Genomic DNA, 134,490 nt, shown 5'->3' with positions numbered 1-134,490 from the left:
TTTTTTATTATATTAAACTAGACCTGCAATACTATTTTTTTCCAAGTGTGTTAGATTATTATTTATTTCTAGATTATTTTTTTGAAGAGGCTAAAATGAATTATATTACCACAACAAAATGGCCTTCCTAGCACAAGGTGTACTAAGGAAGAAACACCATAAACAAAATTATTCGGAACATTATTTACAAGGCACGAACCAACCACCAAAAAACACCCAAAAAGAAAGAAAAACAATTAGTCTATGCCAAGGGTAGAAAACGGACAAAGCCACCAACCATGATAATTGAGGGGTAGACTGACGTATTTCCCCTTCAACCACATAAAGGTTAGAGAGTTAATCTTATCCACCACCTGCGAAATAGAGCAAATTTTGTCATTGAATATCCTATTATTTCTTTCTTTCCAAATTTCCCACACTGTTGCAAACCAAATGACCTATAAGATGGACCGCCTAGACTTGGCCACCCCACCAATGAAACTGAACTGATAATAATGATTTGCAGCTTCATGAGGCCAAACCGCGGATAAACCAAGCCACCGAAGAATATAATAGATGAGAAGATGTTTCCACCTCCCCACAACCACTAACACACAACTGAGTGTCAACATCAATAACATGTTGACGGAAAAGATTATCTTTAGTAGGGAGCCTGTCGCGAAACAGACGCTAGACAAATAAAACCACCTTTAGGGGAACGTCCTTGTGCCACATAGATGATGCAGGCACCACTAGATCAACATGAACATTAGCATTAAGAAAATTATAAGCACTTCTAACTGTATAAGCTGAAGAAGTTTCCAAACGCCACTGCCACCTATCACATCTATCAACCTGCAACGTAACATTAATAAGTAAAAGCCTAAGTTTCCCTAATAACTCTTCTTCCCACGCAAACAACCTACGCCGCCACCTCCAAGCCTCCCCACCAATCCCCCAGCCTAACAAATGCATATTAGACACAGATTCTCCCTTCAACGTTGATAGCTCATATAATCTGTTATAACGATCTCTAAAAGACACACCACCCACCCAAGCATCCGACCAAAAAAGAGTATTTTTACCATCACCCACAACCTGACTAACGTTACCATGGAACCACTCCTCATACCGCAAAGCCGAGATGTCACACCACCAACTAGAGGCCTCATGGCCACCCTCCCTCACCCGACCATCCTCCACTCCATAACGAGCAGACAACACCCTAAACCACAAACTATCACTATCAACCAACAATCTCCAGCATCACTTCCCTAACAGAGCAATATTAAAGTCCCTAATTCTCCTTACCCCCAAACCGCCAACCTCCTGACTACGACAAATAGACTGCCGATCAATGCAAGAAATTTTCCTGTGGTCTACACTCCCCCCCCCCCCCCCCCCCCCCCCCCCGCCCTAATTTTTTTTTTATTAAAAATAGATTCGATAAAGGAAACGATACCTGACGGAGCCTTGAAGAAGGAAAGGGCATAAACATGCAACGATGACAGGACCAGTCGGCCACCCAAGGTAAAATATCTCAAATTCCAACTCGACACTCTAGAATGAATACGCTTAATAAGAGGTTCCCAAAAAGCCAGACGACGCGCATTACCACCAATAGGCAACCCAAGATACATAAAAGGAATAGTGTCAACCTTACAATTCAAAACCAAAGATGCTTCAGCTAACCAAGAACCAGGAATATTCACTCCGACAAGAAGGCTCTTACAAAAATTCACTTTTAAACCAGACAACTCTTGAAAAAGAAGGAGAACTGCTCGCATAGCTCGAATATTGGCCAAAGATTTTTCGCCCAATATTAGAGTATCATCCACAAATTGTAGATGCGACACCAACACCAGATCAGGCTACCCACTTTGTAACCAGTGAATAAATTATTAACAGTTAGTGCTTGCAGCAAAACATTAAAACCCTCTGCCGCCAAAAGAAAAAGAAAAGGCGATAGAGGGTCACCTTGTCTCAATCCCCTTTTCAAAGGAAACTTGTCAGTAGGAGACCCATTCACTAAAACCGATGCAGTAGCTGTCCCAATACATTCTTTTATCCATTTACGCCACAGTGTCGGAAACCCCATTTTAAACATCACCTCATCTAAATAAATCCAATTGATAGAGTCGTATGCCTTATCAAAATTTGTTGGAACAAAATGTGTTTAGCAATAATAACCCTTAAGAGTTTTGAAGATAACAAAGTATTAAAAATTGTCAATTGGATACGCTAATATTTGTTCAAGTCTACAGGATTATAGACAATATTTGACATCTTAAATTGGTCCTGAAAGAACAAATAAAGACCAAGTATTTCAACAAAAACGGAAGCTTAAAGCGTCTGAAGAAATCTGCGTCTGAAGTTTGAAGTGCTCCTAAAGACAAAGTGCTTCTGAAGTGATGACGTCATCAGAAGCAAAGTTCATCAGAAGCAAGTTCATCAGAAGCTATGTATCACCAGAAGCTGTAGTTCATCAGGAAATTTGAAATTGATTCTTCATAGGACAATAACCATATCAGGCAAAGGATCAATGGTGATTTATCAAAGCTTCAAACGACTCTATTTTGGATGTGCTGGCAATTCAACGTCTCTCTCAGACCTCTATATAAGGGATTGAAGACACAGAGTTTCACAAGAACAATATACGCATCAGCTAAGCAAAAACTCTGTTGAATTTGTTCTCCACTCCAAAGTTCACTTAGAATTTCTTAACAAAGTTTACATCTTAGGAATTTTAGAGTCTTTAAGAGTCTGTATCTGATTTGTATTGTGAACACCACTGATTGTATATCAAGTGTTCAACCTCAAACATTTTTCATTGTAATTATGTTTGAATTGAGAAGTCTATTGCATTTGTGCTTGAGCAATAGAAGTCTCTTGATCTTGTTCAGGAGCATAGGAAGTCTCTTGCAGTTGTGCTTCAGCAAGTTGAAATCTCTTGCTAGTTTTAGCAGCGAGCATTTGTAATCAGATATTACATAGTGAACTCTCCTTGGAAGTGCAAGGGGGACAGGACTGACTTCCGGTTTGTGGAAGGAACCTGTATAAATTGTCTGTGTCTTGCTTTTCCCTTTCTCTCTGTTTTTATCCGCTGCATCTAGTTCTGAACATTTATTCAGAAGTAGAACTTTATCTGCTTCTAAACTGCTTGTTTCAGTTAGGAGAAAAAGAAAAGAAAAAGCTAACACAATTCAACCCCCCTTCTTGTGTTTTTCTCACCTTCAAAATCAACCTTAAAAAAAATCAGCTCCTTTTTACATTTTCGCGCTTCATCCACCGCCTCATTAGCCACCAAAGTGCCATCTAGAATCTGATGACCTTTAATGAAAGCCAACTGCGAATCAGAGATAACCGACCCAATCACCAAACGGAGTCTATTCGCAAGAACCTTCACCAAAATTTTATACATACCTCCCACCAAGGAAATGGGACGAAAATCATTCAGACGCTGTGGATTATCAACCTTAGGAATAAAAGCAATGAAGGTACTATTTATCCCTTTGGTTAACTTTCCGTTCCTATGAAATTCCACCAAAAACCGCATCACATCATCCTTCAAAATATCCCAAAATTCCCTAATAAAACCAAAAGAAATACCATCAGGGCCTGGGCACTTATAACTATCACAATCCCAAACTGTCACCTTCACCTCATCCAACGAAAAAGGCTTAATCAGACAAGCCCCTTGTCGACAAGATAAAGACCTAAACTGAATGTCATCCATCGTAGGCCTGTTATCACGGCTTGAATGAAAATGTGCAGCAAAGTGAGAAAGCACGGACTCACGAACCCTAGTAACCCCTTCGACCAACTCCCCGTCCACCATAATAAATTGAATAGCATTTCGACGGATTCTACTAGACATAATAGTATGAAAAAACTTTGGGTTCACATCACCTTCACGAAGCCACTGCATCCGCGACTGCTGCCAACTTATACTTGTATTAATACGGAATAGCGAAAACAATTCCTCAGAATACACATGAAGCTCTTCTATTTCCTCATCCAATAAAACCACTGATTCGGCCTTCATTTCAATAGATGTAATACGGTCCTTCAAGTTGGAAATTCTAGTCGGTAAATTATTTAATGACACTGATGCCAATCCTTTAAGGCTAATTTTATAAGTTTGAACTTCTCTTTTAAGACGTAACCACCCCATCCGTCCAACTGATAGCTACTCCATTTTTCACGGACAAACTCTTTATAACCTGTAAATTTCTCCCAACAATGTAACATCCGCAAAGGACGAGGGCCCCAATTCTCTTCATCAATACTTAACTGAATTGGGCAACGGTCAGAAAGCCCCCTCGAAAAAGCCAACTGAAAGCAATTTGGCCACGTCAAACATCATCTTTCTGATAACAAAAAAAGATCAAGACGACTCATAGACTTTCCGTCCCCCCGAAACCAAGTAAAACTGCGGCCTCAAAGAGGTAAATCAACCAAACTATTCATACCAATAAACTGATTGAAGAAGTCGCTCCCTATATGAATGCCAACATTACCCACCCTTCTACGTTCTTCCATACCTCGAACGGTGTTAAAATCCCCACACAAACAAATATTATGATCAAGAAGAGATGTCAGCCGAGAAGAAATATTTTGCCATAGAATCTGCTGTCGAGAACTATCACAAGGAGCATAAACATTCATCAAAGAGAACTGCTCCCAGAATTAACAAACCGACCATGAATCATTAAGACCTGTGAAACCCCGATACTTCAAAATGGATGACGTACCGTATCCCCTGCGTATCCTGCACCGATACATGTCCGATACTTCCTGATACGTATCCGGAGAGTATCCAAATATTAAATTTTATTTTTAAAAAAAATAATTATCCGATACTTTGCGATACATCCCGATACGCACGGATACTTGTGTTTTTTTTATATTATTTTGATTTCTGTTTTTTTTTTTTTGTAAAAAATAAGAATAAAAACATTATATTACTATAATATATATACATTTCCTTTATCTATCTTTGGTGTCAGTACGACCCACACCACACCACACAACCAATTGCATCTTTCCCTTTCTAAGAAATTAGGGTTTCAACTTTTTCTTCCAAAGTGGTCGCTGTCCACTTTGGCCACCGTCAAACTATCCAAAAGCTTGCTTTAAAGCTTCTTGTGTAACCTTGTTCTTCCTCCTGTTGTGAGAGAAATTTGAGTACTTTCTCTTTTATCCATTCTTTGAAAAGAAACAAAATGGATCCAAAAAGGGTAGAAAATTTGGTTATGTGCATACTAATCTTCGACTATTGTCAAGGAAAGAAGATGGATATAAGAAAGGACAATCAAGAATGTGTGAACCACTTGATGGTGTTGGAATTGAGTTAGCAGAGTTGTCTTTGGATGAACCGGATTTGGAAGTTGATTTGTATCTTGATGATGGGAATGGAGGAGAGGAGATGTAAACGTTAGTTACTTGTTAGTGTTAACTCTTAGTAGTGATGTGTTCTTTTTTTTTTTTTTTTTGGATATAGTGATTCTTTTTTGGATCGATATAGTATAACACTAACAAGTTCCTTTTATATATAGTGTAGCATTGATGTATAACACTGATGGTGCTCTTTTTGGTATATATTGCGTATGTAATTGACTAATGACCACTCTTTTAATCGTCAATATTATTTATATTTATGTTAATGTGCTACGAGTCTGGTTTCTTGTGATTGTTAATATACTTGCATATTAAAAAAATGGTTATAATTATATTGTAAATTTAATTATATAATTTTTTTTTATTAACGTATCCCAGCCGTATCGTATCTTGATTTTTGAAATTTTTCCGTATCGGCGTATCGGTGCAGTATCGTATCTCGTATCCAGGCTTCACAGATTAAGACATGATCAAATTGCATTGATACCCAAACCTCAACCTTTGAACAATCCCAAAGCGTAACTAACCCACCCGAGGCACCCCTCGACGGTTGGAAAGAGTAATTAACGTTTATATCATTCCAAATTGATTTACACACCGCACCATCAAACACAGGTAACTTTGTTTCTTGTAAACAAAGAATGAATAGATTTTTCTCCCTCACCAACTGACACACATCTCTTCTTTTTTCAAAGCCCCCTAAACCCCGATCGTTCCAAGAAATAATCTTCATCGCTACCACAAACACCACCACACCAACCCCCTCACCTCACAACAATCCCACTACCTATCACTCTTTCCCTCCTCCCTCTGAATTTTTTCTTCCCACCCATGACAACACATCAAACATATTATTTTTGTCCCCTTTAAACTTCAACCCCACAATCTTGCCAAACCCTCTAACATCATCTGATTTCGCCTGGTCACTACCATGCAAAACTAACCAATTTGTCCAGTCATTATTAACTGAAGCTTGAGAACCACTTTGAGAAGAGTTTTCGACACCATTTACCTTATCCTTTGATACCTCTGGATCCGGTCTACGTCGTCTTTGAGTCTTTTGTAAAGCACATAGAACATCTTTTTGATCCTTCTCCGATAACCTCGCTATACGCTTTAAATTTCTGGCACAATGTCGAAGCTTGCTGCTGCCCTTCTTCTTGATAACCCGAGGCGCACCAGATGAACTTGAATGGTGTCCCCTTGGTTCAGATTGACGAGGAGGCACCAAAACATTATTCTTGTCTCTATTAATCCACTCCAAACTCCACGGACCAGCAGCCTCGAAATAAGCACGACCTGGAGGACATGACGTTGTTCTCTTGGCTGAACGCCTGTCACCACAAAGAAGCTTACGAGACCTATCATTTCCAACAGGTTCTGGCTGTTTGTTAACAATACTGTCATCATGTTGAATTGATTTGTTCAAAACAGTTGGCACCGGACCTGAAACTGCACCTTGAGGAGCCTTAAAGTCTGCTGAATGCTCTACAACCGAAGCATGTGCTTGTGCAACAAGAGATACTGACTGCAGCGTTTCCTCTGTATGTAACTCAGAATTCTGGCGGACATCAACACTATTATCCTTCTGCTTCCATTGTTCGGATAGATGGTTCAAAAGAACATCCACTTGTTGAGATTTTATCTTCATATCTCTCTCTATAATCTCCTTAGATTAAGGGATTGTACAGTTGTATGCTTTATTTGGTTTTCCTAATTTATAGCCTCTGATATGCTAATTCACTCCTAAGTTGTAGCTTATTTGTAACAATATATATTGATGGTATGTACCCATCTGATTCATTGAGAAAGTATCAGTAATAAAATACTTCTTTCTTTCAAGTTGGTATCAGAGCGATACCTATTTTTTTCTTTTCGAAACCCTAGCCAAAATGAGTGAAAAAAATATTGAAGCATCTGGAATAAAATCAATTCCAGTTGTGGTTCAATCTGAAGGCGTTTTTAATGCTGGAATCGTTCTTGATGAATCAAACTATGATGTTTGGTCACAATTGATGGAGATGCATATTGCTGAAAGAGAAAAACTCTCTTATATTAGGGGCAAAATGAAGAAACTTTCTGAAACTGATGATGGGTATGAGAAATGGTATGCTGAAAATCAGAAAGTGAAGAGATGGTTATTGATGTCCATGAAACCTGAAATCATGAAGAGGTATTTACGTATACCTACTGCCCATGAAATATGGAGTGCCTTGTCGAAGGCATTCTACGATGGAAGTGATGAATTGCAGGTCTTTGCATTGAATCAAAGGGCTTTTGCTGCTAGACAAAATGGAAGGCCTTTATCTGAATACTATGGAGAACTAGTTGAGATATTTCGAGAATTGGATCATCGGGATACAGTGATCATGAAAGATCCTGATGATTCAATTGCATATAAAAAATCCACTGATCGATTGAGGGTCCATATATTTTTGGCTGGGTTGGATGGCACTTTCGAGCAAGTTCGTGGGGAAATTCTGCGTAGGGATCCGATTCCAGGATTGGAAGAATGTCATGGCTTGATTCGGCGAGAAGCTGTGCGACACGCTACTCTAAAGGGGGAAACTAAAGACTTTGAATCTGCTGCAATGATGACTCGAAATCGACAAAGACCAAGTAAAGGTACAGACAAATCTGCTTACAAGTGTACCCACTGTGATCAAACTGGACATTCCAAAGATCGCTGTTATGAACTTGTGGGATATCCAGAGTGGTGGGATCACAGTCGAGCACCTAAAAAGCGGGGCTCTAAGAATGCTTTCGCTGCTGCTGCTGCTGCTGAAACAAATGCAAATGATGACAATGGAAAAATGGGCTTATCATTGGTGACAACAACAAATATTGACGGTAAGGCTCTAAATATCTCTGCACCTGTTTTAGATAATATATGGATAATTGATTCTGGTGCTACAAATCACATAACTTTTGATTCTAGACATATTGCAAATCTTAAACCCTCTTCACAAAAATCCATTTGTACTGCTAATGGTAGTGAGGCCTCAGTTGTTGGTGAAGGGTCTTTATCTCTCACTGAAACTTTAAATCTTGACTCTGTTCTAGTTGTCCCATCTTTAAATCATAACCTTTTATCTATTTCTGAAATCACAACATCCTTGTCATGTGTTGTTATTTTTTGGCCTAACTCTTGTGTTTTTAAGGACATCCGAACAAAGCAGACGATTGGTTATGGTATTAAGCGGGGGAAGCTGTATTACTTGGACTTGACTTCAAAAGGCTGCAATTTGTTGTGTCAAGCTTTGAAAGTGGAAAGCTCTAAGCAAAATAAGAATAAGACTGAAGTTTGGCTATGGCATCGACGTTTGGGTCATGCATCCTTTGACTATATCAAAAGATTATTTCCTAGTTTGTTTGAAAATTTGGATTCTTCAATTTTTCGTTGCGATGTATGTGAACTTGCAAAAAGTCACCGAACTTCATTTCCTCTTACTTTAAATAAAAGTCCTTTTCCTTTTATGGTTATTCATTCTGATGTGTGGGGGCCATCTAAAATTTCAACATTAGGTGGCTCACGTTGGTTTGTTACCTTTATTGATGATTGTACTAGAGTAACTTGGTTGTGGTTAATGAAATCAAAAAGTGAGGTGAATTTGTTATTTCAGAAGTTCCATAAAATGATTAAAACTCAGTATAATGCTCAAATTCAAGTTCTTAGGAGTGACAATGGAGGAGAGTATAAAAGTTCTGAATTGAAACACTTCTTTGAAGTAGAAGGCATTATTAATCAAACAACTTGTTCCAATACACCCCAACAAAATGGGGTTGCTGAACGAAAAAATCGTCATTTGTTAGAGGTTGTTCGTGCTATATTAATAGAGGCTCATATGCCATTATCCTATTGGGGGGAAGCTATTGCTTTTGCAGTATATTCAATTAATCGAACACCGTCACGATCTATTGCATATAAAACACCTTTTAAAGCTCTTAGTGATGTTGTTATTGCACCAACAGTTCCAAATTTACCACTTCGTATCTTTGGTTGTGTAGTGTTTGTTCATCTTCATAAACATGAACGTAGTAAATTAGCTCCTCGTGCCTTACGGTGTGTTTTTCTTGGATATGCTATGCATAAAAAAGGTTATAGATGCTATCATCCTCCAACGCAGCGTATGTTTATAACAATGGATGTGGTGTTTCATGAGGAACAAATGTATTTTTCACCCAAGGCTGAACTGCAGGGGGAGTATCGAAAGATATATGACCCCGTAACAGGTTCTGAGGTTCTTGATACTAGTGAGATCAGTTTGGATATTGATATCAATTCACCTTTAGAGGATGAAGACATTATTACACAACAAAATCCAAGTCCATTAGTTGAAGATGAAGAAGTAAGTGGACCAGAAACTGAGAATCCATCATTTGAAGAGCTTGAATCCCTCGCTAATATACCATATCAGTCGTCTCCTGAGGTTGTACCTATTCCTTATCAACTCCCTGAACGTCTTAATCGAGGTATTCCTAAAACTAGATATGAACCTGAAATTTCTAGTAAAGTGAAGTATCCTATGAGTCATTATGTTTCTAATCACAATATGTCAGAATCAAATAAGTCATTTGCAAATCAATTATCTGTTATATCTATTCCAAACAGTGTGCAGGATGCCTTAGCTGATCCAAAGTGGAAAGCCGCTATGAATGAAGAAATGAATTCATTACAAAAGAATGAAACATGGGACTTGGTCGATTGCCCAAAAGGAAAGAAACCAGTAGGGTGTCGATGGGTATACACTGTGAAATATAAACCAGATGGTGAAATTGAACGTTTTAAGGCAAGATTGGTAGCAAAGGGATATACTCAAGCCTATGGGATTGACTACACGGAGACATTTGCACCAGTAGCTAAAATCAATACTGTTCGAGTATTGTTGTCCTTAGCTGCAAACTTGGATTGGCCGTTACAACAATTTGATGTAAAAAATGCCTTCCTACATGGAGAATTATTAGAAGAAGTTTACATGGAACTTCCACCAGGGTGTAACAAGTTAGAAAGGCATAGCACAAAGGTGTGTAAATTAAAGAAGTCGTTATATGGGCTGAAGCAATCTCCGAGGGCATGGTTTGGAAGATTTACAAAATCCATGCTAGCTTTTGGATACGTTCAAAGTAACTCAGATCATACTTTGTTTTTGAAGAAACAACAAAGTAAGATTACCGCCCTTATCATATATGTAGATGACATGGTGGTTACAGGGAATGATCCGGAAGAACGGAAAGCATTGCAAGAGTACTTGTCTAGAGAATTTGAAATGAAAGACCTTGGTTCCTTGAAGTATTTTCTCGGGATTGAAGTATCTAGATCAAAAAAAGGTATTTTTTTATCCCAAAGAAAATATGCATTAGACTTGTTGCAGGAGACTGGTATGTCAGCATGTCAACCATCTACTTCACCAATGGAGGAAGGCTTGAAGTTACATATTTCGAAAGATCAAGTTCCAATTGATAAAGGAAGATATCAAAGGCTTGTGGGAAGATTAATGTACTTAGCTCACACAAGACCAGACCTTGCTTATGCATTGAGTATTGTCAGTCAATTTATGCATAATCCTTGTGAACAACATATGAATGCTGTCATACATATATTAAGGTATTTAAAATCAGCTCCTGGGAAGGGGATACTGTTCACTAAAAATGGAAACCATGAAGACATAGATGTTTATACAGATGCTGATTGGGCTGGAGCATTGGACGATAGACGATCAACGTCGGGTTACTTCTCATTTGTGGGTGGTAATCTTGTTACATGGAGAAGTAAAAAACAAAATGTCGTCGCCCGCTCAAGTGCAGAAGCTGAATTCAGAGGAATGGCACTTGGTCTTTGTGAAGCCTTATGGTTGAAACATCTACTAGAAGATCTAGGTTATCCACCAAGGCAACCAATTCATCTTTACTGTGACAACAAAGCTGCATGCGATATTGCCCATAATCCAGTTCAACATGATCGAACAAAACATGTTGAGGTGGACAGATTTTTCATCAAAGAGAAATTAGATGCAGGGATTTTGGAGTTGCCTAAGATTCGGTCTGAAGATCAATTAGCTGATATGCTTACTAAGGCAGTCTCAAGTAAAGTATTCTTGAAGTATCTTCACCAGTTGGGCATGGATGATATATATGCACCAACTTGAGGGGGAGTGTTGAGATTTTATCTTCATATCTCTCTCTATAATCTCCTTAGATTAAGGGATTGTACAGTTGTATGCTTTATTTGGTTTTCCTAATTTATAGCCTCTGATATGCTAATTCACTCCTAAGTTGTAGCTTATTTGTAACAATATATATTGATGGTATGTACCCATCTGATTCATTGAGAAAGTATCAGTAATAAAATACTTCTTTCTTTCAAGTCTTCCCCACTAGCAGCCACCTCCTCATTAATCCCATCTAGATGATCGTTGTTTTCAATGTCAGACTCAGCATAGTCCCCCAAACAAGCATCCTCCCCTAAAGCAAAGCCCCACTTCTCGACAATTGTAAAATCAAGAAGTTCACCATCCACCAACACCTTAGCTTCAGAATTGATAATTTCTAGTGACGGCGTTGATATTAGAACACGGGCGTAATCAAAACGAACTTTATCCACGGTAAAGTCATCCACTTTGAAAAGGCGGCCACAGTCATAGACACACAACTTAAAAAAATCTACATTCCATGCATGCAACGGAATTCCATAAATCCTTACCCATGCACCTCTTTTACGTATCACCATTTCCTTTTTCCATTTCATTGGAGGAGTAAAAAAGTTGTAATTTTTTTTTTATGCTTCATTATAAATAGTACTAACATCCCCCCTCATCTTCCATTCGCAAAACAACCTTATCTGCCCCCAATGGAATAGATTATTAAAAAAAAAAAAAATTATTGAGCGAGTAAAGTGTAAATTTTAACATAAGAGGGAAGGGGAATGTAATTCAAACTATTCTTAGGGGAAGGGAGTAAAATATTTTCTAATATGTTTTGAATAAAAGGGGAGGAGAGTGTATATTTTAACATAAGAGGGGAGAGAAGTGTAATTCAAACATCTTTGATGGGAGATGAGTGTAATTTACTCATAAAGGACCGTAGAGGAAATAAACAAGGTTGATTGACATGTAATATGGACAATTGATTTTGCTCAAGGTAGAAGGTAGGATTTGTTGCTTATTAAAGTTAATTCGAGTGGGCAAAAAGTGATTCAGTTAAAAAGAACCAAAAAACCTTGTAACATGGTCAAATCATGTTTGAGTTTTGACTATTTGAAACTCGCGTTTAAAGACTTTGTAATAAGTGTGTCGTTGCTAGACTATTTGAAACAAAAAGAATAATTGCAAATAAGATCTATTGATAAAAAAACAATTACAAATCCAAAAATTTATGTTTGATTATAATAGTTTTTCTTTTTTTGAGCAAAATGTTTGATTATAATAGTTTTGAATACATATTAATGTGACAAAAATAATAAGTAGAGTTTAATTTTAATATCCTGCAAGTGCAAAAGAAATTACATAGTGAATAACTCACAAGTATTCATATGTATGACTTTGAAAATAATAATTATTAAAGATAAGTATTATTTATGATTTGACGATTATAAAAAATGTATGTATATAAGTTAAACTAATAACTTGTCAAAAAAAAAAAAGTTTTACTCTATAATAAATATTCCATAAATTAATGACAGTGTAAAATATTGATATTTGTTTAATCTGATATGATATTAACTGTCATATCCCTTTTCTCATTGATTAATAAATTTTAGAACTGTCAGTGTTCGTGAGTATAGCTCAGTTGGTAGGACAATTTATTATTATATGTAGGGGTGGAGGTTCAAACTCTAACATCCCACTTATTCACCTGAATTCTAGCCAATAGGATACCTGACAAAAAAAAAATTTAGAACCGTAACAAAAAAAAATTAGAACACAAATCCTTTTTGAAAAGAATTGAGAAAAAAAGAAAAAGAAGGTCGTATAAGCAAAACTAAGGGGGTGCATACAGTATCTCCCAGAAATGATTCGGTAGATCGATTTTTCTTAACAGAAGACACATGGTTGTTTTCATTCTGATTTGGTGAAATCTCGTAGCGATTAATTAACACTTGAATTCATTGAACAAAGTTGAAGAAATTGATATCATTCGTCGGTAACAGAAAATGGAATCTCCGCCAAGTGGATCGGAGAGGGACACAACCAATTCTCCGATCTCCGTCGTCTCCGCTTTCTGGAAAGGTCTGATTCAATTCAATTCCAATGCCATAATTAATTTCTATTATTTAATTGTTTACATGATTTATTTTCTACTGTTATTTTTGCTTCGGTTTAGCTCAAATACAGAATAATCAAAGTGTTCAATATTCAATTTTACTGTAATTCTAGTACTTAGTTCTAAGTTTTTTTTTTTTTTTTTTTTTTTTATTATCTTTCACCTCAAATTGATGCATTACTTCAAAATTGAATCCTCCAAGCATCGTGATCAAGCTTACTTAAATAAAAGTTGGATCGGATTGGTTCCCCTCAAAACCGATCCAAACCGCACCACGACCGCCCCCTACTTACATGCACTTACTTGTGTGCAAAATGCATTGTGATTTGTTATTTTGGAAGAAATCTGCATTATGCAGATCTTTAGTAAAAATTTCAAGTAATGAAAGGACTTCAACTTTAGAACCAAAGAGAATTTCATTAAAATGAATGGAATTAGTGATCCTGTAAAAAAAATATATATTATGAAATGGCAGGATTTACTTTTTTATGAAATATTATGATTTTTGAAGCTGATTTAGTAAATGGTCTAAATATTTGAATTAGTGTTTCTGTACCAACAAAAGCAGAAGGGAAAGCATACACGTGCAATAATTTTATTCTCTTTTTCAGATTTTGACTTAGAGAAGGAGAAATCCGTGTTAGATGAACAAGGGCTTCGAATTGCAGAAAACCAAGAAAACAGTCAGAAAAATAGGCGGAAGCTTGCAGAGAGCACTAGAAGTATGCATATACTTTCACTGTTATTTCCAAATTTACTGTTATTTCCAAATTTTCGCTATTTGATATAGCATGAAAGATCACAAATTATAATGAATACAGATTTCAAGAAAGCTTCGCCCGAGGATAAGTCAAGTTTGTTTAATGCCTTGCTTAAGGGGTATCAGGAAGAGGTTGATAATCTTACAAAAAGAGCAAAGTTTGGAGAAAATGCTTTCCTTAACATCTATCAAAAGCTGTATGAAGCTCCAGATCCTTATCCAGCTCTTGCCTCAGTTGCTGTGAGTTCCAGCACTACATAAAATTCTTCATCATGACACTAACTTGCAGCAAAAATATCCCTGTCAATCTTAATGCATTTTTTGTTTTCAATTTTTTGTATGTTAATGATAATAGATTTGAGAACTTATGTTTGTATTGGTGTATTGAATATATATGTCCATGAGATGAGATGGGTATGAATGTATATTTGTCATATCTAAATTATTGAAACAATTCCTTTAAATTGCGGGAGATTTTTTATGGTCATTTGATGTGATTCATATACCATTTAGATGTACATATGTTTAGATGAATGTAAAATGTAAATGATCTGTGTAGATCAAGAAAAGGGAGGCTGGGGGAGAGGAATACAAACATAAGCATTCTATCATGCCGTATGGTGTGATAATTAACGAAGAGTTCAGAAATTAATTGCATTTCCAGGCCCTTGTCTACGAGGTATAACTGGAATGAAAGTCCTTAAAAGGCCTTCACTTGACAGTTTCAATCATTCTTCTACCATGTGTATCATGAGTGTGACCATCAAATTCCATATAACCATCCCATGAATCACTGCTTAATAGGCATGTACAGTGTCATATGTCTCACTTCCGCTTCTTGCCACCCTAATGTTGAGCAATTTCTATTCCTGTGCCAGCACCTGGCAGCTACATCCAATGAAACTACCAGATATACCTTGTGAAACTTGTGATCATCCTAACGGTGCTATAGGAAATTTCATATTTCTCAAATCATATGATGTCTTTCTCCTAAATATTAACTGTCGTCTATATGTTTGTGGTATCTACATATTCTAGTTATTGGTGTTATGTGGTAGGCTTTTACAGGATTATAGACAGTTAGACACCGGTTTAGGTTCCTTTTATTTGTTTCCAAGAACGTTCTTCTTAGCATGCTTGCACAGTTATATATGAAATTTATGTGCATCTGCAAACATCTACTTGCATGCTTCTTCCAAGCTATTTACATTTTCATTTATTGTATATTTCCTTGTATAGGAGCAAGATCTCAAGCTGTCCGAGCTAGAATCTGAGAACCGGAAAATGAAAGTCGAGCTTGAGGAATTTAGAACAGAGGCAACTCACTTGAAGAATCAGCAGGCCACAATACGAAGACTTGAAGAGCGAAGTAGGCAATTAGAGCAGCAGGTTGTTAATACTTATGTTATGGTGTATTGGCGCACACTATTGCATAATATATCATAGTCTCTGTTTCATTTCTAGAGATTAAGCCACTGACATTTAAACTCGTAACAGATGGAAGAGAAAGTAAAAGAAATCGTGGAGATAAAGCATCGCAATCTAGCAGAGGAGAACCAGAAAACATTAGAAATTTTAAAAGAAAGGTACCGTCTTGCTTACTGGACAAGAACATTGAATTTAGATATCATTTGTTTCCTGATCTAGCTTCATACGTTGACTACAGTACCGGAACCATCCTTCTCTAAGTTATTTTTGCTTACCAAGACTATCGATTCCTCTATTGTTTGCAGGGAACAATTACTACAGGACCAGCTGCAGAGTGCTAAAGAAAGTGTTTCAAATATGAAGAAATTGCACGAACTTGCACAAAACCAGTTGTTTGAACTCCGTGCCCAGTCTGGTAATCAAATAGTTTTCAAATCTGGGCATACACTTGTTGCTTGAATCTGTAACATCAATTATTTACATTAAAAATGCAGTCTGACTTCAGCACTATGCCTTCTCTTTCTTCATTTTGAAATTATGAATCACAAAGAATATTCAATATTTAAAATGATATTTTCAGAGGAAGAGAGGGCAGCTAAGCAAGCAGAGGCCAATCTCCTGATGGATGAAGTTGAACGAGCACAAACAATGCTTCTTGGTTTGGAGAGAGAGAAGGTGTGATTATTCACTTGTTATCGCTTTGCCTGTATTGTTTTGTATCGGTGATAATGTTCTTTCCGCCCAAAGACATAAGCAATACGATTATAAGATTATACTACCTCCATCTTTTTATATAGGAAGCTTTTGAGAAATTATTCGTCCCTTTTTATAAGTCTCCTTCCAAACTGTCTCTTGTATTAATTACTTTTTTTTAATACCAAAACACCCTTAATTACTTCATCATCTCTCTCTTGTGATGATTGAGGAAAGAGGTGGGTGATGAATAGCAGTACAAATTAATTAGGCTAAAAGAGTGAGATGATGAGTCCCCACTAATTTCAAGATCAATTCTGAAAGAAAAAAATTATACAACTTTTTTAACAAATTTAATGTCGCTACTAAATTAACCACATATCTTAATTTTTGTGAATTAGTTATATAAAGAGACAGATAATATATTGAACAGTTATTATTGATTCCTGCAAAAACAATATTACATGTTTTTATCCCACTAATCGAGTGAAATAAATAATTCAGTATCAAGTTACTATTATTCTGCTATGCTGTTTGTTCTACTTCTGTTGATGCTTTGTTGTACATGCAGGGGGTACTTCGATCTCAGTTGCAAACAGCAAATGAAGATTCTGAAACTAAGAAGAGGTAAGTTAGTCCTTGTCTTTTTTCTTTTTGGATAAATTATAATGTCAACCACACAAATAACTTGCAGCTATGTGCTATAGCTGTATAGCACATTGTGATTTCTAAAATGAAAATGATTCGTTTTATCTTGCAAATTCTATGTAAAGAAACATTATGGTTTGAGTTTAATGTAACCATACTATGCATCTCTAGCATCATTTTAATTTTTAATGCATATTCCAATCTGTATTTCTTCCAACGTTTCTGTCTCATTTTCCTACCGAAGATAATTGTTGGAAAAAATCTGAGTATAGTTTATGGGAGTGGCTTGCTGAAAAACTTTTATATTGCCTTGGGCAATATAAATAGTACAATATATACCATCAGTTACCTACTTTTATTCAATCCAAGTAAAGTTCCTATTGCTGGTTCCGAAATACCTCAGCAGATATTCATATTGTCGGAACGTATTATCACAAATCTCCTCATAATCTAAGAGATACATACAAATAAGTCATTATTTAGGCACCCTGGTTTATCAATCTTTCTTTCCTCGTTGAAGTATTGTCAACTAAGTAATGGATGTGTTCTAAGCTCCAAATGAAATCAAGCAAATTTTATGTGATGAGCACATATCACACTACACAATGACAATAAAAATATGTTTCCACTTCGTCTGGTTGGACTCAGATTAAATGATGCCCTTGTGTATTACTGAAGACCAAGTTTTTGAAAAAGATCATTTGGATAAGCTCTTTCTCAATGTTTTCTCTTAGTTTCAATTGGTCTTCTGCTATATTGTTGATTGGACTAGACTCTATATGATCAATTCTTTGTGATGAATACACCATAAGTTTTCTGTGGTACAAGGCTAGTCAAATTGTTTCTATCCATTTGCCTTCCTATGATCCTATCTATATTCGCACACTTCTCATTAATACCACCCCTTTTTTTTTCTGATTGTTCTTTAATTGGGCAAGTCTTATATTACTGTTTGTGTTTTTGCAGTGATAATTTAGACTCAAATAATGCACTTGAGAATTCTTTAATTGCCAAAGAGAAGTTAATCTCTGAATTGAACATGGAGCTACACAATATTGAAACAACCTTATCAAATGAACGTGAAGAACACATTAATGATGTGAAAAAATTCACTGCAATGCTTAATGAAAAGGTGAGGTTTCTGTTTTCCAAAGTAATTATGGAGACTAAATTCATCCGATATTTCAATATAGCCTCTTTATTTTCCTTTATCTATTTTTATCTGATCGTTTTTTGAAAAGGACTGTTGTAATTTATTATTAGAAAATATTCAAATTAGCAGTTTCTGTTGATGTTTGAACCGAAGATTGTGAACACCCAAAAATTTTGATCCCATATATTTTGGGTTTGTTTGGACCGTTGCACAGTCCCAAATCAGATGCAATGCTAGTGGTAGTCAATTTACGTCAACAACATCCAACCTTTATACACGAGACTTTTAATAGTGTATAGTATTGAATTTTCACCTCTAATCTGTAATTTATGCCTCTTGCTAAATTTGTGCGCCTCAGTTGAAACTTGGTGCATGCCTATGGTTATAGGGAACTATCCTATTTTTTCACCTTATGCTCTCACACTAGTCATGGCCCACTTGCACATCTATTTGATTACTTGAACGTAAGCAGCCTGAAATATTTTCTATGTAAGACCTTCCATAACATGTCTCGAGATATTTTATCATACATCTTTTCCAAATCAATAAAATCCACGTATAGGTCTTTTGAGTTCCCAATATTGCTCCATCTGTCTTCATAGCAAGTTTCTACGTCTGCTCTCCCCAACATAAAACCTAATATCTAGAAAGCATATAAATCCATTCACATGTATGCATACTTTTTCCTCTCTCTGTTCATGAACTTGTTAAAGCTTTTTTCAAAACAAATATTTTCTAACTACCCCCTTCATTCTATCTCTATTTGTACTGGACTTTTAGCTTGAAGGATCTTCGGGAAATTTACCTCTGGGCAGATGAGAATTTGTTTGTTGCCCTTATTTGAGATGCAAAAATGCATGACAGTGTTTTTTCTTGTGCGTTCAGTGTTTGATGTCCTAAATCCTAACCAGAACTAAGGTCTTCTCTAACTAAAAAAAATGAACAGTTATAATGCAGTCTGCTTATGACTTCTAGTCCCGGTATTTGTGTGTGTGCTGTGTTTAAGATGTGCTGTGCTCTAACTTTTCCTGTTATGTTTTCTCCTGATATAGGAGGCTTCTATTGTGGCAATGAAGAAAGAGCTTCAGACAAGACCAACAGAAAAAATAGTTGATGATTTGCGCAAGAAAGTAAAAATTTTGCAGGTGATTATACTGTTAATTTGAAATGGACTTTTATGTAACATCTTGTTTTGGGTACCAAGCTCTGCACTATCCATCTAACTCATGGTCATACATTCAGGCAGTGGGTTATAATTCAATTGAGGCTGAAGACTGGGAAGTGGCCACAAGTGGGGAGGAGATGAGCAAGATGGAATCTCTACTACTTGATAAGAACCGAAAAATGGAACACGAGCTAACACAGTTGAAGGTATGATCATTGATTTATAGTAATGAGGCATCTGATGCCATCCGCAATATTTTCAAGAAACTAATGATGAGTAGAATCAATCAACTCACATAATTCTGACTATATTTGGTGTAGCTTCCCAAGCCATGGACTATTAGTGCGCCTGTACCTTGTGTATTTGAACATGTTATGGGATCAGGAACCATGTTATTTGCTTTATTAGACTGTTCCTTGATATGATCTGTAGGTATTATATCTATTGTTTTTCAGATGTAGTTCTACTGTTTTCAGGTCAAACTTTCTGAAAAAACATCTTCACTCGAAACAGCCGAGCAGAAGGTGGCAGAACTTTCAGCTAAGGTTAATGAACAACAAAAACTGATACAGAAGTTGGAAGATGATATATCCAAGGTTTGGAACAATTACTATTGAAACCTCTATTACCATATCAATCAATAATAGAAGATGAACCTCTTTATTTTCCTCCTAAGTATTTTATTTATTAATCGCTAGCTGCTCTATTGACGCAGGGATATAATTCCAGTTCCAAAGATCATAAAGGAACTTTCCTTGATGACTGGGATCTATCAGAGGCTAATCGGAGTGAGGTGTCTGAGGTGAATTCCTTTTTCCGATATGCTTTTCATACCGTGGTTTACTTATTTGTGAAGCATAGAAACCAAATATCATAATTTCAACAACTGAAGAGATGCTGTATCCCATTGGTGTTTTATCACTGTTTTTCCCTATAAAACCTAATTAGTTTTCATTAATTATCTTGGGAAGCATTGAGAATTTTATTCTTGTACCGTATAATTTTGTTGCGACTGTTTATGCATTGGAAATTTTATTCTGCATTATATTGCATTTCTGTAAAGTGTTAACTGATGCAATTATAACCCTGTGGTGAAACATCTACCTACATCATTTGAATTTTAAGATTGTTTGCTTCTGCAGCATCAGAATATGGATCAAAGGCATGCCTTAGATCAAGATCAAAGCTCAATGCTTAAAGTAATATGTAGTCAGAGAGATCGATTTAGGACACGCTTGAGAGAGACAGAAGAGGTATGTTTATAGTTAATATTGGTTTAGGACGCTCTTTACTTCTTACTCCTTTCTAATTGACATTATTTCCATCAAATTTTATATTTTAATATGATGGTGGACATGGATGAATTTTTCACATTTAACAGGAAATAAGGCAGTTGAAGGAGAAAATTGGGGTATTAACAGCGGAACTGGAAAAGACTAAAGCAGATAATGTTAAACTGTACGGGAAGATTCGTTATGTCCAAGACTATAATGTTGAGAAAGTGGTTTCCAGGGGTTCTAAGAAGGTGTTGTAAATTAACGTCATGCTGTTTCTTCAACATATTTTGCCCTCTATAATCTAGTTTTTATCTTGAATTGGTCATATTGTTTGTGATTTTATGCTCAGTATGCAGAAGATCTTGAAAGTGGTTTCACATCAGATGTTGAATCAAAATACAAGAAGATATACGAGGAAGATATAAATCCTTTTGCTGCATTCTCAAAAAAGGTGGGCTATTTTCTTCACATAATTACTTCCCCTAAGTGAAGCAGTTTATTTTTATAATCACGCATCTTTTTAAGTTTGTATTTTGTGCCACATTAATTTTTGTATAAATATTCAGTGCCACATTCAAAGTCTATAAAATTTGTATCAGAAAATATCTTTCCAAGATAACTTAAGTCATACATTACGTTCTTCATGAGAATCTTCTACCTAATTGAAGCTCAAGGATTTCATTGACAGCTTGTCTTCACAACTGTTTTTGTTTGCAAAATAATTTATTATCTAAACTATAAGGTGTTCGATGTCTTACTAATGAGATCAGAAAACACTAATATATCTAGTAATCAGCTCTGGAAACAAAGACTGAACTTCTATTCATCAATATACATGTTAGTAGCTCTTGTCAAAGCAATAAAACACTAGTACTAGGGGCTGTCTTGATGAGGAATTATTGTTTAAATCCCCCCTCTCTTCCTCCTCTTTACCTTACACGGTTTGGAGCAGAGTAGGGAGTTAGGAGAAAGCCAGATAAGGAGGCAATTGGTTTGAAATGCGTTCTTTATTTTCTATCAAAGATCATTCAATTCTTGTTATTTGCTGACTTACCTGTCATGCATATATGTAATAGGAAAGAGATCAAAGATACAAGGAGTTGGGATTCAGGGACAGAATCACACTCAGCAGCGGACGATTTCTTCTCGGTAACAAGTATGCTTCTGCCTTATTTTGGAGGAAAAGTTTTTTTAGTTCTTGCAATTCATTGATACATCCTTCTAACTGGATTTTTTTTATCGTTTATGGCTCTCCAAAGGAAATCAAAAAGTGTTTATGGGTCTCCAGATATTGCTTCATTTTTTAACTATGTCTGGAACACATTGAGTGTGTCATAATATTATTTGATTAAAATTATGCTTTACAGGTATGCCCGAACTTTTGCATTCTTTTATACAATCGGGTTGCATGTCTTGGTCTTTACCTGTCTCTACCGAATGTCAGCTTTGAGTTATCTAAGGTAAATATCTGATGATTAATTTCATTGTCATAACTTCTATACGTTAATTTTACTTATTTGTTCTTGTTATTATATACAGTCATGGCTCAGATGAAACACTGGCTGGAGAGAGAACCATTGATCTTCCACGTGGACTGTAGTGGGTATATAACCTACTTCCAGTGGTCGTTTAATGTAATGAAAACAAATTGTTTATATTCTAATATGTTGTACTTGTACGTACAACAGAATAGCGTTTTATATATAGATAGAGGCGATTTCTAGTGTAAAGGCTTTCAATCCAGAGTCATGTCCGTGCATTTAACCATGATTTCATAGAGAACTTGGGTAACATTTAGGATACTTGTTAGAAAATCTCTTTCCTATCCTACTTATCTCTTGCGTGTCTTCCAAAATTTTCATTTTGCTCCAGTTTAGATTATAAACTCTGAAACATTGTGGATATTTTGGATTATGTAATCCGAGCATGTTCAGAACATAAGAGAAAAGTTTGCCATTAAATCACAACAATTTTAACAAAATAATACAACGTTAAACAACAATAATAATTTCAACATAATTAAACAAAATCAAGATCATGGATCATGCAAATTAATTTTTTTTCAATGGGTCGGATCAAACTTTTCTGAATATCATGAAAGGATCTCACCAAGAAAGCGTCTACTCAATCAGTCCCTTCGAGCTATACATACCAAATATAGAGAACATAGTTCTCACACCGATGTTTTTTAGTTTCATTGTGGTGAATTAGCACCCATCTGAGTCAATCGGCATACGATGTTACTTAACATTGTGCACCTTTATTGTGTCATTAATTTGATCCAACTAATCCGTCAAGCTGTACACCTTTATTGTGTCATTAATTTGGTCCAACTAATCATTCAAGCCATAAAGCGTAACATCAACAAGGTGAGAACTATATAATATGAAACATAGACTCTAGAGGTTTTTTTATTTAAATCGTGATTTTAACTACATACAAAGAATGTTATTTTCTTTAAAAAAAATGTTATTTGAATCTTGACATCTCTGGTGCTTGTTGTGAGCAAAATATGTGCACAAATTTTGTGCCATTTTTCAATATATTTGATTGTATTATCCATTAAAAAGTAAGTCAGTCAAAAGCCTAAATAGAAATAAACTAATATGTTTGGTTCCACGGTAGAATGGCAATTCTCGCGTCCCAAGGGTGCTTTTATCATGATATTGTGAAGCTGAAAATTCCAACTTCTCCTTCATTGAACGACAGCGTCAACTCCACCACTACACCAAACAAGCACTAACTATACTATCAACATCTGCATGCTAGGATTTACTGTGAACCTATATCCAAAAGTATTGCAAATCTAAGCACTATCTTCAAAATTTAGGAAAAGCATCTACCATACAAAGATCAATTTTATCTGTTACATTGGTAAGCAAGGTGATACACTCTAATTATCTTAGAGTGAAGAAAACAGCACTCTTCGACTCTTCGAGTGAGTGTCAACTCCTAGAGAGAAAGTGAAGAGAATTTGGAGAAGAAACTGAAACCTTATTATCAACATTGTTACATCATATATTGTCAATCTTGGCAACAAGAAAAAAAAATTACAGTCTTAGGAAAGGAAAATAAGGAGAAAGAAAATAAAGAGAACCGTACAATTAGGTAAAGAAAATAACGAGTTCGTATCACAAGGAGTGATAAATCTTTGCATAATTGCGGCAATAACATCTTCCCAAATCGATAGTCTAATTGCAGCCTCTGAAAATATGAGCATCAAACACAAGATCTTCCTTATTGACGAGCTCAAAAACACATACATCTCCAGCCTCCAATTTATTTTCCTCTACAAACTTACTCCAACCTGTACTCAACTTGGTTGACGGTTCGGATGGACAGCTCGCCAATCTTACATGCCACAGGTTTTTATTAAACTGTAACGTTACAATCTTCTTGTGACACAAGTACTTCTCGGAGAACGAGTTGTGTATACGCTGCAGAGTTAACGGAAGTATGTCAATAACTGCATGCTTGCTCCAAGATTGCATGACATGAATTAAATACTACTCCAGTTTCAAACATAACCATGAGATAAATAGTATTTGGTTCAAATTTCGACAAATACATATACTTTTTTGCTTATATTTAAGATCAGAGGGAGAGTGTGTGTATTGCTTACCGGTTTGTAAACATCCGCATGACTTGATATCACTTTGATAGTGAAATGTGGATTTTTCAGAGTGGATGCGAATTGATCTGATTCTTTCTTAACTTCAGAACTTTTGAAAGAGCATGAACTAGCATGGAGTGAATTTTGAGTTGCCTTCTTTCCTATAGTATGCCAACAAAAGCAAAAAAACAATTTACAAATAAGCTACATCTATTTTTGAAATATGTATAGTTGCATTGCTTTCTTATTCTAGTATTGTCAACCGTGATTCGCAAAAAATGACGGTATATTTGAATTATGTTATCGTAGCGCCACTATATAGCCGCTACTGAACAACATTTGGTACTAAATACGGTTGGATTCAACTTTAACTTTTTAAAAGGAGTCGCAACAATGATGTTAATTAAAGATTTACCTTTATATGACATAGTTTTACATTCAACTCCAGGGATTCTTGCTGTTTCAACCCAATTAACTCCATCTCCATGAACTGATTCAAAGGACGAAAAGTATAACCATTATTCTTCAGATCAACAAAAAGAGTAATAACTTAAAAGAAAAACCAACTAGAATTACCTTGTGGTGGAAGGGAATGTTCTTCGCCTAGTCGAAAAATTAGTACTTTAAAGGCATAAGCATTGCTTTTGATCATCTCAAAAAGACAAACATCTCCCACTTTCAAATTATTATCAAATGCAAATTTCTTCCATCCAGTACTAACATGTCTCCCCCAATGCTTAACATTCCAAGTTCTCCCATTATCCAAGACTTGAAGGACGATAACGCTTTGTTTTTCCTTCATATACTTTTGTTCAAAATCTACTGGGATATACTAGTAAATAATTAAGATGTATATCAACTTGAAATAAAAAAAATATAAAACCATCTCAACATAAAAAAAATAAAAAAATGAAGCTATTGAAAGACTCACCATGTATTTATTAGCATAGGAATATGTCATGACAACAGTGAAAAAGGGATTGTTAGTTTTGTAATTTTTTGCTTTGTTTAAAGCTTCAGCAATTTTTGAAGTTGAATTCTTCGGCTCTTGATCATTCACATTAAGGCATTCAGTGGTATCTTCACTCTCCTCTAAGAAATTGAAAATGGCATGTTATAAAAAATGAATCTCAAAAATCAAAATCTTAGTTAGATAAATGAAATGATAGAGATTAATCCAATCAAGAATTTTTTATACCTTTAACTTGGACAAGTTTAGGATTTTTTTTCAATTTGGAGCTTGTTCCAACGTCTTTGCTTGCGCCAATTCTCGATTTCTTATGTGGTTGAAGACTTGAAATTTGTGATTTTGGTCTAGTCTTCTTGCATGTAGGTTTTTCATCCAAATTTTCAACGAGGTTGTTCTGCTCATGTTGATTATTTCCATCAACGTGATATTCAATTTCCAAAGTACTCTTGTTAAATATGTAAATCTTAAAATGAGATGTTTTTTCATATTGAAACATCAGCATGTGTCCATGATCTATAGAATAATGTGTAGCAAATTCATTCCATCCCTTGTGAATCCAAATATCACCATCCTTTTTAGTCAAATGTACTTCCCATTTTTTGTCATCTGGAGTCTTGAGAAACATTGGGTTTGACAAATCACCACTATATTTCTTAGTGAAAGCATCTGGAATTTTCTGCAGTCATGGCAAATTATATTAGCAAGACCAATAAACTCTTTTTTAAGCAACAAAGACGAATATACTTAAGATCCATTTAGCATTAAATAAGTGATGTGTTTTTTTTAGTATTTGGTATTCCTTTTGATTAGAACCCCGTTTTTAAGAAGATTAGAACAGCTAATAGTTAGTTTGACTTCTTAAAAAAAAGTGATTAGCTAGTGGAGCTCAACAAAAGTTAATTACTTTCGTAAAAATTTACTTTTATTTAAATTTACAAGGATGCCTATTTTTATTTTTTTATGTTATTAATGTTATTTTTGATTTAAATAGATGAAGACTCTTCTAAAAAAATGCATTTTTTATTAAGAGTTTAATTTTTAATATTTGAGAAGACTTCTGATTTAATTAGACCCTGAATCTTAAAGTCTAGACAAAACAACAAACAATACCTACTTACATTTTGTGTCAGTAGAAAAACAATCCAAATTAAAGAATGAAAAAGAGATGAAAGAAAGAATTCTTTACAAGGGTTCCATCTTGAATATTTGTTGAGGTAACAATCTTAAAGAAACGGATAAAAGAATGCATATTTCTTGGGTTGCAAGTCATTGATAAATCTTCAGAATTGTGATGAATTGTATTAATGGATACCGATCGATCACCTTTCCTGTGCATGGGAGGCATAATAGGTTAATGATCATTGACTACATACTCTACTTTGATTAAAAAAATAAAGTTTGTAAAATTCACAAACAACAGCATATCGATGAACAGTAAATAACAAAACTCAACAAAAAAACAACCCTAAAACTATAGAGAGAAGCAGTACGTACCAAATCATTGGGTCTCTTTATCTCTTAATTTCTGTGTGGCTAAGCCTTTTTATAGGAAAACCTTAGGTTTAGAGAATGATTTGTTCCAAAAATAAAATAAAATAAAATAAAGACATTAATAGAATGATTTGATCTCTCTATCAAATCTTTCCAATCTGTCATCGATATATTCAAATCAATGAATGAATGAACGAAATCTCTTATTTTTAATTTAATTTCGATTTATTTTATTGTTATGTTGTTAATTAATCAGTTTGGTTCGTGAATTAGTAGGGGAAAGATTTTAACAGAGGGGATGAAAATATTTTAATTAAAAATGTGTTTGATTCGTAAAGAGGGGGAAGAATTTTTAAATTATTTTATTTTTTTACCCTTAAACTTAATTAAATAAAGATAATAAAGTAACGAAACAATAACGATGTAACCGATAACAATGTAGAGAATGAAATAATGAAATTTTTTTTAGTGGCCGCGACTTTGAACTTTGGACCTTGCATATATTATACATTGTAACTAAGCTAAGCTCACGATGACGAAATAATGGATTAATAATAGGGGTGTTACAAGTAGTAATAAAAGTTTTTTTTTATAGGGGAAGTAATAAACGTTGTTACAATGAAAAATTGTTAATAATATGGAATAAAAGTTGTTATAAAGATAATATAACCTAATAGTAATAATAAAAGTTGTTTCAAGGATAATATAACCTAATAATAATAAATGCTGTTTTTTTTTTTTGAGAAAATAATAAATGTTGTTACAAGAATAATATTAAGATTTTAATTTAATCTAAAGATAATTTTGCCAGTGCAATAAAATTTACCCCGGTACCTCCACTTGTGTGTGTGAGTTTATAATGACTTTGCTATTTCGTCTATCTATCAAGAAGAAAAAAAAAAATTTACTCCCCTTCTAAAAATTGAACCAAACACTTCAAATTAAAAATATTATCTCCCCTCCCCTTCAAAAGCCTTGAACCAAACAGACCTAATGTAATTTTGCCAAAAGGATATTTACCTACATTTATTTTATTTTTTTACAAAAGAAAAAAATATGGATGTTTACTAACGTTTATGATGACCGTCGTAATACACCCATTAAAAATATATGGATACTTTTTTTTTTTTTTAGGGAATATATGAATACTTAGGAGTGAAAATTGAATAATAATTAAGTCCACTGCAGAAAGAAATTACAATTTACAGGTGTGTTTTGGACTAAATGGTAATTCTGATAAATATAAGTTTATATATTTTATAGGAACATGTCTATCATCAAAAAGTCGTTGTAGTATAGTGGTAAGTATTCCCGCCTGTCACGCGGGTGACCCGGGTTCGATCCCCGGCAGCGGCGAAATTTTTTTATATTTAGTGAAATTCCTCAGTTTCCTCGCTATAGTGGTAACTTCTTCATCTTTCATTGAAACGTTATTCTTTTTTTGGGTGAGAAATATTGTGAATAAGTATGTATTTGGTTTTAGAACATGAATCAAAATTCAATAAAAGATTTTCCCAAGCTCAACTTGTTAATAGATCTAGTGCATCTATCAATAAATTTTCGTCAAATTTAAATTTAAGTTTTTCAAAATTTGGTTTTTTTACAATGTAGTAGTTGCATAAAACATACCAACAAAAAATTAACCATCGTATGTAAATTGATTTTCCAAACTATTAAAAGACTAAACACAAATTCTCATATTAGATAAAACTAGTGCTATGTGAATTGAAAAAAAATGGAAGTCCCATTTAGATAAGTGACACACATTAGTAGTATTAATATGGTAGGATGTACCTCTAATAAGGATGCATAATTATACGAACAAATTAACAGAGGGAGGTACATCCAAAGACAATTTTTGTTTTCATTATTTTTTTTCCTTATTTCGTTCTTTCTACAATTCTTCTATGAAAAACTTTCATTTTTCTTCATCTTCATCATTTTCAGTTTGCCCTTTAGACACGATGTAAAAATAAATAATGATCTCTTCTACTAAAATAATTAAGAAAATCTAAAAATTCAACAGACATATTATATAAAAATTACAAAAAAAATAAGATTATAACCGATATTAAAAAAAAAAATACATCCAAAAACAAATCCAGGAAGGAAAAAAAACATATCAACAAAACAAGTAGATAAGATATTAAAAAAAATACATCCAGGAAGAAAAAAACATATCAACAAAAGAAGTAGATAATTTTTTTTATTGAGAAATAAAAATGAAAAAAATACATATAAAAAATAAATAAATCTAAGAAAACAAGACCTCCAACGTAGGAAGAGCTATGATGGAGTAGCTTTTCTCTTGTTCAGAAGAAAAAAGGCTAACATACATGAACAAAGGTTCTTTCGATCATTCTTGGTGAAACTCATTAAGAGTTTAATGATTTGGTTATTTTGATTACTTATTTGGAAAGGTGCTGTACTTTATTTACAATAAAAGGATAATTTAATTATATAATATTTAATTTAATTAGGATTGTTACGGGTGAGATTGAATATCGTACACATGATAAATTGTCACGGATAAAAAGCTTAAAATAACTATCATATTTGAGATAAGTTTTTACCGATAAAAATTTCAAAATAACTAATATACGTGAGATAAGTCGTCACAGATGAAATTTTGCTATCATACACAGGATAAATTGTGACCAACAAAAAATTTCAAATAGATATCATACATGCGACAAATATTTATCAATGATATATGAAAAAACACGGAACAAATATTTTTCATTCATACGCGATAAAAAACATGGAACAACAATTTATCACTAATACATAAAACAAAATACGAGATAAATATTTATCATTGATAATATTTTTAAAACAATTTCCTTAAAAAAAAAAATAATATCATATACGGAATAAATTATCTCCCATAAAAATGTCAAATTGAAATAAATTGTCAACACAATGGAGGAGTACATCCCATGCATATAACATGCATTGTTTATGCCAACTGAGTTAATAAGAAATGAAGAATTATTGGGGAATGATTCTATCAAGGATCTCCTAATTTTTCTCGGTTCTTGGTCTCAACCACACACTCAATATCTTTTTTTTTTTTCTTAATAATTTTATCTCATTTTTTCTCTTTCATGTTTAATGGCTTAGTCAGAAATATTGAATCAAAGGCCAGCAAGGCTCCTTTATTACTTGGTGTGCAAGTTTTGACATTTGAAGTGTGTTTTTGTGGCCCTCACCCATACTCACTGTCACTGCCATTTCCTTCTCATTTCTAATCACACTCAAAGAAATCTTCTTCTTTCACTTTATCCTTTCTGTTACATTTATTTTTCACCCCTTGCTACAAGAAACAACACTGTCATCATCATTTATTGTAACTATAAGTAATAACCACATTTCTTTTTTAATCTTTATTTTATGTATTAGGTTTTCATGTATAAATCTCATGATTCTGAATTAGACGATGGTTAACAAGGTTGTAAGTTTTTCCCTTCAGTGTTTCGGTGCTGGCTTGTGTTGTCTTTGTTTTCGTTTTCGTTTTCTCCATTGTACTTCTTCTACCTTGGCCTAAGCTTTGATTAATGATATTTGGGGATTCTAAAACAAACAAAAAATTGAAAATTAACTTTCTAATCTTGACTTGATTTCTTTTTTCATTTTGTCCAGCCTTCTTTCGATTACTTGAGAGATCATGGCGAAAAAATTCCAAGGACGTGATGTGGCAGTGGGAATAGACCTTGGAACAACGTATTCGTGTGTTGCTGTGTGGCAAGATGAACAAAATAGAGTTGAGATTATTCACAATGATCAAGGCAACAAAACAACTTCTTTTGTTGCTTTTACTGATCATGAAAGGTTGATAGGTGACGCTGCTAAGAATCAAACCGCCACCAACCCTCAAAACACCATCTTTGGTACATTCTTGATCCTTTGTTGGATCGTATTCATGATTTCATTTGGTCTGACTCTAATTTCTTTCGTTAGATATTTGGTCGGCCTTTTTATCAATTTGAAATTTCCTCTTTATTTTCCTAGGTTTGGTTTATGTTTCACAAACTTTGTTATTTTTATTTTATTTTTTAATATATTTTAGCATGTGGTTTGTTTGTTTGTGTTAGCGGTGCCACCCTAGTTGTGATTACTTTCCCATTCGGCTACCTCGTGTCTTTTGTTTGCTTAAAAAAAATGTTATTATTGTATCATTGCATTGGTATGTTAGTTGGACAATTGAATGACTATATATAATTAATGATATGCATTTTTTTTGTCAGATGCTAAGAGGTTAATTGGTAGGAAGTTTAATGATTCTGATGTTCAAAATGATATGAAGTTGTGGCCGTTCAAGGTCATTTCCGGATTGAATGACAAACCCGTGATTTCTGTTAAGTACAAGGGACAGGAGAAGCACCTATGTGCCGAAGAAATCTCATCTATGATTCTAACAAAGATGCGTGAGATTGCAGAGACATTTTTGCAATTGCCTGTCAAGAATGCAGTTGTTACTGTGCCGGCTTATTTCAATGATTATCAGCGGAAAGCCACTAGATGCTGGTGCCATTGCTGGGCTTGATGTTATGAAGATAATCAATGAACCCACTGCTGCAGCTATTGCATATGGTCTGGAAAAGAGAACTAACTCTGTGCGAGGAAGAAATATTTTCATCTTTGACCTGGGTGGTGGGACTTTTGATGTGTCTCTCCTTACAATTAAGGATAAGGTATCTGATTTATTCAAAAAGAAAAAGGAAAAGGTATTCCAAGTGAAGGCCACCTCTGGAAACACTCACCTCGGAGGAGAGGATTTTGATAATAGGATGGTGAACTACTTCGCAGAGGAGTTTAAGAAGAAGAACAAGGTGGACATTACTGGAAACCCAAGAGCATTAAGGAGGTTGAGAACAGCATGCGAAAGAGCAAAAAGGACATTATCTTTTGCTGTTGTCACCACTATTGAGGTAGATTCTTTATTTGAGGGCATTGATTTCTTTACAACAATCACTCGTACTAAGTTTGAGGAAATCAATATGGATCTCTTCAACGAGTGTTTGAAAATTGTTGAGAGTTGTCTTACTGATGCCAAGATGGACAAGAGCGCTATACATGATGTTGTTCTTGTTGGTGGCTCCTCTAGGATTCCAAAAGTACAACAACTATTGCAGGAATTTTTTGCAGGGAAGGATTTGTGTAAGAACATTAACCCTGATGAGGCAGTTGCTATTGGTGCAGCTGTGCAGGCTGCTTTGTTGAGTGAAGGCTTTAAAAAAGTTCCAAACGTGGTGCTGCAAGATGTTGCACCTTTTTCTCTTGGTATAGACAGTTTAGGTGATATCATGACTGTGGTAATTTCTAGGAACACTAGCATTCCCGTCAAGAAAACAATCAAACGTGCAACAATTAGAGATAACCAAGCTACTGCTAATATTAAAGTTTATGAGGGTGAGAGAGCAAGAGCAAGTGACAACAATCTGCTTGGTTCTTTTGCTCTTTCTGGCCTCCCATCTGCTCCCCGCAGCCACCTTTTTGAGGTATGCTATGCTATCGATGAAAATGGAATCTTAACTGTTTCTGCTTATGACAGATCCAGTGGTAGTATGAATGAGATTACAATAACTAATAACAAAGAAAGATTGTCATCTCAAGAAATTGAAGAAATGATTAGGGAAGCTGAAGGTTACCGCTTTAAAGATGAGAAATTTCTTAGGAAAGCCAATGTAATGAATGCATTAGATGAATGGGTTTACAAGTTGAGGAATGCTGTAAAGAATAAGGATGTTAAATTAAAGCTTTCTTCTCAAGTAACTGACAAGATCATTTCTGCAATTACAAAGACCACAAATTTGCTCGACGATAATCAGCAGAGTGAAATAGATGTTCTTGAAAATCATCTGAAGGAGCTTGAGAGTGTATTCCAACACATTATAAGAAAGTTTGTCTAGATTTTTGTTCTGTCAATTGGTTTTTAAATTGTTGCAGCTAAACTATGACTTAGATACTTCTTTTTTCATATTAAGTTTAGTAGTTTTTTTCATTATTATTTACGAAGTCAACCTCTCCTGAAAGGCTTCCATTTAGTCATCTTCAAGATTCTCTCCACCTTTTTGATAAAAGCCTTCTAATATGTTTATATATTTATCTGCTTGCTTCATAATTTGATTGGAGTAATACATTTAAAAAGTTAATCTATATTTCTGAATTAAAATCTAAAATCTTAATCCTATATTCAGCAATTATGTAATAGGTGTGTAAATACCTGAAATGTCAATAATATTAGCATTGATGGGCATGCTGATATACTGTTAGGCGTAGAGATAAGAAAATTTGTAGGAAACTGTTGGTGCTTTATTGGCTATGAAGTCATTCTATAAGTGATACTAGTTTGTGTTTGGACATTATAATATGATAATATGATGATTAGGGTAAATGAGCATTGATTCTGTGAGTGACAAGCCACTCTTTATATCATTCTATATTTGCAAAAATCTATCTGGTGTGTTTATGCTGATTGTCAGTTACCTATCATACTTGTGTTTGCTTTGTTTGCCTCAAGTTGTTGACTACTCAACCCAAACCATAGTTTTGGTAAATACTTAATTTGGTCACTCAAATTAGGCACTCATATCAACTCAGTCCCTTATTCAATATATATTTTAGAATAGTCCCTGATTTATCAAAATATTGATCAGTTAGTCCTTCCATTAGTTTTAGTGTGTTAAAGGATGATGTGGTATGTTGAATTAGTATACACACACACACATACAGAACAATTACCCGTTCGGAAGCTGCCTTTCTATTCAAACAGTTTTCATTCAGCAGCTATAACCATAAAATGAAATACAGTGAGAATTTGATACGCATTCAAGTTGTAATCAGGCCGGTCCAACATAATACTCAGTCTAAAGCGAAGTGTGAGACCATTCTCTAATTTCAGTAGATGGTGAGACCGTTGTCTCAGAGGTGAGAGTTGACGCCGTTATTTAAGAGGTGGGACTGAATTCACAGTTACTTTCAAATTTTAAGAGGTGAGGCCTAAAACAAGGAACTTGAGTGACCTTTCACCCTTGTGTCGGCCTTGGTTGTAATGGAATAGTTTATCATCATATATACATTCAAGTGACAGAAAAGGTTAGCAATGCATAAAGAAAAAATAACAGAAATGGAACTAAGATTGACATGAAGGAAGGAGCCTTAAAATGAGTTCTTGTGATACTTTATATTTGTTCCATTCCATAACTCAAAATCAATTTAAGCTTCGAACATGTTCAAAAAGTTGTACATTACAAGTTTAAGCACAATTAACACTGAACCAATTATTGCTGGCTTACAACGTCTATAAATCATGGACTCAAATAAAACGAGCAGCCTTGGTGATGACTCATTCTGCATGAAGTGCAGACAAGCTTGCCGATCAGGCCTGAGAGCAGAAAATGACGCGACAGAGCTGCAAGACAAAATTCAACTCAAACTAAAGATTTTTTATGTGAAAACAAAGATAACGGGCCTGACAAGATCAATGTTATGAGATCAGTTGTTCCAGGTTGACCAAGAAAAATGCTTTCTGGTTTTACAACTCTATGAATCCAAGAAATGCCATAAAAAGCAGAGTACTCGTGAATTCCAAATTAAGAATTAGATAATAAAATTACAACATTGAAAACTTGTAAATTGAAATGGAGATAAAGTGACATATTTACTTACATGTGACCACCAAAGGGCTTGCACTCCATCTTCTTCTTCTTTTTTTCCCCCCATACAAACACACTATGAAGCATTGCTCCTACTGGGTTCTTCAATGTCATTTAAATATTTCACACCATTATGATCCTTTTCTTTGGTATAAAGAGGACATATCCCGCACTCTTTCACCATATCAGTTGGTTTAAACTTTGAGCGATAATTGTATTTGTTGAACTCAAAAGCGAAGTTGTCAGCACGAAAGAGCACGTTGTCGTTAATGCTTTGAAAGTCCAATTGATATTTCCATATGAATGTGTGACTTTGGACGGCATTCCTGTCTCGACCCTTCCAAGAGAAATAGTTGTTTATCCTGTCATGGTTGGGAATAGGAAGAGTGTGTGCGGCCATCAAATTCTAATGTTAGTTTATATGGAAGGCTACAACGGATATTTATACATCCCCATCCGTATGCACAATTCCTAAAACGACACACAGAGCGAAACCAACAAGCCTAGTATTACTATTGCACCAATCTAGAGTCTTTTTTCGCTGTCACCGAAAGTCCCTGACAACGATAAGGGAACCAAGTAGGAACTGCACTCCCAGGAAGACAGAAGAACGCAGACTTGTATGCAACCTTGGTGATCCTAATCCATGCTTCGGTAGCAATGCTACTATGAGCACATCCGGTTCTTGACTATTTGTGAAATGAAATTTGAAGGCACCTGTCTCATTGGAATCTGATAGGAGGTTTAAGTCTATCCTTGTTGAATTTGAATTTGACATCACTCTCTTAATGGATGGGCAATCAAATGCCAACAATTGGTTTATATGTGGGGGAAGCTGTGGGATACTTTTAACTTTCAAGTATTTTGCAACCACTTAAATCAAGCGATTTCAAGCTTGAGAGATTAAACTATACTCTGCTTTCTTGTAGTGAAAGTTCCCTCAATGGTGGCAAGAAACCAATGTTTTTTGGGATTTCTGTTAAACTGCTACAACCAGAACAATCAAGATGAGATAGATGCTTTAGATTAACAACGCTGTCCGGCAGTGACATTAGATCACTGCATTAGTTCAAGCACAATTTTCGAAGCCCGACCAGATACAACATTACTTGTTCGTTTGAAACTTCATCTACAAATGAGTGGAAACAAAAAGTAGGATACATGTTATCCCACAATCATACATACGCAAGAGAGCACTGCTAGCTTGTTACTCTGCACATGCATAACCTTGTCAAGCAACCTCTAGCATGCGATCTCTTTATCCTTTGTATTTTGTTTTTGTTTTTGTAACCCTCTGGTTTCCAAGAAATAGGTTATAATAATCCAAAGTTCGACCATGAGGTTAGTTTTATTTGTTCTGATGAAATAGTGTACTTCAATCAGAACCTTTTCCTATTGAAATAATGTACTTCTCAAACAGAAAACGTGAAAAGAAGCTTGAAAATGCATGTTCAGGAGCAAATCAATAAAGTGAGAGGCTTTATAAAGGATGAAAATCAAGTTCAAATGGCTTGGAACAGTTATTGCATACCTGTCTTCCCATTAAACAATATGTATATCAACTAAAAACTATTTGTAACTAAGCAGACCCCGCTATCTAACCAGTCTTGTTTATACATTTGCCATTGTAATGGTTTTGACATTACAACAGTAATTGCCAATTTGGGGGTTACAATAAAAATATAAAAGTTTCAATTAAACATGTTAGCACCGATATTTTAAGCTTTTCTTTTCCCGCATCGATTACAGTTTCAATCAAATTATGTTACAGAACACTTTCCTCAGTTCCTGTAGTAATAGTAGTAGACAGAGAATTGTTTTATTATTGCAAGCCGTGGGGAGATTTATAAAATAAGCAAAGACAAAATTCAAGCATCTCAAACTATGTGGGTAAAACTTAGTTACTGCAATACATTCAAATGAATCACAAATCAGAATTAGATTAAATCAGAATCAGAATCAGATTTTTCCCCTTTGGGGGGCGCAAACTGCCTGGTAAGATGAGATCGTGTCCAGGGATCAAGGGGTGCTCTCTGCGGTGGTTGAGGAGTTGGTGGCTTTGACTGCCTAAGCTCATTATCGCGATCAATAAGCCTGTTTCAAAGCACATTTTTTTTACAAGGTCAAATCTTAATATCCTCATTCTAAGCAACCTAAAAGATTTGAAGGATAAACTATAACTAACAACACAATAGAAAAAGACAGGCAATATCAACAACAATGAAAAGAAATCACTTCTTTAGTGAACTCAAGCTGGGTTGCCAAAATAACAGAACCGTCAAAATCAGTTAAACAAGTGAATATCAGAAAGGAAACAGAGATTTACTCTATATAGGCCATTGGTGCAGCATCACCAACTCGAATGCGAGTCCGTAGCACCCTAGTGTATCCACCAGTTCTATCTCTGCACAACACAATGTCTATTAAGTCTCACAACACACTAACAGTCATAAATTAGCGACTGAAAATACATAAAGTTTAATACTCACTTGTACCGATAAGCCAGTTCTGTAAACAGCTTGTGAAGAACATCGTCTCCTCGCACGAAACTAGCAGCACGCCTTGCAGAACATACGGATCCCTAACAGTTTATCGCGTAAACTATAAGTCAATCCAAGTAGTCAAGCTAAATAAATAGATGAAATGTTTATCCTCCTAGCAAATTTATGCTCAAGATGCAAAATAAAAATTATCCATAGCCATGGTTTTATTGGAGACATCATGGCAACTAATGGTGGAAAAGGGCAACTGTGTCAGACAAATGTAAACTGTAACAAACATGCATGTGGAAGGTAAATAATAAGGCATAATAGTCTATATCAATAAAAGCGAACATGAAAATATTTTTCATGCAAATTAATTCATCAAAGAAGAACAAGTTCACAACACAGTTTTTAATAGCCCAAATGTAAAAGCACTAAACGGAAATAAAACACAAATGAGGATCCCCCACAAGCCATATATCCCCTGATTGAGGTGTAAAACAAACTACATATTTTAAAAGAAAACAGTAATGTAGGTGCAGAAAAGATTGAGAAACAGGCTCCAAACTATGAAGCCTGTGTGCTTCAGTTTACTAAATGGATCATTAATATTTAACTATTAGAATTCCCTGCATTAAGTTAATTGTTCTTTGATTGCTTGCCAATGTCGCCATTCTTTATATTTCAAGCATTTAGATTTTCATCCAAGTTAGAACGTTAACTTAAGCCAACAAACAATATCAATTACTCCCTAAAAGTAATCAAACAACCACAACAAAAGTAGAGAAAAATAAGGAAGGTCAGCTTCAATCACAAAGGGAACAAAAATGAGTTCAAAATCTAATGAAATATAAAATATCATAAAGAGAAAGAAATAATCTACATATAACATGAAAAGCTACCAACTTATAAACATTTTATTCTGTTCTGACTACATGTTCTGTGAGAGTCGTCAATGCATGACATGTTTCAAAAGCAGATGAAAAGTGGTGAAGGAAATTATGAAGCAAAAGAACATCTGTATTGCTCCTTCAGGAAAATGGGCAGGAGGATGATAGGCCAATCAAATATGTATACAAGAGAAGGGGTAAAGCAGGAAAAATGAATGAAGGTGCACAAGTTAAAAGAGGACAGCTGGCTATGAAAGAAGTGGATGAATGTGTTGCTGAAGCAGAAATAACAGAATGTCCACGTGTCAATAGGGTATTGGAGGATCATGATGGCGGAATGATTTCAGAATCTCATAAGAAGGGGGGAGAGGAATGTGTGAAGTGAGCAATACACGAGTAGGAAAAAGGGGGCCGAGTGTGAGCTCTCTCACATCAGTAGGGTGCTCTCTGTTGAGAGCCACAGTTAGTGGTTTATATTTCATTATTTACATTTCCTCCAAGGAGTTAATCTCCATCCATTTTATTGCTACTCATTATCCATATTAGTACATCCCTATTTTACTCTTCCACTGATCATATTGATACTACTGTCTTATAGCATATTAGAGGACAGTGCTTCTAATAATGGAATGACAGATTAAAATCACGAGTTTTTATCAGCATTTGCTGCTGCTGCAACACTATACCGAACTGAGGCAAACAGTATAATGGTAATTAACAACTATTCTATGAAGCACGGATACAGACACGGACACCGGACACGACACGGACACCGACACACGCCGGCACAGCTAAATTTTCTTGAAAATCACAAAATACAGTGTAATTATATGTGTCGGTGTCGGACACGACAGGTGTCTGACACGGGGATACGCCTTATCCAAGGAGTGTCCGTGCTTCATAACTATTTCATAAAAAGCATCTGTTCATGTGAGTTCTATCAATGAAACTTTCTTACATGCACAAACTTTTGCAGACCAGATTTTGGTCCTATTCAACAGATAGTTTGGGACTCAACTTCAATCTAAAGGAGCAAAATTGTTGAACCAACTAATTGATAGAGGGAGAGACAGACAAAGAGAAGCCGGGTTAGCGGAAAATCCATAAACTAACCCCCTGGTGATCTTTCATCAGTATTCACCCGCTGATTAGTAGTTATAATATTAATAGCAGGTGAGACACTGACTATGTTTTAAACCCCTGGCGGTCTTTCATCAATCCAACTGATTTACTCAACATTTATCTTCAGGACTGACATTTTTTGAACCTTCTTGAATATGAATATTTCTCATTAATCTTGAAAGGAATGAAAACCAACTATTTATATACATGAGATATGATCTAAATAAGAATGCAATCCTATCATAACTCCTAATGATACTAACAGATCATACTATATTAAATATAATAAATATCAATATCTCAACACTCCCCCTCAAGGTGGAGCATACATATCATATGCATCCATCTTGTCACATATGTAAGTTATCCGAGGACTTCGTAGAGAAATGAGGTTTTGATGACTCCAGAGAGAATCTTTTCCCTAATGAAATGACAGTCAACTTCTATATGCTTTGTTCTCTCGTGAAAAACCGGATTGGAGGAGAGGTGTAAAGCTGATTGATTATCACATACGAGTTCCATCTGACCAACCTCACAAAAACTTAATTCTTGCAGTAAATGTTTTAACCACACAAGCTCACTTGTAGCATGAGCCATTGCTCGATACTCGGCTTCTGTACTTGATCGAGCAACGACTGTTTGCTTTTTGCTCTTCCATGAAATGAGATTTCCACCCACAAAAATACAATAACTAGAAGTAGACCGTCTATCACTCGCATCTCCTGCCCAATCGGCATCTGAATACCCAACGATATTAGTGTGGCCTCTATCAGTGAAAACAAGTCCTTTTCCAGTTGCTCTTTTGATGTACTTAAGAATTCGAACAACTGCATTCCAATGACTGTCACACGGAGAATTAAGGAACTGACTTACTACACTAACTGGAAAAGATATGTCAGGTCTTGTTAGGGTAAGATAATTCAATTTTCCCACTAGTCTCCGGTATCTTCCTAGATCGGAATAAGGCTCCCCCTGGTTGGGGAGGAGCTTCACATTAGGATCCATAGGAGTGTCGACTGGTTTGCAATCTATAAGACTTGTCTCCTCTAAAATATCAAGGGCATATTTTCTCTGAGAGATAGCAATGCCTGAATAGCAATGCCTGAATTTGATTGAGCCACCTCAATCCCAAGAAAGTAACGTAGAGGACCTAATTCCTTAGTCTGAAGGTTTTGAAATAGGTGTTGTTTTAATGCTTTGATAACTTCGTAATCATCTCCTGTAATCACAATATCATCAACATAAACTACAAGATAGATATATTGATTTGATGATGAACATTTAAGAAAGAGAGAATGATCTGATTCGCAACGGGTCATCCCAAACTGCTGCAAAAATTTGCTAAATCGACCAAACCATGTCCGAGGTGATTGTTTCAGGCCATATAAGGACTTCTGCAATTTGCATACCAGACTACGCCCCCCCAAGCAACAAACCCAGAAGGTTGCTCCATATAAATCTCTTCTTCCAAGTCACCATGCAAGAAAGCATTCTTGATATCCAACTGAAATAAAGGTCAACGTTTCATGGCGGTCATAGCTATAAAGAGGCGAACAGATGTCATCTTCGCAACTGGTGAGAAGGTATCGTTGTAATCTTGACCATAGACTTGAGTATAGCCTATAGCCACTAATCGAGCCTTTAATCGATCAACTTGTCCGTCAAGTCCCACTTTGACATTAAACACTCACCTGCAACCAACAATAGATTTTCCAGGAGAAGGTGAAACAAGCTCCCAAGTATGGTTGGATTCTAAAGCTACCATTTCATCAATCATGGCTTGTTTCCATTCTTGGTGAGATAATGCTTCATGAACTGTCTTAGGAATTGATACAGATGACAAAGCAGAAACAAAAGCAAAGTAGGAAGGAGACAGTCGGTGGTAACTCAAAAAATTGTAGACAGGATGAGGATTAGCAGTTGACCTTTTACCTTTATGAAGAGCAATAGGTAAGTCATTAGAAGGCTCGGGTGGGACCACAACAGGAGAGGAGATTGGAGCAGTAGCCGAATCACTAGAATCAGTAGTAACAGTCTTTGGAGCTGAATCACTAGAATCAATAGGAGATGTTTCTGGAGCTTCAACATGTCGACGCTCATAAATATTACCGTAACGGCGGAACTCAGGGTTACTTTGTAACTGTGGAGAACTTTGAGTAGAGACAGGTGGCTCAAATATTGGGTGAAATAGAGGAGTAGGAATCACCTGAGAATCGGTAACATCTGTTGTAGAACTAGTTGTAGTGGGTGAAGCAAAGAATGGTGTATCCTCGAAGAAAGTAACATCTGCTGAAATATAAAAGCGACGTGTAGATGGAGAATAACACCGATACCCCTTTTGGGTTCTAGAATAGCCCAAAAACACACATTTGACAGCTCGTGCAGACAATTTATCGCGACCAGGAGTGAGATCATGAACAAAACATGTAGAGCCGTACACACGTAGTTGGACTCTGTACAAAGGGTCCTTAGGAAATAAGAGTGATTGTGGAATCTCATTATCCAATACTGAGGATGGCATACGGTTTATCAAATAACAAGCAGTGAGAATAGCATCACCCCAAAATTTAAAAGGTGCATGAGCATTGATCAATAAGGTTCGAGTTGTATCAACTAAATGACAATGTTTCCTTTCAGCGACGCCATTTTGTTGTGGTGTGTGGGGACAACTGGATTGATGTATGATACCAAGAGAAGCCATGAAAGAGTTGAATGGTGCAAAAAAATATTCTTTTGCATTGTCACTCCGCAAAATTCGAATTCCTTTTCCAAATTGGTTCTTTATCTCTGAACAAAATGTCAGAAAGGCACCAAATAATTGTGAACGGTCCTTCAGTAAAATGATCCAGGTGCATCTAGAAAAACCATCAATGAAAGTGACATAATATCTTTATCCCAAAGTAGACATCACCCGACTAGGACCCCACACATCAGAATGAACAATATCAAAGGGAGACTTGGATCTTTTGTTGGGACTGCTCGGGAAAGATGCTCTAACATGTTTGCCAAGTTGACATGACTCACAATCCAATGACTTCAAATGTGAAAGTTGAGGAACCAACACCTTTAACTTATCAAAACTTGGATGACCCAAACGACGATGAATCATATCCGGAGATGCAGAAACACCACAAATATTGGATGATTGACTATGAAGGTAATATAGACCCTGTGATATAGATCATGTTCCAATTGTCTTTCCTGTATTAAAATCCTGTATACAGAAAGACTTGGAAGAAAATGTTATAGAACAATTGAGAGAGTCAGTAAGCTTACTGATTGATATCAAATTAAAAGGACAACCAGGTACAAATAACACATAATTCAATGATAGAGATGGTAGAGGTGAGGCCTGACCAATACCAGTAACTTGTGCCTTAGAACCATTAGCAAGGGTAATACTATGAGGTATATTTGGAGGTGACAAGTATTAGAGAGGGATTACCAACTACATGATCGGAAGCACCGGAATCTAAAATCCATGATCCGATGCAGTGAGAAAGACAAGTTGTAGAATTACCAAAAAGAGCCAAAATGGCCGGAGATAAAATCGATTGGACAACCATCATACCACTAAACCAAAAACCTTTGAATGACGTCCAAAGACAAATCTGCAGCAACCAAAATGAATCACAACAAACGTGGCAGACTAAAGTGACCTGAGAATGACCCACGAAGCCTCTAAAAAGTGGGACCCAAGTGTTGTTGATGGTCCCAAACTTGTCGGCAGAACCCAAAGAAAAACCTAACTCTGATATCATCTTGAATATGAATATTTCTCATTAATCTTGAAAGGAATGAAAACCAACTATTTATATACATGAGATATGATCTAAATAGGAATGCAATCCTATCATAACTCCTAATGATACTAACAGATCATACTATATTAAATATAATAAATATCAATATCTCAACAAACCTCTTACTTTTTGAACTTAAACCAGGTTGAAAAAATATTGTTTGTTCAATGATGACAGAATAAGAGAAATATTTAAATTCATTTCTAAATAAAATTATCAGAATCATTGCATAAAATGATCAACAACAGCCACCAAGCCTTATCCCACTAAGTGGGATCGGCTACATGAATGAAACGACGCCATAGTGTTCTATCCAAAACACATTTTTATCCAACTCATTAATCTCTAGATCCTTCTCGATAGTTTCTCTTGTAGTTTTTCTAGGTCTTCCTCTACCTCTGGGCTTTGTTTGGGAGTTTGGAGGGGAGGAAAGGGGAGGGTTTTGGAAAAAGGGAATGAGCAAGAGGAAGAAATAGAAGACATTGGAAGGAGAGGGCTTTAGGGGTTAACTTTTTATTCATAATACAAAATCCTCCTCATTTGAGGGAATTAAAAAATTGTATTGGAGGAGGGTTTTTGGGAGTTTTGGAGGATTTATATGAATTTTTAAAATTCAATCTATGTTGTTATAATATTCTTAAAATTAAAAATATATTAATCACATGCATTAGTATTAGTTTATCATTATCTAAAAAATTGCTCTTCCAAAAAATGTGAAAGATTTCTCCATTTCTCTATACAATTCTCACCCTCCAAAACCCTCCCTTCCCCTCCCCCCAAACTCCCAAACAAAGTATTAGGGTGTGTTTGGATGGAGGGTTTAGGAGGGGAAGGGAGGGGAGGGTTTACTTTTCTTTTTTAAATTACGGACATTATAAAATGATTTTTTGAAAATTGAATTAACAATATGATAAATGATCATATAATACTTCAAAAACACTTAATTTATTTTTTTTAAAAAAAAAAACATTTTACATTGTTAGTAATTTAAAAAATAAAAGTGAGTCCTCCTCTCCCTTCCCCTCCTAAACCCTCAATCCAAACACACCCTTAGTGATTTGACTGCCCTCCATGTGATCTACTCTCCTTTTACAAAATCCACATGTCTTCTTTTTACATGTGCAAACCACCTAAGTCTTGTTTCTACCATCTTTTCTACTATAGGTGTTATCCCATCTATTGTTGGTTCTAATTCTATCACATCTAGTCTTACCACACATCCAACGTAACATCCTCATTTCTGCTACGCATATCTTATTCTTGTGTTGGTTCTTCACCGTCCAACATTCTGCTCCATACAAAGCGTCTTAAGCGGGGCTTTGATATCACATATAACACTTGAGACTCTTCTCCATTTCAACCACCCAACTTGAATGCTAGTTTAAAAAATATACATTGGGTGATCAATGGTAAAAGAATGAGAGGTGAAAGTAGAAAATCATATCATAGAAGGTGAAAGTTGGAGATCATATCATAGCACAAGTAACACGGTTTAAATATTTTGAATGAAACAAAACTAACCTCTTTACCAAGCTGTACCATATTATCCGCAACCCTTCTAACCTCCTTAGCCTAAAATCAATTACAACCAGCAAACTTTAATTGAAATTCACAAACGCATAATCAATACGTTCTTTAACCGAAAATGCATACAATCAAATTTTATTTGTATTACCTTGGAAATAGTAGTTTCAATGCGTTCATGCCTCACCAACTGCGAAACCATGGTTCTAAATAAAAATAAATCAAATTTTGAGTACCCACAGTTAACCTGAGCATTTGGAAGAAGAAAAAAAAAAATAGGAATGGGAGGATTGGATTGAAAGCATGTTAACCTGAGCATGGATATCCGGTGAGACGTTTCTCGATTCAGCTTCCTGAACTTGGTCATTTTCGCAGATTCAGAAGCTAAACTAAAACCCTGGCTTTCTTTCTTACACTGTTCTATGTACAAAACGAACACAGAAGAGCTCAGTTTCTATTAGTAAAACGGTGCATTATATTCGACACTTAGCAACTGAGACGAAGCTGTACAGAATAAGTCGTTAGAAGAATGAAAATTGATATCAAAAAGTCGTTGTAGTATAGTGGTAAGTATTCCCGCCTGTCACGCGGGTGACCCGGGTTCGATCCCCGGCAGCGGCGTTTTTTTTTTTTTTTTTCATATACCCAAAGCAAAACGATCGATTCTTCCTCCTCCGAACCCCTTTTCCTTTTTTTAGGGTTTTCATTTTTGAATATTCGTATCTTCATAAAATGAATCCATCAATCTTGTGGAAAGGGATAATGAACGTTGGAGCTTGTTCAATGTCACGCTTCCAATTTCCCATTCGCCACTTCACTAAACCCTTAATCTCTTGCAATATGTCTTTGTTATCCGTTCCAAATTCCTCAGCTTCATCCATATCCACCACCATTGACTCCACAAAACCCAAGCAGAATGAACCTTGGTTAATTGTTGGCCTCGGTAATCCCGGCAAAAAATTCAATGGTACACGTCACAATGTTAGTATTACATTCACAATTTTAATTTTAATTTTTTTTTTTTTTTTTTTTTTTTTTTGCTTTGTTCAGATACTGTTTTGACTATTTCAGGTGGGTTTTGAGATGGTTGATGCTATAGCTGAAGCTGAAGGGATATCTATGAGCAGTGTTTCTTTCAAAGCTCTATTTGGAAAAGGTTCAAATTTTAATAATTTATTTTGGTTTCTGCATAGATATATCTATACCAATAGTGTAAGGAAAAACATAATGTCCAGCTAGCAATGGCAAAGCTAGTTTTTTTATGGGAAACAGTTAGTTACTTAGTCGTCTCTTAGGGTCTGTTTGGTTTGACTTATTCGAGCTTATCTACTGGCATAATCATTTGTGAGGCTGTTTAGGAGAATCTAGTAAAACAGCTTATTACATGTTCTCGTAAGCTCAACAAGATAGCTTTTAAAAACAATTTATAGCTTATACGAAAATAAAAACTTTATTTTATCTCTGTATTATGAAAATAGCTTATACATAAGTACTTATCATGATAAACTTTTATGCTAAAAGCTGCAAATTAAGTTGTTTATTCAATCAGGACTTTATTATGAGTTGTTTGATTCTTAAGATGGTATTAGAGAAGTCATTACTTGAGTTGAGTCCATACAAGGACTTTAATAGTTTACACACTTGATCAGGCTTCTGAATTGAAACAAGTCCCCTTTCAAATCACCGTGCAAGAAGGCATTGTTCACATCAAACTGATGTAAATACCAATTTAAGATTGAGGCAAGAACAAGCTTTGCCACTTGGATTGCCAGCTGGACATTCTGTTTTTTTTAATATCCAGCATCAAAATGTTGGTATTCCAACACTATTTTCTCTATTGCTCTTTAGATATTGCCATAAATAGGGTAAGATTCTTTTATTTGTATAATGCCATTCATGGTATCATATCATTGTCTAAAATTATGTAGATTTAAACTTACTTTCTATGGTTATTAAATTTAATTTTAATTTTTCTTTTTTGTCTAACAAATTACAACGTCGTATTGCCTGAAAGTAATTTTCATGTTACGCCGTTGATGGATTCATTCTGCATAGCTTGTCAAATAGGTATTACAACATTTTGGATTTAGTCCACGATTGCATCTGTCTTGAATCTTCATTCTTATATGATCCGACCTACCGTGCTTTTTACATGTAAAGTCTGACGTCGGTTCACATAGCTTGCCATCACGACTTGTTAACAATATTTTGGATTCAGTTCAGTCTCAAGCATGCATCATGATTAATGGTGCTAATAATGTATTGTCCTACTGAACGTGGCCAGTTTTTAACAAAATATTGTTTTGATAACGGCATTTTGTTTGGATATTTTAGTTAGTGATGTCACATGGCTACCGTGTTACGGAAATTTTGTCTGTTTCGGTACAGTTGAAAAGACTTTATTCTAAAGATGATTTCATTTTCTGCTGCTACTTTATATTTAATCTCTGGGTTGTATTGTATCCCACTAGAAAGTAGAAACAATGATAAAAAGATCATACTTTTCTCAATTAAGGCCAGAAAGAAGTTTCTTGCCAAACCTTAATCTGTCTATTTCTTAATTAATGCATCTGGCATCATATGCCTTTCATAAATATTACAAACAGCAATTGATTCCACATAATATAAGTTAAGTTTTCTGAATGACGGGGATAAAAGCAGTTTGAATTTTAAGTATTAATCAGCACGTATCGTTTGTGACAACTTTTTTCCCTTTGCAGGCTACATAGGCGATGTACCAGTTATACTTGCAAAGCCGCAGACTTTTATGAATTTAAGTGGTGAATCTGTAAGTTTTATGTTTGGAGAATCTTCAGATGTAATGATGGAGTGGGACAGAAGGGTCGTAAAAATACTGTTTCCCACATAACTTGATTCTATAGTTCTGTATATTTGGGGAAAAAAAGTTATTACTCAAATTTCCATGACTTATCGAATGATGAATTGCTGGGCGGAAATGCATAATAAACCAAATTACAATTTTTTAAACCTGGAAAAATAAATTTGGTCATTAAAGTACATTTAAACAGTTAGATTTGAGATTTGTATAAACATTCAGACGTTCATATATTTTTAATTTCTGTAATGTAAGTGATTGTTCCAACATGTCACAGCTATGATTTTTTTTCTTTAGTATTTGACAGCTCAAAATTGACACCCCTTAGGGTAACACTAGAGCTTTGTGGCTATCAATAGTCAATGAATTTACCATTGGTAGCATAAACTTCAAAATAGTAGACATACACTTCATGAATACTTCAAATACCCCCCCTAGCTATATACTGTAATAGTTTTTTTATTTTATTTTTATGCCAATACAAATGGGAATATTGCCATGGCAGAAGCTTTATAGCACCTGGTTGTTGTCAGGAATCCGGGAAGAGAAATGGAAACTGATATAAGCAATGAAAAGAAATTAAATATGTTGACTCAATTCTTTCTTTTGATTTAAGATTAGAGTTTATATGCCACTTCTAGGCTAATTAAATATGGTGTAGTATAGTCGTGTCATGTCTTATAGTTTTAAAATTTTGTCATACCCCCTTGTATCCAGTTACTAACACATATCCTTGTCGTTTGTTGTATCCATGCTAATTTACTACAGTAAATACTTAATATGTTAATGCTGAGTTGCTGGTGTTGGAATCTGTTTTGAAGGTTGGAGCCATAGTTTCATATTACAAGATTCCATTGAAGCAAGTACTTGTGGTATAATATCTATGCTATGACTATGTTCTTTTTGCAAGTGATGAAGAAAAATTAGAAGGATTATCTGCTTGGTGTTCATTTCAATCAACAATTCTTCTTTTTCAGATATTTGACGACTTAGATTTGCCTTTTGCCAAATTACGGCTTCTACCAAAGGGTGGACATGGAGGTCACAATGGGTAACTATAATCATCTATAGTTTCACTCTCTTTTTGCTCCATTGCAGCATTTACTTGGGTTTGGTGTGACATCCTATCGAGTTTATATTTAAGCATCACTAATTTTGTTCTCCCTGCAGAATGAAGAGCGTTATTAATCACTTGAAAGGGAATTCTGGCTTTCCTCGCTTAAGAATTGGCAAGTTCATGTCGTTTTTATGATTGAAATATTCATCCATGTTACAGTCACTTACTCGCTTATAATAACTATCGTCATTTATTGTTGATTTTGTTAGGCATTGGACGACCTCCTGGGAAGATGGATCCTGTGGCATTTGTTCTTCGACCTTTCACTAAACAGGAAAAGGAAGAGGTGTGTATTTCTTTTCATTCTTTCTGAACCAACAAATTGGCTTTTAGGTACATGGAAACCCTAAATGATGATAATTATATAATAATTTTCAGCTGAATTTTACCTTACAAGATGGATTAGAAGCCGTGCGGATTATTTTGTTGGATGGATTTGATAAAGGTGCAACATTTGTTAATAGTGCCAAAAAGATGGAGCAAACAGGCTGAGGAATTGCACACATTGAACATCCTTTTGATAATTATATATAAACAGGATCGTTTTGCAAGGAGACAAAAGTTAACTTTAAGCTGCAAACTCGTTCAAGCCTCCATTCAATCAAAAGACATGTGTTTGGAGGAAGTAATATTATTCATCCATTCTTTCAGAAAGCAGTTCAGGTTTCAGTACAGTGAATTCGAACCTTATACATATGGTTGTGTTTCGTTAGTTGAGTGATTACCGTGCAGTGAATTGTAACATGATAGTTATGAAATTATTAGTTCTGGTTTTGTTGAGGTATTCATTTTTCTCATTCTTTCGGTCAAAAGGCCTAGCCTAAAATATGGTTTTAGTCCTGCAAATATGTCTCGTTTTGGTTTTAGTCCTTGTAAAAAATAAAATAAAAAGTTTTTGGTCCTTGCAAAATTTTTTGTTTTTTAAAATAGTCCTTGACCCCATTTTTGTGATGATTTGGATACGTGGCACATGATGACTGAACCCATTTTGTAGTTTTTGGTCCCTGCAAAATATTTTGTTTTATTAAAAGGTCCCTGCAAAATTGTTTGTTTTTGAAAATAGTCCCTTTGCAGGGACCAAAAACAAATTTTTTTTTTTTACAGGAACTAAAATCAAAACAATGCATATTTGCAGGGACTAAAACCATATTTTAGGTTATATACACTTTTTTATACATATAATAAAATGTAATAACGATGATAAAAGGAGAATCTTTGGTTGTTTCATATGGGAGCTGCATTTTCTTCAACCAAGTATTCTGTGCATTGTCTTTCGAACATATGTATACATGTAAAATTAGCATTTCCCTGCTATTAAAATTACGTTTCTGCTTTCATTTCAAATGGATTGGGATTTTGTGACTTTTAAGATGGGAAAGTCGTAGTAACTTTAGTGTAATTTTGTGTGTTTATGAGAGAGAAAGATGAAGGGAAAATAATAACTAGACGAGAGAGAGTAATATAAGAATGAGAAACACAAAGTCACTCTGACTTTCCACTGCATTCTAATTTCTAACCCCATTTCAAATCGTGATTGATCTAATACTGTGGTTGTTGCCATCTCTAGCAGTTCCCTTATGGTTTTTAGTTGGAAGAGTTGACATTCAATATTGCCATCTCTAACTGTGGTTGTCAACTCTTTCAATATTGAATTAAAAAGGTGAAAGTTAATAAATAAGTATTTAAAAAATATGTGTTGGCACTAATTGTTATATTTATAAAATATATTACACTAATAATATATATTGTTTTTATTTTAAAAATGAGAATATTTAATATATTTGAAGTTAATATAATTAATAAATTCATATGAGAATAATTAATATTTTTGTAATAATTAATATATTATTGTAAATAAAGTCCCTAAAAATAATTTATTTTAATTTGGGCATTGGATCTTCTACGATGAATTCTAATCTAGTTGCAGCAGAGGGTGTGTAAATAAACGAAAGAGTTAACAAGATCAAAGGTGACACGTGTCCCGTATTGCTGTAAAGTCCCTAAAATTGAAAACGATCCTTTTGACGGTGCAAACGCAAAGCAAAATGTTCCATTCTTATCCACTGCATACAAATAACTCTCCTTCGGCAACAACCACGATTTCCCATCATTTACTTCAAACTCCAATATCGGCAACTCCACAGTATTATTAGACGACAAATTATAACATGTGTCAAACTGTAAAAAAGCCTTTAAACGTTCCAAATGTTGAGTCTTGGCCACAAAAGCATCACGCACGACATTATAGGTGTCATTCTCCAACATCGTTATTAAACTACTTGAACTTACAATCATACCTCCGTTTCCATATGGATCAATAGTGAATGTTGAATTAGGAACATCGATCTTTTCACCTCCCACTTTAATTCCTTTTAGTCCCACATAGTATAAATTCTCAGCCTTCGGATTTTGCAACAACTTAGCTTTAACCGAACCACTACATGGCGGCGAATTGAATTCCAAAGTTGACGACGAATATCCATCTTTACTTTCCACTAAACAATATGACATTGACGATGCATTAATACGAGATGGAAAAGACAGTGACCCACGACCTAACCCAAATGTTCCGTCAGACCCTACAAATGGACCTTGGTTTTTATTACTGCAACCTAATGAAACCCTATCCACCCATCCAGAGCTTTCAAACGACACCGTTTCATTTATTAAAACACCTTCAGTATTTGTACCGTCTTTGTAGGTAATATTGTATCTACAATAACCATCATCGCTACAAGAAGAATTTGGAAGTAAGTTACAGTGTTTGGTTTCGCAGGAAAGTAGGGTGTATGAAGAGGACTGTGATGGGTCGAAAATGGAATCAGGTTGATCGTAACATTTGATACATGGTTGGCATTGAAGCCAAGTGAAATCGGTTTGGAGGTCGAAAATCATGTAGAATTTTTGTGGTGGTCCTCCAACTCCGATTTGTACTAAGAAATTGCTGGTTCCTGTGGTTATGCCTGGGTTCAACGAAGCATTTAGGTCTAAGCTATAGTAGTTCTTGTGTTGATGATGAGTATTATAGAGAGATGCAGCTGGATATAGTTTGAGCTTGAAGGAAGAAGATGATGAAAATGTTTGGGGGAATTCTTCTTGATTATGAAATGGTTTGAAGGAGAGGATTTGGCTGGTTTTGTGGTTTGCGGCTGTGACGTTGAAAATAGAGGTTATGGAATATTCGGAGGAGGAATTAGCTTTACTAGTAGTAGCATGGGGAAGAAGAGTAAGCGAGAAGAAGAGTGACAGTATTAAGGAAATAAACAATTGGCTAAGAATTAGAGCCATAGTTCTTTTCTTGTTTTGCATTGCAACTTTTGATGATATATAGTGTAGGTAAGGAATTTGCTCAATCCATTTTAAAATGATCGTTGTTTAACGTTTTTATGCATAAATTAAAAAATTCAACGATTAATTGAAATGTGCAATTTGAAAGAAAAATTTATTATTACATTGGTAATCGAAAATGATATTCTTTTTCAAATAATATTTTTTTTGTTGGAAAAACGACACTCATTTTAAAACGGATCGAGTATTTGATTTCTGCATTTACAACTTTCATATCGAATTATAGAACCCTTTTTGAAAAACAGAGACATTAAGAAAATTGATTGTTGTATTAATTTTGTTGACAATTGCTACTCCTTCCGTTTCAAAATGAGTGTCGTTTTAGATGTTTACACACGTACTAAAAAATGCAATGATTAAAAGAAAGAGAATGATTATTTTACCAAATTATTTTTATTAACTATTGGTTAGTTTTAAAAGTAATATTATGGAAGTAGTGTGCAGAGTATTAATTGGAAGGTACAATTGAAGAAAAAAAAATTATTATTGCATTGGAAACTGAAAGTGAAATTCATTTTGAAACAATTTTTTTAGCTAAAGCGACGCTCATTTTGAAACGGATGAAGTATTATTTTACAAGCTTATCCTTTATGAGTGATAATTAATTAATGTTATCATAAAATATTTATGGGCAATGCTAACTGGATAAGGAACAATTAATTCATGGGTTCCATTTATTTTACCACAATCAAAATGTAAAATAAGTCAACTAATTAAGATTAATAAAAACTCTATTCAATACTCTCAATTCTCAAATTCATGGCTATTACTACACACACGCATCCTTTCCATCTCAAATAGCTATCTCAGTATCATATTTCTACAGCTTTTAATAATTTTAAAAAACAGTAGATTTTTTCACCGGAAGAAAATAATTCATGGAAAGGAAAAAAAAAAACTGGTTTGGGCATAGGCTTTCTCGTGAATTCGTTTGAAAGAAAAAAAATGATTAAAAAAAAATGATTCAAAGAGTTCAAAAGAAAAACAAATGAAAGGAAACGTTTGTTGTGTGTAGAAGGATCACCATTGTAATTAACAGTACTAAATGCATCGTTTCCCTATTTTAATTAAGTTGACTATCTTTTCATTTTAATTGAAGTAAATTAAATGAGACTCATCAATTTTATTGTTGCTTAACCCGTGCCCCGGGGGCACCGGTTAGCAGCACCCAATATTTATTACATGTTATTATAACAATAGAGGTATATTTATTATAGGGTTAATAGTGTTTTTCACCCCTGTAATCTAGGTCATTTCCGGTTTTCGCCCTTATAAAATTTTCGGTTTGATTTGCATCCTTGTAAAACTTTTTTTCTTCGGAAAACACCCCTCCCCCATATGACTGTACATATTTGCTGACGTGGTACAATGTGTGGCATGTTGACTGTGCATATATGCTTATGTGGCGTGCTGACTGTATAATTAATTTTATTTTTCTAAGGCTACATGTGACATTTGTGACTATTTTTTTAAAAAAAATTATAATATAAATTCAATTATATTAATTTAGAAATAAAATAAATTTTAAAAATTTGAAAATAAAAAAATTCAGGATTTTTTTTATTTCGAAAAATATTTTCCAAATTTTTTATTTTTGTTTAAATTAGAAAATAATTTTTTTCTAAAATTTTAATTTCAAAAATGATTTAATAAAAATCTGGAATAAAATTTTCGGAAAAAAAAAATCTGAATTTCATCTAAATTTTTTAAAAAATTTGTATCCAGATTTTTAAAAATAAAACATTTTCCAGAATTTTTTTTTGTAGAAAAAATTTAAAACTGTTTTTTTTTTTTAAATTTCGAATTTGTTTTTTCTAATTTAACATTTTTTTTTATTTTGAAAATTAAACTCCAGAATCTTTAAAAAAAAATTGAAAAATCTGGAATAAAATTTTTGAAAAAAAATCTGAATTTCTTCTAAATGTTTTAGAAAATCGTATCCAGATTTTTAAAAATAAAACATTTTCCATAAAAAAAATTTGTGTAGAAAAAATTTTAAAACTGTTTTTTTTTTCGGGAAAAAATATGACTTTTTTTTTAAATTTCAAATTTGTTTTTTCTAATTTTTTTTTTTTATTTTGAAAATTAAACTTCAGAATCTTTAAAAAAAAAAACTGAATTTCTTCTAAATTTTTTTAAAAATTGTATCCAAATTTTTAAAAATAAAACATTTTCCATAATTTTTTTTTGTAGAAAAAATTTAGAAACTGTTTTTTTTTTCTGGAAAAAAATATGACTTTTTTTTAAAAGCTTGAATTTGTTTTTTCTAATTTTTTAATATTTGAATTTAAAAAAAAAAACCGATATTTCAAAAAAATCTTATCGTTAATTCTGATTTTTTTAATATTTGAAAAAAAAACTTTTTTTTACAATTTTTAAATTTTATGGAAAAAAATCTGAATATTTCTGTTTTTTTTTTTGTTTGAAAATTAATTTTCAAATATTTTAAAAAATAAAATCTGATGTAGACAATTAATAATAAATAAAAATTAAAAAAAAAAAGCCAAGTCAGCGCCACATATGCGCATTTGATGAGTTGGATGGAGGAGGGGTGTTTTCCGGAAAGAAAAAAAAAAGTTTTACAAGGATGCAAATCAAACCGAAAATTTTATAGGAGCGAAAACTGGAAATAGCCTATATTACAGGGGTGAAAAACACTATTAACCCTTTATTATATACCGTTGAGAAAACATCTACTAACATAAATAAAGGTGTATTGATAATGTTTAAAAAAAAGAGGTATATTGATAAAGAAATAATTAATATACTTTGAAATTTGAAAGAGATTTTATAAAAATAGACAAAAGAAAAAATTTGAATAGGTCTCGTAATTAAAGACGGATGTAGTATTAATTAAGTGGGTCGGAAGTGGTCACACAATCGTTGTTCTATTAGTTAAAGTTGGTTTCTTTTACGGGATAAGTTTAAAGTTGCAGTTTCTTTTACCGGATGAGTGTTGTACACACTTGAAGGAACTAAGTCATAGGGAAAACTTGCAAGAGGTGGATAGGTTGAATTATCGGTGTGTTGTTTTCCATTTGAATATAACTAGACCTTGCATCCGTGCTGCCGCACGGGTCATATTGATGGAAAACAAAACATTCAATTATGTTTTAAATAATAATCTAATTAATCCAAATACAATGTTAAAAATAATAATACACATGAAAAAAGGGAACAATTGAAAAAGATACTAAAATGCAATTTATCAACTACTGCAACTTCAAAATTGTACGGAGACTATTAATAGGATTTTTATTTATTTTTTTGACAATTGATGTTTAAACATTCTGAAACATCTGTTATATGCTACATTAATAGTCGTATTGATGTAATCACCGTACAATTTTTAACATTTTAGGCATATAGACTTTCTCCCCAATGTTGCTTCTTGATTGCACCTTTTCTTCAAGAACATAACTACCAAACTTTGTAATTATCAACCGAGTACCATTACATAGGCTAGCAGTGAAGTCCAAATATCACATTAACATTATAGGAACTCACACCTTCAATTTTCTCAAGTTTGTGCAAAATATCACCTTTCATCTTGAGGAATGAAATAGAGGCCAATGTTGTGATTATTTGTTCCACATCTGCTAAAACTCTCTGGCAACACAGTTGATCTTTCTAGCAAGTCTGCATAAAGCACTATCTCAAAGTTGTTGGATTTTAATAGAAGCACTATCTTTCTGGCAACACATGTAACTTGAAATGTGACGAAAGCTCTTTCTCAAAGTTGTTGGATTTTAATAAAGTTACATACTACATGTGTATGTAATCAACACCCAAAGTATAAGTTAAGAATACATAATGTATAAAGCAATTTTACAGCAAATAAAACATTAATATGAAGTAGTATTTTAGGTAAAAACTCATATGCCAATTCTTTTTCCTCTGCTAGCGATGGAGCATACAAATAATAAACTGAAATGCAAATACTCAATAGCCAACCTCTCTATGACAGTTTCTGCTAAAAAATATCAGTTATTGGATCAATCCTACAAAGCTACTTCTAGTTGAATTCATATCAGCACCAATAAAACAAAATACATGGTATTGATCTGCATCCAATAAACTCTGTTTAGATCCATATTAATTCTTTCAAAGGGAAAATCCAGAACATTGTACATCTAAAAAAAGTTACCCAGATAAAGAAAATAAATTCAAGGTCCATATTTTATCTCTTCTCAATCTCTTGCATAGTAGTGCTGAAAGTTGAATTCAGAACCTACTGAATAAAAGAAAAGAATTCATTGAAGAATGTAGCGGAAATTGAGACAATTCCAAAGCCTAAATCTAGAACTCACATTTGTAACCCAAGAAGAATGAGTTGTAAAAGTAAAATCCAATGAGGCATTCAATCAAACATGTAAAAGAAGAAGTAACTAAAGTTGAAAACTTAACAAAGAAGGTGATGAATTAACTATAAATGTATGGAAAAAGGAAACAACTCACCATAGATATGATTTGAAGATGAGTGAAATTTATTAATCTTCAGTCGCCAAATCCATACCACATCTTGAACAGAGGAAACAAAGAACATTAAGAAAGGGAAGATGAAAAAAATTCTATGAATAAGAGAAGAAAAGGTAGAGGTGTGATGGTGGCAGGGAGAAGGAGGTGAGGAAAGGTAGATGAAGAAGGGGAAAAGGTCATAAAAGGATCGGATGTGTAAAACATCGTGTAATCCCAGAGGTTTTTTTTTTTCCTTGGGACAATAAGAATGAAACTAAAGAGAATTGTGCCAAAATGAGAGAGAAGACAAAGTTTGATCTTTTTTCTGAAAATTGAACAAAAATAGGAGTGTGGCAGACAAACAACAAAATTTGTATTCCCTGGCAGTGAAATTTGAATTTCAAATTCGGCAATTAATGAGCATTTTTCCGCCCAGTGCATTAGGGTTTAGAAAATGGGGTATGCATAATGTACCTTAGGATTAGATATTAAGATAATATATTCTCTGTTCAAGTTATCCAATTTATTGAAACGTAAAATTGTCAAGGATGATCCAGAAGTGGTAAATTGATTGTAAAGTTTGAAGTAGTTGATGAGTGGATAAAATTTCTACCTTGCATTATTTTTGTTCTGCAAATATGAGTAAGACGTGAGGGTGTATTATCCGTGACCATAAACGTCGATAGACCCTCTTTCTCTAAAACGTTTAGTTTGTATAATTCGAAGTTGAAAAATACGTTTTAGATTATACAATTCAAAATACATTTATACATAAATTACCTTCAGACTCTTTTCAAAAAGTAATGGAAACACAATAAATGAGATTTGAATTGTGTTTTTTAGTTTTAAATTATTTTTAGTGATAACCATTATTGCTTAGAAAAAAGGTTAAGTAAGTATTAGAGGTTCTTTGTCAAAACATTTAACTTCATTTATATATGTACACAATAATGAAGTTAAACCATATGGAATTTGCTCTAAAACAAAATACTTCATTTGTCTTATTTTAATTGTTTCTTTAACTTTTTTCTCTGGCTCAAAATATTAATCACTTATGTAACATTTACTATTTTATTCAACTATTATACCTTTATTTATTGAATTTCATCCAACTTAATTATTCAACTAACTATAATTAATAATGTTATTTTAATAAATGACACCTAATTTTATAATTAAAATCAATATAATTAATAATTTATTTAAAAACCATGCATAATCTTTAAACGACTATTAAAATGAGATAGATGAAGTGTAAATGAGAGAGAGCATGTTTTATATTGATTCACCATCAACTTGATTGACTAGTTTAGTGCATATCATCCATAGTGATTTTGTCTTCTTACCTTGTGTAACTTATAAACACACTTTTTAATAATTTGAATTTATTAAATCTGCACGAGGCTGACTTAAAAAGAAATAAAGAAATAAAAAAGAAATATAGATATAGATTAGGTTTCACGTTAGGATTTTTTTTTCTAGGAATATTAAAAATAGTTTTTTGACAAGAATAGGAATATTACAAGTTCCCTAAAAAAGAGGAATATTACAAATTAAGATTTGCAAGGATATATAAAACGAGAGTAGTGATATATAACTTTTTTTTTTTTATTGGTCAAAAACAAATAGAAAGAAAAAAGAAAAAAATAAAATAAAAATATAATATAAGTATGAGAGAGAAGGTTGTGTTGTACTAATTTAGTTTAAAATAAAAGCAAGTAGAGTATTAAGGGAAAATGAAAGGAGAGAAAAGCATCGGGATTAGATAACGAATTGTGGCGCGTTTCATTGTTGATTTGGAAATGGCCTCTTCAACTTGGCTCATCTCCTCTTTCTTCAAATTCAGTTTCCCTACAAGAGCTTCACAAATTCACTGCCAGTGTAATACAAATTCCAATTCTTCTTCTCGCGGAATCCAACGCCGTTGGGTTGAAGCATTCGATCAATCCCTCGCATCACCGGAGAGATTCACAGTAGCTTCATATAACATACTTGCTGATAGAAATGCTTCTCAACACACTGATTTATACGTTAATGTTCCTTCTCGTTACATCAATTGGAATCGCCGTCAAAAGATTCTTTCTGAAGAACTTTTTGAATGGAACCCTGATATTATCTGCTTACAAGTAAGTAAGAACCAACGTTTCACCATGCAAATAAGTACTTAATTAAGCTGTTTAACTCAAAAATGTATTATTCTCACTCATTGATCAGGAGGTGGACATGTACGTTGAACTCTCCAATATTTTGGTTAAGGCAGGATATGCAGGTTCTTATAAGGTGCTAGTAACTTTCATTTCCTTTAAACATTTTTCTGAATTTAATACTATGCCTCTGTTTCCATAAACAACTTATAGCATAAGCATTCATCATCATAAGCGCTTATCTATAAGCTATTTCTATCGCAAAAGATAAAATAAAGCTTTTTGGATAAGTTATAAGCTGTTTGCATAAGCTATCTTGGAGAACTTATGAAAGTAAGCTAAAAACAGCTTATGAGCGATGTCCTCATAGTCTGTTTTCATAAGTTCTCCCAAATAGTCTCACAAAACTTATGTCAATAGATAAGCTCAAATAAGCCAATCCAAATAGGCCCTAAGTGCTATTTATTGCTTCCGGATGCTGATATAATTTGCTTGTTCCAGTTTCATAATATGCTACCTAAACTTGAGTTTCAATATCAATTTTGTAGGTTTTTAAATTTAAAAATTGGGTTTGTCTAACATGTGCAATGTTGCACATGTTAAAGCAACTAAAAGTGAACACTTTTTATGGAAAAACAACAAGTATCTATTAAAATGATACATATTTAATACTAAATGCACAAGTTCCCATTCAAACTTACTTTTTTGAAATTCTTAACATGTGTAAATTTGCACATGATAGAAAAACCCTTAAAAATTTGAAGGAAAAAAAAGTGTTACTAAGCATAAAATGGTAAAGAAAAATATTTTTTGACAAATCCACAATTGATAGTTAGTTCTCTTTATATTATGGTATAGAAACATTAAATAAGACTTCAACTTAGGGTTTGAGTTTCTATTTTTTACTTTGGTTTCTTAGTGCCTGGTATATTCTCGATCAATTTTCGGTTCATTAATAAATTAATGATAAAACTTAGTTGATTTTATCTGCATTGACAATAAGACATGCTGATTTATCTCTGTCAAAATGTGAAAAAATATTTAGCACTATAGTATTGGTAGTAGTACACCTTGATATGTAGGTTTATAAGTTCTAACTAATGGGAGCCTAATGAATTATGTCAATGGAGCTGCAGAGACGCACTGGAGATACATCTGACGGTTGTGCAATGTTTTGGAAAGCTGATAAGTAATCTACTAGTAGCTCACTTTGCTTGTTATGTTAGATAAAAATTGATACCAGTTTATTCACTTTGGTCAGTCTTTTTCTTATTTGTCTGTTAGGTTCCGATTGTTAGATGGAGAAAGCATTCAATACAAGAACATTGGCCTTCGTGATAATGTTGCTCAACTTCTAGTTTTTGAGGTATGAGTTCCTTGATGCAAATGACGCGAATGCTTATTCGTTTTGGCGTTTCAAAACTTCGCTTCTGCTCTTGTATTTTACAATTTTTTTTTTCTATTTAAAAAAATTACTTGAGCACTGCATTAGGCACAGTTAAACAAAATCAGCGTCAGAAAACTCTTTAATCAGAACACTAAACCATTAGAAGAAAATATTAGAGATTGTTTGCTCCCATGGAACCATAAAACAAGCATATGCAAGGTTTCCCTCCCAGTAGGTGTTTGCTACCTATGGGGTTTGAACCATTGCCGATTTATGACTGCATTGCATTCATGACTTTCCGAATGTAGAAAATGTGCATGTAAAGGAGAATACCTTACATAGTTGTGACATTGATTATTAACGTTGTTGTGGGCATATTTATCAAACATGAGTGCTGTGGCACTTGAATGCTGCCTGAATTCCTTGCTCCTTTCGTCAACTCTTGCTTTATGTCGCGTGATCTCTTATAATAGCTTGAATATAAGCAGTAGCAATCCTTTATTGTCTTAGCTTTATTAATGTAAACATTGTCCTACCGTGCATCCATTGGTCATTCTTTGCATCTTTAACTTCATCCTGTACAGGCAGATGTCTGGATCTGACTCAAGAAGACTGTTGGTTGGTAATATCCACGTACTCTATAACCCAAACAGGGGAGAAGTTAAATTAGGTCAAGTAAGTGTTTTATTCCCTCTTTGACCTATAAACAAAGGTTTTTACTCCCTCCTTTGCATAAAGGTCTAGCTGATCAGTTGGGATAACTACTAATGCCTAATCCTAAAATGTTTTTGTTATCTTGGAAATACTATTCAGTATTTACATTGGCTTAAGCTTGAAAACCCTATTTATATCTAGAGTAGTGTTATTTGAACATCAATTTGCTTGACAACTAAATGGACAACCACATTTTTACCAAGAAAAGTATGTATTGGTACAAATATCAAAGTAATAGAGAGAGAAAGTAAAAATATAATGTGAGTATGAGAGAGAAAGTTGTCACAAAAGTTTTAGAAAATGGTTGTACAAATATCATTTCTCTTATATCTAAGTATTTACATTAGCTTAATGCCTACCCCTAATCCTTACATTATCTTGTGAAATATTAAATGTTGCAGATTCGTTTTCTCTCATCAAAAGCACAGTCCCTCTCAGAGAAATGGGGTAATGCCCCTGTAATCCTAGCTGGTGATTTTAATAGTACTCCTGAGGTGCATATTTCAGAAAATAGATAGTAGTTATTCATTTAATTACTTTGTGTTATTCATTTTTTACATGTTGATTTTTATCTGTACTCATTCTTCAACAGAGTGGAATATACAAGTTTTTGTCAACATCTGAGGTGAATTTCTTTGAATTTTTATATTACATTCTCATAATCTCATTCTTTGAATTTTTATATTAGATTCTCGTAATCTTAGTTTTGCAAATTCATTTATACCGGACACAGCAGTAAGATTGATTATGCCATGAGACATGAGTCCTAGCATAGCAAGTATTTTATGTTTAAGATGCTTAATTGAAACTGTATGTGGTTTTCATTTGCAGCTTAATATCAAGCTATACGACAGAAAGCAGTTATCTGGACAGAAACGTTGTCGCCCTGCTCAAGTTTTAGGCGAGAAAAAAGAAACAGTTGGTCCATTTAGTTCACTGGATGGGTATTTTTCCTTTTTTTGCTATTAATTCTATATCATAAGCTACCACGTAGGATTGCATGTGCAGTTAATACGGTAAAGAATTACCATTTGATATTTAAATTATAACAAACTTTTGCTTGACATTGTGTGACTGTAAAATCTTCAGTTTGATTAAAAAAATAAACTGACCACAGTTTGATTAAACATTTGAAATCAGGAAGTTTTACATTTTCACAATTTATAACTAAACTCCACTCTTGAATGTGTGTGTTCTAAATCAGGGTGCAACAAACTGTATTCATCTTTTACGATTTCTGTTCGAATCCAGCATTTGCTACAATTTGCACATGAATGTCCTCTCATGAGTATAGGTTAGGCATTGTTGTATAAGATACCTGCATTTTCATGCAGTTTTTTGTATGATATAAATTGGAACATTTTATGACATTTATACATTAACTGAAGAAGGCATGTTTCTTACTAGTGTTTGTGCTATTCAGTTCTTTGATATCACATTATGATGCTCTGAAGCTACTATTTCCAGATTGTTAGACTTCTGGACAGATGAAGAGGTAAAAACTGCAACAGGTGATTCTGAGTGTCACTTGGCTGTTCATCCATTAAAGCTGAATAGTTCATACGCCACAGTCAATGTACCTATTCATTCTTTTGTAGCCTGTTATTTATATTAATTTCCATATTCCTTCTCATGGTTTATCTCTATAGAATATTAAAATGATAAACCTATTCAGGGATCAGCTAGTACACGGGGATTGAATGGTGAACCCTTGGCAACTTCCTATCACTCAAAGTTTCTTGGTACTGTAGATTATTTATGGTAATAAATTCCTTCCTAAGCGCTGATAATGTTTGGGTTATGAAAAATATGATGTTTATAATTAGGAAACGCTAACCGGTGCCCCCGGGGCACTGGTTAGGATAATAAAAAGGGAAATTATATGTTAATTATTGCATTGAAAATTGTTTAATTAATCTATAAATAAGTCAACAAAACTTCCTTTTATGGTAAAAATTTATTTTTTTTGTATGCTTAACCAGTGCCCCCGGGACACCGGTTAGCATGACCCTTATAATTATAGCCTTAATAATGACAATCACACAACAATAAGATAGATTGATTGCTCATGATGCAGGTACTCTGAAGGTATTGTACCAACCAGAGTTCTTGATACCGTTTCGATTAGTGATCTCCTGAGGGAAGGTGGTCTCCCATGCAAGGTATTACTGCTTCAATTTTTTGTTTTCTAATTGCAATCTTTTCTCTCCATCTAACTATTTTTTTCTTGATCAATAGAAAGTGGGAAGCGACCATTTGGCGTTGCTGTCTGAATTTTCCTTCTCAGTTGCTCATAATAAATCTACAGACATAACTGCAGCAGCGGCATCACCTAGAGTAGATATTGAATAGCATGTACCTGCAGTCATAGGAAAGCAGTTCAGATTAAGGTTAGGTTCATGTAGTGGTGTAAGAATTTCACGAAACAAGGTTGCGCTTTATCTAGCATTATCCTTATATAAAATCACACGTTATCATATTCATTTGAGAAATTAATGAAAAAAATTTATCTGAAAAATTGCATCTATTTCGTTTGAAACTTGAAAGATTGACTTCTGTTTGATCAAACTTATCAATTATTTCCTTTATTTTTTTATCTTTAACAAATATTTGTTAGCATGACTTGGTAACTCATGTATAGTAATTAAACTTTATAATTTATATCTTCATGAGCTTAGTTCAGTTGGTTGAGACAATGTAAATATACAAGGTCCGAAGTTCAAATCCGGGCAACTAGCAAAAAAACTTTATAATTTATGAATAAAAAATTACCGTACAAATTTAAGTTGCGCACATGACTTGATAGCTTATCTCACTTGGTAGGGATAATATATGTAAGGTTCGAATTCCAGACTATTAAATTAAGAGGGGAGGGAAGTGTAATTCAAACATTTTTCAAGTGAGGAGAGTGTAAAAAGAAGCTTGAATTACACTCTCCTCCCCTCTTAAGTTAAAGCCTTAATTACATGATCAATCCCTTAAATAATTATGAAATTTCAATTTGATCCCCTTAATAGTTTTCGTCCCATTTTGGTCCTTTAAGTTACCTCCGTTAACCAAATAAATCCATTCCGTTAAACTGAATGATAACGTTAACATTCATCACTAAACCCAAAAAATTCATCACTAAGCCCAGAATTTCATCACCTTCACACAAAACCGAGAAGAAAAAAAATCAAGAAAATTCTGAAGAAAAAAAACTCTTAACAAATTCCAAAATAAAAAGATTAAATATAAAAAAATTTCTATACATCAAAATTATTTTCTCAATTATTAATTCCAATAAAAAAAATTCTCCCAAATCTCTCAATAAGCTTCGGTAACCCCTCTCAACTCTGCACCTTCAATTTCTTGTTTCTTTTGAGATTCAAAATCCAAACTTGACCCTAAAACTTTTCTTCTTCTCACATTCAATCTCTTTCAAACTATTTGCTTTCAATTTTTTTTTCTGGGTTCCCTTTTGAAAAAATCTCCCTGCATTCTCACTAAAAAAGCCTCGCTGCCTTCACTTTCTTTCCTCCCTAATCCAAACCTTCAATGCACCTTCCACCAATTCCTCAATAATTCACCCCCTCTTCTTCAGATTAACCTCCTCCATGTAAACCGACACATTCAAGAGTAAGATTCAGATAAACGGTTACTTCGTTTACACACGCCGAAAGCATAATCATCATCGCGATTCCCATAACGAAGAACTGAAGAACGAAGTAGTTAAACTTTAGCGGATGTGGACTTCGAAACGGCAGCAGCAACCTTCGTTTAAGGTGAAAGTTGATTCGGATGAAGATGTTTCTGCTGCTGCTAAACTCTCTGCTGAGACTGTTAAGATTGAGAAAAACGAAATGGTTGGTGAGAAGTGGTTGACCATGAAGGTGCTTATTTATACTGATTTTCTTGATGGTGTTCTTGTTGTTTATGTCCTGTTGTTTACGTCGTTTAATTTTTTCCCTGGGCTCTTCCTTCATATCCCATTTTGGGTTGTTTTTCTTGCTCCTACGGCGGCGGGGAGTTAGTCGGTGGTAGTGCCGCCGTTGTTTGGTGGCAGCGCAGTCACTGCTATTTCATCAGAGTCGGATTTGTGGTTTATGTTTGTTGGGTTTTGGTGGTGTTTGTGTGTTTATGTTGTTGGGTCGTCGGATATGAGACCATTAATTCCATGGCTTCTCGTTGACCCTCTGTTCTTCCTTTTTCGTTGACCCCCTCTGTCTATTATCTCTGTTTTTAATTTGTTTGAGTTTTTTTTCTTCTATATTTGTTTGGTTCAATATTTGAGTTTATTTTTTTATTTTATTTTAGGTGTGGTGGTTAAAGTGATGAATTTTGATGAGTTTAGTGATGAATGTGATAATATTTTATGGGTTTAGTGTTGAAGATGGTGAATTTTTCTGGATTTATGATGAATTTTTCATTTTTCTGGGTTTAGTGTTGAAGATGAATTTTCCTGGATTTGATGATGAAGGGGATGAATGTTAACGTTTTTCTCAAAAAATTTAACATAATGGATTTATTTGACTGACGGAGGTAACTTATGGGACCAGAATGGAGCGAAAATTAATAAAGGGATCATATTGAAATCTCATAATTATTTAAGGGACCATTTATGTAATTAAGCCTAAGTTAAAATATACACTTCCCTCCCTTGAAAATTAAAACTTATACTTTCATCTCCCATAAAATGTTTGAATTACAACCCCCTCCCTTAATAATTAATTATAAAGTTTGTATGAGCCTAAATGAGCGACAACTTATGGAGATTAATCTTTCAAGTCTTGTGGAACTTAAATGAGCGACAAACTCTTTGTTGGAATTTTATTGTTGTTGCATACTCAAATTATATTCAAATTTATGACCTTGATTAAGGTAAAGGATAAATATTTTCTTTCAAGTTAAAGATACATAATATATATTTTCTTTCAAATTAACCAGCATTTATTTTTTGCACCAAAAACATTATTTACCATTTCGGCACCAATTTTTTTTAAAAGATGTACTTACTTTAACGCACAAATCTAGTACTCCTTCTGTCCCTTACCATAAGCCTTTTTATTAAATTCACACATGTTAATGTTAAGAAAAGTTGATGGTATTGTTAATTTATGAATTTTTATTAAATCCTTCTGTTTTTATGTATATGCTTAAAAATATAATGAATCTAATCTTTTTTTTATCAAGTAGTCTCGTGGCTAGAGCTCGCACAGTTTAATTGCAGAGAAGTGGAGTGTCCGGTAGTTCGATCTTGACATCTGCGTATAATATACAATATTTCTACCAACTGAACTAAACTCACATAGATATAATAATAATAATAATAAATTTAATCTAATAATTTGTACGGGAGAACAAGACTTTATACTTCATGATTAAGGACGGATGGAGTATTAGATTGCGATAATAATGCTTTGAATGATCTTTCATTTTCTAATCTAAGTTAGGTCGATCCTATCTCTTTTGGGTAAAGTGATAGATTTCCTCCTTACTTAATTTGTGTGGCGTGGCGTGGCGTGCCTCCCCAACTAAACTGCCACTTCGTTTCTTTTCATTTTTCACCAAAACCGACCTCATTTATACCACGTGTGAATCATGCGCAATCGTCAACATCTTTATCCACTTGCATTCCTATCCGTTCATGACACCCACACACAACTAATCTCAACGGTCCACATATTACCATAGATATAACCGCGAAAATCCTTGTTTCGTAAACGCTACGTGTAAACTGTCACCGGCACCAAAAGTTCACCGCAAGAAGAATACGACACGAATCAAATCCACCCAATCACACGCATCCACGTGGAATCTGAGACAACACTCGTAAATCCACCACCGACTTAATAACGTTCCTCGTAAGAAAGAAAAGAAAAAGATTCTTCTTCGATCGTCGTAAGCAAAGAATTGTGTTTATCGTTTTCTTCGTTGGTTTCGATTTGCTTCGTCTGTCCCTAATTTCACAGAAAAAAACAAATATTCGAATTTCAGTATATTCTGAATTTTCACATTTTCGTAATTTGAAAGAAAGAAAGAATAACCCAAAATTTGATCGATCGAGAGAGAATATGCAACGTCTTGCTGATAATGTCATCGCTGTTACTAAAGAGTAAGCACATTTCTCTGCTTCCAAATTCATTTCTTGCATGTGTACATTTATTATGTAGTTCTATTGAATTTATGTCATTTTTTTCTTTCATTTCTAGGAATTTACTTCGGTTATTTTCTGCATGCCACAATTTTTTTTTTTTTTTTTTTTATAAATTTCCAACCAATTTAAACACTATTTAGTGCGTATTTGGTATCATGGTGGCTCATCGTGATTCTGCTAAAGCAACCGTGATACCAAACATTTGCTCAATCTTAAATATTTTGGTGTCTTGATGCTTCTTAGTTGGAAAGATGGATATATATTTGTTGATGTTCAAGAGGAATAATCTGAATTTTGGTATAGGTCGGTGAAGACGTTTACTTATGAGTCGTTGAACAATATTGTGAGGTTTATCAATGGAGTATCAGCTCTTTTGTTGGCTTTACTACCTGGCAAAGCTAATATACTTGAAGGTATTCAAGGTTGGGAGCTTAGACCAACTTTCCGTGGACCGCGATTTCCACGCTGGATGGAAAAGTAAGTTTTCATCATCAAATTTGTAGATGTCTATGTCAAGTATTTCTTTTATCTTATAAGAATTCAGTGTTTTTTTTTTTACTTGATATGCAATTTGTTTTTGTTTTTGTTAACATGTTTATGCTTTGCATTCTTTTTCGGATGAATGTATTTGGTTATAGCTTAAGGGTCTGATTGATTGGCTTATTTGAGCTTATCTATTGTGACATGCACACTTATGAGAGTGTTTGGGTGAGCTTATGGAAATAACTTATGACATGTCTATAAGCTATTTTCATAAGCTCTCCAGGATAGCTCATGAAAACAACTTATAGCTTACGTGAAAACCATTTGACTTATTTGATATTGCATAAGTGCTTAATTGAGGTGTTTATCCAAACAAAGCCTAATAATGTGCCACATCTAAACGATGATGTTGTTCTTGACATTGTTTTGCTTGGCTTGTTCTCCCAGTGGCGTGTCCTCTTTCAACCAATTTATTCATGAACTTGCTGTGGATTCTGATGTTTCAAGTGTGGAATACTCATCTGGAGAAGAATATGATGAGGATGATGATGATGATGGGTATGATTATCCTGAAACTCCCTCATCTGCGGGTTCTAGAGCCTCCTCTAGAGCCAGTTTTACCAATTACAGTAGGAATCATGTGGATTGGATCCAATATATCTTACTTTGGATTTTGGTTTCTGTAAAGTTTTTGCTCGGAATTCCATTTCGTCTTTTCCAGTTAGTTTATTCTGGGTTGTCAAAACCGCGCTCCATCTCTGAAAATCAGCATGCTGCAGCACAATCACATTTACATGCGAAGGTGCAAAGCCTCAAGGACCAAATTATTCATCGAACCACTGATAGGAGACGTGGGATCATAGAGGTTGTGAAACTATTTCTATCCTTATTAATTTGTTTGTTGTATTACATTTATATATTTTTTGTTGACGATTCTCATGTGCATTTAATTTTGTCAATCAGGATCTTCATTTAGCCATGGAAATATTCATAGAAGCTGTTTTTGATTTTGTTCACAAAGCAGTACATCTTCTTCTTTCCCCATCAGAAGCTTTTGGAAAATTGTCTAGGTTGTTTTCATCACAAGAAAGAGGTGTTGAAGATGATGATAACGTTGTTGAGAATGCCACTGTTTATACAGCTACTCTTGGAGAGAATGTCCCCACACCTACGGAGAGGAATACTGATTTTCGGCAGTCTTTTAGCACGGATGCCCGAACTTGTCAGGATGTCATAACAGAGCTTGGGTAAAGCTTATTGGATAGCCGCATTTACATTTGTTCTTTTTGTTTTGATTATTGCTAGTCCGCTTCATGATTTACCCTTCTACCTTCAACAGGTATCCGTATGAAGCTATTCATGTGATCACTGCTGATGGATATGTTCTTCTTTTGGAAAGAATACCCAGGTAAAGTAAACACTTCTTTGGGGACCTCCATAAAAATTTTGAACAAGCGGGACCTCCATAAATGTATAACATGTGGTTTTCCACGGGGAATAACTATAGAAATGTAAACATCATTCATGATACTAATTGATATCTATTGATCTCAACTATTTCATTGTGTTTTATGCAATGAATACAACTCATTTGAAATGAAATTATTATGTTCGCATGTCTTTTTTTTCCCTTATTTTGTTCGTATTTGTTTCAAACTTGTGCATCATTTCTGACATAAATATAGCACTTATGGTGTCAACTTATGGGATCATAACCTATGAGTATTATGTGTATATGTGGAAGAGTTCTGTGAAGGCATAGTGAAGTGTTATCATTCAGAAAATATTCAAAAATCATAATTAGAGAGCAATATGTAGGAAGAATAGACATAAAGTAGCTTGTGTTACTGATATAACGAAAATTTATGTGTACACTCTAATGCCTGTAATCTGACTTCACAGGCGAGATGCTCGAAAAGCTGTTTATCTTCAGCATGGAGTTTTTGATTCATCAATGGGGTGAGTAATATTGACGTGTCTTGTACAAGCCTTTAAACCATCTTGACTTAGATTTAGGAAGCTTTGTGTGTAAGCAAGTTGTGAACTCATCAGGGCATGTATGGAATGGTTAGAGTCATGACTCATGAGCTATACTGTTCTGTATCCCACTTTCTGTTTTTTCTTTTACTTGTATTCTCTGAACTGTGAACTGTTTTCGATTATTGAAACGATTTTCTCTGTTACATTGTGGGATGCTAGAATTTTTTTATTTTCTGGCCAATTATTACAGGATCGTATTTTCATTTATCAATGTACTTACATTTAACCTTCCAAAATTTATCAAAGCAACAGTGGTAGTCAAATTCATTTAAACCTTTTTTTTGTTGGTTCAGTTGGGTATCTAATGGTGTTGTTGGATCTCCAGCTTTTGCAGCCTATGATCAAGGTTTGATATATTTGTCAATATAGTTTGTATGCTCTAAGAACATCAGTTTTTTTTCTTCGAATTATTACATATACAAGTTTGTTTTTGTTTTCAGGGTATGACGTGTTTTTGGGAAATTTTCGCGGTTTGGTTTCTAGAGAACACATAAACAAGAACATCTCCTCACGCGAGTAAGTCCTCAAAACAAACCTTGTCGTGTTATTGCAATGTCGTACTACTTACTGCTGTTAGAAACGATAATATTGTCATGATATCAATGTAATGCAGATACTGGCGGTATTCAATCAACGAACATGGGACTGAGGACATTCCTGCTATGATAGAAAAAATCCATCAAGTAAAAACTGCCGAGTTGAAACTTAGTAATCCTAACATTGAGAAGGATAATAATGATGATCAGCTATACAAACTTTGTGCAATTAGCCATAGTCTGGGTGGAGCATCTATGTTGATGTATGTCATTACACGTAGGATAGAAGAGAAGCCTCATAGACTTTCTAGATTGATTTTGTTATCACCTGCTGGCTTTCATCATGACTCCAACATGGTCTTTTCTGTGGTGGAACGTGTAATATTTTTTCTAGCTCCTGTTTTGTCTCGTATTTTCCCCGCCTTCTACATACCAACCCGATTCTTTCGTATGCTTGTTAACAAGTTAGCCCGGGACTTGCAAAACCTACCTGCAGTCGGAGGATTGGTTCAAACTTTAGTAGGTTATGTTCTCGGAGGGGACAGCTCGAATTGGGTAGGAGTTTTAGGAACACCACATTACAACATGAATGACATGCCAGCAGTATCTTTTTATGTCGGTCTTCATCTTGCACAGATAAAGAGAACTAGAAGATTTAGAATGTTCGATTATGGAAGTCCCTCTGCTAATAGAGAAGTTTATGGTTCACCTGAGCCTTTGGATTTAGGAGAACATTATTGGCTCATTGACATCCCTGTTGATTTGGTTGCTGGTCAGAAAGACAAAGTTGTAAGACCTTCAATGGTAAAGAGACATTATAAATTGATGAAGGAGGTTGGTGTAGATGTGTCATTTAATGAGTTTGAATATGCTCATTTGGATTTTACCTTCTCTCATCATGAAGAACTTTTGTCATATGTCATGTCCCGTTTGTTTCTTGTGGAGACAAATTCAAAGCATGAAGTGAACCGAAGATCTCTAAGATTGAGAAAGAAAGCACAAGTCTCGGCTACAGGGTAGAATGTGAGAAAATCTATACACTGTCATCTGATACTAAAGCATATCGGCCATGTCATGTAAATCAATGTCAAATGGAACTGTACTGTACACATGTCTGACTGTGTCTCTGATGCATGTGTCATCATCTCTTCCTTCAAAACTATGTTTTTTTTAGCTTGAAGGAAAAGATAAGACCTTAGAAACAATGTTACAATACTCTGTAAATAGTGTTGATATCTGAATGAAACAAAGAGTTTGAATCTTTTATATTGGTCGTTCACTAGATGTTTGTTACAATAGATTTCCTTGTGTAATATTAAGGATAAAGAATAGAAGTAAGTTGTAGTAGTTAGGATTAGAGATAGGGCAGTTTGTCGGGGAAAGGTTTGTGGGAAAGAAAAAAAACTTTCTTAAAGGAAATTCTCGATGGACAGATCTCTATTCTGTTTTTTTTTTTTCATTCCGTTTCATTTTGTCAAATTTTCATTTTTCTTGCAACAAATGCCTCGTCATTTGGTATCTCCTGTTAGCGGTTATGGAAGAAACAGAGGGTGCAGGGCATACTTGAAGAGGAAGATATTACGGTCTTGTTTGATGGAGTCTCATTTTTCTTGTCTAAGGATTATACATCGGTTGATGAAGTAGAATACTTAATTTGAGATACACACACAAGAAGTTTGATACATCAGTCACTTCGTTTTGAAATATAGGAAATATGTTAATTTATCTCATTACGTGGTTTCCTCTCTTACCAAAGGATTTTCCTCTGCATAGTGCGTTCAATTAAATGGATTTTTTCGATTTCTGTGTTGTAGTCATATTCAAGGTTTGTTAGGAGTGTTTGCACTAAATGCGAGTACCACTTTTGGTCGTGATTTTAATTTTAGTCATTCAAAATGTGAGTACTTCAGCTGTCATCCAAATAAAAAATTGCGATATAAACATAAGATAAAATTAAGGAAATCATAATAACCTTCACCATTTCTATGCAGACACACTAGAAGCAACATCATCCCTTTGATTTTCAAGACCATGAATTTTATTTATCATGATTAGAACAATACAAGCAACACTAGACAGGACCGGATGATAACACCATCTATTTATTTGATTCAGTGTCGTACAATTCAGTATTGCATTCAATGAAATGAAACCTTTCCATTGAAAATTACACGGGCAACTCCCCCACCTCTGCTCCTAAGGGTTTAAAGACGGCTTCAACCTCACTCGGATCAACATCCTCCAACCTTGATGGTTTCCACTTCGGGTTCTGCAGTGAATACTTGTTTAATATCATTGAAACATAACTGTGGGTTAAAGAGGATTTGTACAAATCTACCATCAACTAAAAAAGGATTTGTACAAAGGGTTCATAGAACCAGCATTTGAGCTCCCCCAATATATGCAGATACAACTATAAGATATTGGTCATGCTTGGATAAACAGCTTAAATCAGCTCTAATAGCATAAGGATTTATCATATAAGTGATATGTATAAATTTCTTCTATAACAAAAAGATAAAATGAAGTCAAAGTCAAACTGTTTTCATATAAACTATAAGTTGTTTTCATAAGAGTTATCCTCAAAAGCTTATGGAAATAAGCTTAAAACAGTTTATGAACATGTCATAAGTTGTTTCTAGTGTCTCACGAATGCTTATACCAATATAAATAAGTTCAAACAAGTCAATCCAAAAAGACTCGAGATACTTTAAGCTGTATATTCATAATTTTATATGCAGAGAAATCAGAAACAGTAGATTCTAAAGAGTTTGCTAGGTTTAGAAGGCAATTAAGAATATAAAAGCATAAACGGGGCATATTTATGCATCATTTCATTCCACCAGTTGTACTATCTTGAAGTGCCGCTAAAATTTATCAATAGATGTTAGCAACACCTACAATAATTTTCTGCATGCATGTCAATTGCACCTATACTTGGTTTAGCGAACAATTGATAGTAAAGTTTGCTCATCAGATAAAAGTATAAAAAAATCATGAGAAGAAAAGAGAACCTGATCTTTATCCACTAATACTGCTCGGACACCTTCTACGAAATCATGTCGCAGCGAAGACCTCAAGGCAATGCGATACTCGGTTTTCATCACGCTGGTAAGCTGGATTATCACAAATACAGATAGAACACTCATTAAATTCATGTTTGAAAACATGGAAACTACTGCCATCACCAAAAAAAAAGAAAAGGAACCTGCTCACCGTGGATAATTCACTGTGGTTTTTGCCTAGTGCAGAGGCAACGGCAGAGAAGTACTTGTTTGTCAAAAAAAGGGAGAAGGGAGCACCTTTTGCAAGGCCTTGGAGAGCTTCATTAGCCCACTCAGTAACTAGAAATAGGAAATATTAGCATACAAAGCATTCAACAAGCAATTAGCTATAATTTCAAACAGTAGTATTTAACACACACAACAATGACTGTGTCTAAACATTTCAGTGTAAGCAAAAAATATGGTGATAATAATAAGCATACCATTAGAATCAGTGCTCGACTGGTGTTTTTTTAGCTCCTCGATGATTTCAATAACAGATTTATTTCCTCCAAATGAAGAAATTATCTCAGGTAAAAGCAACTTTAACTGTGCCTCACTGTCCGGGTTTGACTCATATCTTGCTAAAAGTACTTTGATGTCCTGATGGGGATCCTGAGAACTAAATAACCAACAGTTTTGTGTAAGATCGTTGCAGTTATTACGACTAATATGTATGCACTCTTTCTTTACAGTTATATACTTCTGAACAAACTACACTGATGGAGATTATTTCAAGAAACAAAAAAAAAAATATAAAAAAAAATAAAATGAGCGTCACATATGGTGCATGCAGTAAAATGTAAAAGACTTGTCTTATATTATGGACACAATCAGGCCAATGTATTATATTATAATTTTATTGGTCCAATTCCATCTTAACTTATGAAGTTTAAAGGGTGATAGTTTAAAGAAAAAGACTCGAGCCATTCAAAGGTTAATGCTGACATACAAGTTTGTTGCCAAAAGGGCCTCCTTGAATGAACCTAACTTTCCCGATGGCACATAGTGTGTTCCTAGGCCAACATATATTGCATCTGCTGGAGTAGAAACCCTCTTTCCAGTCAATCCAAGATAAGCACCTGCAGTCAGCAAAATATTCAAACCGAATTCGGAGATTCCACAGAAAGTAAGTGGAAAAACCTTTCAACAAAACCTATGAAAACTAATAACTAATAGGTTGTGAACGAAAACCAGAGACCACATCTAGATGTTTTAATAGTGTGGACATAATTTGTATTTGCAAGAAAATTATGAAAATAGTGCACAAAAAGGAGAAATAGAAGGTAATTCAATAACCCTCAGTCCTTATTAAATCATCGAATAAACAAGAAAGAACTGCAAATGATGTATCATGAAAAAAATAATACCAACAGCTCCTTCTCCTGGACTTTGAGCCGCTATATGAGCAAATCCTACATCTGGGAACAAGCCAATTCCATTTTCTGGCATTGCAAGAACAGTCCTCTGGAAATGTGTTAATAAAAAGATGTCATAAACAAGATCTAGAATGACAGTTATTATGAATTTAAAAAATATGTATAATTAAATTAAGCAACTATACTATAGCGGTCAGACCTCTGTTATGATACGATAGCGGCCATGACCAGATAAGCCAATTCCAAAACCCATTGTTATTCCATCCATGAAACTTATATATGGTTTCTTGTACTCAGAAATTTTGCATATCAAAGAATACTCGGTTGTGAAGACCTAAAATATGCAGCATAATAGGTATGTTATTTAGACGCTCCACTTTAACAACTTGTGCAAAAATGCATGATGCAGAAAAACGTGTAATCACTTAAAGTGCTGACAGCAATTAGTAACAAACAAAATGTAAATTAATCAACAAAATCAACCAAATTACAAATGTAATCTAATAGGCACACACAGAAACATCCATAAGGAAGTTCAGTGTCTTTGGAGGACAAAAAAGATGTAACTAAAGGGTGACCCTGTAATGAGAGAAGCTGGTGCATTTCAAAGGATAAGGCATCATCAGAACCTCAACTGGAAGAACCTTTTAACCCAGGCCAAACTAACACCGAGCAAGAGTTGCATATTTAATACATTTTATGTTTGATCTACTGGAACATGAAACTTCCTTAATAACTGTTTATTACCAATTATCTTAAAACATTGAAGTTTTCAAAAGACATCATGTTGACAATGGAGCTAAGTTTGTCAGTTTAGAAATGCTAATAATTGCTCCATAAAAGGTATTCATTTTGAATTGGCATGGTTTTTATAAAATGAAAGGTTAAGAATTTCATGGCATAAAATTACGAAGTACACAACTAGACCTCAATCACATCTGATAGGTTGTTTTTCATTGCTATGTGCTTCACATCACCGCCTGCAGATAAACTAAGATCTCGGTTACCAAGTAAGCGGTCATCGAGAATAGATAAACAAAATTACTTGACAAAACAGAAACTATAAGAAAAATTGCATAGCAAAGAAGGATGATGATGATGGCAAAAGCGACAAAGAATCAAACTATATATATCCAATGAAGCATGTAAAAAATGCAACTGGATAAACATGTATTAACAAATAATATATATCAAGACCTTTTGCACTAAAGGTGTGCTTTTGTCCTTCTGTATTTCAGCAACAACCCCTTTAATATCCATACCTGCATTGACCATTAATGGTGACTCTCAAAACCTTACCTACCACTCAAAACCAAATAAGTAGAACATCTGCAAAAGAGACTAATTTTTAATGTATTTGAGCTAGAAACATGCTTCAATATTGCATTAAAAGAATCATAAACTAATGGCATTTCTCTCTAATATGACTCAATCATACATACCGGCACAAAAGGCACGTGAGGAACTGCTATCAACCAGAACACATTTGACATTTGGGTCAGATTCCCATTCATCAAGATAACTTTTATACTTTATATCCATATCTGCACCACAAAGATTTCCAAATCAAAATAAAGCCAACAACACTCACACACACACACAAAAAAAAAAAAAATCAATTTTTTTGAATCCTACATAATTAACTAAAAATTGAAAAAAGTATACATGTGAAACATTCTTAGTTTTTCTGATTCCATGATCAACAATCAACACCTAGCTAGAATCATCCTTCCATTAAAATATGAATCAAAATAACCCAAATTTTGAAGAAATTCAGAACTGCATAAGATAAATCAGACAGAATTATACGAAAAGTGCAATAAAATGAATGAAAGAAAATAAGAAACCTAGGTTCATGGCGTTGAGAGCTTTGGGACGATCGAGTGTAAGAAGGGCAACACCGTTAGAATTAACGGTGCCTTTGACGAATTCTTCAGCCATTGAAGAAGAAGAAATGGGTCGGAAAGAAAAGAAAGGTTTGGTTTTGGAGAGAGAAGAAGAAGAAGAAGATGCAAATGAACTGAGAACAAAACGATTAGCTACGACAGTACGAAGTAGTAGCATTCTTTTCCTGTGATGCCGTTGGTTGGTTGGTTCATACTTTGTTCTTATGTTTAGTTAACGACATCATACATTTATTGCGTTCTGACTTTTTAGCCCCTCCTTTTTCTTCCTATTTATCACCATCTACTTTTCTCTGCTTTCACTTCTTAAGGTTACATTAGTCACAAAACTTTAAATTACCCTTTATATTTTGTTGTAATAATTAATTTCGTAGTTTCATTATATTTTTTTCTTAGCATCGTTTTGCCTCGATTTGGTAACATCAATGAGTTGGCTTATATCTCTAAAAAAAATAAGTTGGTTTATAGTTATTGAATAAATTTATAGGTCTATTTGATAAAATTAAAAATTTGTTTGTTACGGATTAAAAAAATAATTTTAATATTTAATAATTTTTTTATTACTTTTTAGAGATTTTATAATAAATTATTTTCTATTTGTTTAGCATAATAAAAAATATATTAGGTGAAAAGTATATAAGAAATATAGTACAAAAGAGGGGGGACATAAACCAAAAACCCTCAAAGAAAATGATAGAAAGAGAGATCAAAACTTCAATTAAAAGCCTTTAGAAGTTACCCTGAGCTTTGTAGGGTAAGTCCCTCTGCTAGCCTCTACCTAATGCTTTTGATGTTTCTTTTTTTTCTTTGAAACAACCATTTGAAATTGTTGATTAGAGACATCAACTTCAGCTATATTATTCCAGGATTGTCTTCGAAAATTCATATCACTTTAGACCGCAACAGGATCACTTTGAACCGCAACAGGAATAGGTGGAGCAACTAGAGCAAGTTGCCTCTTATCAGACCCAAATTCTTGCTCAAGATCACTAGGGTTGGTATCTTGATAGTAATCTATATTGGTCACCGCATCACACCAAGGGCCAACGATACGCATATCAGGAAAGTGTTGGTCCCTTTACCCTTCTCATAATCTTGCAACTTTTTAGAGATTTTGTTTTCAACTTTTTGTTTTTTAGCAACTTCCCTATAAGCATTCTAATTGTTATGTAGCCATTTACACTGACCAATGGTGTGACCAATTGTTGCACACTTTTGACAATAAGCAAGGAGCCATTCATAAGCAATTTCAACATAAAAGGAAAATCCTTCACATTCAACCATAATCTCATAAAAAATTCTCTTGGAAAGGTCAATCAATTTCAACCAAAATCCTTGCACAATGTCCAAAAGTGTGATTCTTAGTCGCAATGTCTAATTCTAGAGGGGTTCCCACCCCATTAGTAATTTCAAACAAAGTTTTAGGTCTCCAATATTCCCGTGGGAGATCTATCAATCTAATCCATACTTGAACATGAGTTTACTTCTGTTTGTGAATGCTAAAATCTGTAGACCATTTAAAAAATTGGAGAATACTTAGTTTAAAATTAAAATGATTTTTTAAATTGAGTTTAACTCATCCTTATAAAATTAAAATAATTTTTTTAATTGGACATACTTCATTCTTATATTTATGGACTTAAAAGACTTTTCTAATCCTGGTTTAACGTTTATCATTTTAATATTATTGAATGTTTTTAATACTTCACAAATTTCTAAGTGTATATTCGTAAAAAAATTCAAAAAGCTATAACAACCGGTGATTGTCTCTGTTTAGGCGTTTTCTAGTTTTTGTTCTTATAATAAGGACATATGTACGACACTGTCTCATTCAATTGCATCCTCAAGCTGTATTGTTGAATACAGGCATGCAGAGTCTTATGCATGATCCAAACCCAGTATTTTGAATTCAAATTTACTAGAAAATAATTTATTCAGGGCTTCCTTAAGATCTTCAATACCCTTTTAAGAGTAACCAGCATAATAAACAAAGGCTGCCTCCATAGTTGTGTCAAAAAAGAAAAAGGCTGCATCCATAAGTTACAAACCACCGTAAAAATCAGTGAAGCAGAATTACTTTCCTCGCAATTAGGTTGAAGCAAGCATTATCGTTTGTCCGATCATCGTTGTTGGAAAAAAGTAAGATTAAAAAAGATAAATAGGATCGAATAAAGTCGCCAATTATATCATGTCCTTTTCAAATGAAAAGAAGGATTCGATGCTAAGATCATCGGTGAATAAATTCATACTGAAAATAATTAAAGGAATTGATTAACTAACAATGACTTCTACATCCACAGTCAAATAAAATGGCCATTAATTATGCTAATGTCTTCCTTACATTCAGAACTTTAACCAAATTTACCAATTAAAAGATGTGCATTCTCATTTCTCATACACAAAACATCAAATTGAATTCCTACAGCTTCTGCACCATAGAGCAAAATGTGCATGACCGAGCTGGAGAAAGATCAACCAGCATTCCATTGTTTTCTTTCCTGCAAGAGAATTGCTAGAACATGCATGGCACGGAGTATTGATTATTTAATAATAATAATAATGTTATTATTATTATTATATACTCTTCATGAAATAACAAAAGGACAGAGTATGTCTACTTTTGTCTAATGCCGGTGGAGTTTAGCAATGCAGAATATATATTTTTTCTTAAGTGGAATTCCAAAACTGTGCATTTTTAACTTTGGATACACTTTGCAACACTTCCAACGGAAGAATATCGCCAATGACAGCAACCATTTTGGTGTCTAGATCTACCTTATATGAGCTCACTCCTGTTCATATATAAGTGCAAAGAGTCAATTAAAATACTAAGCAAACAAAATATCCCCATGTCTATACCATGCCACATTTTGATACTATATCTCATAAGATGGGAGGTGTGGGCAACCTATAAGCTTTTATCACAAATTAACCAATACAATTTGTTTCATCTTCTATGAATTTTCAAACTTCAAACACAAACAAATTTAAAGGAAATGAAAATCTGAAAAATCAGGTTTTTAATCTTAAATAAAGTGAAAATTGAACTATTAGATTATGTATATGTAAAGAAATTCCAAATACTCACCTTCAAGCTTTGATATATGTTTCTCAACTTTTCTTGCACAGCCATGGCAATGCATGGAAACCCTCAATATTACCATCTGCAACAAGATATCTGAATTAATTAAAGCAAGTTGTATTATGTATAATAGAAACATTCTTAATCAAGTATCTCTTTTGTTTATTTTTTTTTTACTTGAATGAGTATCCATAATGAGTAAATATCCAAGATGATCCCTGAAATTTTAGTATATTGTATCAACTTAGTCCTCTACGTTATCAATATTCTAAAATATCCTTGAAATTTTAAGATGTTAATCAAGTTCATTAATATTCTAAAATATCATTGAAATCGCAAGATGTTAGTCAAGTTCGTTCTTCGGTTGGTATTTGCAAGAACTATAATGACATTAAATTAGTAATGTCAAATATGCTTTTGAAATTAAGTTAGAAATGATAGAGGTGTATTTAATATCAGATCAAGATAAAGGGAGAGATTTGATTAACATTGTGCAACAATAGGGATCATTTTGAAATATAGACAATCTGGTGGACTAAGTTGGTACTAGTGACTAATTTTGCTACTAATGAAACATCAATGAAGAAAAAGAGAAGAAAAACTTCACCTTAGGTTTCAATTGAAAAGCCAATGTTTGCTTTCCAGCAACAACATCTTTCAATAGTAGTTTTTGATCATCTCTGTCACTTGCAATCAAGGGCTTACTCTCAAACTCATCATCAAAATTTATGGAATTTAGACAGAAGCATGAGTTTGAACCAGAAGAAAGACAGAAATTGTCCAACATTTTACCAAGTTTCCCCATAATGTGAGTTGAAGGAAACTATAGCCTATATGCTCTCATAAATAACCAGCTTTATATATGAAAATGTGTGATGAAGCTTAGCACAAGTTGGAGGCAAAGAATATGTATATAGATCCATGTGGATAAGTATAGTTAGTTAGCATTTTCCTAAGTATAATTAGTGTAACATTGAAATTAATGAACTAATTAAGCTGGAGTATATTATTATTAAGCGAGGCAGGATCCGTTGACAAAATAGAAGCAGGTGATGCAACACAAGCCAATTGAAAAAACGAGCATGTTCACCGTCGTCATCAACAGGTGACTAATCATACTCCATATTACTTATAAATTGTGTCATTAGAAAACTTATTGATTGAAAAGCATTGCATGCTTAACATTCTAAATTATGTCATTAAGTTAATTTTATATCCATAAGTGGAAAGGTGGGAAATAATAGAAAAAGTAAATCTGTCCCATTGTGACCTGAATGAAGCTGAATCAAATGTATAATAGTGCAAAGATGGGACATGCTTTCTAGCATTATTGGACTCTATGAGCTCAGAAGCATTTCTGATCAAATTATTGAATCATTGTATTAAATAAAAGGTTCTTTTTTTCTATACACAGGTTGGTCCATGTGATAATGGTTCATTTAAAATATGTCTCAGATTGAGGAATATGACAAGGACAAGGGCAAAGACATTTGTTGGAAGAGTGTCAGTCACATGAGCTTTTCTTATGCGGCGATAAAAATAAATAGTGATGCCATGGTGTTTCACTGATTCATGTGCTTTTATTTGGATTTGTGCTGTGTGCAATCACTACCACCATGTTTGGTTTAGAGAAGAAAAAAAAGTGGAGGGAAAGAAAGTAAAAAATTAAATTATAGCTCCATTTATTTGCTAAATTTCTACTTGTATTGAACCAGATCAGGTGAAAACACCTAGATTCAAACCATACTTTAGTTACTACTATGATAGGTTGTCATTACTAATGGCGGCATCACATGTTGTCCTAATCCTAAATATACAAGACCAAGAAAGGAGCACTACCACTGCTCTTAAACCAAAAAGCTTACGTTTTTTGTGATCATTGTCACTCTTAATTTCTCTAAAAGATCCTATACATCAGATTTTGAATAATGACGAGTAGAGTTTGTTGCATCACAGTAAGCTGTTTTTCAGCAATTTCAATTTGTTTCTTAATGAGTGCAACTTGTCTTCAGCGACTTCAACTTGACGCTCTGCAACTTGGTGTAGCTCCTTTCCCTCCTTCAAAGCTTCAGCTATTGTCATAACTTAAATTTTGCATGCCAGGATTAATTAAATGATTTATTTTGGACTGCTCATCCTTAAACTCCATATCACAGAGTATAAATTTTAACCTTCAATCAACATACATTTAATAAAGCAATGAGTTTTGATAGGTGAAGCTTACGTTACCCTCTCTTGTATAATTACGAACTTATGATATCAACTAATCAAAATGTAATATACATAGGTAACATTAAATGTCAAATAAATGAATTGATTTTTTCTAAAAATAAAATAGTTAATATTAATTTATTTTTTTTCGAAAAAGAGTTAATCTTAATCATAAGATAACTTTTAATACTTTTAATTTTTATTTAATTTTTTTTTTAAACATCAAATGATTTTTTTATTTTTTTATATTAAGGTGTTCAATCTTAATTAATTTACACCACAAGACTTATAACAAATAAAATTTTACATCAAATTTTTTTCATCTGGATGTCCTTAAATTCATCACTTACATTCATAAAATTTCTTCCATTATAGAACCCCGAACGTGAGAACAAAAACATTTCATTCATTCAAATTTCTTCTTCTTTATTCTTCCCTATTGATCAATTCTTGTTTCTTTTTCATTCTTCTTCCCATTTTGATTGTTCAATTTTGTCGTTCCAAACTGCCGCAATTTCAAATTATAGTGAGAATTGTCGTTGTTTCTAGAACTGCGTCGGGTATCGTAACTTATTTTTTTAATTTAAGCATCCAACCTAATAAAATCTGCTAACACGCATAGACCTGCCTCACTATTAGCCAAAGCCTTTAAGTCCAAACAAAAGAACAAAAGCCTCACCACATAACAATTTCAGCAGCAACCAAAAAAATGCTAGCAGACTCCCACAAAATCACAACGGCAACACCTGCTAGCAGCCCTCAAAGTACAACACATGACTTACTCAATTGCTATAATTAACTACCTCACAACCAAGAAAAATTAAATCAAAAAGAAAAATCAAGTCACCATATCTGACGTGGTACTGGAAATAACGACAATTCTCACGATATTTGGAATCAAACGAACGACGGCGATTCTCACGAAAAATAAAAAATGCGGCAGTTGGGAACGAAAAAATTGAACAATCAAAATGGGAAGAAGAAATTTTATGAATATAACTGATAAATTTAAGGACATTCAGATGAAAGAAATTTGATGTGAAATTTTAATTGTTCTAAGTCAGTCATGTAGTGTAAATTAATTAAGATTGAACACCTAAATATAATTAAGGCAAGATTACATTATTGGTCCTTTATCTTATTTATTTGTTACACTTTGATCCTTTATCTTTATTTTTTTTCGTTTAGGTCATTTATCTCTCTTAGAAGCACATATACATCTTTTTTCTCATTTTTTATTAAAAATGAAAAACAAAATGCAGAAATATGATGAAGATGTTCATCATCTTCATCTTCTTCCTTTGAATCTTCATCATCTTCTTTAAATAAAAAAAAATCTACTAAAATATATCTCCAAATATCGTGAATTAATGTTATATTCACCTCAAATCTTCTTTTAAACACAAAATACAAAATCTTTACTTTTTGTATTTTTTTTCCATAAATTATTTGAACCAGATTCTAATTCCTATCATTTGCCTTTGTTTTCTTCAATCAACTTTGCAACCTCTCTCGCTTTCTTGTTGGACATATGAAGAAGATAAAAAAACTACAGGTGATTTCGTGTGGATTGATGTTAACCGTTACTCTTTTTAGCACCACGAGCGCTTAAAATGCAGAATTTTGCTCTTCACCCTGCACATTTTGCTCGCGCCCTGCAGCCATGCCAAAAATGTCCTTGCGCTAGTTAGGTCACGCAGCGTGACTTAACTAGCGCACCTTATAATCTATGTGTGACTTAATTCACGCACCAATGGCTTATGCGCGAGTAAACTCACGCACCATGGCCGGTGGTCAGAGCTGAAGAACAAACGTTTTTTGGTCCTTGATCAGTTTTCCAACATTCATTCCAGCCTGGCACCATCTCACTTAATACCTTCATCTAAACCAGCCTAGCAAGAATTTAATCTTTTCAAAGGAAAAACATGAATGCCGAGCGAAATGCTTGAGTCCTTGCCGTTTGGCAAGTTTGAATTACCCCATTTCAGAGGTAAGAAAATTGTTGTAGTTGGAATGCACCTTACCCTAACTAATGACGATCTTCTGGAGGAATCAAGTTGTTGATGATATCTTCAGTTGATCTCAGCAACGTCACCCGCATATCGATCCACTGGAACATGTTGTGCTCCCAAAACATGCTCGTCACGTTTTCGTCGTTCTTTAATTCCACCCAAATGAATGATATCCTCCCCTCGCCGAGCGTTGGACGTTTATACCGAACGTGTTCCACCCTCCTTGTGTCTCTGGGGTTGACTCCTTGGTTGAATTCAGTGAGTTCATCCTTTAGACCTCTTAATGTTACACCAAGGCACCGAACTTTCAACCTTTGCAGTTCTCTGCCGTTGAATTGTGCATGAACGTCGATCCACCCGACCATTGCTTCAAATCTACACAATAAGAAATTAAAAACAATCAATGAAAAACTCATTCAAACAATTCATCAAACACTTGGAATGCAAATTATACATAAACCCTAAAACTCATAACTACAACATTAACATGCAAACATCCAAACACAATTAAGCAAGATAAGTCATTTGCATGTAACATTGTATCATATCTTGCAAAAAAAATCAAAATTTAAACAAGCCCTAGTCTAAAAAAATTCTCGAAAACTCAAAACTACAACATAAACATGCAAACATCTAAACATTTAAGTAACACAAGTCATTTACATGAAAACATTGTATGATTTCTTGCCAAAAACACCAAAATTTAAACAAACTCTAAATCTAAAAAATTTCTAATTTATAAGAAAAATATAACATATAAACATAAAAGGTTAATGGTGTTTGATCATGAAAACTTACTTGTTATTGGAGTGTTGTTTGATTTGAATTTGAATGAATTTTGGATTTGGGTGATTTGAGAGAGATTTTTGAATTTTTTTGAGATTTTAGATGAGAATTGAGGTGTTCTGCCTTGTTTAAGACATCACGTAGCGCAAGTTAACTAACGCCGCGCTAGTTAACTAGCGCAAGGGCATTTTTGACATGGCTGCAGGGCGCGAACAAAACGTGCAGGGTGAAGAGCAGTATTCTAAAATGCATCCCAAGATTCATATAATTTCAGATTGCATCTTTAGTTTGTAGTACAGACAAATAAAATTGAAGTGGAAGGGAACTCAATGGGTGGAAGAAAGGAAACGAAAAAAAATTAGCCATAACAGTTTCAAATTTGGAAGAAAGAAAGTGGATGGGAATTTAGTATGTTTTAACGGATTCAAACGGTGTTATGCTAGCAGAGAGATGTAAATCACATTGAAATTTAAGTAAGGGAGGTTAATGACTTTTAAAAACTAAGTAGGGGAGGTTTGTGTTTGGTTAAAAAATAGAAGGGGTGTAAGTGTCATTTAAATAAACTTTAGGGGAGGTTAGTGTAATTTTCCCTAAATTAAATGATAACCCTCTCCTTCCTCTTCTTTTACAAAAAAGGGTCGGAGGCTAAAAAAAAATAAACTAAGGTTAAACACACCTTTCTAGGAATGCAGGTTTCAGAGATACTCTTTGAAACTTTCTAAAATGTGTCTCTATAACAAGAAGATTCCAAGAATTTAAAGAGAGACTAAAATTTTGCTAGTCACTCAGTACATTTGTTGTCTTTGCTTCAAGTGTGAATAACCTGTGTATGTCAATCACGCCGAAGAAGTGGTTGAATACGCCGAATCAAGGAAGGGGTAGTTCCTTTGATCTTGCAATTTTTGGTGACCATATCTATAAACACTTTCGAGTCACTTTCAACAATTAGGTGAGATAGACCTTCTCTTCAAGCCATATGAAGTCCCAGATAGAGACCCCATATCTCTGCATGGAGTGTAGCACTACCTCCAATTTTACGACTAAATCTCTTAAGTCGCCTACCATCTGAATTGCGAAAACCCCTCCACATCCCGCAATCTCTCCATTGCTTTTACATGCTCCATCACGATTAAGCTTCACCAAATTATCATTTAGTATCATTTAGTATCTTCTTGCCAATAAACATAGTTTCTTAATGTTGGGGATTGACCAACACATGATTTTGAGAATTTTCTGCTATGGCTTTAATGAAATTTTGGATAACAAAGGTTGGGTTAGTTGGTCTTTGAAATCCTTCTTCGTAATTGATTTATTTCTCAAAATCCACATATGTCAACATGTAGCCATAAATGTTGTTTGCCACCTAGTATAACAGCCTCATTCCACCTTTTTGTTGAGGTTTTGGAAAGCAAGACTAACAAAAGAAAAAAAAAGTTAGTGACCCGATCCAGAGACACAAGCCTATTTCATACTTGGTATGTTTGCGTATAATCAAGAAGCACATGAATAACAATCACATCTTCATTCTAAACAGGGACACATGAATGATATACCCACCCCCATCTACTTCGGCAGTAGTTAGTCAGAATATGTCTATGAGCAACTAACCACATTAAAGTTTGAATATGATGTGATCCCCTCCAATTCCATAGAACTTCTCAATCCCCTTCAGAGTAACACGATTTGAAACAAATAAATCGTAAACACTCATGACGGAGAATTGACAAGTACTAGCGTCACCCCACCCAATGATGTCAAGCGATGAGTCTCAATAGGGGAGTGGTTATGGTGCATAAGGAAACCGTGCATAAATCCCAACATAATTGCTTTCTACACCCCCAAAGTGAGCCAAAACCATTTTTGTTCAAAATAAAAAAAATCTGATGGTTGTGATGTGTTTATGCACGGTGCATAAGGAAATAACTTATGCACCATAACTTTTGCCTCTGAATGGTGGTAGGGATTGCTACAATTATATTTGCAATATTATAAGGTAGATTCTCAAACAAGAAATTGTTGTCCCAATTCCCAAAGCATTACTTACATCATTAACAGTAAGAGTGGTATTTAAAAAAGATTGATTAACTATTGTGGTAGGACCTCATTTATCCAGTCAAAAACTAGTTAGAGCACCATCCATTTTAGACAGAGAAATGACGTCCCGCATAATTAAACGAGACTTACGTGTCTCCCAAAATAAAATAAAAAACTAAGTCTATGTCATATTATTATTTTTTGTTCTTCTAGAAGCCGGTTTATATTATTTTGAAGAATGCCAGTGTCATTGGTCAAGCATTTAGCCATCATGAGTCGCCATATATGACCATCGCAATTCACAACTTAACAACAGACTGTCCTAAACTCTTACAAATCGATATTTAACCGCACAAAAAATTCTTATTACTATATCTTGAGAATTGCCGTTGACACATTTCATAAGGCTGAAGTATACAAGTAAAATACGTTTTTGCTCTCTCGGTAGTTAACTACTGATGAATTTAAAATCGGCTGCAGTTAAATGTCGAGGAAAACTTAGGGAGTTTTTTTTTTTTTTTTGAGGGAAAAAACCTCGGGAGTTAACTGCCAAAAATTATGTTTTATCATATGAAATAACCACCTGTTCCCCCTACACACTATTTTCATCATTCATCATCAACTTCCATCCAATCCCCAAATCCAATATTTTTTTCATCAAATCTTGATCCAAAATCATTCAAGCATCAAGCATAGGAGGTATCAACACACTTTTGACGTAAGGTACCGAGGAATACTTGTGAAAAATTTTCACAACGAAAAAATGGCAGCTACTGCTATTTTTTCAAAAAAAAAAATCGTTTTTTTATTTGTTTTGTTTTAATTCATTATGGCATTGATGTTTATGCATTAGTTAGTTGTTAATTCATATTTTTGTGTTGTTTAGTTATAGTAATGGTAGAGAACGCGGAAGATGTTCCGGGAGAGACAAAACCAAATTTTGTCGAATTTTTCGGAGATGTCAAACCGCCTAAGGTTGAAGCGAAACTAAACATTAACGGAGCTTCAAATTATGTTGACTCCGGTGTCCTCCCACTTCAAGCCCATGAAGTTGACACGACTAGGTTTTTTTCAGACGACGTTAAGTCGAAAGATAGTGAAGAATTGCTTGAGTGGACACGTCGTCAAGCAAATAAGGCGGAATTTACAATTATTACACAAAGATCAAACTTGATCAATCCAATGTTCCGCCAAGTGTGTGAAAGGAGTGGAGCTCACAAAGTGTCAAAAAAAAACTGAAGCATGCGAGAACGGGCTCAAGAAAATGTGGGTGCTTGTTCATGATTAGTGGATATCAAAGTAAGCAAACAAAGGAATGGGGATTTAACATTCTTAATGGAGTTCACAACCATGCGATGGAGTCGGCTTTAGAAGGACACATTCTTGCCGGTAGATTAAAAGAGGACGACAAGAAGATTGTACGTGACTTGACCAAGAGCAAGATGCTTCGAAGAAATATTTTGATACATTTGAAGAACAAAAGACCACATTGCATGACAAATGTGAAGCAAGTGTACAATGAACGTCAACAAATATGGAAGGCAAATAGAGGTGATAAGAAGCCGTTGCAATTTCTAATTTCGAAGTTGGGGGAGCACAACTATACTTATTACTCAAGAACACAAAGTGAAAGTACTATAATCGAAGATATCTTTTGGGCTCATCCAAAATCCGTTAAGTTGTTTAACAATTTTCCAACGGTTTTGGTTATGGACTCCACCTACAAAACCAACATGTACAAGATGCCAATGTTTGAGGTAGTTGGGGTCACTTCAACCGATTTGACATATTCGGTTGGGTTTGGATTTGTGACACATGATGTAACACTCTAATCGTTGTGTTATTTAGTTTTTGATTTATTTAGAGTCTTTTATATGATTTTAAATAATTTTGGTGGTTTATGTGGTGTGATATATATTTATTATATAGTTTATTTTTATAATAATTGGATTAAGTGAGAAATAATAATTATTTTGGTGTTTGGGGAGTTAATAGAATTTATTAGAATTTTGGGGAGTTAAGTGAAATAAAGGGAAGTTGAGAAGGAAGTTAAGAAAGAAAGAAAAGAGTCAGAACTTGTTTTACGTGAAACTGCCAGTTTTGGGAGAAAATGTAGAGAAGAGCAAGTAGAGCCAAGAGTGATTTTGCTGCACATTTCTTCTACAATTTCTAAGGTAAGGGTGAGGTTTACTTCAGTAGTATAGATTTTAATTTCTGATTTTGAGTTTAACAGGTTTTGGAGTGAATTGGGAAATTATGGGTTTTGTGATGAAATGATGATTTTGGGGTAGAGAATGTAGTTCTGGTGTTAGAAATAGTTTCTGAATGTATACAGCAAGTTAATTTACATCTGTAAACTGATTTGGGGAGTGAATTGGGGAAAAATGGGATTTTGGGGAAAAACCAGCTTTCTGCCCGTACAGAAGTTCATCGCTCGCCTCGCGAGTAGCCTTGCTCGCCATGGCGAGTGAGTAACTTCATGGCTCGCCTCGCGAGCAGACCAACTCGCCGTGGCGAGCAACCCAGTTGAAACGTGATTTTTGAATTGTTGTTATAAGATGTTTTTGGGATAGTTTAATGTGCCTAAATGATTTTGATGATGACTGGAGCAAGTTTTAGAGTAAAAAGATGAATAGGGAGCTTAGAATTGAAGTTTGAGTGAGAAAAATGTCAAAACTCCCGAGAGCCCCATATTCTCACTCGCCTCGAGTTCGCCTTGAACTCGCCATGGCGAGTAATCTGTTTTGTGAACTCGCCATAGCGAGCAGATGTGCTCGCGAGGCGAGCTACCCAATTTTGTGTGCTGATTTTACTTATATGAATGGTAGTGATTGATGTTGTTGTTTGAGCATAGTTATATTTAATTGTGCATTATTCTGGATTGCTGGATTGCTGGTTGTTGATGGTTGAATGTATGTTATATTTATTGAATCATACATGTTGTGTCAAATTGGAGTCATATGAAGAATGTATGCATGGTCAAGTTGTATGTAGATATACATAAGGGAGTCCATTACATATGCATAAACAGCGGGAGGACTCATGTCCTGGAGCACTAGTTGCTCACAGCGGTGAGGGTTTCGGTCCTGATGAATACTTTAACCGTTCAAAAGCGGTGAGGACTTCGGTCCTGTTTGGTACCACATGCATATCTGCATTATTGAGGGGTCTTAGTGGTGTTGTCATGTCATGCATGAGTCTTGTTGTTGGTTGTAATTGTCATGTTGATGATGTTGATGATGTTGTTTGATGAGTATATACTTATACATATATTATGATGAATTGATCTGATGGTGATGCTGTTGTTACTTTGTAAAATATATATTTATATTTGCAAGATGATTTATTGATGTTTATAAGGTGTTAGATTCAATTGATGATTTTAATATCTATATTTTATTGTTGTGAATCTCACCCCTTCTGCTTGAAAATGTTGCCCTTCCTATGGCTAACTTGCAGGTGATCATGAGTAGTTGGTGGTGGCTCAAGTGTCGTGTCTAGGGCTCTGATACGTGGGATGGGAATTATTATTATTATTGTTTTTCTTTCCTATGTATCAATTTTTGGAACTTGATGATGTGGCCCTATGCTTGTTGGATTTACTTGATGAGGCTTTTATGCCAGGATAATTTGATGGAGAATTTAACCGTTGTTGTTGTTGTTGTTTAAATGCAAATATTCCGCTGCATAATTATTGAGGTTTATGAAAGATGTTTAATTAAATAGTTTCATATGCTATTTAAGAAATTTTGAAATGTAGTGTAGCATGCCCGTTTGGTGCTTAACTCTGATGAATATGTTATATTTAATTACTTTTGGGTAGCGGGGTGTTACACATGAGAAAGAGGAAAATTTTGTTTGGGTTTTAAAAATGTTGCGTAAACTTCTTACGCCAAAGATGAATATGACTAAGGTGATTGTGACCGACAGGGATATGTCTTTGATGAAAGCGGTTGCAAATGTTTTCCCCGAAAGTTATGCAATGAATTGTTACTTTCATGTGCAAGCAAATGTTAAACAAATGCGCGTCTTAGATTGTAAATATCCTTTGGGAAAAAAGGATGGGAAAGAGGTGAAACCTCGCGATGTTGTGAAGAAGATAATGAGGGCATGGAAAGCTATGGTTGAATCTGTAACAGCCCGATTTTTAGCTAGGTTTATTTTAATTATTTTTATTATGTGTTTGTGTGTGATTATTTGTGCTTGTGTGTAATTAATTGTCATCGGGTGCATTTACGTGGATTACCGTATTAGAAGGGTATTTTGGTAATTTTGTGAGGATGGGTAAAATTATAATTTTAGTGGGAATTGCTTTTAGTAATTAGTGAGAATGGCTATTTCATTAAGTTACTAGAGAAAGTCGAGATTTTACCGTTAGTGACATTTTACCGTTATTAATTAAAATATCGTTTGGCGTGTAGTAATATTTTTGGTTTGAATAGAAACGGGTTAAGCCCACTAGAAACTAAGTTAAGCCCATTAGTAGAGATAACACTAGGGTAGTGTTAGAAGAACCAATTCATTTCATTTCACAAACATTTCTAGAGAGAGAAAGTGGGAAGAGAAGATAAGGGTTTGGAGAGAAGAACTTGAAGAATCCAATTGGGAAAGCTTAGGAGCTAAATTGAAGCCTAGGTTTGGTCTAATCTTCATCTAAGGTAAGGGGGTTAGTCTTTATCATAATCATGTTCATTCTTTGCAATTTTTCATGATTTGGATGAAATGGGTTGAAATGAATGAATGGATAATTGTTGCTAAATTCGTGCTCCAACTTTGATGATATGTTTGTATGCATGAATTGATAATAATTGTATGATTGTTGGTTAAATTACATGTTTAAATATGTGAAAATGAAAAGTTATGAAAATTGTGCAAAATGGATGAATTTGACATGTTGTTGTTGAATTATGATGGAGTGTATGATTATATGTTATGATTGTGGTTGATTGTTGATGTTGATCTCATTTCATGACTTGGGTATGATTTATGTTGAGATGTTGTTGAGAATTGTGTTGAATTTGAAGAGATGAATTGTGGTTGTTTGAGAACTTATTGTTTTGAGAAAAATTATTTTAAACAATTTCATAACTTGTACAAATGCCCCGAAACGAGCGAGTTCGATGTGTTAGAGCCTCGGGTTATGCCTCGGATCACTTTTGATGATTGAGGATTTTAAACGTTCGATTTTTGATCGAAATTGGCGAAAACCCGCGGCCGAGACACGCGAAAACGCGCGTTTACGGAGCGCTGCGCTTGTAGTGGAGCGTTGGGCGCCCACTTACAGGGAGTCAGCGCTTGGGCGCTGCACCTCTAGCGCCAGGCGCCCATGACAGGACAACGGGAACGTTGTTCCGTGTCCGGGTGCTTGGGGGTGGTCGTGCAGGGGTCCTAGGCGATTGTTTTGAAGTGTTCTTTTGCTGTTTTCACCTACTTTTCTACTGGAACACATTTGGCTTTGTCGAAACTTTAATTTTCTAAATGGTTTGAAACTTGAGTTTGTGTCGTTTCGGTTTTTCGGAAATTGTTGGAACTTGGTTTTGGTGAACAAAAGGAGTTGCAAGCTTAGTCTACAGTTCTTATGGGCTTAGGCAATGCTTGTAAGGTTCGTACAATGTCTTAATCATGTCAAAATTGATTTTCGGGTGGGAATGTGGAATGTTTAAACTTGAGATTTTCTCATACGAACTTAGGCTAACCTTTGAACTAATGATCGATAGTTCGTAAGTGGCCTAAGCTCATACTTATATGATTGATTAAGATTGAATTGTAGGATTTCAAACTTGAATAAGTTGCCTAGCTTTGAAAATTATCAATGTTGGCCGTTTACCACATGATTTGGATTTTTGTCGGAAATGTTTCTTTAGCAAATTGTTTTGTGAGTTATTGTGATTATTCTTGTATGACTAAGTGAGGTTGCATGAGGAAGTGATTATATTTTGGATATGATGTTTATCATGAGATGTTGTTTTTCCCTATTACTTGGAATATGAGAATGCTTGAAATGGTGAAACTATATGATATAGTTGATGTTGCATGACATTGTTGACTATTGATAATTATGTTGAAGTGTGATGGTGAATACTATGATTTAATTGTGTATGGGCATGTTTTCTTGATAATGCAATGTTGTGGAGATAATCAATATAATTGGGTGTTGTCCTATATATTGAGTTTGAAATGGTGATTGTTGTCGCATTATCGAGTCCTTACACATGTCCATGCATCATAGTCGTTGTTGCTGTAAAAGAGATGACTCTTTTACTTCGAGATTATTGTAAGGCAGAGGTGAGCCTTACATGCGATGTTGACTTGTCCATCGGAGGTGACGACCTTGTTGAGATTTGGTACTGCATGCATTTATGTGTCCATAAGTGCATATCATAGCATGAGTCATATGTGAATTATGTGATTGGTGATGAATTGAGATGAATGAATGTTGCTAATGATTGTCTATGACTGATGTTGTGAATGAATATTTATGATTGGATAATTATTCATGTGATTGATATATGTGGATATGAACTAGCAAGTTGTGATATAAGTATTTATGCATGACTATTATTATTCAAGTACATGATATTATTGAATTTGATTATTATCTGGATTATGATAATGTAATGCTTACCCCCAGTGGTTTTAACCGCCTACTTGCCTGTATGGGTGAGTAGACGTTGTGCAGGAGTAGTCTCGGTGAGTCTTTGCTTGGGATATCGGGAGCTTCCTCCGATATCGGTGTCGTGTCGGCTCTGATCTAGGCTTGTCGTGTCGGTCTAGATTAGGTTGTTTATATTTTCGTTTGGATTATTATTTTGTTGATGACTACCCGTATGTTTGGGTTTTGAGATTTATCTTTGGGATATGATTTATTTGCTCATGACATGTATATATTTGATCACTCTGATTTATATTCCGCTGTAACTGTTAAGGTTTACATACATGTCTATCAGTTTTTGAATTTTGAATAAGACGTAATCTCTATTTCTTGAATAAATGTATTATTCGCATGTTTAATTGCTTTAATAGAAATAGGAGTGTTACAGAATCGCCCACTTAAGAGTTATATGCAAATGCATTAGTGGAGTTCCAAGATTCATGTAGTGATTTCCCACTTTTCAAAAATTAAGTCATGACCACCTTGAATGAAGTGAAGGAGAAAATAGTGAGGGCATGGACAGACCATGTGTTGCATCTTGGTTGCATGACAACCAACAGGGTCGAATCTGCTTATGCTTTATTGAAGAAATATTTGGACAATAGTGTGGGTGATTTGGGTACTTGTTGGGAGAAAATACATGACATGTTGTTGCTTCAGTTCACTACGATACAAACAACCTTTGGTCAGAGCGTTACCGTGTTGGAACATAGATTCAAAGATGTCATTTTGTACTCCAGCTTAGGTGGTCATGTGTCTAGATATGATTTGGACAACATTGCTTTGGAAGAGACACGTTGTAGGGAAACATTGTGCATGGACAATGAAATTTGTGGTTGTGTTCAAAGGAGATCTCACAGGCTACCATGTGCATGCAAAATTGCTACTACACTCCTTGAAGATAAGCCAATTTTATTGGATGAAATGCACACCATTGGCATAGGTTACATATGGGTGAAGAAAGCAACGAAGTTGGTTTTTGTGTCGAGGTTGAGTTGAAGGCTATTGTAGAATGTCTCAATAAACTCCATTTCCAAATGAAGCTTGAAGTCAAAGAGGGTTTGCGGCAGTTGGCATTTCCTGAAACCACCATGATGTCTGATGGCAGTCAGTCATTCACTATTTTTAGTATCATTTTTCATGATATTTTGAGTTCATAAGCAAGTTTAAACAGCAAAGAAAGCAAGAAAAATAGAAGATTTTGAAGAAAGCAAAATCGTGTCACGATTATTGAAAACGTGTCACAATTTGGAACACAGGATGAGGTTCATTCGACATTGGTTAAAACGTGTCACGACGGCTATTTCGTGACACGATTTTAGGGACATGCAGCAAGAGAAAATATGATCAAAAAGAGCAAAACATGAGGTGTCAAGAAGCAATGGATTTAAGAATTTATAGGCTTATGTTTGATCAAGAGAATTCAAGTGTCATGTTGTTAATTGAAAAAGCAACTAGGTCACTTGTGTGATATATAAGGGCAAGCTGGACAACACAATATTCATTCACGCTTTGGCACACATCACGATTTGGAAGAAAAAATTGTTCACGCTTCACGAGAGAGGAAAAAGCACATGGATATGGAAAAGCATCTCAACAGTAGCGATTGAGAAGTAACCGAGTGCAAGGCCGGCGACAACGACAATTGAACCATGTTGTTGTGAAATTTTATTTATTGTGAATGACAATTTAGTTTTTATTCAATTCAATTGTTCTTAATGCTTTTTATATCCTGATCAAATATAAATATGATTTAGTGAGAACGAATGACTACCGACCCTAGCTTTCGACTTAGACCTAATTGAAATGTTCTAATAAACATGGTTAGTCTAGGAATGGATAATCCTTTATTAGTGATATTAGGTTAACATGCTTAAAACCTTCAAAGAATATTAGCTCACCTACGGAATTAGGGACTGTAATATGAGAAGAGGGTCCTAACTCAAGGGATTGATTAGGACTATTTTGTTAACTATTGTGGAACTAGAAAATCATTCATAAGAATAAGTGTAGTATACCAATTAGGGGAACCTTGAAGACTCGAAAGACCTAGTCTCATCTCTCCATATATATTTTTCAAAACTATCTTTATTTTCTATTTATTTAATTTTATGCAATCAAATCAAATCTAAAAACAAAATAATTTACACATCCTAAATATTTACTTTATTGCTAAATTGAGATTAACACATACAAACTTATTTTATTACTTCGATGCATTTTTAGTACACTTGCTAAAAGTCTAATAATGTCTCCACCACCACGAAAAGTACCAACCAAGGGAGCTAAGAAAAAAGTGGACATTGCGAGGTCTAAAGAAAAAATTACATCGACTAGTCGGATCCCTTCTTCATGGGATGTTGTTGATTCCTAAAATTCGGATAGTCAACCGTCACCAACAACATCATCATATAAAATAAAGGGTTAATAGTGTTTTTCACCCCTGTAATATATACCATTTCCGGTTTGATTTGCACCCTCGTAAAATTTTTATTTTCCGGAAAACACCCTTAATAGCCCATTCAAAAACCAAAATTTCTTGAAAAAAAATTCTGAAAATGGCCTATTAGGGGTGTTTTCTGGAAAATAAAATTTTTACGAGGGTGCAAATCAAACCGAAAATTTTATAGGGGCGAAAACCGGAAATGACATATATTGCAGGAGTGAAAAACACTATTAACCCTAAAATAAAAAAAGATGTCCGTCTTGGTAAAACATCACTTAACCCACTTCCACCACCTTCTCGGTATCCAAAGCCTAAGGTTATCCCGGTTATGAGGTCTATTGATTATATGCCACGCTTCACGCTTCCATTTATTGAAAAAATGGTGGATGTTATTGACGATTGACATTGTGGATTTCGGGCTATAACCGAGTTCATGGGTTTGACCGAACAAAATCATATCATGGTTCGTACACTTCTTATTCAAGAGTTGAAAGATCATAGAGATGATTATATTAAAGTATTTGCGGGTGAGGATCGTTATAACTACATTTTAAATGGCTTACATCCTCCCGCAAATTCAAAAAGTTGTGCACATCTTGTTGATAAGTGGTTGACTTTTCCGAACATGGGACACATTGTTGCTAATTATTACAAAAGGTGTGTGGTCTTGTTGACAAATCTTGAAGTTGGAAACTCGGAATCTTTTTTCCCACTAAGAGGGCCACCACCGCCGGGTAAGCTAAATACTCCCATCATGTGCCTTGGGGCAATTCCGAATCATTTCGTGCTTATTTATTTGAAAAATGGTTGTCCACTACCTCCATCATCTACGGAGTGGCACAATCACAAGAAAGAAGATGCAGTGACTTGGGAAGATGAGTATTTGGATCAACATGAGTTGTTCCGAAAGCTCATGGCTATTGAAAGTGGAAACAAACCGCCGAAACCACAAAAGGAGTCAAACAATGCGGCGCCTATTTTGTTGGACACTCCTGAAAAACTAAAGCAATAATTTGAAGTTATTGCGGAAGATGTTGATCTTCCCCAATCACTTGGTCTATAAGGAGTGATTTTTTTGTCGGTGTTAGTCCTTTTTTTTTGTAGAAATTACACCGACGTATATTTTGGGGTCGAAATTGTAACGCCAATTTTTTGTGACCAATATATAATTAACATTATGTAATTTATATTGATATATATGATAATATGAATTTCATGTGGTGAAACTAGTGCAATACTTATTTATTCGTTATTAATGTTTACACATTTGATTTATTCGTTATTAATTTCATTTAATTTTGTTCTAATCTATGATTTTTTTCTTAAAGCTTTTGTCAAGTGAAACATGTCCGAGGTTGCAAAAATTGAAGGCCGTGTTAGACACTCCGCTTTTAAAAAGACAATTAAGGTTATGATAACGCCGACAGACTCTCTTGGTGATTTGAAGGCACAACTTAACACTTATTTTGAACATCTTGGTGAAAATCAATATACACGTCACTTGTTTGGTCAAATGTCATGCATAGACCTAGGAGAATTTCTAATAGAGATGAACACGCATGGAAAACGACAAGTTATATGCCTTGACTTATTAAAGACGATAGAGACGTCAGATTTATGTTTCGGAATATGGTGGAAAATAATATATTATATATGTATGTTCGTTCCATATGCAATTGTGATGAATGTAAGCAGGGATTTAATATAATGATGTGTAATGAGTTGTTTAATTATGAACACTTTGTAACGTTTTGATGAATTTTAAACTTTTGTGTAATTTGAACCAAATGTCGGTTTGATTTAATTATGGACAATTGTAAAAGATATTGTATTTTTCTTGTTTATGACCGAGTTTCAATTTTGTATGATTTATATTGCCTTTGGAAATATTTTGGTTTAATTACATGTAAAAATTAGCCAAAAAATGATTTGGAAATGCTTTAGAATTATGCAAAACCCACTGTCTGTATAATTATTTTCTTCGGCAGTTAACTACCGAGGTTTTCCTTAACAATTAACTGCAGCCGGTTTCGAATTCCTCGGCATTTAGCTGCCGGGGGAAAAATCATATTTTACTCATATTACACTTAAGCAATGTGTCAACATCAACTTTCCTATATCTTTGACTAAAAAAAATCCTTTTACTATTCAAATAAATCATTTTTTTCCTTTTTTTTTGTTGAGTAAATTACCCTTTCTCCCTTTTTCTTCACTCTTTCTCTCTGGCTAAAACCTCATTCTGAGCTGTCTAAAGCCGTAATTTCACCAACTCAGAAAGATCTCTCTCTCTCTTCCCTGGTTGATGCGCTGTGCTGCAGGATCTCTTTTGTTGACCATCACCGTCAGCTTAAACAAAAAAGCTGCTTAACTGTTTCTTTCTTCTTCTTCTTCTGCTGCTGCAAAATCAGCCACTTCTCATTTCACCTTTTTAACTCTTTCTATATATCAACTTTTAGGGTTCTAACTGAATTTCGACTTCAGAATAGCATTTGCAAACTTTCTTCTTCTTCTTAGTTCTTAGGCAAGTTTTCAATTCTTAGATCTGATTATTTGCATTCTCCTTCAATTTGTATGCTGATCTGCAAAAAATTGTTTGCAAAATTCAATGTTCTTCATTTTTTTTCATTTTTTATTTATTTCATGTTTTGGAAAATTCTAGAATCTAGGTGCATTGTATGGATGATCATATTTTCGGATGAAAGCATGATAAATTTTAGTTAGTGTTTGGTTCTAAGCCGCCAAAATTGATTTTGATTGTATTGATTTTAGTTAAAAGGGACTTTAAGATAAAATGATTTATGTATGAATGGGATGAATATGTTTATGTGAAAGTGATTTGAACGATAAATTTGAGTGAACAAATAATGTTTCAAGGCCAAAACTATAAGTTCTAGAGAGTATCAGGTTAGAATCAATTTTAGCGGTAAAATCAATTAAAATAAAAAACAAGCAAACATATCGAAATCAAATTTGAGTCTTCAGAATTGCTTTTTTCAATCCAAAAAATGAATTCAAACGTAGTTAGTTTCTCTGTAGCTTTGGAGCAATTTGATAGAAGTTTTGATAATCATTTGTGAATTGCTTGATTGGATTGGATTGTTTTTTTGTTGATATTTGTGTGTTGTGATGTGTTTAACAGAAGCAGAGATGACAAGTCGACTAAAAGAAGATCAGAAAAATGAACGAACTATTCGAGGTCTTCTCAAACTTACACCGAATCGAAGATGCATTAACTGCAACAGCATGGTAGCATCTTTTTCCTGCTCTTCAAGCAAGTGAAATTTCTTACTCTGTAGTTTATGCCATTTAATATACTATAGGACAACTCATTAGAAATGCAGTTAGAGTGTCAAACATTACAAGTCACAATGATGTAGTGGTAACCATTCAATGGGCCGTGTAGAGAACTTACGAGGCCTAAGGCGAACTTTGTAGAAATATTTAATAAGATTCAATTTCCTATCTACACCAACCTTTTTAGATTAATTATTCAAGATGAAGGGGTTGTTATTTGTCAACGGCGGCAAGTTGAAATATATAACAGCAGCAAAAAATGGTAGAATAGAAGGTTGCAGTAGTACCATGTTTGAGCAAAAAAAAGGTAGAATTGTAAGTTTAATCTTTTGTTACTTGATGATATGGCATTAGCTCTCTTAATTGTCCATAACAATAACCAAAAACGGTAAAATACACTAGTTTCGAAAGAAGTAAAATAAATGGTAATGCATCGAGGTCTGAAAACACAAACAACCTACTACACATTTTATTAACAATTTAATGTGAGTTATATTTATACTATTTAATCGTCTCAAAGAAAGAATTAAAAAGTCAATAAAATAGTGAGAGAGGTACGTTACAAGCTTACGTCAGTAAAGTGGGAAGTAATTTTGTTCAATATAAAGATGTAAATTATGACCGATGGGGAGGAACACTTTGGTCACAATCAAGTAATATTGGTCTTCCTGTGATACACTTCTTTTTTACCATCTACAGAATCATAGGTGTGGGCCCATGGACAACTTAGCGAGACATGTATAAATAATGGAGGCATGGGTGGTTGGCTTGGGGCCTAAGGCAACAGCCTCGTTTGCCTTGCCGTTTACATTGCTTTTTAGCGATTATAGATTGCTACTTTGTAGCAACTTTAAATGGATTGCTACTCGTTTGATTATGCTATAGTGTATGGCACAAATCATATGACTTTAGTTGTGTATAGCTTGTGTCAACCAACACTGAATCTTTTATTAAACGTCAACTGTTGAAAGTCAGAGCAGGGTTAGATATTGCAATCAGTTCAAGCGAGGCTTCGCTCCATGGATAGTGTTTTATTTTTGCATTTTTTGCTATTCGACAGGAAACAAATGTTCTCAGAATTTTGTTTATGTCATGGTTGTAGACCATTAAAGTTAAAACCAAAGAGATTATAGCAGTTCCCTGCCCTAATTAATTAGTCTCCTCTAGATTCCTTGCTATAACAGAAACCTTGAATGAAGAGTTAAATTTGAATTTGAGATAGAATGCAGAGATAAATTTGATTGAATATGAGATAGAATGCTTATGATGTGCATGTTTATGCTCACATTGTATGCTTTGATTTAAGTGTTGGTAATCTTTATTCTTTGCCAGCTTTTTATAATGTTGTCTGCTTGCGCTCTTCTGAACGTAGCTAGGAAATGGTTGAATTTGATACTGTGACAAATCTGTTACAATAACCCCCTTGTTTCTTACTCTCTTGTTAGGGACCACAATATGTATGCACAAATTTCTGGACGTTTGTTTGCACAAACTGCAGTGGAATACAGTAAGTACTTACAATCTTTTTACTTACAAACTGTACTGTTGTCGAAATGTTGAGGTTGATGATTGTTGAATAGATATTTCTTAAGGTACATTGAAACATATCATATTGACTAATACTGCTCATTGTAATGATATTTTCTCACTTGAACTCAAACTTCTACTCTACTAACAATGAAGCTTGAAATGCCAGTATATTAATTGTATTTTTCTTGTACATTTTGAGTATTGTTTTTGATGACCGGAGTTCATAAATTGTATACTAAATATGTTTTTCCTTTGGCAATATATCATGCTGTACTGGAGATAGGACAGTAAAGTTTCCCATTTCTAAACTGATTTTTTATGTTAATTTCCAGCCGGGAATTTACTCATCGAGTAAAATCAATCTCCATGGCTAAATTTACTGCACAAGAAGTTAGTGCACTTCAAGAAGGAGGAAATCAGGTACCAATTCCTATATGTGCTAAAACTTATGATAGATTTATTCCGCTCCATTGATGTTACGTATTATTTTTAAGTTAATTTTCATTCGCTATTATATTTCAGCGTGCAAAAGAAATATTTTTCAAAGAATGGGATGCGCAGACTCATTCTTTACCTGATAGCGGGTAAGTATTTGCTTGTTAGATTCTTTTTTTTTTTTTTTTTTAATTCTAGGGTGCATTACTCTTATTGTCATGTTTGGTGCCAGTAATGTTGACAGGCTTCGGGACTTTATCAAGCGTGTTTATGTGGATAGGAGATTCACTGGCGACAGGTCCTATGACAAACCTCCAAGAGTAAAGGTTGTAAAGTGTTGTACTCTATCAGATATAATGTACTCCATTTTAACCATATTCTATATATTCTCTCACATGTTCAATTTTAATCTATGAAGCACAAGTGTGATACCTTAAATTTTATTGTAGGACACAATGTGTGTGTATGTCGTGAGTGTACGGAAAACGATTCATATCATTTATATATGCTTCAAGATTTACAATATTTAGACATATATTATATGCTTAATGAAATGAAAATGTTGGGGGAAATAAAATTGGTACTCGACAAAAACACCTACCTTATTTTCCATTATTACTACAATTTACATTAAATTTTATTATTGGTTCAATTTGTTTACGGAAAAAGAACAGCAGCCACCCTACTGTGTTGTGGTAGCCATGTTGGAGTAAGATTTTATTTTTTATTTTTTTGGAATTCAACATGTAAGGATTCATGCCAATGTGTTGTGCAATATGTGTTGATGCTTTATGTGGATTGGGTCATGCTAACTAGTGCCTGTAGGGAAATAGTTAAGAAAGTTAAAAGTAGAAAATTTTAATTGAAATCAACAAATTTTTTTACTTTCAAAAAGTAGAATATACAACTTTTCCACACTTCCCAATACAATATTTCTATAGGTTTCCTTAACTAGTGCCCCTGGGGCACTAGTTAGCATTTCCCTGATAGATTTATGGTATGTGTGAATAAATGACCTAATTAAGCACTAATTGAATAAACATTTATCATGCAAGTGTTTCTCGTATAAGCTATTTCTATAATCAAAGAGAAAACATGATTGTTTTTGTGTACGTTGGCTGTATGCTATCCTGAAGAGCTTATTAAAATATGCCAAAAGTAGATCATGGACATGTCATAAACTATTTTCATAAGACTTCCCAAACACTCATACAAGTGACTATGCTTGGTGATAAGCCCAAATATGTTGTTCATTAGTCAATCCAAATAAACCCTTAAACTAGTACACACTTGGCTTTTGCTTTAGAATTGCTTAAATGTATTGAGAGAAATCTCATTTTTCTTGTGGTGCATCTCATACAGGGCGACAAGGATGATTCCTATGACACCAGGAAGATGGAGTCGTATCAGGGAGGACCAAAAAGCCCTCCTTATGAGGATACATATGAACACCGTTACAGTGATAGGTCTAGTTCAGGTGGAAGAAGTCCTGGATATGATCAAGAAAGACATTATGCCGATCATAAGAGAAGCCCTGGCCGCCCTCCAATAATCAATGACTGGCGCCGTGAAGATAGATTTGGAGATGGACGGAAATTCGAAGATAATCGTATAACTGATGGAGGTAATAAGATGGAAAGCCAATCTCCGGAACGAGCCAAAGACCTGGGTTCTTCGAGCCCACCACCTGTTGTCCGGCCTGTTAGAGAAATTTTGGGAGAAAATGTAGTACCTCTGCGAATTAGTGAACCTCCCAAAGCAAACAGTGGACAGGCTGCTAATGGCTCAACACTCACACAGGTGAGATTATATCAATGATGTTCTTAATAATGTGGCTCAGTATTTACTTGGCTCTTTCATAAATTTTACTCTGTATTTACTTTCTTTACTAAGAAATTTTTTCAAGGGCTTAGTTTTCCTTTCCATTACTAGACATGGTTTACATGGAATCATTATGGTATCCCACCCACCTAATGGGAAAAAGGCTCTTTTTGGTTGTTGCAGTTCTTTCTGCAGTTCCGAAAATTGATTTTCTATTTGAAACATTTTATCATACCTTCGACTACTATGATTGCAGAGAACGGCAGCTTCCAGTAGCTCGGCATCCAATAATGGAACCTCATCAGAAGTTAAGCTGGAGACTATCAGGAGCCTTATTGATTTTGATGATGTTCCTGAACCACCTATTGCTCCAGTAATTCCTCAAGCCACACAAACTACTGTGGCTCAAATTGTGAACCCAACAAATTCTGGTGATAACAATTGGGCCTCCTTTGATGTTGCACCTGAGGTAAAAGTTTCTCAGGGCCTTTCAAATGTAAATCCACTCGAATCGATGCTGTCCCAGTTGTCAGTTCCATCATCTTTACCCGACCAAGTTTCTGGAGCCCAAGGTGGTCACTGTCTTGCAGTAGCTATTCCTTTGAGCAGTATCGTAACATTGCTAACGATTCAGCGCCTTTTTATCTGTTTCACCTGCAGGGCCTTTGGCGGGATCAGCTCTTACTGCTACTGCCGGAGCTCCAACTGTGAACAGCTTCGCAACATTCCCATCCAGTTTTGCTTCATTAGCATCTTCTGGATTGACAATGGAATCGCCTTTCAATAATGCACTTCCATGGCCTAATTTGCAGTATCAGCAACAACAACCGTTGTTCACATCTGCTGTTGGTCAGCCTACTATTCAACAATCTACACCACCAGTAGGTGGAGCTTTGAATAACCAGGTTTGTCTTATTAAGACGCTGTGTAAAATGTTCTGTCAATTAATTCAGATGTGATGTTCATTTATCCTTTCATAGAAATATCACTCAGATCTGTAATACATCTTCTGTTCCCACTAAACAGGGGCATCCAAGCACGCTAGTGCCTCATTTCTCAAAGGTTGTCAATGGGGAAAAATCTAATTTTGCGTCACAAACTTCTACTGTAGACACAAAACCAAGTGGAAGAAATGAACTTCCTGAGGTATTATTGAATTCTTACATAAAGCATCTATATTTTGTACTTGCTTGTATATGTCTATTGTGTATCTTAGTCTTTTGTTGTGATTTTTGCAGGATCTATTCACTATAAAATATTCATCCTCCCCTGCTCCAGTCCCAGGCTGGCAAATGGGTGCACCGCCTGGCATGGGTGTCTCAGTTCAATATAATAATGTGATGGTACTTTAAATTCCAAATCATTAGCTTACCGCTTTATAACTTAATCCGTGGTTATATGCCAGTACCATAGCATGATACATTTTCTTATAAATTTCTTCCCATTGTTACAGTCCATGCCGAGTTTCCCACAACCATCACAATCTACAAATCCATTTGATGTGATCAACGAACCAACACCAGTTCAAGCCCCAACCGTAAGTAATTTCAATTTATGTACTAGTGTGTAGTACGCCTGGTGATAGTTTGTGCACATTTCCTCTTTTACATAGGTTTTGTGAATCTTTAGTTGAATCATTATCAATTACTATCAGTTGGTGATTTGGATCTTCCAAAGTGCATGATGTGCTTTAGAGCCATTGGTGGAAGATAAATATATGTTTGAATCTTGTCCTCTGTTAAGTTATTGAGTTTTTCTATCATTATTTACTGAAGTGTAAATTAATTTCCGAAGATTGTTTCTTTAATAGAAGAGCCTTATCGTATTAATAATAAGAATGATGGGTAACTGGTATATGATGGATATATTTATTTAGTTTCTTTATCATCTGACATTGAAAAGGCTGGAATGTTGATGTAAACTCTTATAGTTAATTCAAGCTTAGTATTGCCTGTCAATTTATGTTAGGAAAACAGATAATGGCATAATATTCTCCATAATTCTTTCAGTTAATGCACGTTTTGGTTGATGCTTTATGATTGATATTCCTTGAATGCAGTTTCCTTCTATGTCATCTTTGCAAGGTGCTCTGCCTACTGTAGCGCCTTCAGCTGCAGTAAACCCTTCAAACATGGGTAATCAATCTCTTTCCTGGAATCCACCCTCCTCGTTATCATATGCACCAACGCTCCCTCCACAAGCACATATTCATGCCTCAGCAATGGGACCAAGTATACCTTTTATCATTTCCCCAATCAATTATTTTTTTGCCTATGCTATTTGATCTTTATTTGTATCATAAACCGTTTAAAATCTCAGGGGCGTACATGGGGCAACAACTTCCCACTAATGTGCCAATGCCAAGGTAACTATTTCAGTCCATATACTATTTACTGTTTGCATAGCCTGTTTTAAGTTAGATTAATTTTCTGCTCTTGGAAAGTGGAAACTCGTCTTTTGACATTCGTACTATGCAGAATAAATACAATACAACAACAAAGTTAACCCGTTATTCATAATAAACACACAAATTTTAGCACCTCAATTCTATATATTCAGTGTTGTTGCTTGAGTAGGTTAGTTGTGATTATCGAGAGCTGAGTTTTATTTGTGAAGTAATCTGTTTAAGGTAAATTTATTATGATTGTATGGATAGAGTTGATAATTATTGGTTGTGGTTTGTATTACTTACCTTGACACTTAACTGAATGTGTAGGCATCAAGGAATTGGGACTTTTGGTAATGAGGGAGCTGCTTTTGGCTTCTCTAATATAGATCAGCAACTGAATGGTAGGTCGTCGGCCTCTGCTACTTTAAACCCCTTCCCTGCAGGAGGTAATCCATTCGGATGATCTTAAGATTTTCTGCTCAGACTCTCTTTTTAAGCCAAGCATCAATTTGTTGCACCCCTGTACAAATATGGTTGAAGTTATTTGTACCATTCTTTAGTCGAGAGGAAACACTCAAGCATAGAGATTTATAGTCGGTCATCATTCAAATATTTGTACCTTGCTTGTAAATTATTTGTTGTTATAGGAAAGATGAAGGCCAAATATCTGCCTGTCAATGGGAGTCTTACAGTACTGATATGATGAGCTGATGAATACGAGAAAGGAGTGCAGAAACCCTTTCGCCTGGACGAGCAATTCTTTTAGATGCAGCCTTGTGTTGTAGCGTCAGATGCTTAATAGTGTGTTATGGTGATCATGGTTGTATTTTTTTTTTCTTCCTGGTTGTATTCCTGTAATCTTATTATTTTGGTAAAGGTCTTTTCTATCCCTGGAAGCATGTTAAATTAACTGTTTGGTGTCATGATTGAGTTCTATACCACTATAGGATTACTGCAATGTTTTTTATAATCGACTAGTGTTTGATTTTTGTTTTCTTTTATACACTGCTGCATGTGCATTGTACATGGCCGTGGTTCTTTGTAACTTTCTTTTTTCATAAATGACTCTTTTAAAATTTGACAAGATGAACATTAATATTTTAAATTACATACTCCTTAAAAATATCTTAACAAACTTCAATGATGAAGTATTATTGAACAAGACTTTGAGGACTAGACATGCTCCATTTCTTTTGAGGAATATGAAGCCCAATTACTGATGTTTATATTTTTTGTAAACCCTATTACTAATGTTTATACTGTATGAATTAGGCATTTCTGGAAACATGTGTTTAATACTTCTGTAAAAGAAAGTGTTTTATACACAAAAAATTACTCTTTCTAATTTGCAAAACTAAATTAAGTGGTAGTACATTTTTCACACCAAATTTGCCCCCTCATCTTCCTCTGCCCCACAAATGCACAATAAACCTCCAACGTGTTCTTCAAAAATCTCAAGCTACTCTATCATAAGCTTTCTCTATATTCAAATTAAAGATTAAATTTAGAGCTTATTGAAGAGACTATTTGTTGATTATATCAAAGAGTGATCAACAAATAGGATCTAAATTTGCTACTTTTAAGGCGGGAAAGTCACGATGACTCTCTCTCATCTTATCTATCATTTCTCTTTTATCTTTCTCTTTCATTCAATTCACAAAAATGCACTAAAGTAAGTGACTTTTCCGCCACCAAAGTCACTAAATCTCAATCCTTATGTTGAGTCCATTTTTTATGTAATTTAGAGGGGGTAATTGCTATGCTTAATCTCGTCACTTCCTCAGTCCATTGCCAATTAGAATCAATAAAACAAAACCACAAGATCCGGAAAATGACGTTTTGAATATTTTGATTGCACATAATCTGCTATTGCTATATGACGATTGTTATGGGACTGTTATGAAATAGCATATGTTCTATGCCATAGAACCCCTTCCCTGAAGTTGAGTTTCAACTATTTTGACTCTCCTGATTTTTGTCAAGAGGACTTGTTTTTAGGAACATTTAGGAACTAAGGTAGTAAAATGCGTACCTTACAATAGTAAAGTTAGCTGTTAGCATTAAAAAACTTCTCTATCAATGAGACTGATATTCAAAAAATTATGACTGAAGAATGCATATATTAAATTGTATAACATAACATTATGATCTCTCAGTGACACATGTACAGGTAAGAGTGTAGTTGTCTTTGTTAATCCCTTCATAAAGTGAAAGGACTGTATATCTTCATGCGGAAATCGCACAAATCCAATTCAACCAGTATGCGTGCATTTGTGCCAGAAACATTAATTCTGTCCAGTGCACACTTAAGAACAATCAGTTTTTCAGTTTGAATTTCATGGATGCTGTAGTTGCAATTCTTGTTTCCTATCTGCAGAGCTGGAGGAGTCCACTATATGTACATCTGAGATTTGGGGCTGTCTGAAGATCTTAATTCTCAACAAAATTTCATAACTAGGATGGTTATATTTCGACTTTCTCAAGTAGAACCAACTTGTCTGCACTTCCATATCATTGGAGCTATGAGCATCCATACTATCAACAGATATTGTTGTGAGAATAATAAGAAAGAGTTAGTAAAGCTCTGTTAATCTGAGTTAAGAAAAAAAAATATTTACTTCCTTCAAAAAAAAAAACATTTACTATATTAATAGCTGAAAAGCTCTTTAATACAACAGCATTTAATTGCTTTCTTTAAGCAATTTGGTTAAATCAGGCTATGATACCACTAATTCTGACATTCACTACCGGCATAACAAAACTAAATACATTGAAAAGAAATTAGTAAAACTAGTACATAATTTAAATCTTTGTCGAAAGGGTAAATAATAAGCATGCAAATAAATAATTTGAGGTAAAACGATAAATCATCATCGCTACCCTATGGAAGTGCATAACATCAAACTCAAGCAAATAAGGTTTAACCATTGCTCCTACAATGGTCAATGGCGATATAATAGACACACAAGACATGGACACTCCAATCACGTTCATCAAATCCCTAACTACTCATTTCCATATAAGTCATTCATCCCCTTCTGACTTTCCAGATAAATAAAAACATTTTTTTAAACCGATAATTAAAAAAATAATGGAGGGTGTAATGATTTTCTTACAATAAACACAGACTGCCAGCCATTCATTTACTATTCTGACCCAGGTGCTGGTCCACCCCACATCAATTGTCCATCTGCAGAAGAATAAAGGCATACCATCAACTTGCTATAACATTTATGTGTGCACTGAATGAAAGACATAATAAATTTCCAATGAACACACTACAAGTGAGAAGCTGAGAAAAGTTTATTTCAATAAAAATGTTTGTGGCACTGCTGAGTGCTGGCAACTGTATTAGCTTATTGAATTACTTGGTGTCAGGGATCCACTTGATATTCTGTCATGCAAATAAGACAGCTATAAAACTTTACGGGAACAACATTTATTGAGTTTTGTGGTTTCTGGATTTGTATATGATCATTGATGAATAACAACTGGAAATACATTTGCTTTGACAGACAAAGCAAAACAAGAAACCATATGATATGGGCCAAATACAAGAGGGTAGGATATCATACTTTCTCATAGAATGATGACTATTCCATCCAACCAATAGCATAGCAAAATACATTGCTCCCGTGGCAAAAACAAAATGGAAAAAACCATAACCATATGGTACATCATCCTCTGCTGGTGTATCATCCTTCCGGAACTGCAGGGATATGTAAGAAAGTTATTGGAGAACCTAATAATAAAATTCAAGCTAAATTCAGAGTTTATGCTAACCTGGAAGCATTTGGAATCTATGCCTGTTGAAAATGTCGCAATAACAATTGCAAGTATTGCAACAACAAAGCTCTGCCAACAACAGCCATTATCATTTGTCAACCAACAATGAAAAGAAATGTATTTTGAGATTTTTAAATTAGTTACTAAGCCGTCATAAAAAAATATATTATGCTATGTACAACCAAAAGTAATAAGATAGATAAAGGTTCTAACAATAGACTAGAAACATTAGGCAATAATTTTTGGGAATAAGTAGCAGTTTTTCATGGCATTTATTTGATGGATACACGTATGTGACAATGGTAATGACTATTCACTATAGACATAGACGTGTATTTGTAAGCTCATAACTATCAGGTTTAATGAGATGTTCTAATTTTTGAAGAGAGAAAAAAATATAAGTATTACAATGATGCTTAGCCAGTCTGTTTTGGGTGCAGAGTTTGACTTCCTGATGCAGTTTTCTCCAGCAGGTTCACTGCATACAAAAATATCCCGACACTCAAATATAAAATAAGTAAAAAATGGACATTAAGAGAGGTTGCATAAATAAAAATTGAACAAAAGCAAAACTGTTAAGCAAAAGTTGGTAAACCTGCCTTCTAATGGCACACCAACAAAGGAAGACAATATAAAGCCCCATCAGCCCCGGAGTTAGAATACCAGCATTAACCTATTGCAGATAAAATTGGAAATTCCAAATCAAGTTATGTTGTACGATAAAATGTTTTGAACAAGTAAAGGTATGGCCACAAATAGAACATACTTTCGGGTGCAGAGACACGCTGGTCATGAGTTGGACAAGTACTAGCGTCCAAGTGATGAAGAAAATGTTGAGAAGGCAAGAAGGCTCTGGTGTATACCAAATGTACATCAAAATGATCCCCACCAAACAGACAACATATGCGGTTGTTGCAAACAACATCACATGAATATGGCTGTATGGAAATTGATGATTAATGCAAACATTTCAAAATACAGAATCATATACCTTATATTATCCTAAATAAATTGATCAACTTGTTGTTTTGTATGCCTATCAAAGCTTTACAGGTCGAATAGGATAAAATGCACACGCACAGTATTAGGTTGATGCTAGATTAGTGGGTTTTTTCTATAAGCTGCTAAATTAGTAGATAAAGTTAAATAACACTGATCAGACAACAATTGGTTATACCCCTCTATACTCTAGAGTACTTCTGACAATAAATTTGGAAAATTCAAGAAATTTTTATCCTTTCCTTTTTATATAATATAAGCACAATGGTCGACTATTCAACATCCAAAAGAAAAATGAATATGCCTTGCTAAAACATTGAAAATTTAACAATCAAAATTTATGCAGCGACAATAATCTCAAGCATATTGTTCATGGTCGAGAAGCCTGTTTTTCTCTAACCGAAAAAACTCTTACCAACGTGCTGCATATTTTTCAGACGCACAGTGATCATTCAGCCATGTGATGAAGCTGATTATGCTAATTAGTTGGATTAGGAGGAAAACCCTGAAAAGGAATTACAGGAACACTTTAAACAATTACATATTGTTTGAAGAAGAAAAACTGTGTGATGAAATCATCTATCATATATAAGATTAAGAGGTAAAAGTAAAACTATACCCGGCACCAAAATGCGCCACCTCCCCTGGTAATAGAATTGTATCAAAGGAATGACTAGGTTAGTATAATATAACAATCTTTTGATATCACAGATGATGCATTTATACTTGGAGGCTTGTTGAAAGATAAAGTTTACTAACCATAAATTTGAATAAAGCCGGAAGGTAGAAAAAATGGGATGACAGTCATGACGATCCACAAAGCAATCTTGACTAACCACCATCCAGAGTGCCATGTGTTTCTCTTTTGCTTTAGTTTAGAAGTGCCAGTAGTTGACAAAAACATTATGATATAGAATGTCTGAACTTGGATTAAGGTTCACTTTATATATTGTAGGACTATACGACTGACCTTAGATAAGTGGCTTAGTTATGATATAATATAACACTTTGTTCAAAAAGATCGATCATTTTTATAATTACTATTTTTCCACCCACCATAAATGAATATGAATAACTAATCAAATTCTTTATTCTTTATTTTCTCTGTGTACAGACCTTATACAGAGCCTTTAGTGACTAATTATTAATTTCATGTATATAACTGAAAATGATACAAAGCAACCCAAGCTCACACGCAAAACACCTTCAGCACCCAAACAGTCTTTTCCACCATTGCATCCTTTTAATCCTGTAGGTTGAATTTATTATTAGATTTAATTTAAACCAATGGCATCATATTCATATGAAACAACATGCCTCAATGAAAGCAACAATATATTGGATGGAAGTGGAACACACAATTTGTTGGTTAAATAAAATGATTTGCCATAATAAGTGCGGGACCGAACCACAAGAAGCATGACCGGCCTAAATGATAGATATATGACAATGGAACGTGAGAGTTCTAAACTTACTCTCCATTTCTGTTAGAGCACTACGACCATAGTCACGAGCAGCCCATGCCAACAAATTAGCCAGCAGAAAAATAAAGGCATAGGCATATCTTGCCATCCAAGGATTGGATGCATTTCGGAATTGACTGAACCATGAAGAATCATTGGATATGATACACCTCTCATTACCATTGTTGCTTTCTCCAGTTTCCATATTTTCCTTCAACAGAGCAATGCTACGCAGTACATGAATGAATGGATCAGAGACGTCATTCAATTAAGATCTTCTATTCTATAATATATTCCTCTGTACTGTAATGCAGAAAAGAGTCATCTGTCATGGGAGATTGTTTACTGTTAGCAAAGCCGTATAAATAAGTAATCATATTCATGTGACCGAAGAATAATAGATGTTTTATTGTTTATCATCTTTGTAGTCTTAGCTTTTTCTCATATAAAAATCAACATATATTCTCTTATGAAGGTTTTGCAATCGGGAAACATACTTCCAGCGTTTCAATTTGATTGTCGTTACTTTTGATAAAAAAGAAATTTTCTTCCAATACTTTTTTGAAAGATTCTTCCAATACTGTGTAGTACTAATATTTATTTTATATATTTCTATATCAGTAAGTTTACAGTTACATTTACTATTAACAAAACGATAATAATTTTGCACATGCACAAAATTTTAAAAACCATAAATAAATAAGATTATAAGCTCTTATTTATTTTCCACAATGGATCACACCAAATACATTCTTTTATGATTAAATCAAGTGATAATCTCTTTTTGATGAATTATTCAAATTTGTCAACATATTATGATGGCTCATCAATCGTCGAGTTAATGTCAATGTTCATGGCTCATCAATCGTCCAGTTAATGTCATTTTAAAAACATTATATAAACAATATTTTCAACATCAAATTGGTTGGTAGGGCCGACCAAGGGTAAGTACTAAAATCTTAACTTTAAACCTACCAACAAAAAAAATATATATCATTGAATTTTACAAGCAAAAAGGTTATATGCAAAAAAAGAAAAGAAAAAAACCAAGGTCTCATTTACCATTGAAAATTATTAGGCCCGCTTTAATGTTTGTCCGCTCAATCTTTCAAAGTGTTTTCACCCTTGGCGCTCAAAGCTCGAGGGTCATTGATGATGGATCCTTTAACATCCGTTACTTTTGCACTTAATTTATGCAAGTTTAAAGATAAATTTATTATTTTTGACATTTTAATTTATGCAAATTTATACGTGATAGAAAAACTCATTATACAAAAAATAATATTGAGAGATATGTTAAATTAATTTTTCATTAGAAATTAATGAGTTTTTCTACTTGCACCCTAGTTAATCATGGTTGCACCTCAAAATGACAAGATTACCCTTTCATAAAATTTGATTTTCAAAAAGCCTATTCCTTCTTTTTTGGTTACACCCCAAAACCCTTCTTCCAAAACCATAATTCTCCAATTGATGATTGTGTTCTGCGAAGATTTTCAAAACCATACTTTCTCACGTCCATTCATGATTTCAAAGAAAATTCGAAGCAAATCAGGTTAGCAAGTGTTGTTCTTCAATCGATTGTGTTTTTCTTGTTGTGGGTTCTCAGTTCTGATTTTGTGTTTTCACAGTTCTGCGATTTTGTAAACTCAGTTTAAGTAGGTTCATGTAAACTCAGTTTAAGTAGGTTCATGTTAACTCAATTTAAGTAGGTTCATGTAAACTGAGTTTAAGTAGGTTCATGTAAACTTAGTTTACATGAACCTACTTAAACTGAATTTAAGTTAACCTTGCCAATGTAAACTAAAACCGTAATCGTACAGTGCATCATTGCAGTTGAAGGAAAAAAATTGAAACTAGCAAATATAAGAAGAAATTCACTTACTTATATCCAATTGAGTATGTATGAAAAATATTTTGATTCACTCTTTAATTTTCATGGAGATTGATATTAAACATCAAATTGTTTGATCGATCGCTTTGTGGGGTGAAAGAGGGTGAAACTCACCGACAATGAATAAAATTAGGGTTTTAAGAAAATTTATATAAAAGAGCAATTTTGATATTATAAAAAAATTTTAAGAAAATTTGGGTGTAACCAGAAAAACATGGGGTGTAAATAGAAAAACTCGAAATTAATTAAAATTATACTAACAATTTATTTTTAATTAATAGTACTAATATAACGTTTAAATATAGAAAGGAGGGACCAGAAAAAAAACTCATCAACCAACAACACAATTTGCTGCTAGAATTGTGATTGCATCGGCTGTATCGGAATGCGCAACCTCGATTAAAGCATATGAGAATGCATTGACTTAAAAACGCATCTACCTCAACGAGGAATGCTTGCTTACAGTTTTTATCTCTACTAGCTTTTTCTGAGGGGAAATGCGTTATCACTTTTCAGAATTTTAATTAATCAATTTTTTTTTAAATAACATGAAAAACAATGCAGGATCTACTTCGTCTTCATGTGAGAAAGAGGGTTAAAAAATAGTTTTAGTATTTGTTATATTATTTTCATTTGAAGCACATGATTTATTTTCCTTTACTCCAAAGTAACCAACCACCATCTCAACTTTTCCTTTTATTCTTTTCTAATTTTCTCGGCAAACATATATCAAAACCATCGATTATGCAATTGCATTCAATACTCTTATCTGGAAACGAAAATCTATACGAACTACATTATATCACCACATGATTCATAAAATGCCAAAAAATTGTGAAAAAACATAGAAACAGAATTTTATTTTCACATAAAGCTAATTCTTAGAACAAATTATAGACAAAAGAGGAATGAAAGGCATGTAAAAATGGAATTGAGAATTGCTTGATATAAAAGCGAAGAATCTAACAATTGAAGAAAGAAATGCAATGAAGTACCTGAGATAGATAGATGAAGAAGATGAAGGCAATGGTGGAGAAAACGCAGATCTGTTAACGAGTGAAAACTGGAGCGGTTGGTACCATTCTCTTTTTCGATCTCTCACTTTTGAGAGAAAGAGTATAGAAAATGAAAAATGGAAACAGAGAGAAATTGTTGGGGAAACGCTTTGTTTGTGCTTTCGGCTCGTAAAATAATGATTTAAACTTGATTGCTTTTCTTTTGTGTTTACTGATTTTTCTTTGCTTTTCTTCGCTTTTTCCTTTTTATTTTCCCGCCGCAAGCTTCCTCTATTTTCTACTTTTTTTTTTCTTTTTTTCTGCTTGATATTTTTACAAGTAAAACTTACATTCACTTTTTCTTTTAGTGGATCCAAATTAATAACTTTTTCACAAAATTATAGTTGTATCTTATCAATTTAAACCCACTAAAAAAATCAAAGGTTAATTAAGTTTTTGATCCCATTAAATAAGTATGTAAAAAATCATTAAATTTTTTTAAATTTTAAGCATAATCTTGGTATTAACAGAGAGGTAATTTGAATAGACTGACTTCATTAATTAATTTTTATAAAAAGGACAATACAGTAGAACAACTTATATACAATGGCAAAGAAGCTAGCTAGCCAAAACAGTTACAGTTTCCACTAACTATTTATATTCTAAACTAGTGAAAGACTAAGAGACTAACTAAAGTTAAATACAAGGAATAATTGTAGTTAAATATGAAGAGTGATAAATGGTAATACATAATTAAAAAAAAATTAATTTAATAGGGACTAAAAACACAAACGGGAAATTTTGTAGGGACTAAAAAGTGTGATTTATTTTTATAAGGACTAAAAATAAAACTGCAGATATTTATAGAGACCAAAAACTTAATTAACCCAAAAATCAATAAGTGGATATAAGTATTAAGGCTGAAGTGCACTTTTCCACCCTTAACTTTCAAAAAGTTGCAATTTTAATCCTCTATGTACAAAAACTAAAATTTTGGCCCCCTAAGATTTCGCCCAATTGCATCTTTGGTCCTTTTGATCAATTTTGACCAAGTCAACGCATGTGTGGCATGCCACATGTGTAAATAATGAATTAAAAAAAATAAAAAATGTCTCATAATCATTTTATAAATTAAAAAAATTAAAAAAATTATTAAAAAAAAAATCAGAAAAAAATTTAAAATAAAACCCACAACCATAAATGTTCATCATTCTTCATCTCTTCCACTCCAAACCGAGAAAGAAAAAAACCTTCAATCTTCAATTTTCATATCTACATCAACTATAAATCATCGTTAATCTTCCAATTAACTCCATCAAACATATAATTTTATAATTTTTAATACCTTTTTTTATTTTATTTTTAATTTATAAAATGATTATGAGGTATTTTTTTATTTTTTAATTCGTTACTTGCACACGTGGCATGCCACATATGCGTTGACTTGGTCAAAGTTGACCAAAAGAACCAAAGATGCAAAGGGGCTAAATCTTAGGGGGCCAAAATTATAGTTTTTGTACATAAGGGACCAAAATTGTAACTTTTTTAAAATTAAGGGTAGAAAAGTGCACTTTAGTCAAGTATTAAAGATGTGTTTCATTCGCTAAAAATGTAAGTATTAGATAAAATAAAACAAAAAAGGTGTAACAATATTGAATCGATTTTTTTTTTTGTCTTATATGATGTGTTAGATAGACAAAATATTATTTTCGTATTTTAAACAATTTGTACTCGAGGCAAAAGGTTATGACGTGGTTTAGTAAAGAACAATAATTTTAGTTTTGTTTTTGTTCCTTACCTCCAATTTGTCAAGTTTTTGGAACATCTTTACAATCAAGCATAATAGTTGTTCTGACTATGTATTTATTTTTTAGCGATCAAACACACTATAAGTATAAATAAAGATCTAACCACTAGAAAAGGACAAAAAGTTGAAGGGGGAAATGGGAGGATAAAGAGGAATGGGTACAATCAAATAATTTTTAGAACAACTCAATTTATCATACTCTCTCATTGTGTTCTTGATCTCTTTCACTATCTTCCCTCTTTCTATTAATTTTGCCATAAAAGATGAGAGAAAAAGAATGTTATCTCAAAAGTTGTTACAAAATGATGCTACAAATATCATTATTTAAAGAGAAAAGTTTGAAGAAAGAACTTATAGAAATTGCTACGCTTTATTTTATTTTTTCTTAATAAAATGAAAATTAATTAAAGAAATGTTATTGAGTGTCCTTAAGCACTTGCTAAGAAAATTAAAAGTTATTGTTTCATCTAAAATCTAAAATAATAAATAAAGATGATGCACTCTTTTGATCTCTACTAAGAAAATGAGATATGACTAAACTAAAAGAGCAGAAAAAAGATCCAAATCGCAGGGTTTTTTATTTGCAATTCGCTTGTTTCAATGCTAACAATTAAGGCCTTGAACTCATAGAGCACTTGCATGCATAGTTTCAAAACTCGGATCGGATCGGACGGTCCGACCGGTTGAACTTAAACCGGGGGACGTGACAGGTTCGGTCTGCTTATTGGATCGGACATGCTGTTGAACCGGTCAAAATCGGTATGACTCGCTAAAAATCGGTGAAAACCGATGATTCGGCCGGTTTGGTGAACCGGACCGGGTCAATGAAAAGATGAGAAAAACTGAAGAAAAAAAATCATTGAACAGAGAGATCCGGCACGGAAGGAAAGAAGATGAAGAAGAAGAAGGCAGGAACATGATGGAAATTTTAGATGAGTCATTTCATGTTTTATAAATCAATAAAGTCTTTTAAAATCTTAAAATTATTTGAGTTAAAATCCCTCAAAATCCAAATTATAGAATCTTGTGATTTTAAAAAAGTCTTTTAAAAAATCTTAAAATCCCATAAACTCTTGCAAAATCTTTTAAAAATTTTAAGACTACGAGAGTTGTTACAAGAAAGCTCCTTAAAATTTAGGACTATATGTTGTCGCTTCTCCTACACATCCTTCAAATCGGCCTTATTAAGTCCAACGCAACGCAACATTTTCTATTTTAGGTTGTTTCTTTTATATTTTTTATTTTCCTTTTCATTTAAATTGTGAATGAGCTCTATTTAGGAGGGATCCACCCAATAATTTCAACCTCGGCTATTTTTAATATCATCAACTTCCAGCTTACCTCAGATAATTTTTTTAACACGAGCTCAACCTGAAGATGATGTGGCCAATGGAGAGCGTGTAAAATGCCCATAGCTTCTCCTTCTAAATTTGAACATTGGACTTTCTGAAAGGTTGTTGTTGCCAAATGAAATTTCTACGTGGTGATCACTATCACAAGCACCGGTTCACCAAATTTAAAGATTATTGAAAAATTGAAGTCAAGGTTACATTTTAACAATATATCATGTGGTGGTTCAAAGAAAGACAAGCCTTACTTCGAGCCACTTCTACCCAAATAGTGTACCATCATTTGCTCTAGCTAGCAATAATGCTCCAAGTGTTAAAGAGGAATATTGTCCTAATCAATTTCATTCATAAATTTCTACTCAAATTTTCTCACCTCAGTTAGAACATAGCACCAATGAAGTTGTTTCAAACAAGCTTGAGCAATAAAGCATGACAAGAATAGATGTCAACAGTGTTTCATTATCCATATTTGTATAGCAAACCACACATTCACTCCGACAAGATAATCCTTTATTTTACAAAAATCAATGAGAATCTTTTATAAACTTATATAAATCAATGATCGAAAATGCCACATTGCACTGATTTTAGAAAATCAAATTTTAAAATCAATAGCCACAAGGAACTCAGAAGCAGATTGTTGTTTGCGGATAACTGAAGGATCACAACCTGCAAAACAAGAAAATGAAACGTAAAATCTGAGGCATGACAATGTCACTAAACTAAGGAATTATCCGCAGAATTGCGCAACTCCCCCAGAGTACAACCGGTTCTTCTCGACGGTAAGCGTACCGAAGCTATCAGGACACGAGAAAAATACACAGACTCAATGACTCAGGCTCTTAGTAATAAAGAAGTAGCTTTGAAGAAAATGGTTTCTAACTCACTTAATTTCACGTAATGAAAATTATGTTCTTATAAGATAGTATGCAACACGTTTCTTATTCCACTCAAATATAAGTGGATTCTATTAACTAGGTAAGTGGGGATTAACCAAATAATGATGCTTAAAATGATGCCAAGACTCTAAATAATATCTCAATGGAAAGGCTTCTTGAATGACAAGTAATTAACAAATTATTTTGGCTGAATAAAAACATGTAGCTTGGCTTGAGAAAAAAATAGGAAGTAAGGTTGAACTCAATAAACACGTTTTTAGTTTTAATAATAATAATAATAATAATAATAATAAGGCTTAATTGCACTTTTGGACCCCTAACTTTCCAAAAGTTGCGGTTACAGACCCTTAACTAAAATAAATACAAAACAAACCCTTATGTTTCCATTTTGTGGCAGTTTTGAACCCCCAGTGGATTGTTGACCTGGTCGTTGCTGACGTGGCACTCACATCCCATTAGTGAGGTGCCACGTGTATTTTTTTTTTTTTTTTACTTTTTAAAATTCATCCTGTTATTTTTAAATTGGACAACATTAAAAATAAAATAAAAAAGGAAAATAGAAACAGCCGTGAAAAAGGAAACCAACTTGGTGCCACAGCCGTGAAAAAATAAAAAGGAAAATAGTGAGGTGCCACAGCCGTGAAACCTCCTCCCTGGATTCTCATCAGTCCAAGAAGTCACCAATGGTGAATCAACACCACAATAACAAACCAACTTGGTTCTGTGATTCAATGTTGACCCACTAACCGATGAAGATGAATATTCAACCATTTTTTGTTTCCAGCAAAAACTGAGTGATTGGAGAAACAAGGACAGAACAAAAGAAACAGAACGATTTCGAAATCGAATTGAGAAGAAAGAAAGGACAACGATTTGAGAAGAAGGAGGATTTTGAGGAGGAAATCGAATGTGAAGGATGAACAAGGACGGCGATTGGAGAAGAAGGTGTTTTTAATCGATTTGCAGTTTTGGGAAATTGGGGGTTTTTAAACCCTAATTTCTTTCCAACTAACAGCACGTGACTCTACTTTCTATTTTCCTTTTTATTTTTTTTTATTTTGTCCAATTTAAAATAACAGGATGAATTTTAAAAAGTAAAAAAAATAAAAAAAATACACATGGCACCTCACTAATGGGATGCTGCCACGTCAGCAACGACCAGGTCAACAATCCATTGGGGGTTCAAAACTGCCACAAAATGGAAACATAAGGGTTTGTTTTGTATTTATTTTAGTTAAGGGTCTGTAACCGCAACTTTTGGAAAGTTAGGGGTCCAAAAGTGCAATTAAGCCTAATAATAATAATAACTTTTGAAATAACTTCAAATATACAACAATCCCCCACATATTTCAAAAGTTTTAAATCTAGAAAATATATATAGCTTGAGTTACCTTTGAGTGTAATGCATCGTAACGGTATATATGGAACCCGTCCTAGACTAATAAGACTTAACACATAGTGAATTGGTTTAACAAGCCATGGAACTCAATACACTTGATGTATGCTAGAGGTCTCACAATCACATTACACCCCCATTATTCTAGTGTAATCGCTGTGTTGCGCATTTAGCCTGAGTCACCCCCACGGTCTCATGCAAGCGGCCCCACTTGACACTCATATAGGTGATTCCATCTGGAGCATGCTACAACCACACACCACCCTAAAGGCTTATGCTAATCATTAAAGGCATTAAAAGCCTAACCCTCAAATTTTAATTTAATCAGCACTTCTCATAATTATAACAATGTAGGAAAAAGATAAAATAATTTAGTGCTAACATAACTAACAAGTGACTTGTTTTTTCCATTGAACCTTTTTCATAGGATCTCCAATCATAAAGGTTGGGTTCCCATCACTTGTCGTTTTCGAGTGGCATAGTCTTATTTCCTTCTTTCTCTTCCTGGGGTTTTTGTCAACGAATTCGTTAAATTCACAAATATTGACTAAGATGTCTCTTAATCAATTAATCTCATATTTCATCGAGTCTAAAAATAAACTCGGATTTCACTATAAATTTATACAAGTCTACTAGCGAAAACATATTCATCAACAAGATAAATCTACTTATAGATTTATTCTCATTGGATTAAAACCCAGTCATCATCATTTTATATTACTTAATTGTATTAGTTTTACAATGGGAACCTATACAATGGCTCTTTCACGTTACAAAAGGTATGTATTTGCTTCCAATAAATATACGCTAACACGTCATAATAAATTCTCATACAATGAGCATTATATACCCCACAATAAAGTATATTTTCCACGAATTTCATTACACATCATTGTATAAGAATAATATAATGGATAATCCATATAAACCATTTAATATTTTGTGGTACTTAAATATCTCTCATTCTACCATATAATTTTTTTTCTTCATACATTTCCGAACAATATTTCCTCGATCTACTTTTAAAAATATAAGCATAATATTTTACAACAGAATAAATCTTCTCACAACCACATCAGTATGCATTATATCAAAAGAGTACTGCGGCTAAAATGAACTCACAAGTGAACCAAAATTCATCATGAACAAATAGCAAAGTGTAGATAAATAAAATACTTATCATAATTTCAATCTCATGACCATACTATCAAACAGATTTTTCTTTTTGGTCAAGTAGTCTAGTGGCTAGAGCTCACACAATTAAATTGTGGAGAAGTGGAATGTCCGAGGTTCGAACCCCGACCCCTACATATAATATGCAATATCCCTACCAACTGAGCTAAGCTCACGGGGATAGATTTTAATTAATTTATAATAGCATGCATGGGCCCAAAAGAATTACTCCTCAATAATACAATTCCACAAAAAAAAAAAAATTGCATTATTAGTCAAAGAGTCTAAATACAGCAAGCCTTAAAGCACAAACAAATGCTCCAATTTTAGTTGCCACACTGTTTGGTCTAAAACAAATTTAGCAAGAACTACCCACTGAAAATGTCATCAAATTTTGAATTGGAACAAAATTTAAAGTTCATGTTGTTCAATCATATATAACAGGCAGGAAGACACAACTTTACATGGCAATTGCTTGCAACGTCATAGTTAGAAATTGTGATAATCATGTTTCTATTTAATGTCAATAATGATAATAACAATAACTTCTAATACCATAAACACTTAGGCACATCTTAATGCATAACAATTAAAAAGAGAACAAATTTTATTGTACGCATCAAATTTAAAATCTATACAAATGCACATATGTGTATAAATGTTTAAGGATATATGGATTTCAATTAAATTGTCACAAGTGAATTAAACATCAATTCTTTTTTCCAAGTAGTATTGATCATAAGGGATACTCATCTCGCTTTTCAGAATACAAACTTCATAAGAAGCTTTTCAAAACAATATTCTTGTGTAGTGTATTATACTATCACACATCCTTATTATCTTAGACCACAAATCAAACTTGATTGTCTTATACCTTACATATTAATATAAAGGTCTTCTTCTTATGTAAATAAAAATTTAGCTTCATAAAAGATATTCAAGCAAGCTGAAGACATACCTCATCTCCTTGCTCAACTAAGTAAATATTGATTGCCTTTCCATGGCCACTAAATAGTATAGTAAATCTTCATCACAGTATACAAACTTCACACCATAAAGAAATAGTTATGTAGTGCATTATCTTCCAAATTAATATACTCCTATGCAAGAGAATTCATTAAGTTCAGCCGTCAAAATCATTCCACCATGTGATCCTGTAAAATTCTTTGGATGGGCATTCGATAAGTGCATCTAATTTGATGCATATCCACTTTGACAATGCTAAAAGTTGAATTGTTAGAAGAATGTACCAACCTTCATAATAAAATCCATAACTTTACCAATATCTATCAATTTAATATATTTGAATTCAACGATCCACGCTCACCGCATTTCTACTTTTATCCTTCAAAAAAAAAAAAATATATTTGAATTCAAGATGAATCAAAATAGACATTATATATTGCTTTAAGGTACTCTTTTAATTTCTCAAATTTATTTCCAATTATAAAAAAAGATCTACCCAGGTATTCAAAATAAAAACACGCCTAAATCATTTTATAACATCGAGTAAATTTCAATAAGATGTATTTCTAGTAAGCTAAATTGAATACTCAGTTTAAAAGTTTTAATAGGATAGAGTACAAATCATATTCGGTTGAGGCAGATTAGCTAAGGAGACTTACCTGACTCTTTAGCTTACAAATAGAATGTAAACCCCCCACATTTGTATATACCAGTAACATCAACAAACTATGTGGTGTATGCGACAAAGCCGGAGCGCTGGTAAATAAGGAAGAAGTGAAATCATCATGCTCGTTACCATTGTCATAATCGTCTCCAACCATAATTCCTTAGATTGTTGTTCGCGGATGACTGAAGGATCACAACCTGCAAAACAAGAAAATGAAACATAAAACATGAGGCGTGACAATGTCACTGAACTAAGGAATTATCCCCATTCGATAAGTGCATCTAATTTGATGCATATCCACTGAACGTGAGGGATGACTGAAGATTATGTTCTTATAAGATACTCCCTCCGTCCCTAATTATAAGACTCTTTTGAGAATTTTTTTTGTCCCTTTTTATAAGACATCTTTATTATTTCCAACTACATTAATTATTTCTTTACATACATGCCCCTATTTATTATACATATTTTTCTACAATTAGCAATAAATAGCATATGGAAAACATAAACTAACTCTCTCTCTTAAGGATAAAATTGTAAAAACAATAGTGATTACAAACAACTTTAATACAAATATTCACTTTCTTAATTCCCGTGATTTTAACAAAAGGGTCTTATAATTAGGGACGGAGGGAGTAGTATGCAACATGTTTCTTATTCCACTCAAATGTAAGTGGATGCTATTAATTAGGTAAGTGGGGATTGACCAAATAATGATGCTTAAAATGATGCCAAGACTCTAAATAATATCTCAATGCTTGTTAAAGGCTTCTTGAATGAAAGCTATTTAATCCATACCTATTAATAAAGGTAATACTTTTGTTTTGGTGTAGCCTAATTAGCTTCCAAAAATACCCTTTTGTAACCACTTTTTTGCTTCACGTTCATTTCAAACAAAGGCAGCAGTTACAAATCAAAACACCTGTTATAAAAACGAATACACATATACATGCAATTAATTAACCAAAAAGCACCGGTTACAGATTGCTAAAGAAAGCACAAAGCAGGAAGTGTTTCTCCTTCTTCTTATTCTTTTATACTTCTCTTTTATTTCTGGAATTGAGATTGGTTTCTTCATCTGCTTTTTTCTTATTTTCCTATTTGAAATTCCTTGAATTGTAGTTTGATCGAATTTATGTAACTATTGTAAAGCAATTGGTTGTTATTATTATCGATCAGTGAGAAACAAAGGAAAGAAATTGTAACGCAATTGAATTGTATTTGCTAAAGGTTAACAATGCAAAAACCCCTTTGATAAGTTGCCAGATGATGCAATTGCAAAAAATATACACACAATTTAAGCAATGATAAATTAATAAGTGTACTTTCATTTGAGGATTAAATTAGCTTTAAGTATAGTAACAATGAAGTGTTTATAGTAAAGTTTATTTTCTACTGAATCTCAAGACTTTGAAAAGGGGAAGCATTATATGAGTAATTGGTTTTGGATATGGTGGGTTACATAACCTTTGGATTTAGTGTCCTTTTCAAATTTCAATGTCCAATCACACAAACCAAAACAAAAAATGTACATAGAATTAACAATGATAATTTGATGAAAATTTGTGTTATGTAATAGCAGTTGGGCGCAACCTATTGGGATAATTAGAGAGATGGAGAAATCGAAAAGGGAGGAAAAAAAAAGGGTTCTCTATGCCTTTAACGAAGACATCAGGGAAGTGACGATAGAGAGAGCAGACATGGATATGTCATGGCGACACCGAGAGCCCACTATCACACAAAGACGTTGATGTTGGTGGTGGCATCATAGAGGGTACTTCCGATTCTCGCATTCTTTTTTACTGAGCGGTTTCATTATGTTGCGAAGCGGAAAAAAATCAAAGAACAAAATTAGGAATATGGCAATGGCAAATTGTACACATTTGGAGCTTTCAATACAATTTATCCTTTGCAACTTTGGTATACCAGATTGCACATGATCGGTTCTTTTTCAATATTTTTCTTTTCTTTTGAATAGTACGTATCAACTATTACTTTTGATTATAGTTTTACATTTTTTAATTTTTCTTCAACAATTGTAATTATTTCTAGAATTCTATTTACTGCAGATGCTTTTTTAATGCCTTTCATACATTCTGTTTCTATTTTAGGGGATACGGTTATTAAAAATAAACTTCTCCCGTTAGAAAGATTGTATAAGAAAATAGTGATGATAAGGAACACAGAGATAAACGGTACAAAAAATTAAATGATTTATTGGTAGAAAATAAACAGTTAAATGATTTCACTTTTTCATTTTCTAGAATTTTGTTATGGTTTATTGGTTTGAACTTTGGATTTCTTCATGCAGACAAATGATATATGGAGTATTGTCTTTCTATTTGATGCGACGGTGCCCGAATCCATTTCACACTTACAATTTGCTATTTTTTTAATAAAAAGGGGTTTCAATTTGCTATTGATGGTGAGTTTTTTTTTCTATAGCAGTGAAGGATTCATGGTAAAGTGATGCTAAGTCAACATTTACACCAGTTTGCAACCACAAATGCCTTGCAGATTGGAGGTTTCTTGATAATCATAAAGGAAATTTTTGTTGTGATAATGATTGGGTGAGAAAAATGTAAAACTAATAGTACTCCTTATATCCTTCTATGAAATGGTTTTTTTTTTTTTTAAGGAAATATACTTCCATAAATTTTGTTTCCTCTATAAACTTGATGTGTGCATAATTTGATTAATTTTTGATATTTTGTACCATCATGAATTGTTAATCCAAATTGCACACTTTTATTATTTATGACAGTTTCTCAAAGTAACTTCTAATAACTCTAAGTAACTGATTTATGACAGGTTCTCTATCTATATTTGCCAATTGCTAATGAGAATTGAGGATTGAACAGTTCTATTGTTTTTCTTTTCAAGACAAAGAATCAAGAAAATGGGAGCAGGGACGTCCAAATTACAATTGCAAGAGACATTTCATCCAAAGATAGAGAGGAAACATGACAGGTTTCACCGAAGATCTATATTTCTTATCTCTTTTATGATCCAATGATTTCATAACAAAGAGAGATATATTTCATCTATTTGACACTTCTTATTTTTTAATTTCAATTTTAGTATGAATGAATAATTTAGTTTGTGATTTTATTGGTCAATTCTTACAAACTACAATATTGTGGTGGACTAAAATTATCATTAAAATTTTCTAGAAACTAAACTTAAAAGTTTCTGATTTTATAGATACTAAAAACATATTTAACCCATTCCAATATTTATTTTTCTAAAAGTTCACAATGTAGTAGTATATAGCTTTGTTCTCAATTTGGAAATCCAAAAACACAAATAAGTTGAAGGTATTATTAGAAAGAATTCCATGACTTTGATAACCACAAGTTTCGATTACCTCTTTTCAAGCTTGATTTTGTATATTTGACGTTGATTTTTATTTTGATAAATAGTGATGTTTAATTTGAAAAAATGCAGTTATTCTAAAATAATGTTGTGTAATTGTTACCTATTAGATTAAAATGATTTCCTTTAATCAGGTTGTTGTGTAATTTTAAGGGTGATTCTACTATCTATCTATGTGGTTCTATTTATAGTTTTTTTTTTGGTGATTCTACTCTTAATAGAAAGTATCCCAATCAAATACCCCATCTGCTATTCAAAAATGATGGCACAAAACTCAAATCTCTTATATCAAATAGTATGATTTACATTCAAGAGTGGTTGTGTTGATGAAGTGGACTCCACCATTTCAAGAGTATGATTTACATTTTTTTTTTTTTAAAAAAAAAAATAGTATGATTTACATTCATTTATACTTTCACTTAAGAGTCTTAGCATAACCAAGATTTCTTTATGATTAAAATAAATCTTAATTTTGTTGGAAACCATAGTTGTTTTTACACACATTCAACAACACCAATAACATTAATTATAAATATTTCTCTATAAAATGGTAATTGTGTAATGTACTTCTACTTTATAGTTTGACACATGGTACTTGAATATAGAAAAACTATGGTTATAGATTACACAAAATTAATTTCATTTCATGACCCTTTGTGCTTAATTTTAAGTCGTTAAGGATGTTTACTTTATAAGTTGGTTTCCTTCATATCAATTAGGAAATGTTACCGATTTTTGTGTTTCTCAACAAAGTTTGTGAAGGAAATGTTTAGTCAAGGAAAATGGAAGGAAGTAAAGAAAAGAAGAGAGTAAGGTAAGGAATATGGTAAGAAAATAGAGGACCATTGAGACCATCCTCCAACTGCGGTCTAAATGTAGACCTCCGTTGCAATCACACAAAGATGATGGAAGGGAGAAAGTTGCGCCAACGACCGAGATAAGGGTTTCCTTATTGTTTTCAATCAACTTACCAACATTGAATGTTGCCACAATATTTACTTTCTTTCAAAAACATGAAGGTTATATTCCTCTACTTTTTTCTAACCAGTTTTCTGCTTTCCCTTAATTTCGCAAAATAGGGAGTGTGAGATGTTCATTGAAATGATCATCGAGGTCCTATTATTATTGTCATGTTCCTTTTTGTCTGATTATTTTCTTCTTTATTGGATGTATTAAAGGTATTTGATTTCGTTAACTATAGAGTTGTAGTTTTCTCGACTCAGAGTAAACTTGAGATTGAGGCATTAGATAGTTGAAATTTTTAAGAAAAGGTCTGAATAACATAAGATAAACACATGGTGAGGGATAAAGACCTAAAGACAATGGCATGAAATATGATTAAGATTACTGCAACATATTGAAAATTCTGATTCATCACAATATGGGCTTTCTATTGCTATTTTTTTTTTGGAAAACATAATTATTTTTAGTGATGATTAATCAAAATTCAATAGGGCATTATTACAATGTATTGAAAGTGGCCATGTATCATTTTACTTTTTGATCAAGTGCAATTTTTTAATATCAAGTACATGTATGATCATCATTTTAATTCTAATTAATAATTTTGTCCATGATATATATCAATAAAAAGTAAGCCAATTTAAACAAAAATATATTGTTTATAAGTTATATACGTTATCGCAGTAGAAAGAGCGAATAGACGGGCACGTGCCCGTCTGGACGCTAGTAGCAAGTAAATAACAAACTATTCTGGCTGAATAAAAATATGTAGCTTGGCTTGAGAAAAAATAGGAAGCAAGGTTGAACTCAATAAACACGTTTTTAGTTTTTTTTTTTGGTAGATAACACGTTTTTAGTTATAATAATAATAATAATAATTTTTGAAATAACTTCAAATATACACAACAACACAAACATAATGTCATGAATGACCATCAAATTGTCGTTCAAGACACGTAGTGCCTTGAGAAAGAGTTACCTGTATCGAGTTCACTTATTATTTTACTCCACAACAAGCTTAACAGTTTTAACGTTCACAATGAAATGGGAAAATGTGTAACTCAAATCTCAAAATTAAGAAGACAGTTTGCACATGGAAGGATGGGTAATCCTAAACAACACTTCTACAATCCTACTATTTTTATTTATTTGGGTACAGGAACAACACTGCTAGTATTAATCAAATAACCCGTTTAAAAAAAAAAAAAAAAAACTATTATTATATCAAGAAAAGGACTCCATTAAATAAATTGACTCTTGCTGGATCTCCTGGGGATGTCCATCCACCAACATCATTGTATTGTATTTTATTGAAAGATCATTTCTATCTACAAACATGTTATTTGGTAATACAATTATTTTCAAGACAAGCCATGAGAATTTGCTTAAAGCCAACCATGTTTACACAAAGGATCATGCTACCAAGTATGCACTTGCTAAGAAATAATAAAAAATAATAATAATATTGTGCATTAAAAATATCATTTTTAAACTTTTAGAACTTTGACTGCACATTTTTTTCAAGACAAAATTGTTATAAGCTTGAGGCATTTGTTAGCATTTTCACTAGACACAAAATCATATTGATGGTAAGCTAAGAAAGACGTTCAAATCAAAATTTCATTTCATAGCATATCAGACATAGAAGATTTAAGAAGCTACCAAGAGAATTAAGAGAAAGGGAGTTATCCCAAATCTGATTGCATAAGATGATAAACAGAAGTGAAATGTTGATTAACTATAATACATACTAAATTGGAAAGCAAAAGTTTCCGTGGCCATGAATTGTGGTTTCCAATTCATTCCCATACATACATTTTCTTTTCTACAACCAGAATGTTGATTACAATTTAAAATCAATACTTAGAGCTTTCTCGTTCTCAGCCACAATAACAAAAATGTGACCAAGTGACTTGTGTCATTTGTTGTTGAGGGAAAGGGTAATAGGTGATAAGATATAAAAAGAATTAATAGAAAGGAGGTGGTGGAGGCGAAGCGTATGGGAGTCCAACGATAGGTGGCAATGGCCCTCCATATGCAGGGGAAGGTGGTGGAGGAGGCGGTAATGTTGGTGGCGGCGGTGAATTGTAAATGTAATGAACAAGGGGTGGTGGTGGTGGGGGGGAATTATATTGAATAGGGGAAGGATGTGATGGTGATGGAGGAGTATGTTGAACCGGTGGATGTGGAGATACATGTACTGGTGGTGTTGGTGTGGAAGAAGATGGTGGTCCGGGTGGGGATGGATGCTCTTCACAAGGTGGTGGTGACAGTGACGGAGGAGGTCCTATAGAAGGTGGAGATTCAGATGGTGGTGGCGGTGATTGGCGGCCATAATGAGGACCTGTCGGTGGGGGTGGATATAGTGAATGAGACGGTGGCATTGGAGTATGTGAGGGTGGCGATACAACAGGAGGTGTTGGAGTTGTAGATGGAGGTGTTGGATGCGCAGGCGGAGAAGAGTGTGTTGGTGGTGGAAAGGAAGGCACCGTTCCCGGCGTTGGTGGAGAGGAAGGGGACGTTCCCGGTGGTGGTGAAAAAAAAGGGGAATGAGGGGGTGGGGATGATCCATAATGAGGAGCAGGAGATGGTGGCGACACCACAGGAGTTATTGGAGATGGTGTATATCCCGGTGGAGAAGAGTGCGTTGGTGGTGGAGAGGAAGGTGTCATTCCCGGTGGTGATGGAGAGTTGGGTGTTCCCGGCGGAGAAGAGTGTGTTGGTGGTGGAATGGAAGGTGTCGTTCCCGGTGGTGATGGAGAGATAGGTGTCGTTCCCGGAGGTGAAGGAGTGCTAGGTGGCAATGCCGGTGGTTCTGGAGATGTAGGTGTTGTTCCCGGCGGTGTTGGAGAGATAGGTGTCGTCCCTGGCGGTGACGGAGTGCTAGGTGACACTGCTGGCGGCGATGGAGTAATAGGCGTCGTCCCCGGCGGTGATGGAGAGGTTGGTGAACCTCCCGGCGATGGAGGAGAGGAAGGTGAAACTCCCGGCGGCGATGGCAAAGGCAAAGAAGGATTAAAAGCTTTACACCCAAACGACTTACAATCCACCGGCTTGGACAAAAATGACGCACATTCCACCAGAGTCTTCTGGAACGGCCTCGCCGGCAAACAATTTCTCCTATCATCAGACGCCGGCAAGCCAAAGCACGCCGGAGGCTCACCAGTAAAGAAATTATCCGAAAACGTAAAGTTCTTAAGATTAGGCAACATACAAATACTTGACGGAATTTTACCAGAGAACATATTATGCGCCACATTAAGCTCCTCCAAACTCACCGCACCGCCAATAGCAGCCGGTAAAGGACCCACCAACTGATTAAAACCCACATCGAAAACCGTGAGATTCTTCAACAACCCAATCTCGGAAGGTAAACATGACTTAAACAAATTGTTCAAGAAATTGATTTCGTTTAAGTTGGACATGTTTCCTATACTGGAAGGTATGCATCCTTTGAATTTGTTGTTTGCAAAAACGACAACTGAAACAGGTGAATTACCAAGATTTTCTGGAAGATCAAAAGCAAAACGGTTGTCGTTTATGAAAATAGCATCTAAGTCTTTGTCAAACAACTCTTTTGGGACCGTTCCTTCAAATTCATTGAACCTGATGTCCAAGAATTTAAGAACTGGTAAGCTTAAAACAACTTTTGGAAACTTCCCTGCGAATCTGTTGTTACTGAGATCTAATTCGAAGAGAAGTTTCAATTTTTGAAAAGTGTGTGGTACAGTGCCACAGAATCTGTTGGAGTTAATGTGGAAAAGTGCGAGATCTGTTAGAAGACCGAGTTCATCCGGTAAATAACCGGCAATGTCGGCATGGTTGAGATCAATACCGGCGACGGTGCGTATGTTTGGGTTGTCTAGTGCTTGAGCACAGTAAATGCCGGTGTAGCTGCATACATTGGATCCAACCCAGTTGGTTGTGAAGTTCAGTGGATCAGAGAGAATGGCTTGTTTCAAAGCTTGTAATGCTATGTAAGCATTTTGGATGCGGTTGTTTTCAAAGACAAGAGATGGGTTGTCTATGGTTTGGGCTGAGAGGGAGAGTGTGTTTATGGTTAGAAGCAGTGTAACTATGAGGAGTGTTTGTGATTTCTTCATCATCGTGTTAATAAACCAAATGGGGTAATTAATTTCTTCAACTTTGCATTTCTTTTATGGAATGTATGTTACCTTTGAAATGCAAGGAAGATGAAGTTTGTTGGTGGCTGAGGATTTATATTTGTATGGATTTTGGAGGTGTGAGTGAGGTTTAGTATATGTTTTTTACAAAACCCAACTTCATGAGAAATTTAAGGACCTTCTTCCAATTTATTCCAATTCCAACTATTGAGTATACGCGTTGCCTGCCAGCCAGCTACTCTACTGCACAATAATAATGGAGTAATAATGAGATTTTTTTTGAATAATTGTGTTGTCCTTGTGACGCTGTTACACTTTGTCTATAGTACTTCTGATTTCGATTTAAATGTATGAATAATCTAGTATTGTTTCACTTTTGTCCCAGAATTATTTAATTTGGAGTAAATAATTAGAGATTTTTTGTTTTGTTTTAGGTGATAGTAAATAAACAATGGGTCTATCCACATCTCATAGCTCAATTGACAAAATACCGAAATTGTTAAATCAGATGTCATAATGAGGGTTGAAACTCCGATACCTCTACTTATGTATGTGAGTTTATAAAGGTTTTGTTATTTCGTCTATCTAAAAAAAATAAAAATAAACAATGGGTTTTCCAAATGGCCTAAAAACATAGTTAAAAAGTTCCTTAATAAAAATTTGTATTGAAAATATAAAATTTTATTTTTCTCTTAACAATAACTACACTATTTTTTAATGCAAACTTATTTATTTTAGAAGTTTAACCAATATCACAAGGCACTCGTTAGCCTTTTCCATAGTCTATGCAGAGCTTGCTCTAGTTTTAAACGGGGCCCCGCAAGTAGGCGGTGATGTTGGAACAAAATGTGTTTAACATTACCCTTTAGAGTTTTGATGATAACAAGGTATTAAAAATTGTCAATCGAATATGCTAATGTAGGTTATGGAAGAACAAATTAAGAGCTATGGAATCAACAAAAAAGAAGCTTGAAGCATCTGAAGAATAGCGCTCCTGAAGTTTAGTGCTCCTGAAGTGATGACGTCATCGGAAGATGAGAGAATCAAAGCTTCAAAGGTTGTTCAAATGATTTAATCACGCCTAGCATTGCAGAAGACCAGAAGAGTGAAGAAACGGCTAATTCAAATGAATTTGAAGGCATTGGATGCTTGTTCTTTGAAGAGCGTTAATAAAGTACAATTGTACGAAGTGTACAACCACTACCTCCACTACTCGGTTTGTGTCTCTGCTACAGGACAGAGATAACAACTATGCCTGTAACAATGTTCCTTCATACTTGGAATGGATTTGAAATTGATCCTTCATAGGACAATAACCATATCAGGCAAAAGATCATTGGTGATTGATCAAAGCTTCAAACGACTCTATTTTGATGTGCTGGCAATTCACAACGTCTCTTTTCACACCTCTGTATAAATGAGTGAAGACTTAGAGAATGGCAAGACTCTACAACAATTTACAAGCGTCAAAACTCTGCTGAAATTGTTCTGCATCAAAAGTTCACTTAGAATTTCTTATCAAAGTTCATATCTTAGAAATTCTAGAGTCTTAAGAGTATGTATCTGATTTGTATTGTGAACACCACTGATTGTATATCAAGTGTTCAACCTCAAACAATTTTCTTTGTAATTCTGCTCGAATAGAAGTCTCTTGCAGTTACGCTTGAGCATAAGAAGTCTCTTGATTGTGTTCAGGATCATAGAAAATCTCTTGCAGTTGTGCTTGAGTAGTTTGAAGTCTCTTGTTGGTTTTAGCAGTGAGCAGTTGTAATCAGATATTATATTTTAGTGAACTCTCCTTGGAATTGCAAGGGGGGCAGGACTACTTCCGGATTGTGGAAGGAACATGTATAATTGTTTTGTCTCTCTCTCTCTCTCTCTCTCTATATATATATATATATATATATATCCGCTGCATTTAGTATGTGAACATCACTTCAGAAGCTGAACTCTATCTGCTTCTGATCAGTGAATTCAGTAGGAAAAAATGAAAAAAAAGCTAACACAATTCAACCCCCCTTCTTATGTTTTTCTCACCTTCATGTGAGATTAGTTCCCTCAAATTAATCAATTCGTGAATCAGATACCGAGTTTTCAAAAAAAATTCAGAGACACTCCTTCATTTTCAAAATTTAATATTCTCATCCTCCCAAATATATATATATATATATATATATATATATATTTCTTCCGTCCTAATTATAAACCATTTTTCATTTCACACAAATTGAAAAATGTAATTGTGTATGAAAAAAGAAAATATTAATCATTTTATAAAATTAATCTTCATTAATGCTATGAGAAAGATAATTCAAGGAATTAAAAGAAGGAAAATTCTATGGTGAAGTCATGAGAATGACTATTTTGGTGAAGTTAACACTATAACATCAAAAATGTAATGAGTAACACTCTACTGTTTGTACAATGACATCCAAAGTTCAATCTTCATAGTATCATCAACTCATCAGATTAACAAGACTACACTTGATCTAATTTTATCCTACCTTGTTATAAGCGTAACACCTCACAAAGTGTAACACTTAAGACTATCACATAATATTATCAACTCTGTTTGCATGTTAAAAATTCCGACAATAAAATAGTACATGTAAGTCCAAGATGTTGCAAGCATTACTAGATGAATTACTATTGATCATTAATCAGTAATCGACAATTTAAAAATGAATCAAACATTAAGATCAAAATTAACTTTTTCAAAAAAGTCAGTTTTCTGACTGCACCATAGAAGCTCCCTTAAAAGAATTGAGAGTAATAACTACAAAAGGGCATGCTAGTAAAAAGAAACATTAATGCTTAATTGATATTGTAAACCTATTTATAATTTGAGACTATTTTTTAGGGAAATGTTAATCGGTGCCTCCTAAATTAACTTATAAAAAGTTAAAAATAAATTCTTTTTTAGGGATAACTTTCTTTTTTTGGTATCTTTAACCAGGGCATGAGGTCACCAATTAGTATGACCGGTTTTTTTTAGACAACTTCTAATTTAAGATGAAGGAAGTATTACATTAAGTCTTTAATTATAATCTATTACTCTTTTTCTAATAATAAAAAATTCTAAAAATGACGATGTAAAAGGAACAAGATAGTATTTGGTTAATAATTTGGTTCTGTCTTGCAAAAAAAATTATTTGGTTTGTTGAAAACAATTAATAATTTGAAAATGGAGTTGTTATAATTGGAAAGCCTACCTGTATTTGACAAAAAATTGTGATTTTAAATGGATTTAACTCAGTGTAATAAAATTAGTTTTTTTTTCCTTGAAAGGAAATATATTTGATTTATAATTCTGGTAATTAATTGGAAACATGTTCCCTTCAATAAAAAAAATAGTAGTAGGAAACATGTTAGCATGATTGTGGACTTATAATTCGTAAAATAAAAAAGATTGATGACTTATAAAAATGAGTAGCCGGTGCCGAGTTAAGGCGAGTAATCTAAATTTATGTTTGGTGGTTGAACTAGCGAAGCATTCCAAACGGTGAGACGCGGATAGGTGCTTTTTCTTTATTGTTCTCTTCCCTACTCATTATAATCCTATGTTTATGTTTGGGAAACCACATCAGCTCATTGTGTCACCACTGCTGCTCTTCTACAACGTTTTCACTGTGAAATTATGAACTTTTGGTATTAGCTTCGCACTAATGTAAATTGTTTGGGTAATTGTCTACGAGTCCTGGTTTTAAAATATCGAAATTGAAAATTGTTAGGTTGGATGTCAAACACATACTTTGAATCCTACCCTTTCATGTGGGTGAGTTTATAATGACTTTGTCATTTTGTCTATCTATTCAAAAAAAGTAGTTAGAGTAATTTTTATAAGAATTATTTAATAAATGTTCTAGAATCACTTGTTAAGAAATAAAAAAAATAGATTGAATTTTTTTTTCTTCCTATTTAACTGTCACTTTCAAAGTTCAATGCAACATTAAATGTTATTTTACCAATATTATCCTTAGTTATTTATTGCGGGGAGAGAAATATATGAAATTAGATGTTAAAAGAATAAGGTCATTATAGTAAAAGTATAATTTATTGCATCAAAAGTAGTAACAATTATTGATTGTCTTAGTTTGTGT

General features: G+C 34.0%; 12 protein-coding genes, 2 non-coding genes and 1 pseudogene across 21 annotated transcripts; 8 read left to right on the top strand and 7 right to left on the bottom strand.

Annotated features, from left to right (window-relative positions):
- Positions 1-13,332: 13,332 nt before the first annotated feature.
- LOC11406557 (protein CASP) lies at positions 13,333-22,698 on the top strand. 2 transcript variants are annotated; one of them, XM_039828830.1, is made up of 19 exons: positions 13,333-13,604; positions 14,250-14,360; positions 14,460-14,638; positions 15,638-15,787; positions 15,896-15,984; positions 16,132-16,241; positions 16,407-16,501; positions 17,091-17,146; positions 18,134-18,299; positions 19,373-19,465; positions 19,563-19,691; positions 19,962-20,081; positions 20,201-20,287; positions 20,634-20,738; positions 20,867-21,010; positions 21,112-21,213; positions 21,839-21,918; positions 22,130-22,222; positions 22,302-22,698. In XM_039828830.1, the coding sequence occupies exons 1-19, from the start codon at positions 13,529-13,531 to the stop codon at positions 22,360-22,362; spliced, it is 2,046 nt and encodes a 681-aa protein (XP_039684764.1). In that variant the 5' UTR covers positions 13,333-13,528; the 3' UTR covers positions 22,363-22,698. The 2 variants fall into 2 exon arrangements, with proteins under 2 accessions (XP_039684764.1, XP_003630836.1); XM_003630788.4 differs by having other exon boundaries at positions 13,334-13,604; positions 20,628-20,738.
- Positions 22,699-23,953: 1,255 nt separating this feature from the next.
- LOC120577593 (B3 domain-containing transcription factor VRN1) lies at positions 23,954-26,690 on the bottom strand. The gene is made up of 7 exons (XM_039829203.1): positions 26,658-26,690; positions 25,574-26,021; positions 25,307-25,467; positions 24,952-25,207; positions 24,791-24,865; positions 24,385-24,536; positions 23,954-24,199 (listed from the first exon to the last, which is right to left on the bottom strand). The coding sequence occupies exons 1-7, from the start codon at positions 26,688-26,690 to the stop codon at positions 23,954-23,956; spliced, it is 1,371 nt and encodes a 456-aa protein (XP_039685137.1).
- Positions 26,691-28,120: 1,430 nt separating this feature from the next.
- On the top strand, positions 28,121-28,192 carry TRNAD-GUC (transfer RNA aspartic acid (anticodon GUC)). Its single transcript has one exon. It is a non-coding gene; the product is annotated as a tRNA-Asp (tRNA).
- A 1,895-nt stretch (positions 28,193-30,087) lies between these two features.
- Positions 30,088-32,889, top strand: LOC11409617 (heat shock 70 kDa protein 4-like; annotated as a pseudogene).
- Positions 32,890-36,243: 3,354 nt separating this feature from the next.
- Positions 36,244-44,835, bottom strand: LOC11417035 (50S ribosomal protein L17). The gene is made up of 6 exons (XM_003630783.4): positions 44,628-44,835; positions 44,468-44,522; positions 44,314-44,364; positions 36,984-37,075; positions 36,821-36,898; positions 36,244-36,588 (listed from the first exon to the last, which is right to left on the bottom strand). The coding sequence occupies exons 1-6, from the start codon at positions 44,681-44,683 to the stop codon at positions 36,432-36,434; spliced, it is 489 nt and encodes a 162-aa protein (XP_003630831.2). The 5' UTR covers positions 44,684-44,835; the 3' UTR covers positions 36,244-36,431.
- Positions 44,836-44,865: 30 nt separating this feature from the next.
- Positions 44,866-44,937, top strand: TRNAD-GUC (transfer RNA aspartic acid (anticodon GUC)). Its single transcript has one exon. It is a non-coding gene; the product is annotated as a tRNA-Asp (tRNA).
- LOC11410122 (peptidyl-tRNA hydrolase, chloroplastic) lies at positions 44,909-49,057 on the top strand. The gene is made up of 8 exons (XM_003630782.4): positions 44,909-45,297; positions 45,388-45,472; positions 47,037-47,104; positions 47,974-48,024; positions 48,130-48,203; positions 48,323-48,381; positions 48,479-48,555; positions 48,648-49,057. Exons 1-8 carry the CDS (start codon positions 45,049-45,051, stop codon positions 48,759-48,761), a joined length of 777 nt encoding a protein of 258 aa, XP_003630830.1. The 5' UTR covers positions 44,909-45,048; the 3' UTR covers positions 48,762-49,057.
- Positions 49,058-50,186: 1,129 nt separating this feature from the next.
- On the bottom strand, positions 50,187-51,557 carry LOC11417008 (protein ASPARTIC PROTEASE IN GUARD CELL 1). The gene has a single exon (XM_003630781.4). It carries the CDS (start codon positions 51,555-51,557, stop codon positions 50,187-50,189), a length of 1,371 nt encoding a protein of 456 aa, XP_003630829.4.
- A 6,234-nt stretch (positions 51,558-57,791) lies between these two features.
- LOC11416738 (carbon catabolite repressor protein 4 homolog 3) lies at positions 57,792-62,765 on the top strand. 3 transcript variants are annotated; one of them, XM_003630780.4, is made up of 12 exons: positions 57,792-58,201; positions 58,290-58,355; positions 59,356-59,408; positions 59,504-59,585; positions 60,195-60,281; positions 60,722-60,814; positions 60,913-60,945; positions 61,152-61,264; positions 61,788-61,896; positions 61,996-62,081; positions 62,398-62,482; positions 62,559-62,765. In XM_003630780.4, exons 1-12 carry the CDS (start codon positions 57,878-57,880, stop codon positions 62,670-62,672), a joined length of 1,245 nt encoding a protein of 414 aa, XP_003630828.1. In that variant the 5' UTR covers positions 57,792-57,877; the 3' UTR covers positions 62,673-62,765. The 3 variants fall into 3 exon arrangements, 2 of the variants coding, with proteins under 2 accessions (XP_003630828.1, XP_024629514.1); XR_005643683.1 differs by lacking the exon at positions 62,559-62,765 and having other exon boundaries at positions 61,996-62,136; positions 62,332-62,447; XM_024773746.2 differs by lacking the exon at positions 60,195-60,281.
- Positions 62,766-65,824: 3,059 nt separating this feature from the next.
- On the top strand, positions 65,825-70,781 carry LOC11417006 (lipase 1). Its single transcript, XM_003630778.4, has 9 exons — positions 65,825-66,414; positions 66,760-66,933; positions 67,387-67,804; positions 67,903-68,186; positions 68,279-68,347; positions 68,842-68,898; positions 69,273-69,325; positions 69,420-69,495; positions 69,593-70,781. Exons 1-9 carry the CDS (start codon positions 66,374-66,376, stop codon positions 70,533-70,535), a joined length of 2,115 nt encoding a protein of 704 aa, XP_003630826.1. The 5' UTR covers positions 65,825-66,373; the 3' UTR covers positions 70,536-70,781.
- A 687-nt stretch (positions 70,782-71,468) lies between these two features.
- LOC11410121 (3-hydroxyisobutyryl-CoA hydrolase-like protein 3, mitochondrial) lies at positions 71,469-76,048 on the bottom strand. Of its 2 annotated transcripts, none has more exons than XM_003630776.4 (10): positions 75,786-76,048; positions 75,381-75,482; positions 74,866-74,918; positions 74,138-74,272; positions 73,930-74,026; positions 73,512-73,641; positions 73,003-73,181; positions 72,732-72,859; positions 72,530-72,631; positions 71,469-71,784 (listed from the first exon to the last, which is right to left on the bottom strand). In XM_003630776.4, exons 1-10 carry the CDS (start codon positions 76,000-76,002, stop codon positions 71,683-71,685), a joined length of 1,245 nt encoding a protein of 414 aa, XP_003630824.2. In that variant the 5' UTR covers positions 76,003-76,048; the 3' UTR covers positions 71,469-71,682. The 2 variants fall into 2 exon arrangements, with proteins under 2 accessions (XP_003630824.2, XP_003630825.2); XM_003630777.4 differs by lacking the exon at positions 74,866-74,918 and adding an exon at positions 75,136-75,200 and having other exon boundaries at positions 75,786-76,047.
- A 2,087-nt stretch (positions 76,049-78,135) lies between these two features.
- On the bottom strand, positions 78,136-79,906 carry LOC11410120 (protein SODIUM POTASSIUM ROOT DEFECTIVE 2). Its single transcript, XM_003630774.4, has 3 exons — positions 79,532-79,906; positions 78,931-79,006; positions 78,136-78,634 (listed from the first exon to the last, which is right to left on the bottom strand). The coding sequence occupies exons 1-3, from the start codon at positions 79,727-79,729 to the stop codon at positions 78,510-78,512; spliced, it is 399 nt and encodes a 132-aa protein (XP_003630822.1). The 5' UTR covers positions 79,730-79,906; the 3' UTR covers positions 78,136-78,509.
- A 17,374-nt stretch (positions 79,907-97,280) lies between these two features.
- Positions 97,281-105,535, top strand: LOC11406554 (probable ADP-ribosylation factor GTPase-activating protein AGD14). 2 transcript variants are annotated; one of them, XM_003630770.4, is made up of 15 exons: positions 97,281-97,586; positions 98,205-98,311; positions 99,805-99,866; positions 100,222-100,309; positions 100,412-100,473; positions 100,557-100,650; positions 101,687-102,124; positions 102,402-102,717; positions 102,806-103,050; positions 103,172-103,291; positions 103,384-103,488; positions 103,599-103,682; positions 104,205-104,376; positions 104,465-104,510; positions 104,862-105,535. In XM_003630770.4, exons 2-15 carry the CDS (start codon positions 98,213-98,215, stop codon positions 104,995-104,997), a joined length of 2,067 nt encoding a protein of 688 aa, XP_003630818.1. In that variant the 5' UTR covers positions 97,281-97,586; positions 98,205-98,212; the 3' UTR covers positions 104,998-105,535. The 2 variants fall into 2 exon arrangements, with proteins under 2 accessions (XP_003630818.1, XP_039684783.1); XM_039828849.1 differs by having other exon boundaries at positions 102,402-102,720.
- Positions 105,536-106,634: 1,099 nt separating this feature from the next.
- On the bottom strand, positions 106,635-113,893 carry LOC11406553 (probable serine incorporator). 2 transcript variants are annotated; one of them, XM_024771920.2, is made up of 13 exons: positions 113,672-113,893; positions 110,795-111,009; positions 110,495-110,568; positions 110,079-110,238; positions 109,939-109,963; positions 109,735-109,824; positions 109,087-109,258; positions 108,920-108,993; positions 108,729-108,798; positions 108,318-108,389; positions 108,110-108,243; positions 107,651-107,724; positions 106,635-107,069 (listed from the first exon to the last, which is right to left on the bottom strand). In XM_024771920.2, exons 2-13 carry the CDS (start codon positions 110,985-110,987, stop codon positions 107,014-107,016), a joined length of 1,194 nt encoding a protein of 397 aa, XP_024627688.1. In that variant the 5' UTR covers positions 110,988-111,009; positions 113,672-113,893; the 3' UTR covers positions 106,635-107,013. The 2 variants fall into 2 exon arrangements, with proteins under 2 accessions (XP_024627688.1, XP_003630817.3); XM_003630769.4 differs by having other exon boundaries at positions 110,795-111,107; positions 113,672-113,892.
- Positions 113,894-127,932: 14,039 nt separating this feature from the next.
- On the bottom strand, positions 127,933-130,623 carry LOC11408110 (leucine-rich repeat extensin-like protein 4). 2 transcript variants are annotated; one of them, XM_039828867.1, is made up of 2 exons: positions 129,047-130,623; positions 127,933-129,016 (listed from the first exon to the last, which is right to left on the bottom strand). In XM_039828867.1, the coding sequence occupies exons 1-2, from the start codon at positions 130,370-130,372 to the stop codon at positions 128,234-128,236; spliced, it is 2,109 nt and encodes a 702-aa protein (XP_039684801.1). In that variant the 5' UTR covers positions 130,373-130,623; the 3' UTR covers positions 127,933-128,233. The 2 variants fall into 2 exon arrangements, with proteins under 2 accessions (XP_039684801.1, XP_003630813.1); XM_003630765.4 differs by having other exon boundaries at positions 127,933-130,622.
- Positions 130,624-134,490: the final 3,867 nt, after the last annotated feature.

The sequence above is a fragment of the Medicago truncatula genome, chromosome 8, assembly GCF_003473485.1.
Source record: "Medicago truncatula cultivar Jemalong A17 chromosome 8, MtrunA17r5.0-ANR, whole genome shotgun sequence".
In the NCBI taxonomy this organism is placed as follows: domain Eukaryota; kingdom Viridiplantae; phylum Streptophyta; class Magnoliopsida; order Fabales; family Fabaceae; genus Medicago; species Medicago truncatula.
The sequence above is the reverse complement of the archived record's forward strand: the minus strand, read 5'-3'. Positions and strand labels throughout refer to the sequence as shown.

What these genes read in the sequence shown, in the direction of transcription:
- LOC11406557 (XM_003630788.4), top strand. Translation starts at nt 13,529, where the DNA reads ATGGAATCTCCGCCAAGTGGATCGGAGAGGGACACAACCAATTCTCCG. An exon ending in TTGGTTTGGAGAGAGAGAAG is followed by an intron (nt 16,502 to 17,090) that starts GTGTGATTATTC and finishes TTGTACATGCAG; the next exon opens with GGGGTACTTCGATCTCAGTT. An exon ending in CTGCAATGCTTAATGAAAAG is followed by an intron (nt 18,300 to 19,372) that starts GTGAGGTTTCTG and finishes CTCCTGATATAG; the next exon opens with GAGGCTTCTATTGTGGCAAT.
- LOC120577593 (XM_039829203.1), bottom strand. Translation starts at nt 26,690, where the DNA reads ATGCCTCCCATGCACAGGAAAGGTGATCGATCG. An exon ending in TAAACTTGTCCAAGTTAAAG is followed by an intron (nt 25,468 to 25,573) that starts GTATAAAAAATT and finishes TCAATTTCTTAG; the next exon opens with AGGAGAGTGAAGATACCACT. An exon ending in TAAAACTATGTCATATAAAG is followed by an intron (nt 24,537 to 24,790) that starts GTAAATCTTTAA and finishes GGCATACTATAG; the next exon opens with GAAAGAAGGCAACTCAAAAT.
- LOC11417035 (XM_003630783.4), bottom strand. Translation starts at nt 44,683, where the DNA reads ATGACCAAGTTCAGGAAGCTGAATCGAGAAACGTCTCACCGGATATCC. An exon ending in TTGAAACTACTATTTCCAAG is followed by an intron (nt 44,365 to 44,467) that starts GTAATACAAATA and finishes AATTGATTTTAG; the next exon opens with GCTAAGGAGGTTAGAAGGGT. An exon ending in TGGTACAGCTTGGTAAAGAG is followed by an intron (nt 37,076 to 44,313) that starts GTTAGTTTTGTT and finishes ATAAACTGTTAG; the next exon opens with GGATCCGTATGTTCTGCAAG.
- LOC11410122 (XM_003630782.4), top strand. Translation starts at nt 45,049, where the DNA reads ATGAATCCATCAATCTTGTGGAAAGGGATAATGAACGTTGGAGCTTGT. An exon ending in CAAAGCTCTATTTGGAAAAG is followed by an intron (nt 45,473 to 47,036) that starts GTTCAAATTTTA and finishes TTCCCTTTGCAG; the next exon opens with GCTACATAGGCGATGTACCA. An exon ending in TGAATTTAAGTGGTGAATCT is followed by an intron (nt 47,105 to 47,973) that starts GTAAGTTTTATG and finishes TCTGTTTTGAAG; the next exon opens with GTTGGAGCCATAGTTTCATA.
- LOC11417008 (XM_003630781.4), bottom strand. Translation starts at nt 51,557, where the DNA reads ATGGCTCTAATTCTTAGCCAATTGTTTATTTCCTTAATACTGTCACTC.
- LOC11416738 (XM_003630780.4), top strand. Translation starts at nt 57,878, where the DNA reads ATGGCCTCTTCAACTTGGCTCATCTCCTCTTTCTTCAAATTCAGTTTC. An exon ending in GATATGCAGGTTCTTATAAG is followed by an intron (nt 58,356 to 59,355) that starts GTGCTAGTAACT and finishes ATGGAGCTGCAG; the next exon opens with AGACGCACTGGAGATACATC. An exon ending in ATGTTTTGGAAAGCTGATAA is followed by an intron (nt 59,409 to 59,503) that starts GTAATCTACTAG and finishes TTTGTCTGTTAG; the next exon opens with GTTCCGATTGTTAGATGGAG.
- LOC11417006 (XM_003630778.4), top strand. Translation starts at nt 66,374, where the DNA reads ATGCAACGTCTTGCTGATAATGTCATCGCTGTTACTAAAGA. An exon ending in GGAGACGTGGGATCATAGAG is followed by an intron (nt 67,805 to 67,902) that starts GTTGTGAAACTA and finishes TTTGTCAATCAG; the next exon opens with GATCTTCATTTAGCCATGGA. An exon ending in GTTTTTGATTCATCAATGGG is followed by an intron (nt 68,899 to 69,272) that starts GTGAGTAATATT and finishes TTGTTGGTTCAG; the next exon opens with TTGGGTATCTAATGGTGTTG.
- LOC11410121 (XM_003630777.4), bottom strand. Translation starts at nt 76,002, where the DNA reads ATGCTACTACTTCGTACTGTCGTAGCTAATCGTTTTGTTCTCAGTTCA. An exon ending in GCACACCTTTAGTGCAAAAG is followed by an intron (nt 74,273 to 75,135) that starts GTCTTGATATAT and finishes TGCATATTTTAG; the next exon opens with GTCTTCACAACCGAGTATTC. An exon ending in ACCACAGTGAATTATCCACG is followed by an intron (nt 72,632 to 72,731) that starts GTGAGCAGGTTC and finishes GTGATAATCCAG; the next exon opens with CTTACCAGCGTGATGAAAAC.
- LOC11410120 (XM_003630774.4), bottom strand. Translation starts at nt 79,729, where the DNA reads ATGGGGAAACTTGGTAAAATGTTGGACAATTTCTGTCTTTCTTCTGGT. An exon ending in CTTTTCAATTGAAACCTAAG is followed by an intron (nt 79,007 to 79,531) that starts GTGAAGTTTTTC and finishes ATCTTGTTGCAG; the next exon opens with ATGGTAATATTGAGGGTTTC. An exon ending in ACATATATCAAAGCTTGAAG is followed by an intron (nt 78,635 to 78,930) that starts GTGAGTATTTGG and finishes ATATATGAACAG; the next exon opens with GAGTGAGCTCATATAAGGTA.
- LOC11406554 (XM_039828849.1), top strand. Translation starts at nt 98,213, where the DNA reads ATGACAAGTCGACTAAAAGAAGATCAGAAAAATGAACGAACTATTCGA. An exon ending in ATGGCTCAACACTCACACAG is followed by an intron (nt 102,125 to 102,401) that starts GTGAGATTATAT and finishes CTATGATTGCAG; the next exon opens with AGAACGGCAGCTTCCAGTAG. An exon ending in ACTAATGTGCCAATGCCAAG is followed by an intron (nt 104,511 to 104,861) that starts GTAACTATTTCA and finishes CTGAATGTGTAG; the next exon opens with GCATCAAGGAATTGGGACTT.
- LOC11406553 (XM_024771920.2), bottom strand. Translation starts at nt 110,987, where the DNA reads ATGGAAACTGGAGAAAGCAACAATGGTAATGAGAGGTGTATCATATCC. An exon ending in CGGCTTTATTCAAATTTATG is followed by an intron (nt 109,964 to 110,078) that starts GTTAGTAAACTT and finishes TTCTATTACCAG; the next exon opens with GGGAGGTGGCGCATTTTGGT. An exon ending in AGTCATCATTCTATGAGAAA is followed by an intron (nt 107,725 to 108,109) that starts GTATGATATCCT and finishes ATTCTTCTGCAG; the next exon opens with ATGGACAATTGATGTGGGGT.
- LOC11408110 (XM_003630765.4), bottom strand. Translation starts at nt 130,372, where the DNA reads ATGATGAAGAAATCACAAACACTCCTCATAGTTACACTGCTTCTAACC.